Raw genomic sequence first — 144,179 nt, 5'->3', positions numbered from 1 at the left:
CATTTCTTATTTGCTAATATAGTTAGTGCTATACATCTCCCTTTAAACACTGCTTTATCTGCATACCATGTTTTTTGATATGTTGGTCTTTTATTTATGTTGAGTTCAAAATAATTTCTAATTTTCTTTGTGGTTTCTTTCTTAACCCCTTTGTTTTTGTGATACATTGTTTAATTTTCATATATTTTGTTTTTAACAAGACGTTTTGTAAATCAGTTTCTAATTTAATTTAATCCAGTGACCTCCTTAAGAGGGAAACTGCACAACCATGTAGCACATTGTCTGAAACATGCCTTATTTATTATGATGACAGTTTGACATAATGGAAATAACACGGGCTTGGGGTTAAACAGACCTGAGTTCAAATACTGGTTGCAACACTTGGTATAGCTACCTAATGATGTCATCATGAAAATTAAAAGAGGTGGTTCTTTTAATATGACTGATTCATCGGCACATAGATGGTTCCAATTAATATTAGTTCTCCTCAACCAAATACAAAGTAGCATGTAGTAAAAGGATTCAGTTGTATGAGCACTTCTCATTTAAATGCTGAAAAAAAAATAAATTCTATAGGCTAATAGAAATCATCCTTTGGAAAATGGTTGGTATTATACATTAATATTTTTGCCATAATGCAAAAACAATTATGAAAAATGAAAATTATTAATCAACAAAAATAGTGTGAAAGGAAAATAACAGTTGAATCTTTTTCTTTTCCTAAGATATAATGTAATATGAATGAGAATAAGATATCTGTCTGAACATAATTTATAGCTTTTTATAAGAAAATTCATTTTAACCACATTTATGATGACAAAATATTCAAATATGTTCCTTTTTCATTCTGGTATTCTGAATGATGGTTTGTTTGTGCCTCACCTTATTTGAAGAAAAATATCTAAAGGCACAGTTAAGAAAATAATTGATTAATTTACTTTGAGGATGTTGCCTTGAGTTTAACATGATGGAAAGGTAGATATATATTTCAGGAACTATTTTTTGATAATGAGTGTTAGGGGCCTGAAATAAAGACAGAACTAGATGTAGAGAATAAGGAACCTACAGCTTCAAATAGAATCTTGCAGCTCATAGAATCAGAAAGTGAAAAGAAACTGTAAAGTAAAGTGCAGCAATGCAGGAGAATCAGAAAAGTTTAGGGTCATAGAAACTGCAAGGTGAAGAGAATTTTCCAAAGTAGGTAGATAAGATTGTGAATGAGGGGTTACGAAAGCCTAATAGTGAAACAAAGGCCATAGTTATAGATAATCACTTACCTCCTAGAAAAGTTCATCACGGCTTAGGCAAGTAACAATGGAGGCTGTTGAACTTAATCCACTAAAACACATTCTGTTAATGAGCTGTCCTTGGAAACTTCAATTTTTTGCCCTAAAATAAAAGAAAATTTAAGTAACTTTGTTTGACATATTTAGGTACAATTTCATCCATTTTTCATGTAATCAGTCTTGTGGAAATGTGCTGTAGCAAGCACAGCGTTGTTGATGAAATTTCCTTAATCTAGGTCCTGGTTATTGAATCTATTTCACAATCATTCTGTGTTAAGCATGACTCCTTGAAAAAGTATCACAGTTTAGATACTGGCACCACTTAAGAAAGTATAACTTGTTGCTACACGGCCTCACTGAGTTCATAATTTCAGAATCAACAGAGTGATTGCAAAACCCAACAATGATCAGAGTCATGAAGAAGCCTGCTTCAGGAATGTCTACATACCAAACAAATCCAGAAGTACAACTTGATTCTACCACCTGGGCAGCACACTGCTTCAGAGATGTGCTGAAAGACATCAAAATAGCAAATAGAATCGTGCATACCATCTGAGCTTTTGAAAGCAAGAGCTAGACATATTTACACCAGGTTAATGCTAGAATTTTGGTGACAAAATAAGTCAATACAAATATTCTTCTGTTCATTTCTCATTCTTCACCAGATAAAATTTAACAAATATGTACTGCATATCTGGCATGTGATAAGTATTCAGATATAAGTGTAGTAGCTTAGATTTGAGTATAGCTTCTTAAACTGTAAACTTTACCTGTTTATAATTCTTTATAACTTCAGTTTTGTACGGTGTATTGTTCTATCTTTTCCTTTTCTTCATTCTTTCTGGTCTAAACCACCATCATCTCCCACACAGCTTGTAGGTTAAGACTTTGTAGTTTCAGGGACAGAAATCCAAATTGCTACTCAGCTGTGTTTTCTGTTGGGTTAGCTTTCTCTCTCTGCTATAGCAAAGAAGCCCAGGAAGCTCAGATTTACATGATCCTTAGCATCAGCTTTCCCTAATGAGGTAAGGGCTATTTTTCCTCAACATCCATATCAGCCCCTCGCAAACAACTGATTTGCTCTTTTTGGGTACATTATTAACTTCAAGCCCAATAGTGTTGAGAAGTGTGGCTAGCCTGGGGCTCTAGCTCCCAGCTAGAAGGGGTGAGGATAGCTCCATGCACATCATTTAAATGAGGAATAGGGGTGTGATGGTTCCCTGAAGAGATGGAGGATGAAATTTAAAAATATATATATACTCACTTGAACTAAATCACTATAGTATTCTTCACACTCATCTCTCCACATCCAGTTTTCCTTCTCTCTGATCACTTCCCAAGCAAAGATCATTTTTAAAAGTCACCATGACAATTATCTCAAAATAAAGAAAGAAAAATTTTTAAAACCCCAAATGACAGCAAAAGGCAATTTGATCATATTCCTCCCATATTTTTGCAATGGGGGATTCCTATTGCCCTTAAAAATCATGTGGAAAATCCTTGTGTGTTTATATGGCTTTTATAGGGTAGCCTTTATCTCTCCAGCATTTCTGCGGGTGACAATTCATATCCATGCTTCCCACTTGGGCATGCAAGTCTTTTTTCTGTGCTGTCATCATCTACCATGAATCTTAGTGTTTTCTTTTACAAATGTTCTAAATCTCTCATTCTTCCATTCTCATGCTACTCCTCACTTCCCTCTCCCCGCCCCACTCCTTACCCTGGTCTACAGGTACAAATTTTCAGGTCTTAGAATAACAATTACTTTCTTAAGGAAGTCTTTCTTATTGTATTAGATTCTTCAGATATGTGCACGCAGGACATCATGCATTTTTTTCTTCATAACATTCGATAACACTTGTTGTTGTTTTCTAAATGTCTGTCTCTATTTCCTTTGCCAGATTATTAATCCCATAAAATTAGGAACCACATCTACCTTTTCTCACTACAATATCACCCCTGTCCAGTGTGGTGCTTTGGCACAGATCAGGAGACAAAAATATTTGTTGCATAAATAAATATAAATCCATTGTTATTTCTGGTTGTCTGTATGATAGTGAGTCCACTCTCTCTCAGAGATGCTTTTACTTCTTTCCATGTAGAATCTAGTGCTGTTAGGTATGAAGGTCATGAATTCCAACTATTTCAATGACTTGACTTTGGTTTGCTTTTCAAAAATACAATTCTATTTTTATAAGGTACTCACTGTGTACCCAGCTCTGTCTATACTCAGCCAGTGAATTTGGTATGTTAAATAGATGAACATATTCCATTCTTGAGATACCCTTGGGAAATTGGTATTATTCTTCCAAATAATTAACTTCAGTTTTTGACTGAGGACTATTAATTCTGACCTTAAATAACTTGATTCTGGTCTCACAGCTATTAGATAGTAACAGAGATCCAAATTGGCTTTAGACAGAATCTGTCTTACTTCAAAACTTAACATGTTTCAACAGCACAGTCTCTGCGTTCCTGGTTCCTTTCCCTTGTTCAAAGATTATTTAATCTTAATCAAAAATTAGACTTGAGAGCAGTATTTGTGATTTATATAATTCAATTTACTTCATTTCAAAAATGTGTTTAATAAAATAATTTACGTTTTGCCCATCACATGGGTGAATATACAGAAGAAAACATAGTCCTTGCCATTTGAGAGTCTATGATTATCTTAGACCATTTGAGCTGCCATGACAAAAATGTCATAAACTGGGTCACTTGTAAACAGTAGAAATTTATTTCTCATAGTACTAGACGCTGAAAAGTCTGAGATCAAGATGCCAGCTGATTTGATGTCTGGTGAGGGCCTGTTTTCTGGTTCATAGATGGAGACTTCTCACTGTGTCCTCGTGTGGTGGAAGGGACAGGCAGCTCTCTGGACCTTTTTAATAAGGGCACTAATCCCATTCACAATGGCTTTGACCTCATGATATAATCACCTCCCAAGGACTATACTTGCAATCCTAGCACTTTAGGAGGTCAAGATGAGAGGATTACTTGAGGTCAGGAATTTGAGACCAGCCTGAGCAAGAGTGAGATCTCATCTCTACAAAAAATAGAAAAATTACCCTATGCACCTGTAGTCCCAGCTACTTGCGAGACTGAGGCAGGAGGATCACTTGTACCCAGGAGTGGGAGGTTGCAGTAAGCTACCATGATGCCACTGCACTCTATCCCAGGCAACAGAGACCCTGTGTCCAAAACAAAAGACAGGGGAAGGGAGACAGCATGATTATAGAGGGCAAAGAAGCAAAGCTCTAAGACTTCCAACAGCAGTTATTTAGGAGAAGTGGGCAAAAATGCCTTCAGGATGGTTCACTATTTTCATTCACAATAAGGTACTTAGAGACCTAGAGTACGTTTGTTATAATACTAAGAATAGAGCACTGAATACTCCCACAAGATTAGTAAGTATAGATAGGTAAGTCAAAAGGTGAAAACATTTAGGAAAATAAATCTGGTTAATAGTGGCTTAAATTTGGGAGAGAGGAGTGTCAGAAACTAAACTAGGAGGCTGCTTACAGTTATCTAGGCATGAAGTCTTTGTTCCTGGACAAGGTCAGTGGTGCTATGTCTTATGGATATGTAGAACTTGCGACTGATTAGAGATAGAAATAAAGAATAAAATGGGATGAAAATGGTGTTTGAAAAATTGTTTGAATTAAACTCTATAGAATTAGGTGCGCTATGAACAGAAATGTAGAAACTGGATGATGAAACATGGGTAAGCACAAAGAAATTCAAATGTTTTCCAGAACCATCAAGCAGTAGGAAGAAGTAAACAGGCTGGAGGAAGGAGGGAAAAGGATGAAAGGGAGCAAAGAGAGATCAGTTAATATTCAGATCCAGCTATTGGGCGATCGAAGGTACCAGATCAGCTTATTTGTCAAGAGAAATTAAAAATTCAGAAATATTCTCATTTTATATGTTGATAAATAATTCATTTTTAAATAAAAGGTTAACACTGTGTGGTCCAAATATGATATTTCCATATGCTTCATGTAAGCTTTGTGGTCACACAAAGTGAATGATATCTGGCATAGGGAATGAGGGCCTTTCTTTGGGACTCTGTGGCACTACCATGGGTTCAGTGATTTTGAGACATCACTCTTAATGGGACTCAGTGAATTCTTATTTCACGACTCAAGAAAACAAGAACAAAGGAAAACAAAACCATTTACATGCTTTTTTCTTGTCCTTTGAAGTTCTAAAATATATTGCAGTTTTGAGTGGTTTTCTAAGCCTTTGTATACAACCTCAAATGGACTGTATTATATAACCTAAGGTACAGAGATATCATCTATTTTTTTTTTTGTATTTTGGGCACAAACTCAGTAACAGCTTTAATACATATGTTTTGTGTTGATCTGCTGTATACATTTAGTGTGCTCTCTTTAATTGTCTGAAAATGCAAATCCATGGTGTATAAGGGATACTATTTTGTAGAAATATTTAATTAGAAACAAATTATATCATGTCCTCTGGAACAAAATGTATCTATTAAGTAATCATTTCTTTCATAGAAAGGATTTAAAAGACTACCTGGTTTTTGTGTTAAAATAAATCTCTTCTTGTTTTTCTGTTTTAATGGTAAATCTGAAAGACATACATATGAGGGACAAAATATGATGGCTTTAAGATCATTGCTTTGAATATCCTGTGTTTCTCTCCATGTTAAGGCCATATTTAGAAATACTGGTATCGCTGTCTGTTCTTATTAAATACTCTTGAATACTTTATACTACCTTTTAAGTGTAGCTTCAACTCTGGGAATACATGGTCATTAAGAGTTGGGGGAAGTTGCTCTCTATTTTGATATCCTCCTCCAAATTTGGAATGGGTCAAAGAGGAAGATAAGCAGCAGTAATAATTATGCCAGTAGCAGTGCTTTGTAATCTTTTCCCTCAAGAGATGCCAGACTGCAGAGAGGATGCATATTCTCAAAAGTTGCTTTGAAATTTCATCACAAAACTTGTGAAATTTGTAATCTACTCTATAAGTACTTCATTATTAACAAACCGTTGTCTCAAATTTTTTACCATCAAAACAATAAATTTTCGTACCCATCTTAGGGGGATACAGAGCAAGGTTTTTCAGGATTTGTAGTAATTAGAACAGGGAGTCAAACTTCTTGGGTTCAAGTTTGTCTTCACTGTTTACCCTCTTGGGCAAGCCACTTATATAATTAGAAATAAAATAATATGTGCTATGTAGGTTTACTCTGTCTTATATGATTGGGAAGACAGTAGCCCTTACCATGTAGTGAGTATTGCTCAGTGTAATGTCAAATGCAAAACTTAGCAGACTGCCTAGCACAACATTAAACCCCCTATAAGGATCAGGTAATATTTTGTATGCATTTCAGGTAACAGAACCTTCATCGCATATCATATGTTGCTTCTTGGAAATTCCTATTATCTTTCTTGATATCATAATATTTTAATAATTCTGATGCATGTAAATGTATGGATTCAAATTATATCATATTTTTTACTGATTAATGAATAAACCATAGTAATCATTGGAGAGAAGTATTCAGAATGGCATATACCAAAGGATGGGGTAAAACAATATTTTTAGGTTACTATTGAAAATTTCATTATGCATATTTTCTTATTGAGAGTAGAGTCACACACACATACGGAGTAAAATGGTTTTTGAGCAACCAGTTAGTCTTTTCTATTGGCCAAAGGAAATCCCAGTCCAAATATTCTCCTCAGTTAAATTGGATTACTAATTATGCTAGTTTTTAATATGTGAATAAAAACACTCAAATTATACTATCACAAAGAACATTCTAGATCTAAATCTAAAGTTTTATTTTCATTGGAGTGATCTTGTCAAAGGCAGCTAAGAAAAAAAATAAAAGAGAAAACATTATAATGCCTTGAAGTGTTAAAGAAATTCAGTCTGGAAAAAAAAAAATCTGCTGAGTTTGTCAACTATAGGCCACTCTTCATCCTTAAAAATGTATAGAGTTACTCACCACATATAGCTCTTCCCCCTTTGTGCTGATCATTTTCCCCTTGGAGACAAATAATAATTCAACCTTGAATTTAAAATTCTTACCAATACCTTCCCCTGCCAACGCATCATAGCAGAGCAAGATCTGAAGGTTACTTGCCACATACTTACAAAAGATCTCATTAAATATAATAAAAGTTACTGTTTTCACCATTCCTATTGACTTTCTGAAAAAAGTCAAGAGGTGAATATGTGAAAGTGAATTATTTTCTGCAAATGGTACAGTTTGAACATTCAAAGTATGTACTTACTTTAATTCATTGACTATGTATTTTTTCTACTTATTTAAGTCAATTCAACAAATACTTGTTGAATAACTACTATGTTTTAGAAGTTGTCTTAAGAGATATTCTGGCCTATTAAAGATAATTTAACATACTTTGACACTGTTTCAAATTCTTGTTAAGCACCAAACATTTTTCAAGTTCAGTTTTCTCACACATCATCATGATAAATATATCAAGCAAATTCCGATAAAACTCTAAGCTAAACTCAGCCCATGTACTGTGATTTCACACGTGTCTCTTGCACATGCCTAGATTCTCCTTTTGCTGGCATCACTCATAAAGGCAGTAGGGTAGCCTATGTTTAGCTTGGCTATAAATAAAAAAGATACTCAATGTTTTCAATTTTTTTTTTGAGGCGGAGTCTCACTCTGTTGCCCGGGCTAGAGTGCCGTGATGTCAGCCTAGCTCACAGCAACCTCAAACTCCTGGGCTCAAGTGATCCTTCTGCCTCAGCCTCCTGAGTAGCTGGGACTACAGGCACGTGCCACCATGCCCTGCTAATTTTTTCTATATATATTTTAGTTGGCCAATTAATTTCTTTCTATTTTTTAGTAGAGATGGGGGGTCTTCCTCTTGCTCAGGCTGGTTTCGAACTCCTGACCTTGAGCTATCCTCCCACCTCTGCCTCCCAGGGTGCTAGGATTACAGGTGTGAGCCACAGCACTCGGCCAATGTTTTCAATCTTAAACAGATATGTATAGTTCAAGGACTCATCAAAGCACCTTCTAGTAGGCCAGGTTTTCCTTCCAAGGTAATTTTACAAGTGACTGAAAAGGGCACAGAAGCAAATTATTGCTTGCTGGTTTACCTATATTTGTCATTATCTTGCTTTCAGTATGGATGATGTCTTGTTTATAAGCCCCAGAAAAAGTTCTGGCAATTATTCCTCAAAATTTTGTAATTTTTTAAATTGATCTTTATATGGTTTTATTTTCTGTCATTATTTTGAAATGAAAATGAGCATGTCTTTCAAGATGTTCAAATGCTATAAAAGTATAACATGACATGAAGCAAGTCTCTTGCCTACCCTGACTTCTTGTCTCCCAGTTCTTTGTGCCCAAAGCAACTACTGTTACTAGATTCTTGTTTTTCGTTTCAGAGATTATTCATCTGTGCCTGTCTGACTCTCTTAATATATAAAGGGATAGGCATAAGTAGATAGGTTAAGATAGATAGATGGATAGATAGATAATAGATACATACATACATAAATTGCATGAATATATTTATTCCTCCTATTTTCTCCCCAACAGCTACCATAATATATATACTATTAACTATTTCCCCCTTGAAATTCTTTTATTCAGCAGTATATTTTGTAAGGCCTAATTTAAAAATCAATGTATATATTAGTATTATTATAAAAAGAATAATTTCATAAAATATTAGATTTGCTTAAGATTTCGCCCTCAAGGTATCAAGTTGTATATGTATCTAAACTTCACAATAAAAATAACATTTAAATATACATTCTGGTATGCCTTTGAGTTTCTGAATTTAATGCTGACTTTTACAACCATCTACTCACTGTGGTTGGATGAATGCTTCCATATTTTGCACATGGTTGGCTTCTAGTAAAATGCCATGATATTGCAAAATTTCATGGATTTTTCTAAATATCCCTTATGATTTTGTGCATTTTCATTTGTTTTAAATTATGCTTAAAATTTCCTAGTTTAAACTACTTATCCATACTTTTGGTTGAAAATATGATTTTAAATAATTTTACCTAAAATGTAAATGCTGTATAGCACTAAAATCAAAGAGAAAAAAAAATGGATTGATGTTAGCATTTGTATTATTATCAATAAATTCATGACATTTAGAGGTAAAGCTAAATGTAATTACATTTAAAAATGGTTTGAGAAAAACTGCTACATGAACTCAAACTTCTTTATGACAGTCAGTGTTTTTATTCTGAAGGAAACCTTTTTTAATTGCTTCATAATGTGCTGAGCTTGTTTTACAAACAAAACAAGACAAAACAAAACAAGCAACTATTTGGACTCCAAGGACTCCTTTGAAAGCTTATAAATCCCTCCTTTTCTCCCCTGATGACTTAACTTTAGTCATGTTCACTAACACTATTGACAGCATTCCCTCCTCAATAGCTCTCCTGCTTATTTTGACCTGACTAAAGCTCAAATGATGGTATGTTTCCAACAAATTCCAACAAGCCCAATTATTCATTTGAAGGTCACTCAAATTTTCTACTCTCTGTATTAGCAACCTCTACCTACCTTGTGCAAAAACAAGACACCGATATGGAAAAGGAAAACACTACTAATTTTGCTGTCAATAAAATAAAATCTTAAAAAATTATAATTTATTTTCCCAAATTTTCAAACTATAATGGTGAAGTGGTGATGCTATGAGGAACACTCCATATTCCAATAAAGGCATGTGCCTGTCTATATAATTTGACCAACACAATAGCATTATTTGGGATGGTTGTCTAATACAAAAACACAAAACCCAAGTGAAAGATACCATATTTCAGTCAGATTGTAGAGGGTAGCAGTCAAATGCAAGTTTATGATTAATGGGTGGGTTGGGAGAAGTAAGATTTCACTATCAAAAGGCCCTTATTTTCCATTTACAACACTGTACTTCTCCAAGGCTTATAGACGTATAAATTAAAAATGTGCAAGCCTTGGTCTTGGAAATAGTAGAGTGACAGAGAGCAGAGATGTAAGTGTTTTTAATAGTGTCTCCATAACTAAAGCACACTATACTAGTATAGCTGGTATCATTCTGAGATTATTTCCTTCTCTTTTCTACCTCTGTACCTTATGCAAACATTTTTATGCTGTATTTGTCTATGTATACTCTACCCATTTTATTGGCTTGTGATTTTTTTCAACCTACCTGTTCAATTTTGACTGTTAGTGGCTTGAGCATAGAGTGTGGATGTTCATCATTTCTTTACTGTCATCTCCTAGAGATAAAAAGTAGGGACTTTTTGTTCAAAAGGATAACCAGACAGGCCAAGTTCAAATCTCACCACTGCTATAGTAGTTGTATTGAATCTGCCAATTTAATCAATTTCTCTGAACTTCAGTTTAGTCACCTGTAGCATAAAGATATTAATAGCAACATCAACTGCATTGAGTTGAGGAAGTTGTGTGTGTGTGTGTGTGGGGGGGGGGTACAGTAGGTGAAGTGCTTGGTACAGTGTCAGGCATATTGTTTAAAATAATCTCTATTACGTTAAATGGAAAGGAATTAACATGCCAATCTAGTCTCTACGTATATTTTAGTAGGTTTATAGATACTAGCCATTGCTTAATCTAAAAATGATAATAGCTGATCCAAAGAAGATGAAATATAAATAATAAAGAGATATCGATCCAAATATTACTCTAAGTTCAAATTTAAATATATATATATATATATATATATATATATATTTACACTTAAATTTCTACATCTCTTTTATTTTAGGCTGATAGTGATTGTTTCTACCAGGTATATGTGTGTAATATATCAAATTATCTATGCATGTTTCCATAGAGTTTCAAAATGTCTTAGGTATTAATGATTTTTTAATCAAAATTTATCTCTTAAAGTGGCGTGTGTTTTTTTGTCTCAAGACTCATTTTCATTTTTTTAACTTTTAGATAATTTATCAACATATTTATTTGTGCTGTGGTAATAGAAATTTATTGATTTCATAGGGAAATGGAATTATGTGGGAAGTTTGAGAAATTTTTCTCCTCCAGAATCTAGTGTCTGAATGCAGAAGTTCTTTCATTGATATGAAATGGCCAGTGAAACAGAGAACTATATTACATAGTTCACTGGTATATATGAGACTTAAACTATGTTGTTAATGCAAATTATTTTTGAGTCTACTCACTTTGAGTCTGCATAATCTTGAAGATGTTTTGATGTCTTTTGGGAAAATACATATTTTTTCATGATTGGTTCTTTATTTTTTAAGATGGTTATTTATTTTTTAAGAAATCAAGAGGTTGAAATACCTCTGGGGGAGAGATAAAAGGAGAGAGAAAGAAGGAAGAGGAGGAAGAAGATAAAAAAATATGAGTAGGAGACATAGAAGAGAAGAAGGAGGGGGAAGAAGGAGGCAAGGAGAGAAAAGAACCATTACTTTGCGGATACAATTGAAAATATTTCTTCTTGAAATACCTAGGATACAATTAATCCAGAAAAGATCTTTGTGATGTACTCAATTAGACCTGGACATCTGCTTCCAAATGATTATATCAAAAGTAGTAATTATTCAGAGTAGTACTGTGAAGAAAAAAAAATCAAGCTCTCATTCCAGTGGCACCAATTCAGAAACCAGAGGTCATAATTATGAAAGCTACTAATAGTCGAAATGATATGAGTTCCAAGTGATTAAGTTGGTTCACAAACCTTTCAGAATTATAATTATGTGGAAAAAGGAAAGTGTGAAGAAGTCACAGGCCATAGAGAAAAGATTTCTAATGTTGCTAAATGGGTTTTCCTCACTCATTAGACATTGGTCTTTAAATAAAACATCTCACCAACAAAGGTTGGGGTACTCCATCTACAGTTGCATATAAAGGATTAATAGAATCAACAAAAAAACCTGCATTTACAGTATGATGTCAGCTGATCAAATAACAATTGCATTAAATGTACTGAGAAAAGCCAAGTCATGATAATTATCTGAACTTGGACATCATTCAGATAATATCTGGGATATGGGCCCATGTTATAAAAAATGTCAAAGGTTATAAACTAACAAAAATGTAAATATGAGTAATACTTAAATACAAATTTATGATTACTTAAAGCAGTCTTGAGTACATTGCTATAATTGATATTAATCACAGCTATGATAAATTAAGCAGGAAAGTATTATGGTAGCTTTTTTTTAATAAGATAAGATAAATGCTTAAAGAGGTTGAATTGAACAGATCTATAGCAGTGAACAAAGGATTAAAATAAGGTCTTCTGAATCTCAGTTAAGTGCTCTTTTTTGTTGTTGTTTGTTTTTTATTGATATAAAATAAGTGTACATATTTATGGGGTAGGTGTAATATTTTGATACATGCATACAATGCATAATCATCAAATCAGGGTATTTAGGATATTCATCACCTCAAACATTGATTATTTCTTTGTGTTGGGAATCTTTAAAATCTTTTCTTCTAGCTATTTTGAAATATACAACAAATTATTATTAACTATAGTCGCCCTACTGTACTCTTTTGAATTATAACACAACTGAACCTGTTATAATTATTCTCTTCATACTCTCCATTAATAGTGGTTCCATTTCCTGGTTCTACTGTGTAGAAACTGGAGTTTCTATTGAGATTTTAGTCACAGTGCTGCTGTACTACTCTGGGACTAGCACCTGCACTTGAGAGAAATTCTTAAGAAAATAGAGATTGCTTCTCCAGATTTTGACCCCCTCTACAATCTGCCTGGTTTTTTCTTTCTTTTTAGAGTATTTATGTAGTTGGGTTTTTTTAAAAAAAAACAAATTTACAGATATTTTGGTTGTAATCAGGAAAAGGGATAGGATATAGTAGGCTTACACCACTATAGCACACTAGTGCTGATATAATATAATAACATAATCATAAAGAAACTTGGAAACATCCAGAAATAACAAGAATAGATACAGGTGTCCCACACACCATGTTCCCAATTCTAATACTCCTTTCTGCATCTGTCACTAAAGAACTCTCAATCCTGAAATTTTGGGGTTTCTCATGGTCCTCTTCAACAATTCTGATCTTTGTTTTTTTGTGTGTTGTTTTTATTTTGACCATCTCTTTATCAGCCTAGAGCATAAACTCCAAGTTCTCTAGTAAACAGTCTTTGGCCTAATGCTTTGTTTGTGCTAAATTATATAATTTCATCAACTCTCCTACTTTTGACTACTGCTTGCTTACATGCTGATGATTCAAAAATCTCTCTCACCAGCCCAAACCTTTTCTAAGTGTTCTCACCCATGTATCAAAACGTTGACTAATCATATGTCCTTGTTTGTCTCCTAATTACCACAAAATCAACATATTCAAAATGAAAACTCTTTCCCAAATGTCAATTTCCATGAATATGCCACTGATAGACCGGGTAAGGACTTAAGACTTATTTGTAGAAGTATAACTCGGTTGTCACCTAAAATGAGTTTTGAAATATTAGTAAGGCCTAATCAAATGAAGAGCATTAATAAGGGTTAATCAGATAAAGATGGCATGAAATTCCATAGTGGATCCATGAAAATACATGTGAGTTGGCATTATTAAAATACAGTGATGGAAAATGGCTATAAATAGTACTGTAATCTGCTTAGTCATCACAACTAGAAATATGTGATTCATGCCATAGTCTTCTGTTTTTTGCTCTCCTTATCCCAACAACACAGTATCATGTTTTCTAAACATTTTTTCAGTTTGTCTTTTTCTCTCTATTATATTCTAATTAGCCATCCCACCAGCATCTAGTCTAGACAAAAGCAATGGCCACTTTTCTTATTACCCTGATTCCAGTCTTGTTCCTATCACATTCATCCTCTAGGCTCTTGTTAGAGTGTCCCATCTAAAATACAAATCTGACAGTGCATCTTCTCAGGCAATATTCTCAACCATTACACTTGCAAAATGACATTCAAATTCCTATGCAAGTTGTCTTTGAAAGCAAGTTCTCTTTGACTTTAATTTATTAATTTCCCTACTCACCTATTTCCACTCCTTTTGTCTCACTTTGTATTTAGTAATGCCAACTCATATGTATTTTCCTGGACCCACCATGGAGTTTCACACCATCATGTCTTCAGTTGATTAACCCTTACTATGAAATTATTTCTGTTTCTTTCAAAGCTATCACTATCTTATATGGGCGATGGGTCCTCTTCATCCACTCTTTCCTTTATTCTATTCATTTCAGAATAATACTTTGAAAGTTAAAATCTGATGGTATCAATGCTCTGTGTTCCCAATATTTCAATGATATCTCATTACTTTTAGGGTAAAGACAATCGTTCTTACTAAGGCATGTAGAGCATGGCCTGGCCTTTACATCTTCAGCCTCATCCTTGAAAGCCCAATGTTTCCTCATACCCCATGGATTTTCTATATGTTGTGTGCTTTTTTACTCTCCCATCTCAACACATATATACACATAAACAATTTGTAAACACTACTCTTTTAAAACACAAGGTCAATTATTTCCTCAAATATAGCATCTTTGACTTGGACAAATCTTCATGTAAAAGAAATGTGATTGAAATTCGTGGGTCATAACAGATTCCAAGAGGAAGTGGAAAGGACCAGAGCTAGGTGAATTTCAAAATGAAAAATAAGATTTCAAGCAGTGAGTTTAAGCTGATGCTTTAGTAAGTGCAAGGCTGACTTGAATTAGTAGTAGCCCCATGCTATTAATCAATGAGGCTTAAGGGATATTTTCAAATATATCTAATGGCATGCCATCATGGTCTATAATTAAAAATATTTTCTTTGAGGATATTAAGGAGTTTGCACCTTTAAGGATGGGCTGAGTGATTTTACATCAATTATTATTATTACTGATCATGAATACACAGTAATTACCCTTTCATAAGATTCTGACTTTTCAGATTTTTCATGTTTGGAGAAAATATTTGGGTTGTGGAGAGAAGTGTGAATGTAATCTATCTTAAAATATTTATTTCAAAAATTCAAATTCCAGATGTTTTTCACAAGGTCCAAATATGTTTAATTTGTTTAAACTCCTTCAAAGATGTTTGTAACCTAAGAATCTTGTGTATTAAAACTTTCACAGTGTCCTAAATTCATGTAACTATTGAAATGTTTTTAAGGATTATAGCTATTAAATATTAATTTCACAATTTAAACTCATTAATAACATTAAATTATTAAGAGTATAACACTAAGGTAAATTAGTATTTCAACAGGCATAAAAAGGGAAATTTTTAAGAGAAAATAAAAATTTTAAAATAGACCTTGTACAAAATTTCATTGGCATAAGAAAGTTAAAATATTTTGGATGTGCCAAAAATAGAATTAGTCTCTTGACAGCAGAGTAATATGAGAGCACTTGATAGAAAATAAAATCTCTTATCCATTCAATCAATTATTTATTCTTTAAATATTTGTCATACCAATATTATGTGAAAAACTCTATATAGGGTGCTGAGGATTAAAGAGAAATGAGGAATCCCTGCTTCCCAGAGCTAGTAAGTGAAATAGGATAGGAAGCCATTAGAAAAAAAAAATGTGGCAAGCATTATAATCAAGTTAAGTACAATACATTTTGGGAGCATAAAAGAAAGAACAGTGCCTTAAATTCATACTCTCATCAAGTTTTTTCTGTAGGCTAAATAACACAACATGCACATGTATTTATGGTCAATTTTCAACATACATGCATATCTCTAATTATTTAATAATAAAATTAATAATCTTTGAATAATAATTTCATTTTAAATTTTTGAGTAAATGCACACAAAATTAATGACTATCATAAGGATGAGTCTATAATATGTATATATAATTTATTAATTTAATAACAAATAGTCATAATAAAATAAATTTGAAATTAATCATTGTGTCTCTTGAATTTTTTTTATGAAAATGCACATGTTTTAAATGGGAATAAGTAACCTATCGGTAGCATGTAGGTTTTAGCTTTGACTGCTGAAGATTGTCTGAAGTATAATAGTACAATTAGTAGTAATAGTACAATTACTATAAGGATTCTAAATATGTCTGGGCTGAGAAGAGAATGTAGTTATTGATTATCTGCATGTATTGTGGGTACAAGAAAGAGAAATATTAACACACTGTGCATGCCATCCCTGGAGTAAGTTAACAGCCTTAGATGTTACAAGATTAGCTTAAAGAACTGGGAAACAGATGAAATGTAGCACATTAAAATTAAATGCTGGAAGAAATAAGGTATCAACAGTCATTCAAAGATGAACTTTTCCAAGAGAACATTCATTTCAGACTGTAGGTAGCTCTTATGCTGAAGGGAAAGAAGGAAATTGTTGGGGTGACAATGAAAAGGAACAGGGGAGCCCTGCTTCAGACCAACTCCATTTACCTCTCATTCATATTCAGACTGAATCATAAAGAGAAACCAACAAACAAAATGTTTGGAAATGATATTGCTTTATGTTTGGTTAGGGTTGATTTTCATCAGTCATTCTTTAGGGCAAAAATATTACACAACTCAATAGCTTTTTACCTTTACCGCAGATATCCCTGATGGCCAAGGTATTTGAGTTATACTAGACTTTTGAACACCACAAAGGGACAAAATGTGTTTTGTGCAGTTACATTAAAACAATCTTTAGAAACATAGCTGACAATCCCAGATTAAGAGCTTTGAAATGCTGAGATCCACCGTACAATAGTAGTCTTAGCTTGGTAGAATAACAATCTAGATATAATCACTGATAGACACAGCATATTCGTGTTGAATATAAAATAAAATTAACACCAGTAGGTTAAATGGTAGGACTTATTTTTAGAGTATTTTTTTCACCTCAGTGCAGCTTATTGAGCTTGACATTTCCTGTCTCTGCTCCTACATTTTCAGTCCTTTTTCTTGTGCATTTTATGCATACGAAGCTGAAGCTAACAGACATATTTCTTCCACTTGCTTTTATCCCCATAAATGTTTCTGTATATATGTGTATGAGAGAGAGAGTTCACACACACACACTATGGAGACATTGATAAAATTCAGAAAGAGTATGAGTCAAGTCAGGAAAAATAATTGTCCAAAGTAAAATAATGATATCAATTTCAAAGCTTTCATCAATTACTACATACTGCTCTGAAAGTCAGTAATAAGTTACTGAATCTGCATTCACTGATGATATCCATTTTTATGCTAGTATGGGTATCTATTGGTGATGAATCAGTGTAGCTTCTAAGAAAAAAAATATAGCCATCTATCATCTATCTATCTGTATTGCTATACTTTTAAGCTCAAATGTGGCTTATCATATTAGTAATAAAACTACTGCTTGGTTACTTTAAACATTTCTTCCATAAATAATTTATTAATTTTAGCAGCAGAAGTAAACCCAAATGGATATTCTTCTTTTTTGAGTATTTCTTGGTTTTATTCTATTGCCATGAAATAGTAGAAAAGTATATATTACAAATAATTTTCCTTATGCAGCAAGTGAGAAAAGTTACAATTTAGTTAATGGGTCTAATATCATTTAGTAAACATAATTGTCCTAATGAAAATTCAAACATATTGGGAATAGACGATGTTTCTTACTTCTTTTCTTTTTTTTTTATCCGCCCACTTCTTACATACCACACCTTCTTATGTCTCTACCAAAATTATAGCAAAATATACTAAACACATTTTGTTTTTATGACTGTCCAGTGGATTTCACAAGTTGAGTGACAAGTCATTTTAAGGTATGAAAGTTGATTATTTCATTTTTTTCTTTTATCAAACAACCATTCAGCTTGTATCCTTTCATCAGTTAATTTCTGCAAAATCTTCTTTAAAAAACATCATACCAGAGTGTGTTGTCTTTCCATATATAGAAAGTGTGTGTTGCATTCCACAAAGAATAATACTGTCATCTGTTTGGCTAGAGATATTTGCATATTTTATACTTTAATTATCTTATGACAAATGTACATGTCTCCAGTAGACAGCTGGTTACCCTGTGGATCATGAAGTCACATTCACACAATTTTTTCTTTATCTAATCAAGCCAAATTCACCATTATCTTCATTAAGGGATTCAAAGATATGTAATTGTAGGATGTAAAATAAACCAATAATACAATTTATTTTATATTACCTGGTCATGACAAAAATAAACTCTCTTTAAATTAAAAAGTCATAAAGTTGTGAACATACACACACAAAAAAAGTCCTATTCTCTAAATCTTGTAGTAATTTATTTTATGGAAAATTATACCATACACTTTTTGATGCTTAAAGATAAACTTTAGCTATATTAACCCATACTACTCAAAGAATGAAAGTTCATATCTTATTACATTTTAATTCAATTCACTATAAAATTTTCTTTCAAAATTTTATCAAGCAAAACTGAACTATAATATTTATATGCATCCTTATAAAAGTTAGTACACTGTGTTTTCAATAAAATACCACTGGGATTTTGATGAGGAAATTCATGTCTGCCATTATTTTTTATTTTAATTTTTCCAGCTTTATTGAAGTATAATTGACAAATAAAGATTATAAATATTAAGGTATACAATGTGATGATTTGATGTCATATGTGTATAGGGAAATGACTTCCACAATCTAGTTAATATATCCATCACCTCATATAGTTATTAATATAATTTTGTGTGTGTGTGGTGAGAACACAAGATTTGCTCTTTCACCAAATTTCAAGTATATAATACAGTATTATTAACTATAGTCACTGTGCTGTACATTAGATCTCCACAACTTATTCATATTATACTTGAAAAGTTTATATCATTTGACTAACACCCTCCCATTTCACCTTCTCCCCCCCACCAGATCCTGGTGACCATCATTCTACTTTCAGCTTCTATGAGTTCAACTTTTTTAGATTCCACATATTAATATAAAAGATATTATAGGTACTATACTAAATACTATAGATAGTATTTATCTTTCAGTGTCTGGTTTATTTCACTTAACATAATGTCCTCCAGGTTCATCTATGTTGTTGCAAATGGCAGGATTTCCTTCCTTTTTTTATGACTGAATAATAAATATTCAATTGTGTGTGTGTTTGTTAGGCATTTTCTTTATTCATCTGTCAACAGACATTTAGGTTATTTCCTTACCCTAGCAATCAGGAATAATGCTGCAGTGAACATGGGTGTGCAGATATCTCTTCTGAAATCTATACCCTTGGAAGGAAAAATAAAAGCCAACTCTTGTTATTTGCTAAAGCAAGGATGAAGTGGGCCTCCCTGGTAGCAAAGAATGTGATGGGAAAGCCCACAGCAATAAGGCAGTGGAAAGAGAAGGGATTTGTGAAATGACAACAGAAAGTGAATAGAAAAGACTCTACCATAAAAAATTTTCACTGGTTTTGTCCACTGACTGGGTTTTGAAGAAGGAGATGTACAGGACTTAAAATGTCACTAAGTTCTTGTGCTTGAGTAACCATAAAAACACTTAGATTTTTGTTAGAAATAATGAGAAAAAAATAATTTTGTGGAGGGTTAGATTTCAGTGTAGACATAAACTGTGGTTGTTTCACTTAAATGAGATTTCCTACTGGGAAAAATATTCCACAAATCTGGGCCCAAAAGACTGGGGAGTCTCACAGACCTCCAGCCAATCACATCACAAAACCTTCATAACATCATTACCCATCTGCTATCGCTTAAATGTGTTCATGAAAGTTGCTCAAAAACTCGTTCCTTGTTCCTCTTACAATCTCCCCAGTTGTTTAGAGCCTCCAATTCCTTCAGCTTGTGTTAGCTGGAGTTTGGAGTTTGCATTGAAAGCCTGGAGTTTAATTAAAAAGGAGAAAATTGTAAATAAGCTTTATATTGCTCATTATATTTTGGTCCTTTTTCTAAACACTTTACATATATTAACTCCTTAATTTTCAAAACAACTGTGTAAGTTACATTCTATTATTTGAACCACTTTATAGCTAAGAAAACAGGCATAAAGAGGTTACAGGCTCAAGGTAACAACTCAGTAAGTATTAAAGCTGGAATTTACCCTGCTTCAGACAGTCCACTATTTTTTTTAAGACAGTCTCCCTCCATAGCACCTGTCATGTCTGGGCTAGAGTGCCGTGGCATCAGCCTACCTCACAGCAACCTCAAGTCCTGGGCTCAAGCGATCCTCCTGCTTCAGCCTCCCGACTACAGGTGCGCACCACCATGCCCAAATAATTGTTTCTATTTTAGTGGAGACAGGGCCTCACTCTTGCTCAGGCTGGTCTGACCTCAAGTGATCCTCCCACCTCGGCCTCCCAGAATGCTAGGATTACAGTGAGCCACCCCGCCCAGCCCAGAGACTCCCCTTTACCATGACCTAGAGTGTCTCTCTAATGACTGCACTCTCCTCGCTTCTTCAATGGAGAGGGAATTTGGTGATAGCATCAGGAAACATATCATTTCCCCAGCATCTTTTATTCTGGGAGGACACAAGACATGGTCAATTATCATGGCTCTAAAATGTAGAGCATTAATTGCATGCCTGTTTCCCTTCTCAGCTGTGCCTATTCAGTCAATGAAATAGCCAATGAGTGCCTACCAGTGTTGCTGGTCTGTTTGCTTTGTTAAACTGGAGAATTGGGTTTAAGAATCTCAAAATAATAGAAATAGAACTCACGCTGTCTTAACACAAAGTTTACTTTGTACGCACATTGTGCTGTAAAAAATATGAAGGATTGTCTTGATTCTCCAAGGCTCAAAGCTGTAGGGAAAATACATAGACAAATTTGAAACAGCTGGTTGTCATGGAATTGAACCTGAGTCTGGAATGTCTGATTCTAAATCTTGAATTTAATTAGCAGAGCCACAGTATGATCATAATAATGAGTCAAAACAAAAAGCTAACAAAGAATGACATCCTGTTCACACACACACTCTAACTCTGGCCTTCTTATTTACTTTGTGGAGTAGAATGCAAGAGATTGGGAAGAGAAATTCCCCCAATCAGGAAGTCCCAATTACAAAAGAATAAAAACTATGCCACCACATTTATAAATATAAATTTCAGAGTAACAACATATACTGTGTAATTTGATTTCCCAAAATCGTCTTTCAGGTAAATAGAATGTATTTTTTTTTTTTTTATCATCTTTGTTTTAGAAAGGAAGAGAGTGAAACGCAACAAATTAAAGTGACTTACCCAAGTTGACAAAGCTATTAATTTGGATATTATCTAGAGCTCCTGAATTCAATTTCTGTGACAGCCATAGAATGTTTAGTTAAGATAGGCAGTAACAAAGTAACCCCCAAATCTCAGGAGCCAGCACCAATAAGGCTCCTTTCTTCCCCATGCTTACATAGCCTATGTGAATTGGGAGGGTGTCGTATGTATTCCACACAGGGACGCTGGCTGATGGAGCTTCTCCATCTTGTGGCTATCTGGTCTTGAACTTGATGTCTCCTCAGTTGCTGAGGCAGGGGAAGAGAGCAGTGAAGAGTCTAAACCCAGCAATTAAATGCTTCATTATTTCTGCTCACGAGCCATTATCCAGAAATATTCGTGTGATGGAGAGTCTCATCCTTCTGTGAGCTCAGAAGATGAGGAGAATTTGGATGTGAGAAAGTACCAGAAGTCTTCTGCCACGATGACCTCGCATGACTAATAATCAAAGGTATGCAAATAAGCATTAACAACCATTAGGAAATGATTCCCTATAGCCGGACTATCTGTGATTAATTTATATTTCTGTGACAGAAATGCCAGAATCAAGAAATAAAAAATCCTTTAAAATGCGTGATCAAAATCATGTATGCTAGCCACATTTAAAGTACAAACTGCCTGAAAGGCAGCCAGCTAAAACCTTCCTCGCACTCTGAAAACAGCAGCTTGTATTGCTCTGAGATTACTGACAATTCTTATGTAGGGACTGAGCGTTTAGCTGCATCCAACTTAATGTCAGAACAGACAGAAGGAATAAATATAGCAGCAGGTTTGCTTATTAATTCATTAATTATTAACAATTCCCAAGATCTATCGTGATCACTTCAGACAGGTAGAGCTGTGGTTATTTGTTTATTTATTTTTGTAATTAGAAGTATTGGGCAAGGATAAGGAAGAACTATCATTCAGTATTGCCCTGAACTCAGGAAACTTGAGAGTACCTAGGTAAGTGACCTAAACAATTTTCTGTCTTAGAAATCAAAGCGACGGGATGATGTAATGGGAAAAGGGTAATCTGTAGAGTCAGATGTCTTTCCTCTGATGCTTGTTTATGTCATTCACTGAGCTTTAGGCTGGCTGACTATTAAAAAAAAAGACTATCAATACCTGTCTAACGGGGTAATTGTGAGCAGCCAATAGGGTAATTTTTATGAAAGCACTCTCTAGATTATAAAGCACCAAAAAAAAAAAAAAAAAAAAAAAAACCAACCCATCATTGTTATTACCAGTGTTCTGGGTTGATATAAAGGAAATGAAAGACCAAATTCTTGACACAAAAGAACCACAATCTCACCATTAAAAATGTGGCTAGAGGAAATTGTGCCTCGAGTTTCTTCTTTTCTTAGTTTTTATTGCTGTTATTTTAAGTGTGGATACTTCCTTCCTCTACTGAAGTACAAGAAATCTAGAGCTAATCTAATGGTTAGGAAAAATGATCACTTTTAGAAATCTTTTTTTCTAAATTCACTTTACATGATCAGTGACAAAGCCATGTATGCAGGAAAAAAGAAAGAAAAAAGCAATAGGTTTTCAAGCATGCTGAAAAGATGGGACATTTAATTATTTTGTCCTAAAATATTTGCCTATAAGAATATTTCATATGGTCAATACAATGAGACTAATCCATTTTAGGAAAGATGTAGTTTTTATGTTTACCTCCAGCAAGTAAAATGAACTCCTTTGAACAAAATGCTATATATCTGTGAGATCCTGTAATTTTAACTGGCAAGGTAAATTTGATCAAATGAGTGAATAACTTCATCCAATAAATGAAGATGCTATTAATTTCTTAACTTAAATCTCTACCGCATAAAACATGTGGCTTGTGTTGCAAATCAATAAGCCCCTGCTGCCTGCCATGGTACAGTATTTTAGTTCAAGCTAGTGGGTTGAAGAGCAGATGTTGAAAAAGTGTATTTTGGTGTTATAACCACAACTTTACATAAACTAATTCCTTCTGAAATTCAACCCTCACCTTTAAATTTTATTTAGAGCCAGGATTTTAACATGTGCCATTTTAAAGTGCTCAAACAATCAGAGGATTAGAGACTTCCTGGAAAGAAACTAGCTCTTTCTACAGGTAGTCACATCTTCAGCACACTTACAAATGTATCCACGTGGATGGCTTAACATGGGCAAAAACTCAAATTTGCTGTATCTCTAACCTCTCAACTGTTTTCATCTATTCATTCATTCATTCATTCAACTTATATTTGTTGAGACCTGTCTTTGCTAGGCATTATCCCAGACTCTAGGAATATAGCAGAGTAAAGTACAGAAAGTGAGCATGGGTTTAGGAGACTCTTCAGACACAGAAGTGCGCTCTGAAGTGTTTGTTTTATTTTATTTTATTTTATTTTTATTTATTTTTTTTCAGCATATTATGGAGGTACAAATGTTAAGGTTACATATGTTGCCCATGCTCCCCACTCCCCGAGTCAGAACTTCAAGCATGTCCATCCCCCAGTTGGTGCACATTGCACTCATTATTTATGTATATACCCATTCCCTCTCCCCCCACCTGCCCGACACCCAATAAATGTTATTTCTATACGTCCACTTAGTTGTTGATCAATTAATACCAATTTGCTGGTGAGTACATGTGATGCTTATTTATCCATTCTTGGGATACTTCACTTAATAGAATGGGTTCCAGCTCTATCCAGGAAAATATAAGAGGTGCTATATCACCGTTGTTTCTTACAGCTGAATAGTACTCCATGATATATATATATATACCACATTTTATTAATCCACTCATGTGTTGATAATAGGCAGAGAACTGTAGCAGCCATACAAAATTGGAAGTGCAAATATGGAAGCACAAATTTCATTTGTTTCTGGAAGGTGAGTGTTCCAGGCAGACATACAAATGCCCAAGGTAGGAGTGCCCTTGGTGGGTTGAAAGAGAAGCAAATGTGGCCACCCTGGAGTGAGGAAGTGAAAGAAAGGACCTTGAGGATAGATCCTGGAAGGCCTGATAGGTCAGAATGAAAAACGTGTATTCACCTTTAGATGTGATGGCAGCCATTGGAGGTTTGGGAAGGGGAAAGGGGAATGACTAAATACCCTGGCTACAATCTGAAGAATAAAGACAGTTAACGTGCAACCAGAAATACTAGGCCTGAGACAACTGCAGCAAGCCAGAAACCCACCCTCATGTTCTAAAGACATTCCATGATTATTATTTGGATAAATTAATCTACTAAATTAACTAAAGACTGAAAGCTCAAGAAACCCAGTTTTGATATAACTGAACTTTGTGACTGTGTTTGTTACATATTGTCAGAGGAAGCTGACAAGTTCCAAAATCTTTTAGGTCTCAGTTCTGTCCATCAGTAAAACATGATCCCTGTCTTCCCTTCTGCATGTAACAGCAGCAGGATCAAAGGAGACAATATGTAATAAAAGCACTGCGTAAACCACAAAATTCAAAGCATGGTATTTTACAAATGCTGGGCTTTATCATATGTAACTATTGTTCCTGGTTGGGTTTTCAGTGCAAAACTGCTTTCTCTAGATTGGTCAAAGAGGATTCCAGCAACATTCCAAACTACACAAAATCATGCTACCTAGTATACCAAGTACAGTAGATGGAATCTGAAGATGACCATTTAAGATTTTTTTTTTTTTTAGAAAGGGAGTTTTTCCTTGAAATTCAGGAGACATATTATTGACTAATTTAAAATACTTAACAGCTGTTGGGGTAACTTTTCAAAAATGTCTCTGTGAGATGTGACAATTGTAATGTAAATGAGCCGTAGTGGTTTAGTTGAATATGTCAAAGATTACACCTGCATTGCAGGACATGAACATACCCATGCATAATGTATATTATGCACAGGCACACTCACCTCATGTTGGGACAAACTGAGAAGCAAATGAAATGGTTCTCCTTATTTTGTAGAATTTAATGTTACTCTTTTGAGTGAATAGAGAACCAACAAGATGTCCCCAACAATCTCATCTTTCCATTTTACCTATTGTCCAGTATCTTTTGTTTTCCTCATTATATTGAAAATATTCAGGCCTGCAGTTGAAATGACTAGTTAAGGAGTTCTGGCCTGTTTTTGAAGAGTTCTACTCTATTAGGATTCCTTGCTATGTATTTGACCAATTGTTTGCTCATAATTATACTCAGTTCTTCTTCAAATTCCTCACACAGATCCTCTTGCTAAGGTTTTCTGGGAGATGACTCTACAGCCAGTCTTTTTTTTCAGGAGCAGACAGTGATGAGGAAGGGAAGAAGGAGAAAGCTCTTTTAAAAATGTTGCCTTTTACTCCCATCAAGACATTTTTGGCTAGTATCACATTATTTATCATCATAACTAGAATTTATAGGTACTTAGATTTTACAAAATGCCTCATATATTATCTGCTTTAAAACACACACACACACACACACACACACACACACACACACACACACACACACTGAAGGACCTAACATCATTTTGAGATGCAGAAACTGAGGCACATGTACAAAAATAAGTCGTAGAACCAGGAAATTAACCTATGTCTTTCAACTTTAATTATGATTTTTTCCTATTGACTTAATAGTTGCCTAGAAAAAGTACATTAGTATAATCTTGCAAATGCATACTCACAAGTAATTTAATATTTTATATATAGGTCTATCTGCCCTCATAGAGATTAGGCACATGGGGAAAAGGGAGTTTTAGAAAGTGTCTGTGCCTTGGTTGGAATTCCTGCCCTTTCACTTACTAGCTTTTTAGCAAGTGTCAATTTATTCAACAAATATTTATTGATCACATATCAAATGACAGATGCAGTGCTAGAAATGTGCTGAAGACACCTAAGGTTCTCATTCTCCGGATAAGGAAAGCAGGAAAGGAAAGCAAATATCTAAGTTTACAAAGGGAAGTCAGAAGAAGAAAGAAATACATCTAAATTCCAATTTAATTCTCTGTCCATTATGAAAAACAATATTCCTATTGTTAAAAAATATACTGATTTTAGTTGTTTAAAGGACATTACTTTTGTAAAATATTATTTCTATAGAAAGAAGACTTTATCATTTCTTCAAAGATATATTTCAGATAGATAAAATTGGTTATGAGATATTTGAATCCAGCTGTTGCATGTTTAAAAATCCATAACATCAACTCCTAAAGAATCATAGAGAAAGAAAAAACAACCACAAATAAAGAAATTTAGAGAAAGAGGCATGATATGAAAAATTATTTTTAACAGAAAATATTAGTGATGACTAATAACTTGTGCATACATACTAAGAACATTGCAGATATGACATATGTACAAAGAAATTATTGCTAAAAAGAGTAAACACTATAAAAACTATGTAAAATACATCTGAAGATCTTTATAACTTCTATTTCTTTTTCCAACAAATGGAAACTATATTATAAAATTATGTCATTGAAATATTTCACATTATTATCATCAAAGAACAGAAAAGTCTAATGTGGTTAATTAAATAGTAAAATCAAGATGTGATGGATGTCAAAAGAGTACATAAAATAAATTAGATTTATCTTTAACAAAACTTAAAATAACTTAACGAAGAGAATTAAAGAATCCTTAAGAGAAATGATGACATTTATTAGAATACATTTCAATTGACCACTTCATTGTTTTAAAGTAATGCTAATGGCATGGTTAGTTTCTTATATATAAGCCTGAGTGTCAAGGATTTTTAAAACCTTAATATATAAGTATATGTAAGTAGTTGATAGAAAATGACTTTTTTTCTTGTTTTTGCAGCATGTTCTCCATATGTATGGCTTAGCATTTTTTTTAAATTAAAGAAGTAGCACTGAGCTAAAATGCATACACCAAGATTTAATAATAATGTACTATTTTACAGCTATGTATATTACCAATGCATGAGTCATATACATTATTTCTATTCAAGGAAACACCCATGATTCAAGTAGTCAACAGAAAGGATATTTTGGGGTGAGGAGATAACATTTTTCAAATTTTCATACTTCTAGTCCCATAACATCTCAGAATTTGTGCACAATCTACAAATAAATAAATGGATAGGGGTAGATTATCTATTATAAATACATAGGTAGGTAGATGGATAGATGGATTGAGCAGCCCTTGCATTAAATGTAAAATATTATGTATAAAAATGACTATTTCTAGATAATCAGAGGGGGGCTTAAACTATTGAGCAAAATATCACACTTTAAACATAAATACCTTGGTTAGTCCAAGTGCAGTGGTGTTTACAACTAATTGATCACAACCAGTTACAGATTCCTTTGTTCCTTCTCCACTCCCACTGCTTCATGTGACTGGCCTTGAAAAATAAATAAATAAATAAATAAACAAATAAATAAATATCTTTAAGTTAGTGGAATGTCAGTTTCAGTATTTATCAATTATATTATCATTAAATTATGTCCTAAATAGCTTAGAAACTCAGCCCTCAAATTCTCTGACTTATTACAGTATGTTCTAGGTATTTAGCTTTTTAGTTTGAGAACTCTGTCATCTTTTGAGAACAATGTCTTCTCTTGTATATTTCCCTAGAAGGCAGAATAAAATGCTTTTCCTCCAGTGTCTGTAATTATTTCAGTACAATGGATTCTACAGACCCACGATTTGGGTCCAGCTACTGAAATTTTCATCCCAAATGTCTCTGCATTTCCTAATGCAAGGTTAAAGCAAAAAACAATTCATTCAAAAGGACAGTTTGCCTAAGATAGGAAACTTATTGACTTGCTTAGAAAATGTTTTATATTCCTTTTTTGCTTTTTGTCTTATATGGAATTTTCAGTGTGACTGATACAACCTTGCAGGATCCTACCCAAGCTAAAGAAACATTTTTATTATAATAATACCTAACATTGATTTATTGCATGTGCGCTGTGCCAACTCTTTCCAGATGCATGATTTTTAGCATCTCATTTAGTCCACGCAATAATTCTGTGAGGTTGAGTAACAATGAGCTCCACTTAACACATGGAACACTGGGAAAGTGAGACCTACAGGGAGGTAAGTTCAGGATCACCTGTATACATACCATGCATAGAGCCAAGATATGAACCTAGGTAGCCTGGCGCCAGGATCTTCTTGCCTAAAAGCCTCACTTCAACTATTCTGTAATGTAGATTAAAGCCACTTTTTAAAGCAGAGTTGAGTTAGGCATTATCAGCTTTTTGTTTTCTCACATCTAGGCTTTCATATTGGTTTTTATGTAATTCTCAGGCCCTTCAAAAATGAACAGAACTCACGCATCACATTTGGGAAAACTGAACAGCAGACCTTGACTGCCACACATTTCATCTCAGTTCTCTTACTTCTTTTTTTATTTTTCAAAATTTCTTTTCTTTTTTTTTTGGTTTTATTTTTTTATTTCAGCATAGTATGGGGGTACAAATGTTAAGGTTACGTATATTGCCCATGCCCTCCACTCATCTCAGTTCTCTTATAAAACTCACTGTGTGACACTACTCTTTCCTGTCCTGCCACCCCATCCCCCACCATAACAACTTATTCTCAGTGTCCTCTGCATCATTATCTTTTCCATGTGTCCTCTAGATGTTGGTAATCTATGGGATTTTAGGCTCAGGACCCTGCTCCATCAATTTCCAAGTGATATGACCAATCAGCATCAAAGACCAACTGTGTGCATTAGTGACTTCAAATTCCTCTGGTCTTGACCTTATTTATCTTGTGAGCTCTGGATTAGTATGTTTCATTGTTTTCTTAAGAGCTGTACTAAGATCTTACATGTTGCAATCTGACAATTACATAGATCCATGGAAAGTGTCCTGACTCTTTGATGTGGTGTACAAAACTATTTTATAACATTCTTGATCAACCTGTTTCTCATCTTTTTCACCCCTTCCCTCCTCACATTATAACACAGCCACACCAAACTGTTTCTCTCTTCGCTGGGCATGACACCCTTACTCATTTTGTTTTAACTGGTATCCAATCTCTTGGAGCTCTCTTTTCCCATTTACTTAAAACGGAATATTTCTACATTTTCATCCATCATATAAATTGCAGCCCCTCCACAGAAGAATGGCCATAGATAGGGAAATTAATCCCTCTTTTATGTCTGATAACACTTTGTTCTCTATTTTCTGTTAAAGTTGGGTTGTTGAATTTTATTTTCCTTAATTTATTGGTTTTCCAACCAAAATTTCAAGTCAAATAATATATAGTATTAGTTGTACAGGCTGTGTAAAAATCTTCCCATATAAAATTGTTTGGCATGTAGTAAACATGCACCAAATATTACTAAGTTAATAAATGGTGGAATAGTGGAGAATAATTATAAGATTTGTACGGAATTGGCATATATTCAATGTTTACCACAGAAAGGAACCACATACAATATGAGATATCTAGTTTGGATGCTGTAAAACCTGAAGAAAGAACACTGGCAAAAAGTAATAATTCATTCATAGAATAGCAAAACAAACCCCACATTGTTATAAAATTCTTATTACTGTACAGAAAAAGACTCACAGTAATTAATTTCACAATCCAGATTGATAACAAAACAGTGACATTTCAAGGTCAAAAATGCTAATTGAGTCTGGAGCAATTGTAAGATGCTTTATTAGAAAGAAGTTGGAATGACTAATATTGCAGATAAAGTAGCTGACGTTTGATTAATAGGATCAGAATATCAGATTAGGGCAAAGTGAAAAAAAAGGGCTTTTCTTTTCTCTTTAAGATTACTGTTAGAGTCATCTTTGATGCTAATATATTTGCCCAAACTAATTTCTACATATTATTCTGCTTAGGGATTTTGTTTAATTTCTCTTCAAATTTCAGTGTTTTTCAAACTTCAGCATGTATATGAATCACCTGGAGATCTTAATGATAATACAGACACTGATTTTAGTGATCTGGGGTGGCACCAGACCTGCATATTTTGCAAACTCCCAGGTCATTCCAATGTTGTGTTGTATGCACCACACTTTTTTTTTAAATTTTTTTATTTTATTTTTTTATTTCAGGATATTATGAGGGTACAAACATTTTGGTTACATTTTATGTTTTTGCCTCACCCAAGCGAGGGTTAGAGGCATGCCCTTCCCGTCCACAGTGCTCACCATGTTCTTTAGCTGTGTGCGCCACACTTTGAACAAACAGAGTTTACAAGGCAGTGGATTCACATCATGCTGTACATTGGAATAACCAGGGACCAGGGAATCTTTAAAAAAAAAACAACAAAGAAAAAAAAAAAAAAAAAAACTACTGATGCCTGGCTGTCACTGCCAGACATTCTGATTTAATGAGTTTGGAATTCCACCTGGACATTCAGATTTTTACAAATCCCAGATGTTTCTAAGGGACAGCAAATTTGGGGAACCACCAGCTTAGGGGATATTTACAATTATTACATACTTACTTTTCTCAAATTTGTAAGTTAATATTTTATTTTTGGTTACTTTCATTAGTTATATTTAGTTATTATAAATGTGTAAATATAAAATATAGTTATTTTAGGTTTTAATTAATTTTTTTAGCACAGACGGGGTCTCACTCTTGCTCAGGCTGGCCTCTAACTCCAGACCTCAAGTGATCTTCCCGGCTGAGCCTCTCGGAGTGCTAGGATTACAGGTGTGAGCCAATCCACCAATCCACCTGTCCAAAATACAGTTATTTTAAATTATATTTTTAGTTTATCTGTGAATTAGCATCTGGATAACATTATAATATTTGAGTTAATGCATGATATTTTACCAACAATCTATAAAATTAATGAAAATAAATACTATATTGTGACTATTTCTAGTAAATATATAGGGGGAATATAGGTCAACATAAACAAAGACAGTGGCTTACTAAGAATACTATAAGTCTGCACATACACATGCACACATATGTAGTTACACACACACATATATATATATATATATAGCACTTGGATCAGATAATGTCTTAAGCACTTTATATATAAACCTGGACCAACTTTATGACATAGATGTTGTTATTATTCTCCTTTTACTGAGATTGAAACCGAGACACAGAGAAGTCATTTACTTTGGCTAGGTAACACAACCAGCATGAGACAGAACTGAGATTTTAACCCAAGAGTCTCTTGGGGTCAGTACAATACATTACTGTATTATGCTGCCTTTCAATAATTCACCTTGATGCTCTGTTGGGTAGATTTGTTACTTCTTCCTTTTAACAGTGTGCCTTTGATATTAGTACTTAAAGCTTACATGACTGTATACCTGCTCTGGATATAAACAGTTTAGCTCTGGGAAAAAGTGTTTTCCTGAAATCATGATGAGAGATACAGTGAATCTATAGAATCTACAAGAATGGGATTATTAGAGATTGTTGTTAGAGATTATTTCTTTTTACATGGAAATTAATTTCATTAATGTTTCCAACGGTGAGGTAAACCAAGGTTTATAGTACTTTTATTTAAAGTGGCAAAGCCCTCTAGTACCAAAGCATTAATTAAAAATGGTAGCAAAGGACAACATTAATTTCAAATGTAACAATACTAAAAAATGGCCTTCTACTGTTTACTGAGAAATATGCCAGGTGTGAGTGGGTGTGTGTGTATTCATTTAGTTTTGTGCAAAATTCATCAATCTTTTAAAAAAGTAAATAATGACCAAAAGAATTCTAGAGGTGTTAAACCAGAAAAATCACTCTTAATATTGTCTTCAAACTATCAAATGAAAGGAATCATTAAGGATGATAGAAGGATATATTGCCATAATATCCTTAATTTTTGTAGCACTTGTCTTCAGAAGAATTTAGTTCTTCCTGTATTATTCATTTAAGGCTCTGGATTATCAATTGTTACTTGGAAATTTTAGGAGTGGGAATTCTTTGCTCTTGCATCAAGTGAGCGTCAATTACAGCTTTACCTAGCCCTCACCTACCACCCTCTTCCCCATGTGCTTTTCTATGTTACTTCAAACTCGAGCGTAACAATTGTTCCAGAAGCAGGTGGTAAGAGTAGCCATCGTTAGGGTTACTGAGGAAACCTAAATCTGGGGTGGGACGGGAAGGCAATCACCTCCTTCTACAAAATTGTAGTGTATGGCTGTGCCTTAATTTATGTCAGGAAAATATAGTATCTCTGGGATACTTCCAATTTTGTCTTTACAAGGCTGAGATTCTGACCATCAGAGTCCACAGGTGGGTTTCAGATAGTATGTGCATATGTTTATACTAACATTTTCATGGGTATAGGGCCCATGGCATTTTATTAAATGCTTCAATCCATGTGGAACTCACCACATTTTAAAACCACCATGTTAGAGGAATAACTGCATTGCAATACAATTTTACAGTCCGAGAACCTGAATTATAAGAAAGTAAAGTAGACATTTCTAGTAGATATGTTCTCACTTTCCCCCCTGCTTTATGCTTTATAAGATGTGAATCTAGATATTGCCATGACGTGTGGAAAGTTAATATCTTTCATTCTAAACATTTGCATGGCTACTTATATCCTTAGGGCAATTGTCTAGTTGATTACTCTAGTGTGAACACAGCCGGAGGACCTTATAAAAAAGGAAAATTTCCTGCCATGGAGACCCTTTAAATCTTTTGTTCCCTGTCATTTTTTATGTTTGTAATTCTTCTCAAGTTCCATTTGATTTTCTTTCAACCAAATACATGATGCTAAGAGTCTGAAATCTGTTTGCTCACAATTGAAATACTGTATTTCAAAAGAGGTCATCAATGCTTTTAATATTTGGACCAGTATGGATACTCAACAGACTTTAATGTCACACGGCAGGGATTTTCTCTGAGACAGCACAGACGTGGCCACTCTTTTTCAGAATCTTACCAACGAGTCCAAGTGGTCATAACTGTGGTTTGTGAGGTGGGCAAATTGCTATCATGAGTAATATACACTGTGCTTTCTGTTCTCTTCTTTCTATCAAGAATGAATACAAGAAAGGCCACTTGAGGACATATCAAAACACAGCCAATCAGGTCATCCATAAATTAACAATAAATTAGAAATTAATGTAAACCTTTTAATATAGCTTTTAAAAAAACTGTGCCAGCCAGAAATCCTATCTTGATATCCTGATATCCATGCCTCAGCCATATAGACATTTTAAAAAATTATTCTAATAAGAAAAATTAGTATAATTATATTCTGAGGGGGAACTTATACTCCTTTAATCCTTATCTTTAATTAAAACTATATAAAATTTAGACACCTACTTTCAGAAAATGTTCAGAATACATTATTTAAACAATACGACCATACTTGGCTTTTGGAACTTCTGATTGAAAATCGTTTAGAATGCCTGATAAGTTTAAATGACTTTAGTGCTGTATTTCACTAAACTTTAGATTTTTTTAATTCTGAGCAATGTCTTTGATAAAAATAAGAAAATAGTGATTATAATCCAATTAACTGTCCAAGTCTTTCATAGACACACCAAAGAACATTACAAATTATGATGTCTCCCTCACATCCATCTCAGTTTCCAGGCTATAGCCCCAAAATGTGCTTAGCAACCTGCTTACATTCTGCTAGCAAACACATTGGTCACATACATTTAATGCTACATGTTAAAAAAATTACTATGATATGATTGACATAAAAAAGCTGTACACATCTAATGTATACAATTTGATGAGTTTGTATACATCCTTGAAGTATACATCCATGAAGACTTGATCATAGTCAAAGCGATAAACATATTATCTCCAAAAGCTTCCTCTTGCTCTCTTTATTAGCTTTGTGAGTGTGTGTGTGTGCGATAAGAACATAAGATCTAACCTCTTATCAAAATTTTAAGTATGCCATACAGTACTGTTAACTATAGCTACTATGCTGCAAAGTAGATCTTTAGAATTTATTCATATTCCATAACTGAAACTTTGTACCTTTTGACCAATGCTTTCCCATTTCTGCCTCCTCCAACCTCCTGGCAACCTCCATTCTACTCCCTGTTTCTATGAGTTTGACTATTTTTAGATTCTTTGTATAAGTGGGATAATGAAGTATTTGTCTTTCTGTGTCTGGCTTATTTCACTGAGCATAACGACCTCCAGGTTCATCCATGTTATTGCAAATGGCAGTATTTTCTTCTTTTTAAAGGCTGAATAATATTCCATTTTGTGTATATAACATTTTCTTTTTTTTCTTTTTTATTTTAGCATGTTATGGGGGTATAAGTGTTAAGGTTACTTATATTGCCCATGCCCCTCTACCCCCTCGAGTAAGAGCTTCAAGCATGTCCATCCCTCAAATGTTGCACATCTTACTCCTTGTGGTTGTATACATTTCATCCATTGATTAAAATTTAAGTTGCTTCTGTGCTTTAGCTATTATAAATAACGTTGCAACAAACAGGGAGTGCAGAAACCTCTTTAAGATGATGATTTCAATTCTGTTGGCTATATGGGCATACCTCAGGAATATTGTGGGTTTGCTTCTAGACCACTGCAATAAAGTGAATACTGCAATAAAGCAAGTCACAAAATTTTTTTGTTTCTCAATGCATGCAAATGTTTATACTATACCATAGTATACTAAGTGAGCAATAGCAGTATGCCTAAAAAGAATATAAATACCTTTATTAAAATATTTTATTAATAAAAATGTTATCATCTGAGTCTTCAGTGAGTCAATCCTTTTTTCTGGCAGAGGGTCTTGCCTTGATGTTGACGGCTGCTGACTGATCAGAGTGGTGATTGCTGAAGGTTGAGGTGGCTGTGGTAATTTTTTTTGAATAAGATGAAAATAAAGTTTGGCACATGATAAACTCTTCCTCTAACAAAAGATTTCTCTGTGTTATGCAATACCGATGAGTACCATTTTACCCAGAGTAGAACTTCTTTCAAAATTGGAACCATCAGGCCGGGCGCGGTGGCTCACGCCTGTAATCTTAGCTCTCTGGGAGGCCGAGGCGGGCGGATTGCTCGAGGTCAGGAGTTCGAAACCAGCCTGAGCAAGAGCGAGACCCCGTCTCTACTATAAATAGAAAGAAACTAATTGGCCAACTAATATATATAGAAAAAATTAGCCGGGCATGGTGGCACATGCCTGTAGTCCCAGCTACTTGGGAGGCTGAGACAGAAGGATGGCTTGAGCCCAGGAGTTTGAGGTTGCTGTGAGCTAGGCTGACGCCACGGCACTCACTCTAGCCTGGGCAACAAAGCGAGACTCTGTCTCAAAAAAAAAAAAAAAATTGGAACCATCCTCTCAAATCTTGCCACTGTTTTATCAACTAAGCTGATGTGATATTCTACATCCTTTCTTGTCATTTTAAAACATTCATAGTATCTTCACCAAGAGTAGATTCCATCTCAAGAGACTACTTTCTTTGCTTAACCATGAGAATCAATGCCTCATCTGTTCAAGTTTGATCATGAAATTGCAGCAATTCAGATCCATCTTTTGGCTCCACTTCTAATTTGCTTGCCATTTCTAGTTTTCTTGCTATTTCTACCACAGCTGCAGTTACTTCCTCCATTGAAGTCTTGAACCCCTCAAAGTCATTCACGTGAGTCGGAAGCAACTTTTTCCAAACTCCTGTTAATGTGGATATTTTGACATCCTTCTATGAATCACAAATGTCCTCAGTGGCAGCCAGAATTGAAAATCCTTTCCAGAAGGTTTTTAATTTACTTTGTCCAGATCCATCAGGGGGAATCACTATCTATGGCAGCTGCAGCCTTTTGAAATGCATTTCTTAAATAATGAGACTTGAAAATCTAAATCACTCTTTGATCTATAGACTGCAGAAAGGATGTTGTGTGTTAGCAGACATTAAAGCAACATCAATCTCCTTGCACATCTCCATCAGACTTCTTGAGTGACTAGGTGCATTGTCAATGAGCAGTAATATTTTGAAAGTCATCTTTATTTTTCTGAGCAGTAAGCCTAAACAGTGTGCTTAAAATTTTCAGTAAACCATGCTGCAAACTGATGGGCTGTCATTCGAGCTTTGTTCTTCCATTTACAGAGCATAAGCAGAGTAGATTTAGCATTCATTCTTAAAGGCATTTCTGTATAACCAGAAGCTGTATTTCTGGGTCATATGATATTTCTATTTTTAGTTTTTTGAGGAGTCCCCATACTGTTTTCCATAGTGGTCACACCAATTTACATCCCTACCAACTTTGAACAAAGATTCTCTTTTCTTCATAATCCTTACCGAGCATTATCTTTTGTTTTATTGATAGCTATCCTAAGAGATGGGAGGTCAAATCTAATTGTGGTTTTGATTTGCATTTCCTTGATGATTAGAGGTGTTGAGCACATTTTCATATCCCTATTGATCATTTGTATGTCTTCTTGAAAAACTGTCAGATCCTTTTTCCATTTTTAAATTTGTGTTCTGTTTGTGTTGTTTGTGTTCTGTTTGTTTATTTGCTATAGAATTGTAGGAGTTCCTTATATATTTTGGATATTAACTCTTTATCTGATATATAATATCTTAGTAATTCTGGGCTGCTATAACAAAGTCCCATAGTCTGCATGGATTATAAGCAACAGAAATTTATTTCTGACAGTTCTGGAGGCTGGAAATATGAGATTAGGATGTCAGCATAGTCAGTTATGGCAAAGGTCCTCTTTTGAATTGTATCTTTATATGGTGGAAAAAGGGCAAGAGAGCTCTCTGTCTCTTTTAATAGTGAACTAATGCCATCACCTAATTATCTCTCAAAGGCTCCATCTCCTAATACGATCATATTGGAAATTAGCATTTTATATAAACAGTGGGCACACACATTTGCATATGGTTACCAAATATTTCTTATGTTCCATAGAATGGCTTTCCATTTTGTTGATTTTTTTCCTTTGCTGTGCAAAAGAGGTTAGTTTGATGTAACCCCAATTGCCTATTTTTGCTTTTGTTGTCTGTTTTCAGTGTCAGATCCAAGAAATCATTACCAAGGCCAATGTTAAGGTTTTTTCCTATATTTTCTTCTAGGAGTTTTATGGTCATGTCTTAGGCTTAAATCTAATCCATTTTGTGTTGATTTTTATGTGTGGCATAACATACAGGTCCAATTTTATTCTTTTGCTTGTGGATATCTAATTTTCCTAACACTATTTATTAAAGAGACTATCCTTTTTATTTGTGTAGTATTGGCACCCTTGTCAAAGATCACTTGACTGTAAATGTATGGGTTTATGTCTGGGCTCTCTGTTCTGTTCTATTGGTTTATATACAATATTGCATCACTTAGCTTCAGTGATACATTCTGAGATTTTACCTTTGGGCAAATAGCATACAGTGTAGTAGCAGAATCCTAAATAATATAGCCTACTACACACCTAGGCTATATGGCATAGCTTATTGCTCCTAGGCTACAAATCTGTATAACATATTACTGTACTGAATACTATAGATAATTGTAACACAGTGATAAATGTGTATCTAAATATAGAATAGTACAGTAAAAATACCATATTTTAATTTTATGGGACCACTGTCATATACGCACTGCCATTTTGCTATGTATGACTGTATCTGTTTTTACAAAAGCCCCATACATACTGTTTTGATTATTGTGGCTTTGTGATATATTTTGAAATCATGAATTGTGATGCCTCCAGCTTTTTCCTTCTGGCTCAAATTTGCTTTGGCTATTTGGGACCCATACTAGTGGATTCTAGCTGATCGAAACTGGGGGCGGGGAACTAAGCCCAAATTACAGAAGAAAGACAATAACTAAAGTTAGAGCAAAAATAAATACTATAGAGAACAGAAAAACATTAGAAAAAATTGACAAAAGTGAGTTGGTTTTTGAAAAGATAAATACAACAAACCCTTAGCTTGACTAAGAAAAAAAGAGGGAAGACGCAAATAAATAAAATCAGAAATAAACAGAAAACTTTACAACTGATGCAAAATGTTAAAAAAAATCATAAGAGACTATTATGAATAAGTAGGCACCAACAATTTGGAGAACCTAGAGGAAATGGATAAATTCCTAGAAACATACAACCTACAAAACTGAAGCAAAAGAAATAGAAAGCCTGAATGCAATAGGGAAAAACTGAACACTTTCCTCTATGATCATGAACAAATCAAGAATGCCCACTCTTGCTGCTTCTATTCAACAGAGTACTGGAAGTCCTAGCAGGGCAATTAAGAGAGAAAAAGACATAAAAGGCATCCAAATTGGAAAGGAAGAGGTAAAATTACCTTGTTTGCAGATGACATAATCTTATATGTAGAAAACCCTAAAGACTCTATACGTGCATGCAAAAAAACTATTAGAACCAAAAAATGAATTCAGTAAAGTTGCAGGATACAAAATCAACATGCAAAAATCGCATTTCCATACAATAGCAATAAACTATTTGATAAGAAAACTAAGAAAACAATCCCATATACAATAAGCATTAAAAATAATAAAGTATCTAAGAACAAACTTGACCAAGAAGGTGAAAAACTTATACACTGAAAACTATAACATGCTGATGAATGAAATTAAAGAAGACATACATAAATGGAAAAATATTCCATGTGCATGGATTGGAAGAATTAATATTGTTCAGATGTACATACTACCAAAAGCAATCTGTAGATTCAATACAATCTTTGTCAAGATGCCAATTAATTTATTTTTACGGAAATAGAAAAAACAGTCTTGACAATATATGTTTAATCCAATTAAATGTACAGTTTTAATTTAGTTAAATGTGTTATAATGGGTTTCCTTTTAAAACATTTTTCTGAATTTACCTCTACTAAATTTCAAAGCCTGATTCCTAATTTTTACATGAAATACCAAATATCTAACACAGCTAAGGAATTCCGAGCCATTTTTAATAACCAAACTTGTGTTTAAATAACATCGTACATGTTAGCACAGTTAGCACATAAAACAGCCAAGGAAATCTAAATAAACCCCAATTTACATCATTGCTAGCTATCAAAAAAAAAAAAAATCAGACAATGGCTTTTTTGTTGTCTTTCAGGGAAGACATTCAGCCAGTGCTGTTAAATGTTTTATATAAATGTATAGTGTTTTATTTCAGAAACACTTGTCTGAATCGTCAAGGCCTAAGAGCTATTCATTACGGAGGGGTGTGGGGGTGGTGGCTAGACATTTTCAATGTGCATAATATTAATTCATTCTGGCATTATAGAAAAAAGTTTTAAAAGAAGTTAATTTTCAAGGTCATAGAAAAATTAGATTGACTTGTTTTTGTTTTATTTTAATTTAAACTCTTGCTTCTTTTAGGAAATGCGTAAAGTTTTGGAAGAACATATGAACAAAGTTGATTCATCTTATCTCCATAAACATAAGAGCAATTCCTGGATGAGAGGGAAAAATGACTAAATATGTGACTATTATTATATCATAGAATTAACTGGTTCTTTGTAAATTTTAAGCTGTGTGATGTTGGACAAGTTATCCAAACTTTGGGTACCACTCTTACTTGGCAAATAAGGGACAATAGCAGCACCTTCATTATGGTGATGTGAGGATGACATAAGTTTATATATATCAAGCTCTTGGAGCTGTATGTACTCAGTATGTATAATATTAGTAATATTATTGTTATATCACTATAGTTACATTATTATGTTTATTAACATTATTGTAACATAACTGGAATTATTGTGACTCATTTTATAGATGCTGTAATCGAAACCAGGAGAAATTAAGTATAAAAATCCTAGTTAAGCTATCGCCTTCTAATTACTGTTAGATAATGTAATTAGATACTCTGATGCTGTTCTTACTCCTGCAACCCACACCAAATTCTCCTCATAATTTGATATTAATATAAATACTGTGATTTAAATTGTATAAAGCACACACAATAATCTCACTTAATCATTTAAACAATTTGTACGGAGTTATTACAAATCCTGAGATGAGGAATCAAAAGCTCTAAACTGTCAAGTGACTATCCCAGCTTCAAACAGCTAGTGAATAGTCAAACTGGAATCAAAACCAGAGCTCATCTATAAAGCCAGTATTACTCTGATACCAAAGCAAGACAATATATCACAAGAAAGGAAAACTATACACCAATATCATCTAGGAATGTAGATGCAAAAATCTTCGAAAATATTAATAGCAAACTGAAGCCATAAGTATATTAAAAGATTTATACACCAAGGACAAATGGGATTTATCCCAGGAATCAAGATTGGTTAAACTTATGAAAATCAACCAATATAATACACCATAGTAAAAGACACCCTTTTCAATAAATGGTGCTGGAAAAATTGTATTGCCTTATGTAGAAGAATGAAACTGAACCCTCTATCTCTCATCATATGCAAAAATCAACTCAAGATGGATTAAAGACTTAAATGTGAGACATGAAACTATAGAAATATTAGAAGAAAACCTAAAGAAAAATCTTCTGGACATTGTCAAAGCAAAAAATTCATGACTGAAACTTCAAAAGCTCTGGCAATGAAAACAAAAATAGAAAAATGGGACTTAATTGTAACTAAAAAGCTTCTATGTAGCAAACAGTGAGCAGATAACCTGCAGAACAGGAGAAAATATTCACAAACTATGCATCAGACAGTGGACTAATATCTAGAATTTACAAGGAACTCAAACAACCCAACAACAATAAAAAAGCCCCCAAATAATCCAATTAAAAAGTGGGCAAAGGACATGAATAGACATTTTGCAAAAAAATGCAAAAATATGGCCAAGACGCATATAAAAAATTGCTTGACATGACTAGTCATCAGAGGTTGCAAATTAAACCCACAATGGGATATCATTTTACACCTGTCAGAATGGCTATTATTAAAAAAACAAATTTAACAAATGTTGGTGAGGATGTGGGGGAAAGGGAATGTTTATACATTCCTGATGGGAATGTATAATAAATTAGGTCAATCTCTATGGAAAAAAGTATGGAGATTTGTCAAAGAATTTAAAATAGGGCTATCATTTTATCCAGCAATTCCACTACTGGGGAGATATATATACACACACAAAGGAAAAGAAATCATTATATCTAAAAGATGCCATATGTTTATCCAAGCACTATTAAAAATAGCAAGGATATGGAGTCAACCTATGTGTCTATGACTGGATAAAGAAAATGTGGTGTACATATATACACTATGGAATACTATTAATTCATAAAAAATAATGAAATCATATCTTATGCAGCAATATGGATGTTAAGTGAAACAACAGACACAGAAAGACAAATACCACATATTCTCACTTATTAGTGGGAGCTAATAATGTATACACAAGGACATAGAGTGTAGAATGATAGGCAACAGAGACTAAGAAGGGTGGGAGGGTAGATGATGAGAAATTACTTAATGAGTACAGTGGACATTATTCAGGTTTTGGATACCTTAAAAGCCCTGACTTCACCATTATGCAATCTATGCACATAACAAAATTACACTTGTACCTCATAAATTTATACAAATAATAATAACTAAAAAAAACCACAATGGTGTTGGTTGTGGGTTTGTCATATATGGCTTTTATTGTGTTGAAATATGTTCCTTCTATGCCTAGTTTGTTGTATCATGAAGAGATGTTGAATTTTATCAAATGCTTTTTGTGTGTCTATTGAGATGCTCATGTGGATTTTATCCTTTATTCTTTTGATGTGATGTATCACATTTATTGATTTGTGTTTGTTCAGCCATCCTTGTATCCCTAGAATAAATTCCACTGATCATTGTATATTATATTTTTCATATGTTGTTGGATTCAGTTTGCTGGTACTGGGTTGAGGACTTCTGTGTTTATTTTCATCAGGGATATTGACCTATAGTTTTATTTTTTTTTGTTGTGTCCTTGTCTGGTTTTAGTATCAAGGTAATGCTGGCTTCATAGAGTAGGACAGAAATAATTTCCTCTTCCTCAATATTTTATAATGGTTTGAGAAGAACTAGTATTAGTTCTTCTTTGTAAGTTTGGTAGAATTCAGCAGTAAAGCCATCTAGTCCTGGGCTTTTCTTATTGTGAAACGTAAAAACAGATACACCCCCCCCACACACACATATACACAACGAAATACCACTTACCATCCATTATGATAAAAAAATGTTGAAAATAAGCTGTATTGATAAAATGTGGAAAAATCGAAACCCATATATGTTCCTAGTTATAGTATAAAAGACTGTAGCCTCTGTGGAATATAGTTTGGCAGTTCCTCACAGTTAAAAATTAAATTATTATATGACACAGAAATTTCACTCCTAGGTATATACTTGGGAGAATTAAAAACATAAATGTATACAAAAACTTATACATCTGTTCATATCAATTTTATTTATAACAGGCAAAAAGTAGAAACAACCCAAATGTTTCTCAACTGCTGAATAGATAAACAAAATGTGATATATCCATATGATGAAATATTATTCAGCCATAAAAAGAATAATGCACTTACACACCTCAAGACATGGATGAACCTTGAAAATATGCTAAGTGAAAGACACCAGACACCAAAACTTACATGATTCCATTTACAGGAAATCTTCAGAATAGTCCAATCCATAGAAGCAGAAAGTACAGAATATTGGAGGAGAGGGAAATGAGGGGTCATGGAGTTTATGAATATACTATAACTCATTAAATTATAGCCTTCAAAGTGATTTAAATGGTGACTTTTATATTATGTGAATTTTATCTCAATTAGAAAATAAAAAATAAAACAAACATCAACAACAAAAAGATTCCCACACAATATTGTTTCCACAATGCCACTCAATGCAATTCAGTGATTGCATTTGTACTTGAGTAGAAGCGTGTCATGTTGCTTTTAACATTGAAGTTCAATACACAAATCTCTTTCACCATAACTGTATGGAATATATACCATGTATAATTGTCAAAATAGAGTTAAGATGAATTTCTCCAACACAATAAAATGGATCATTTTTTTTTCATATGGAAAATCAGAACATGTACCTTAATGGTTATATGCCAAACGCAATGTGTACCTATGAGTAAATTTCTTCTAACTCAGCTGGATATTATTATTTTTAAGGTAGAGAAGCCCAGAGAAATGAGCTCAAGGAAAAATAACATGTATTAAAAGATCATAGGAATATTTCAATGAACTCAAACCCATGGTTTTTGCAGAATCTCATATGGCCCAGGAGCTGATGTTTGAAAATGCAGGTATTGTGCCCACAGTTTCTCCTCTGAGAACCCACCGTTCAGAGCACCTGAGGGTGATGGATAGTTCTCAGAGAACTGTGCCTTGAATGGGCGAGCTCCCCCAAAGCTACAGTCTGTACTGCAGAATGTCACTGAAACTCACTCTTTCTACTCTCTATTATTATTTTTCCATTATAACCATTTGTCATCTTGAAAAGAAAGAAGAACATTTAAATTATAAAAAAAGATGTGAATTAATGAAGTAGCACATCACACAAAAATATTTCTAAGTCCTTTCTAGGCTAGAGATTTGGTCATAGGCATCAATATCGTGACATGCCCAGGAGTTTACTTGGTGTTACATAAACCAAGGTAACACATATTTTTTTTAAAAAAAGGAATTTTTCTTCCTTAATTGAGTTCAGGCCTGATCAAGAAGTAGTGATTGGTCAATACGTAAACTCAAAGTGCTGTACTAAGTTTGGGGACACAAAGGTGAATTGGACAATATTTACTCCCTTAAGTATACAGCATGGAGAAAAATAAACATTTACACCCGAGACACCATAGGAAGAGACTGATTTGCTTTGGGGGAGACATCATCTTGAAGGGTATAACAATTTCCTTCACAATTCTACTCCTCGATACTATTTAAAATATAATAGGAATTTAAAAAATATAACAAAATTATATAATTTTATAAATGGTTTCTTAAGAATCAAAATTTTATATTATTATTAATAGTAGAAACAGGGGAAAATACTGAAAACTTTTTGATTCTTTACTGTGAACACAGAAGAGTAATGGCAAAAAACATATTTCTGGAATTGGATCTTGACAGCTCTGCCCAAAGATCCTGTCACTTCCTAACCATATGACCTTTGGCAAGTTACTTATCCTCTCTGTATCTCAGTTTCCTCACCTTTAAAATTGGAATAATAATTAATGAAACCTACCTCCTAGAGTTGTGAAAGTCAATTGAGCTAGTGTTTGGTATAGAGCTTGGACCCTGTAATCACTTGATGAGTGCTGTCTTGACTTGTTTTCCAAAGAAGTTACTTCCATCTGTCACCAACTGCCTCTCCCGCTTCCCATAATCTGGTTACCGGACTTTATTCTTCCATTATCAGCTTAGACAATACTTGCTCCAAAAAGCTTTACTGATGCCGCTGTGCTGCAATACATGTCTCTTCTACTTGCATTTTCAGAACTTTTTAGGTATATACCTAAGAGCATTTGCTTTACTGAATTAAATTACTTGCCCACCCCTCTACACTTTTCATGAAGCAAAAAGTGAACAAGACAGAACAGTGGATGTCTATGCTCAACAGAGGATAGGAATGTAGAGCTTCATATGTATTTGTCGAATAAAAGAACCATCAGGGAGAAATATCAGAACTAATAATCTGGGACAAGAGGCAAGAAGGAACAAACAGAACCTTGTCTGAGATGAGACATAATAAAAACATAATTAAAATAGGGTGTGGGAGGGGGATAGAAAGAAAGATAGGGGGAAAAAGAGACAGAAATGTTTTGTAGTAATTTGTGACAAGTGGCTTTGATTATCTTTGGCCTAGTGTTTTAGGCCATGAGGTTATTTCATTCTCAGAAGCCCACTGCGCATCCTGAGAGTAACACATGTTATCAGGAGTCCCCTCTCCCTTTTATTGGATTTCTAGACCCCTGGTGATTCAGGACTTTTCCAGAAGGATTTTAGCTCAAGGCCATTTTGTTAAAAAATGTTGTGTTTGGAGCCTGGAGATGTCAGATAACTTCCTGCAAAGCTAATGCATTTATTTTGGGAATACATAAGCTCAGTACAGTCATTACCAAGAGTGCTCAGACTTGATTTTATTTTCATTCTAACAGAAAAGAAGGAAGGAAAGCAAATTCTTTTCAAATATCAGGAAGTCAACAGTGGGGCATTTTTCTGTTTCTTTCTTCAAAATACACCGAGAAACACAGAAATTAACTTTAAACTTACTATTACCTTATGGTCAGCCTTCCTCAAAGAAGTAATAAAAACAAGATGCCTACGTTCTTGAAGGTGTCTATTCAAACCCTTAAGTTTTCCAATAGTCACTCAGCTCAAAAGTGACTTTCCCTGTGGGGAAGCCATCTATTCTGGTTTTCTCCAGGCTGAATGAGGCATGCCTTCATGCTTTCATGCCACTTTGCACATCTCTCTACCCTAGAAACTCACAAACTTATTTAATAATCATAACATTTCCAATTTGCCAATGGACAAGGAGATCATTGAGGCTAGCCTAGCCTTATTGATCTTGATATCTCCAGCTTCTAGCTGAACTCCTGGGCACATAGTAAATACCCAGAAATATTTATTAAAATGCATCCAAAAAGTTATTATAGGCCTGCAAAAAGGGTGGTCTCTCACCAGGAATAAGAAAATAAAATCTGGGACAGCTCATACAAGTCTGACTGATCTAGCTATAACCACTAAGAAAGAAAGAAATTTGGTTTTTGAAAGTTATTTTTATTTTTCCCTCTATTTTTAATATATTCAGTTTAGTGGGAGAGCTAAAATGAAAGTTGCAGAAAAAATTTAGCTAGGTAGTTAAATAGAATTATTCAAAATATTGTGAGCTACCTTTCTTTTTTTAAAAAAAAACTATTAACAGAGTAATTGATATGTATAGCGAATAATATTCACACTAGGAGAGCATATATATTTAAACATTGTTTAGCAAATATTTTTTTATTGCTTTCTATCTACCAGGTACTATTCTAAAACCATCAATTCTTTTATTTCTTATAACATCTTTAAGAGGACATCACAGGACAAATTTAGAGCTCTCTTTAGTGCCCTGTGATATATGGGTTGACACGTTTTTCCTGCATCCAGTAAAAAGATTTTGAATTGAAGACAATAATAATTCCCCAAAACTATAAATTCTTTTCTAATGTCTTAAAATATGTCGAAAGAGCTAAGGAAGTAGATCACAGCAAAAATGAATATTATGATATTTATCATTTCTAATGTGTATCCAAAAAATAAACAAATAATAACTAGAAGATTTGAGCAAAATTTTTGTATGGCATTGGAGTACCACATATTTAAAATAAAGTACCTGATAATTCATAGATAGAAGAAAATTAAATAGTTATAGGATCAAGATAAATCCAGACTTGTCACAACAAAGCAGATATCAGAATAAAATTTTGAAAGTATTCTCATTTTTCCTTATTTAGAATTTCAACAAAGAGTAGTAATTAATTGCAATTAATTGCAAGTAGAAGCAAAAAAAAAAAAAAAGAAGATTGAGGTATAGACAAGTTGAAGTGCCACAAAATGAAAGCCAATGGCACTGACTGCTTAGCAAATATCAGACTGGGTCCATATTTATGGATTGCCAACTACAAGGAATTTGCAGACATTAATGAATATAGATCTGAGCTAAAGTTGCAAATAACCTTTTCTCATTTTGAAAAAAAGTAGTCCTTGGAAGAGGAAAATGCAGGTATTAATAAGTCAGAGGAAGACATTATATCACAGCATAAAGTTAGCAGATTTGTATCAATGAACTTGAATGGAGCCATAGAAAGTTTACTTGTTAAATTTACTGGTGACAACAGGTCTGGAGAAATGGCTAATGCTTTGGATAACAGCATTAACATTTAAGAAGATCTGTATAAGCTTCAAATTAACAAAATTAAATTAATAAATGCATGTATTATTTTGGTATCCTACTTATATATGATCTCTTCACAGAGGCCTTGTTCACCACTCGTTTCTAATATGGCCTTTGGGATTCTGTACTCACCATCATTTCACCCTGTTTGCTTTTCAGCATAACATTTATTCATTCCTAATATTTTTATATATTTATTTTTTGATTTGTTTCCTATGTAACTTCCTAGAAAGTAAAATGCACGAAAAACAAAAACCTGTTTAACTTGTATCACTAAGAGTAGGATAAGAGCACTCAGTAAGTATTTGGTAAAAAGACAAAATAAAATGTCCATTTGTGCCCTTCTCTTAAAAAGAAATTTAACTACTACTGATTGGGAAAATATGCCAGTAGTATTTCTTAATGAAACATGACCTCTGTAGAATAACAGAAGTACTGGATTGCAATCAGAAGAAAGAACTAGATGGTTTTGCTACTCATTAATCACTTAATCTTTGGTAAATCATTTAATTTCTTCCAGAATAGTCTCCTTATCTGTAAAATGGGGTTAATAATAGCCAAACCTTCAAGAGTTTTAAAATAATGTATATGAAAGAATTTTATAAACCATAAAGTATTATTAAGAAATAATTAGATACAAATATTGGTTGCATCCAAAGAACAATGTACCTTTTGTACTAACAAGACCCAAAGCAGATTACTGTATTTCCTCTCAGTTGTATATTTTGCAAGATATTGACAATTGTCTAAAGGAAAACCAAGTGAATATTGATGTGGAGTATAGTGTCATTTGAAAAACAATGGAAGAAATTGGGGAAAAATTGAACATAGGGAGCATGAAAAGGGGGATTGGGGCTATGATGCTTATTTTGGACATGTGAAGGATTGACATGTAGAAGACTTATTCTGTGTAGCACCAAGAGGCAGCTAGGGATTTGTGATAATAGTCTCAGGAAGGCAACTCATGGGTTTGAAGCCTTGGTTTAATCAGGTAAGGAATGGGTTTTCTCACCTTTAGAGAGGTCCTGTCATGGTGATGGTAGTGAATTGCAGTGGTTATATCCAAGCTGGATGTGGACATGGCAGCAATGTTATCAGGAGGCTTCTATTATTAATTTGAAGTTCAAGCTAGATGATTCCCAGTCCCTTCCCAAATCCAAGATTGTAAATAATCAGATGCAATATTTCTGCCATGGTTATTAAGAATGAAAGGATCATGAACTCATATGCTGACAAATCCCAGAATACTTAGTCTCAGAGACCAAAACAATTCATGAGAGAATGGCAGGTGACATCAGCCGGAATCAATGAGAAGAAAGACCAATGAGATGTGTTATTCACCAGAAAGAGCACTTCTGCTTGTATTATCACATCCTACAGAGAATCTGTTTAATATATTAGCGGTCTCTGTTGCTTGACAACATTAACTGTGACAGCATTCATGATTCTTCGTGTCCTTCAAGGATTTCCTGCTGTATTTCATAGGGCAGTTTCTGTTACAAATACAAATTCCAGCTAAATAGACCCATCAAAATGGGTGTATTAAAAAAAAAAAAAAAAAAAAAAGGTCTCATTCCCCAATTTTGAGAAGAGGAGTTAGGAGTTGCCTTAGAGACTCGGGAAGTGCTAAGTTGGCAAATATTAAATGTTAAAATACATTTATATCAAATGTTAGAATATTTGCCTGAAATGACTTTTGTATTGTCCTGCTTGGGGAACACAGTGGCTCCTCCTTACATTTTTATATTTGCATTACAAAGACAAATGCATCACGTCCTGTATTAACCCTGTGTTGACCTTTTCTTTTTTTTTTTTTTTTTTTTTGGCCATGCCCACAGACTTACATGTCTGGGTATGGTTTATAGAAACTGCACGTTGAAAATAGAGGGGGAAAAATAAGTAGAAAAAGAGATTGAACCCACAAAAAACAGGTTAAATTAATTTTCATTACTTTTTTTTTTTTTTCCTTCAGTTTCAGCTCTCCCTCAGCGAGGGAGGAGGCTGTGGGCTGCGGACTCAGTGCTGGAATGAGGAGTAATTGAGCTTGAGCTAAGCCTGAGGTAGCTCTCTCCTCCGGTGTCATTGCTGCAGCCTCCAGTGCCCGGTCGCTAGTTTCTCAGCCGCCAGTTCTCTCCTCCGTGCAGAATCTCCTGCAAAGACAGCTAAGCCGCCGCAGAAGTTGCCGGGCGTTCCACTCCTCCGGAGGCATTGGCTCAGTAACTTTTCACGTCATTTTCTGCCGTGGAGCCCCTTGCCGCCTCTCCGCGCAGCGTTTCCCACCCGCGAGCCACACCAGTGCTCATGGGGCAGGCGAAGAGGAGCTTGCAGCACTGAGCGGAACCGGACTGGAGCCCAGGGATGTCCGGCACCAAACTGGAGGACTCCCCCCCTTGTCGCCACAACTGGTCATCTGCTTCGGAGCTCAATGAAACTCAAGAGCCCTTTTTAAACCCCACCGACTATGACGACGAGGAATTCCTGCGGTACCTGTGGAGGGAATACCTGCACCCGAAAGAATATGAGTGGGTCCTGATCGCAGGGTACATCATCGTGTTCGTCGTGGCTCTCATTGGGAATGTCCTGGGTGAGTCTCCTCCGGGGCAGCCCTCCCAGGGGCTGTCACTTCCCCCCCTGCCCCAGGCTGCGAAGGCTCTCCAAAAACCCCTCCCTCCCCTTGGGATGCAAACAAAGAGGTCCCTGCTGTCTCGGGTGGGGTTTTCTAATACAATGAATATAAAAAAAGTTTTCTGATTTTATGAACCAGGACGGAGCCCTGGCATGGTTATTTCTTTTTTCTGCATGGAGAAGGGGGAAACCAGGTTTCTTTTTTTTCTTTTTTCTTTTTTTTTTTGAGCACCTAGGTTTACAAGCGCAAGAAAAGAGGCAGCCACCGGGATCACCAGGTGGATTTCACTGAGTGTGGGGGAATCAGTCATCCTTTTGTGCAACGCGGCTGGGTGTTTCAGGGGGTCTGGGGAGAGGCAGAGCTGGCAGAATGCAAATGCTGCGCCCCTAAAGGAGCAAGCTCTGTGAGGCTGCTGAAGTCACAAAGCGTCGGTGAGCCAGGTGGCATGCCCTTTGGCCAGGAGGTTTAGGCTCCCGTCAAGAGGTTGTACTGAAGGGGCAGGGAGTGGAGACAGAGGCAAAGCAGGGAAGTGCACTCCCTCACTGACGCTGAGTTAAACAGGAACCATGCCAGGAGCAGGAAGAAGGAGGGGCATCTGAGAAAAGTACCACAGAGATCTCAATCATCCATCCATCCATCCATTCATTCATTCATTCATTCATCCATTCAGCTAGATTTTTTTTTTTTCAAAGCGTGCGGGTTTCCAAGCTTTGGAAATATTTGTATCAACTGTTTTTTTTTTTTTTTCTTTTTCAAAAATGAGATTAAGTTTAATGCTAGGCTCTATTCCTCCCTGTCTGGATCTGTATGTAAACACAGGTTTCCCCACCCCTCCCCCTTCCCCCCAATTTCTGGGGGTTGAGGAGGGGGTGAGGTGGCTCTATGGTGACTGTGACGGTGGAGTATTATTAGAGCAAGAGGGGAACCTACATCAAGAAAAAGGAGCTTTGGAAGGCACAGGACAACTTAAAATGAATTGTGAATGGAAGAAGAGTGAACCTTGATGAATGGAGAGTGGGAAGCTGGGAGGCTGGGAGGCTTTTCACATGCAGAGGGCAGTGTGGAGGAAGTCTCTGTTGAAAGCGACAGGAGGAGCTGTGGGAGGCTAGGAAAAGATGTTGTTCTTGATTTTCAGTGAGAAAAAGGGAAGAAGGTGAGGGAGGTGAGGTGAGCCTGGGAGGGTTGGAAGTCAAAAGCAAAGAAAGAATCTGTAGCTACGGTGGAAAACCATAAAGAACTAACCCGGTTTTTACCTTGTCTCCTAAGTGTGTTGGTCTGGGCAGGGAGTAGTCAAAGTAGTCTCTCACCAATTCAGCAGACTGAATAGCTGATAGCATGTGAATGAGAGGAATTCTCCAGAGAGTTAGTAGAATATTAGTTGATGAGACAAGAAACCTCTGAGAACTTTAGTTTACTGTTTCTGTAGTATTTTTAGGCTATTTTCCTTTCGTTGGTTTTTCTTAAAAGTAAAAATAAAAGGAGTCTTCTTGGGTTGCTGAAAAAGTAGATGAAAGTGGAAATATACAAGATGAGGGCTCTTGTTATAAGGCTTAATCTGTTGATAATGATGCCTTTTTTGCTTGTTTCTTCTTGTCATCCCTCCTTAGGGTCACAGCTATTAAGACATATGGCTACTGGCATAGCAATATTTTGCTGCATTATGCCAACACTTACTGAAACATGAATAATCAAACTTAAGCATATATTGAGTACCTACTGTGTGCCATACCCTTTCACATACATTCTCTCACTTAAACATTAAAATAAGCCACATTCTAAAGAAGAAGAAACAGGGTCTGGAGAAATGAAATGACTTAATAAGGGACATGATTGAAATTCAATTCCATTTCTTCTGACCTCAGATCCAGAATTTTCCATTGTTATTCCACTCTAGAGCTAGAAAGCATATAGAGAATGAATTCTCTGATCCTGATTGTCTGCAAGCCTGTTAGATGCATTCTTGTTATCCTCTGCATCCATGCCCACTGCCAATAAATTACCATGAGGGGTTAATGGCCCTGCCATTCTATCCACCAAAAACTTGTCTTGAGAAAAATGTGATTGCTTTGAAGTAAAAAATGACACTTCTTTTTTGTAGTAATAGCTATAAACCATAACTATTTGCCTTCCCTAATTTTATTTCAGGCATAATCTTTGTGATAAAATGTGCTATTTTTTACGGTTATTTCATTTTTTTGCCTCTGCACAGACCTTGTAATACATAGTCTTTATATCCTAATTGCATAGTTTAGTAATACATGCTTGCTAACCTGGGGAGTTTTAGTTTCAAGAATGAAACACCTCTGTGGCAAGCCTACTTGTTTCATGTCAAGGAAGATAGCACTGTCCACAGTCCCAAGTGCTGAAATGGTCTATTAAATTCAGCTTAAAAAAGAAAGAGTTACTCAAAGCACTCTGCTCTCAAGAAACTGACAGCTATTTTCCTTAGAACTGAACAACACTGAAATCCTTTCTGACTGAACTGAAACCCATTCTTTATTGACATACTCCCTGAAAGTTGATGAGGTTTAGGTTTGACATTTAAACAAATGAGCAGTGTCATTACTCACAGACAACTTCCTGCTCTTTGATGTCACTGTCAAATTGGCAAAATGAATTAGATGGAGAATTGCTTTTTTGCCCCTCAGGTATAAGTAATTTCCACACAGAAAGTGGCAGAATGAGAAGTCACATTATTTATGCAACATAAAGAGGCAGCATTAGGGATGAAGGTGAAATACCACAGTGTAGACAACAGATGTAAGCACTGACCCTTCAGGTCCTTTCACCACTTTTGCTTTCATGTAACTGACCAGTTGGAAAATTTCAACCTTGTTGGTCTTACAAATATAATGCCTTCAGTTAGTAGTCATTTCTCCCACAGTGTTCTTTTATGAAGTGGTGTATCAGAATATGCTGTAAGTAGAATGACAAGGTCTTGGTCATCCCACCTCTTTCTCTTCTCCCCACAGCTCCTCTATATCTTTATGCCTCCTCTCTGCCTTCCAGAGATGGAAAACAGTTTTCTGGGGAAAAATTGTAAATGGAATTGCTTGAGTATTTATATTCTCATTAAAAGCCATATGCATGTCTAATTGTGGAATTTTAAGTCCTAGGAAGGAATATGGGGTAAGGTTCTTTTTGGAAGAAGTGTTTCTCCAGTATCTTTAAAATGAAGCCACAGATAACCTATTCCTGAATATATCTTGTACTGTAGCCAAGTAGATGTATCCACTTATTCAACCAATAAATACTGAGCAACATTTTTTAAAATTAATTTTTGTGTGGGGAGGAACTCTTGGGGAAACACAAAGGAATACAATTGATTTAAATTTTACCCCTGATTCTATGAGTAGAAATTGAGGGAGAAATGAGTCAGTTCAAACATTAAATACTTATGGAAAATGGTCAATTTTCTGCCTGTCTTACTTCTGCATTCAAATATATCATAAGTTTCACTGGTATGCTTCTATTATCCCTGTTGGTATCTCCATATGGAAAATGGGAAGAGCATCCAATATATGTAGACCTCAGTCTGGCTATGCTTCTTTCTTCTTGTATGCCCATTAGTTTCTTAACTCTCCAAGTCTGATTTTTCTAATTGTAAATTAAAGTTGATAATGCCTGCCTTATAGAAATCGTATCAGGACATAATGTGCAGATATTCACTATCGAGATATATAGAGGAACAAACACATGTTTTCTTCTTTTCTTGACACATAGTAGTCACTACATAATGCCAACTTTTATCCCTTCATTTCCACTACCAAAATCTCTCTATCAGGTGGGTTGTAGGCATCTCTGCCTCCCTGGCCAGTCTGTGTCCCTGTAGCTCTTTATGGCCTCTGCCCTAGACTTTTTCTCAATTGTGTATTTTTCTAATAAGTGTGAATAAAATGGAGTTGGAACATGTTACTCTTTTTTTCCACACTAATTCCACCCATCCATCTTCTTTATACAGACTACTTAACTTTGCATTCCTGCCTCTCCATGAAAGTTATTCCTAACTGTGGGAATAATTTTCTCTCTCTCTTTTTTCAGCTTAAATTTGAGTATAGTGTGTCCCATTTATTAAAGTTTTTGAGTTGTTAATTGTTGTTAGTTGGTTGGTCTATCACTACTAATGTTTTTAATAACACACACACACACACACACATACACACACATACACACACACACTGGTTATATGCTGATTTAATTCAGTTAAAGCACATTGTCCATTAAAGAATTTATCCAATAACAGTTAATGGGTTATTAGGTGGGTGGGGTGGGTGAAATATCTGTAATAAGGTTACTCCCTACAGCATTAGTCTTACATGTAAGTGGCAGAGTTGCAAGTTCCTGCTACTCAGAAGCCTAGGGGATATTCCTTTTCTGCTTTTCCTAATGCCCAATTCACTTCCATGGATGTTTGTAAACCCGTCCTTTGCTACACAGGAAGCAAAAAGAGGTTAGAGATAATCCATTATGCATTTCTGCCAAGACTCAATAAAAATCATGAATAGTGATAATAAAAGGTAATATAAGCCATTAAGTTTTAAAACCTGTTATGTATTTTAGCTGTAGAATGCAAAAAAATGCTTATTGGGATGAGAATTAAACTGGTGCTTCTGCATTTTTTCTAAAATCAAAACCATTTAGTCTTATTTGGTAAAATACATCATATCTTTGACTTTAACAAAATCCCAATGATAACTTTTTAAATAAATGGCTGTCTCATAGATAACAGCAACATTTATCATGGACAGACAATGAGAGTATCATGTGCTACTGATAATTTAAATGTAATGAAGTCTTCCTGTATTTGAAAATATATAAAAAGAAATTGAAATAATGCTAAAAAATACTAATTCTCAAAAGAGGCCAAATCTAAAACTCAAATACAAGTGCAATGCTCCACTTTTTAAAAATTTTATTTAAATTTTTTTATTTTGATTATTATGAATAATAATAGTTGTACATATTTATGGCATACATGTGATATTTTGATACAGGCATACAATGTATAATGATCAAATCAGGGTAATGAAGTATCAAGCATTATCATTTCTTTGTCTTAGAAACATTCCAATTCCACTCTTTTTGTTATTCAAAAATATACAATAAATTATTGTTAACTATATTCAATCTATTGTGCTACTGAATACTAGATCTCATTCATTCTATCTACTGTATTTTTGTACCCATTAACCATCTCCTCTTTATTCCCCTTAAAACTTTTCTTGATTTTACTAGAGCTTACATACTAAATTGTATCATATATATTTATATAAAATTTCATTATTTTGTATTTTAGATTATATGTCAACATTTTCATGTACAGCAGCTATGTTAGCATTCCAGAGTCTTTTAATTCTCACTTAACTCCTAGAATTTCAAAAACACCCACTGCTGATGTTATTTCACTAGAAAAAAAATTCCTTCCAATCTTTTGTTGTGTAGCATTCTGACATATCCCATACCCTTAGGGATACTGATTTCATTAAGTAATGGCTCATTGGTATGGTCTAGCCAAAGACATATGATTGACGAAGCAGAGGGCATTTGTCTACCAGTTCCTCTGCTCATTGCAAAAAGAGAAAAAAAGAAGCAGAAGAACATATATTGAATACTACATGTCAGGCTCCACGTATATGTATTTAATTGATGCCTCACAACAAACTTACAGTGAGGAGATTCGTTTTACAAATAAGAAAAATAAAATTCAAAGAGCAATTTTAACTTATTGTAAAGTTTACTCATGTAGTAAGAAGCAGCCTTAGGTTTCAAATATGGATTTATCAGTTTCCACAGTCCATGCCTGTTCTGTTACTTCATCCTGCCTCTTTCGCTAGCTTCTAACCCTGAGTGGGGAAGCACAGGAGGAGGGATGAAGTGATGCTTCGATGTGCCCTCTAGACGATTTACAGAGTTGTTCTGGCATGTTGCCATGCTATTTCTCTGATAGACTACACTTCTTCAGCTCTGAGGATGAGCTCATTTAATAAGTTAATCAAGGTCAGGCTAGGGTTACTTTACAAGAGAAAATTTCAAGGTAAAGCGGTGCTGCCAAAAATGCTTTTACCTGTTCAGCATGGTGACTCACTAGAAAAATATGTTAGGTAATTGTGGCCAAGGATTATGTTGTTATTGAAAGTGCTATCTTTAGACAAAATTTAAGGCTGAGGGTCTAAACACTGAAGACCTCACATAATTTAGAAGTATTTTTTTCTTTCTGTCATGCTTTTATCTAAAAAAATAATAATTAATGTTTACTTAAATAAATACTAAATTTCTATCAACTTGACTGAATAGGTCAATCTTTACATCACGTGATAGGATTCCTAGAGCAGAATGATGTTACATATGGACAAAGAGGCATAACCTATCACATCTGACATGAAATGACCTTTAGACACTGACTATCAGACACTATGAGATGCTCTTGGATGAAATATATGACATATATAGCTAGTTTTTTGAATAGCTAACTCTGAGAATATAATTTGTTCATTTTACCTTTGTTCTCAATGAGAAGTGATCTTTTAACCAAGTAAATTAGTTGGATAAATATTTAAAATAACATTAAATTCCTTGCCAGTTTCTTCATACACAAACAAACAAGCAAAAAAAAAAAACCAAAAAACTCAACAAATCACTCAAAATAAATGACTATCTACTTTATTTTTTAAATCTATTTAGGGATTATTATGATTGGGTCATTACCAATTATTTGTTTCTTATATTTAACACATGAAAGCAATGTTTAATGTTTATGTAGTATTTTACTCTTTAGAAGATATTGTTACATATTCTGACTCATTTATTTTGCACAACAACCTCATGAGCTAGATATTTTTTAATGAAAATCTCAAGTACTTGAAGTGATTTCAAATCACTTTGGAAGAAAAACGTGGGCACACAAAAATACCAAGTGGTTGTTTGTCAGTGTGGGGAAAGCCTACCAATTTCTTAAATTTCAAGAGGCCAAGATAAGGGATATAATTACCTTTGTCCAGACTTCAGCTATGCTGTCTTTGACAGCTGATTTTGACAATATTCTGAGGACAGACTCATATTAACACAATTTACAAATGTCAAAAATAAAATCAAATAACAAGTCCAATGTTTTAATTTGCAGTCAGAGGTCACTCTTAGAAGTCCTAGAATATCCAAAGTTCTTTTAATTTTCACAGACTTTTTCTGTAGACAGATCTTCATGTAGATGTTATTGGTCTGAATATTTGTGTATGCCATAGTAGCAAGTATGAACCCTGAATTCTCATTGGCTTAGCACCACAAAAGTTTATTTCTTGCTCATTTAAAATCTAATGTGGGTTGGAGAATCTGTTTCATCCATTGACTCACAGTTTAGGAATCCTCGTTTTATGCACCAACTCAACACATGGTCTCTGTGGTAACCAGTTTCCAACATGGCGTCCTATGACCTTTCACTTCCTGGCATTCACACTGCTGTGTTGTCTTTTTCTACATCATGCCAGAATTGGTCTGTGTGACCAACAGCATACAGCAGAAGTGAATCTATGTCACTTTGAAGATAACATTGTAAAAGATAATAGTTTCTGGCTTGAGTGCCCAATTCCTCTCTTGCTCTTGGATCACTTCTTGTTGTGAGCAGCCCACTTGGTGAGAAGTTAAAATCTCCAGCCAACAGTGATAGAGGGAATATGATCTGTTAACAACTTCACATGTGCTCTTCGGAAGTAAATCCGTCAGCCCAGATTGAGTCTTGAGATGACAGCAATAGCACCTTTACCCGAACCTAGCTTGACTGTAATTCAATGACAGATACTAAGACAGGACTATCCAGCTAAGCTTCTCACAAACGTCTGACCCTTCAGAAGCTGTGACATAATTAGTTTTCGTTGTCTTAATCTGTTAAGTTTTGGGATAAGTTGTTATGCAGCCTCCAAAATTATCGTGGTAGGAGAAGAGTAAACTAGAAAAAGTATACTGGCTCTCAACTACATTTGCAACACATGTCAGTCATGCTCATAATCATTTGGCCAAAACCAATTATACTGTATCAACCTAACTGCAAAGGAGGCTGGGAGATAATATGGTCTCTGTCACAGAAATTGTACAATAGTTAAAAATATTTTTAATTTGCATACACTCAGAATAAGGGCATTTAGAGGAATTAAGTACTTACTGGCATACTACTAGGATAAACTGATAGATATATCATTAAATATTAGATTTCTGACAATAGAAATAATTGATGATATTAAGAAACTTGGCACCAATTAGTATGCAAGGATTGAGGGTACAAATGTAATTGAATCCAAGGAATCTACACTCTGAGATTGACAGACACAGAAACATATGCTTTCATTATAATGTGGCAAGCGCTATGATAGATGGGAGCACCGAATATAGTGGAAACATATGAAAAGAACATTTAGCTTCATTTGGGGGATTAGAGAGAGATTCAGGGGAACAGGGCACCTAAACTGAGTTTTAATAGATGTATTCAAGTTACCCAGGTGAAGAAAATTGGGTAAGGATGTTCTGAGCAGAGGAAACAACACGAGCAAAACCAAGGAGGCGTGAAATAGAATGAACTATGAAGAGAATGCTAAGCGATTGGGCAACTCCAGCGCAAAGTGCAGACAAGGAGAGTCTGGAGATGAGGCTGGAGCAGTAGATAAGAGTTGAGCCATAAAAGGCCTCGTGTACCCTTCTTCCGATCTAGGCTTTGACACTGTACTTTAAGAGGGAGTCATTAAAGGATTTTAAAGAGAGTGCCTTCATTGGTTTGCATTTTCCATGAGAGCATTCTGGAGATAACGTAGAGGATAAATCCGAAGGGAGAAGGACGAGTGAAGGTTTTCACTTTGGGGTTTGCATCCTGTTTAGATTCATCTAATCGAGCCTGCATTAATCAAAAAAAAAAAATTAAAAACCTGACAACTAAGAACATAATCCAAATTTTCCACATAATTACTCCAGTAGGCTCTCTACATGCTGCATAAGAAACAAAGAAAGAAAAAGAGAAACTGAGAAAATGAAGAAAAAAGAAACAAAGAAGGAAGAAAGGGAAAGGAAGAATACATATAGGAACAACTGTTGCCAAATTTGTTCTGCTGAATATTTCAATTTGAGAAGACATTTCTCTTTAAAATTTTTGTTATTATGTCTTTCCTGGAAGATATGCTTATGACGCTTGCATGTCATAGCTCAATTAATATTTTTCAATATTCTATTCAGTTTTTCTCTAAAATCATTCTTGTAATAACTTACTATTGAGGTTTCAATGGGTCACTACCCTCCTACTCATCCCTCATTTTTGGCCTTTAGACTGTGTTTTGAATCACATTGAAATCCAAAAAATGAAAAATCTGAGATCTAATATTTTCCAACTATATCCACATCTTTGCTCAGTTATCTACAATTTTCTGAATATTCTCACTTAACAATTGATTTTAAATGACATTTATTCCATTCAAAAAATCAATGAAGATGTTACATTGTCCCTGAGTTAGCCCTTAGGGAATTTCAGTGGACATTTCTGTACAGGTTGGCATGGTAACCCACTTCAAAATTTCTAAAACGGTGGATAGTTTAAAAGCTTTTATTTGCCATTCCTACTTCACAATGGAAATACAACAATGATTAAAAATTGTAATATCCTTTCTAGCTTCTCAGTGAGCTTTTATGCCTACTCAGTGACTCCAAAATGAATTTATAAGACACATGGTTAGTAACCATGTGAGGCTTTAATTTTATCACTACATTGCTAGAAATAGGGTCAGAAAGCCACAGGCTCTAATAATTTAATTCATCAATTCAGAATGAATTTGATGAGTCATCCACTTTGATTGAGAACCATATTGTTCATAAATACCATTTTGAAGGCAGTTTGTCTTTCTTAAAATGTGAATGAAGGTTGTGCTAATCTTTCTGGGACAGGCGTAGGGTGGTATGATGAAGTGCTTAAGAAACCATTTTGTTATTGTGTGAAACTGAGTCAACTTTTCCTTATTAAAAAAAAAGGGTAATCACTTAATCTTTCCAATTAAAACACTTTATACAAAAGTTCCTCAATTTTTAAAGGCTGAAAACAAATACATTAACAAATCTTACCAGCTGGTGCAGAAAAATAACTCCTTAATTATTGGGACATTTATGTGCTTTGACCACAGGAATGCCTAGAAACACTTTGTTCTTTGAAATCATCAGAGATGGTCATGGTGACTCAGAGATTCCTGAAAGTCAGTAAGATTACTCTAGTTCATAAGTCTATGTTTTTTTTGTTTTGTTTGGTTTCGGGCACAATGAACTTTACATCTGGTCACTGACAAGCAGCCAAATCATCTCAGAGGAAAAGGGGGAAATAAAAATTTAAGAAGTTAAAAACACATAAATAAAAACATGTGGACACCTCATACACATACACACAAACACATTTGATATGAATAATATGATTAATATACCCTAATTTTTTCAAGCAGTATTAAAAAGCTATCTTTCGAACATTCACAGAAGTTTTCTTAGAATGCCAAGTTCGAATCACTATTCCCTAATATACTGCAATAACATCCCATTTTGCTTTTGTCAGATGACTTATTACTATTTGACATGTCATTGCTAATTTGTTTGTTCACTTTTCTGTTGTTTCCCTTAAGTAAAATATAAGTGGCATGAAAGTGGTTCCTGTCTTTTTCTTGTTTGCAGATATATCCTCAGTGCCTATAACAGTACCAGGAATATAGCATGTTTTAACTGCCATTAGAGTGTTATAATTCCATCAGGAGGAATATATTAGATATAAATACATGCATTTTTTAAATTAGGCATTAAAGGCTTTACATTTCTTCTATATAAATATTTAGAATAAAACCTCAACAATTTGAATTACATTTGTAATCATTTTGGTCAATATCTTAAGTAACACACCCGTTAAGTATTTTATAATTATTCAAGCAAGATTGTGGGTGACCATTTGGAAAATTTCTGCCCAGCACTGTGATCTCCTTAACATTACTAAGCATAAAATCTTTTTGTTTCAGAATAATTCTTAGTTGTTTTTATAAACGTCTAAGGAAACACATGACTGTGTCCCAAATGAGTTAACAGAACTGTGACTGAATGTTACCACAACTCTGTGCTTTCCTCAATAAAAAAAAAAAAAAAAAGCCAAACATATGCCCACCTAAGCTCAGGATGTTTCAGACATGTCCATAGAGGCTCGACTTTAGAAATTTTCTGTCATTATCCTCCATTGCTTGGCACTTATGCCAATTCTGAGACTCTGGACTATGCAGACAGTTGGAAAAAATCACACTTTTAGGCAGAGCACAATACCAATGTCTATAATAGCTGGATACATACTTTATTTAATAGGGAATAAAAGAAACAATAAATACTTCCAATCCTAGCCCTCAATTTCATAAAATATCCATCAAATTATAAATTAAAAAGGCAAAACAAAGTGCAATCTTGCCCACAGAAGGGAGATCTTGCTAATTCTAGCAGATCCCGTTCAAACAATTGAACCAAGTTTATCAATATGTCTCATTATCGTGAATCAGTAAATGACAATAGAATTTACAGCATAGGCTTTTTGGGATTGTTATATTGCCCTAATTATGTAACTCTTCAACAAAAGTGCTTGTCAAACACTGTCTTAGTTAATTCTACAATAACTAGTGATGGGGCTATTATAATATTAATATTTGCTCCTTTGCCAGGTAGTGAAATTTAGTATTAGAGACCTGCTATTGTGTTATTTGTCCGAATAGCTTTACATATTATCACTTGGCCTTCCTGTTCCTGAACAGTGAATAAAAGCAGTGTTCTCTTCTCCATTTCCACTCATCCCTTGTTAGTATATCTATGTTAGTCTGCATAGAAAATTGAAAAATATGATCTGTGAAATTTAAGGGTAACAAAAAGTCTCATACACATTTTCTGGTAAACTCAACTGAAAGAGACTTGAGTTCCATGACTAATCACCATTGCCTCAGTGATCTATAATCCATTGTATCTCCCTGGTCACAGGTACTAGAGTGGAAGAGGAAGGAAGACTAAAAGAGTAAGAGTTATGCCAGCCATAGATTTTATTTCTTGATGAATAGGAGTCCATAAGACTGCTCCGAGTGCTGAGTTACCACCAGTAACAATGGAATTCTCTACAGATTTATGGTTTGAAGTCATACAAACATGTCTTTGTCATCCAAAAGAAGGTAAAAGCAATATATAGCTGCAGAAGGCTCAGTCCAACTATAGCAGTGAAAAGTGAACAGAAAAACAAAGCATCCTGAACCAGCACGCTGATTTTCTAGGGTTTATCTAATTTGGAGCCATTTCCTTTTCTTATTTCATTCAGCAAATATTTATTGAACACCCACAACATGTAATGTGTTCTATTACATTCTGTGGAGGAAATGCAGAAGTGAAAGAGACATGGTCCTCACCTACAAGGAATTTCTAATCTTGTGGGGGAGATTAATATGTGCACAATAGACTATCGTATCAGGATTATTGAAGAGGCGTATGCTAAGTTTTAGGGCAAAGAAACATAAGAGTTGAATCTGACTTGGGATATGAAGTCCTCCTTCATTAAGGAGGTAGTATTTTAGGTATTATTAACATGTGAGTATAATTTTGAAAGGTTCCAAGGAATAAAAGGAAATTCTGCCTAAGTTGGTGAAGTAGTAATAGTAAATTTATGATAGCGTGAAGATATATAAATAATTAAACATAAATCATGCCTTTGGAGAATTCCAGTAAAACACAGCCTTTCTAGAACTCATATGGATAATTTCAATTAATGGAGACTCAATCTTCTCTGATGCATTACATTGTTTCCATAGCTTTCTTTAATTTGTGAGTATCTGACCCCCAAGTAGAATGAGAAGGAGAATTCACTGCATCATGGAATCAGTGGGGGAAAATATTGTTCTATGTTTTAAAATTTATGATTTTCTATAGGATGACTGTCTTTCAGGATTAATATGAATGTCACTTCATTTTACTATGTGTCCCTTGAACCATTAAATAAAATCTACACACATATTGCAATACGTATTGAATGTAGTTAATCAATTATGTCATGGAAAGAATTGAAAGGTTGCTATAAAAACTGTTTCATTGCACAAAAGCATTGTGAAAGACTGACTGATTTAGACCTAGTGGTTCTGATTTATTAAATCATAAATGTCAAAAGTTTTTGGTCACAAAATAGATTCTAGGATTCCATGAAAATCTAAAAATATAAAAAATCATCAATAATAGTGAAGATATGAAAATATTAGAAGAATAAGGGTTTAGAAAAAGAATAAAAACTCTCCTCCAAGGACTTTTTGCTGCACTAATATTTTAGAAATGCATTTTTCCACAGAAATATCCTTAATCTTCTGTATGGAAACAAGAAGAAAACATAAGACTTTACAAGCTCCATTTAGTCTACCTAGACAGATGGTTACTTACCCCTTTCTTCAATATTTTAGTGTTTGCATATATTCTACATCCAAAGTGTAGGTGCTACCAAAATATTGTGCAAAATTTATAAGACTTGAGATATATTTGGCTAGAGTGGGTTAGGGAGGAGACATTTTCACTTTAAACTACAATAATTCAGATTTGGAATATGTAAGTCTAAAATTTTTCTGTGTATTGCTAATGTGTTTTATATATACATTTATATGTGTATATATATGCCAAACGATATACCTTTTTATTACACAACTTTACCAAAAAGGACATTCCAGAAGTCTGGGATGATGAATGCGTGTGTGTGTGTGTGTAATTTTGTGTATTTTGAGGAAACATCAGTGTCATTAGTAGCAGATAATTTCGATCTCATTGATATTCAGTTTCAGCTATTCAAACTTAAAGCTCTCATTTTCATTTCAACTAAAAGAGTTAGGATCTATCTTGGCTTTTACTAAAAAAGCCATTATCTTCAACACTGGGAATACATGTTAATACTTTCCTGCACCTGCATATCAAGTTATTATTTTATGTTTACTTAGAAGATTGATAAGTAAGATAAGCATTGATTGATAAAACTTATTAAACTCATTCTTCACTAAATCTAATTGCCTTCCTCTTTTGCAGCAGCCTCTAAAAATCATATGTTAATCTATATGACCTGACTATAACACAGGAACTGGATATATGTTATAGTTTTGTGCCCTTTTTTCTGTTTGATATTATAATTAAACATTTAAAGTTTGATCTTCAGCTCTAAGCATAAGCGACCAGGATTGGTGTTCAGTCTTCAGAAATGAAGAAAACCTACTGAAGTCTTTTGACTGTAAGGTCACAAGGACTGATTCCTTTGGAACCACTCTCTTTTTACATTTATTTATTTATTTATTTATTTATTTATTTATTTATTTATTTATTTTTGAGACATGGTCCCATTTTGTTGTTGCTTAGATTAGAGAGCAATGGTGTCATCATAGCTCACTGCAATCTCAAACTCTTGGGCTCAAGCGATCCTCCTGCCTCAGCCTCCTGAGTAGCTGGAACTACAGGCGTGCACCACCACTCCTGGCTAATTTTTCTATTTTTTTGTAGAGATGGGGTCTGGCTCTTCCTCAGGCTGGTCTCCAACACCTGTCCTCAAGCAATCCTCCTGCCCCAAAGTACTAGGATTACAGGTGTGAGCCACCATTACCACCCTGAGAGAAAATGTCAGCACCTTTCAGCTCATACCCTGATGTTCTGCTGAGATCTAATCTAGGAGGTGTGCTACTATTACATGTGCACAAACTAAATCTGAATAGTGAGAGAACATTCATTCATTCATTAAACAAATATTTAGCATCTATTAATTGTCAGGTACTGTCTTTGACACTAGAAGGAGCAAAAATAAAAAAGATATCCATTGACCTTAATGAGTTTACAGTCTCACGGGAAGGACAGAAATGCAATAAATTACTGTTAAAAGCAATGTGATATCTACTGTTAAAGAGATATAAACAGAATACTGAGATCGAGGACCACATAAAATTAGTTTATGGGATAAGAAGGAAATATTAACACAGGAGGTTGCAGCATCAAGGAAGTGAATGGCAGGGAGGGAAAAGAAAAAGCAAAAAGTGTTTTGCTGCGGTCCGCAATCCATGGTGGTTTGTGGACCACCATTACTGGTCCGCAGGGTCCCGTGGGGCATGTTAGGAACAATGATGCAGAGCTCCTCCAGATGCCCTCACCCCATACCCCCCATCCATGGAAAAATTGTCTTCCAGGAAACTTGGGTTGGAGGGAACGCACAGCAGGAGGTGAGTGGCTGGCAGTGGGCAAGTGAAACTTCATCTGTAGGTACAGCTGCTCCCCTGAGCTCTGCCTCTCATGGCCCTCACCCCCGTGGGAAAACTGTCTTCCAAGAAATCTGTCACTGATCCCAAGAAGGTTGAAGACGGCTGCTCTAGAGTCAGGGCACAAAGTAGCTAAACTTTTGCTACCTCCAGGTTTTAGTATCCTGAAATATAAGGATACTAATATCTCCCCCTCCCCACCTTACTCCAAAGGACAAACTTTGAGAGTTATTCATCTTTCTGGCAAACCAGAATTTATGGAGGAATTCCCAAGGCATCCAACCCCCCACCTCCTGCATATCTCTGAGACTGGGGTCAAAGTATCTTCTCCAAACTACTCATCAAATACACTACTTTGGTTTTCTGTTATTCTTTTCTTTTTAGTTGATTTTTAAAATAGGTCACGAATGACCTATTTCGGTTAGCTTTACGAATTTTATCAACTTAGGAATACAGTATTACAGTGTGAATTCCATTAATGGAAACGTTAATACCATTTGCTTCTCTGACCTTTGCATGTTCTTTCCTCCTCTGCTCCTCCCTGATGACTGGCTCTCAGCTTGCTACCACGTCAGCAATGGGACAAAAATGGGAGACAAATCTCAAATAGGTTGTCTGTCCCTGTAACACCGGGGAAAGTGTTTTTTTTTTTTTTTCCTAACAGATTTAAAAATAGTGCCCTAGAAAAGTTTTGTTTCATTTGTCTGAATTCCCTTGCTTTGCCATTGTCATAGATAGTGGAGTTAGAAAATAACACCAAACATTGTCTCTCTTACATTTGTATTATGAACTTAACGTTATTGAGAAAGAAAAGTAGAATCTTAAAAATCTTAGAATGGGAGTTTCTAAGTAGCTTAAAGTCTTGAGTTTTATTTTCAATACCTTTAGGATGTATATGATATTATTAGAAACATTGGTTATTTGCAAGTTCATCAATTTAAAATTCTAATAGAAGAAAATATTCCGCGTTGCTAAGTAACTAAGTATGTGATATCCCTTTAAAAGATAATAATACTTTATTTTGAATGACAATAGTAAAAGAAGAAGAGTTCATTTTTAAATATGTATTTTTATATGATAACCCATTTGGTTTTAAAAATAGCAGGTATGTTATCTAGAGACCTTGATTATTTAATGGACTTTTTTAAATGATTCAATATATAATTAAATATAGATATTCACTTTCAAATTTTGAATAAGAAAATACATCTGAAATGCTAACTAATATTTAATTATAGGTGTTATTTCTACTTCACTATCAATACTGTGGGATTCAAAATATTAATATTGGAGTTTAATTTTCTAATAAACATGATAAAGTCATAAAAAATTTGGGATTTAATTTGGGAAGTTCAGTTCTGTGTTCTGTTCAGCTTCATAATATTTAGTTTATACAAGTTTGGTATTTAATTAAATGCTTTGTGACTCAGTAGTATGGATATATGATTTTGGGGACACTAAAACAATGAGACATTAATGACAATTCTTTATCATCGATTCCGTTGCTTTTGTAATAAAAGAGATTTTGGCCTCTTGGATTTCCATAAAACAAAAAATATGGCTTTTAATGAAAATATAATCATATGAAAAGATAAAATTAGATTAAACAACAAATATGAAGGGATTCATCTAAATATTAATAAACCTAATAACACAGAAAACCCATTGACTCCTCTAGATATTGTGTCTTCCAGTAAAATTATCAACAAAACTACTGTGAAAATGCTAATTAATCATTAACTTTCTGAATTAAAGGGCAGAAAAAGAAAAGAATGAATGGAGAGAAAACACAGTGATAATATAGAAAAGAAAGTGAAAAATCAATAGGATATTGACATTTTTTAAAGACAGAAACTTCACAATATGAAACAACTAAGGGAGGGAAGCATCCAAAGATAGTAAAATGAAAGAAGAAAAAGCACATGAAAATGACTTGAGGATTGACTTAAATTTTTAAAATGTATTTAGGAAAAGGTATCATGAAAAAAGTGATGCATCAAATTGTTCTAGGTAGCCACTGAAGATAAAATTAGAAATGGCTTCAATTAAAATCAGAGAGAGAGAGAGAATAACTGAAACAAGCATAGCAACAGTCCAGAAGATGAAAAGGAGCATAACCCTGGATAGCTCAACAATGTCAAGAATTTAAGCTTTCACTAAAGCATAGGGATCTGTAGCTGATCCTTATTGCTTTTGTCTTCCCAACAAACACATTGCCCTTTCTTCACATTCCCTCTTGTAACAGCACTACCTCTTCCTTTAGGAAACTGTTTTGTTGCCCTTCCATGTGGACAAGGTGGAAGGGGATGGTTGATCACAGTACCCCAGCTGCTGGGAGCAGAGGCAGAAATTCTTAATCACCTCCCATCCCCCAAATCACAGGGCATGGCAAAAGGATGATAATTCGATACAAAAGGAAATAATCAGAGTTTTTCTCTTGGGTTTTATGTATCATCACTATGGGAGATAAATGAGCTTTTCCCTCCCCTAAGGTGTTGCTACTTGGGATGATGAGACCCAGAGATGACCAAGATCATTCCCTTTGCCACACTAAAAAAACAGGTGTCATCTATAAAAGGAGCATATAGTAGGACCAGCTTCCAGAGATACAAAGACTTGGGAGGAACCAGAATGCTATTGTTTGAAACTCTAGATGTGGTCAGACCAAGGCTTTCACCACACCTTCCCGGATACATGAGCTTTATTTTGTTTACCTTCATTAGATTTCAATGACTGTACTTCAAAGTGCTAATTAAAACAGGAACCAACCTGTATCATTCAAGTAGTGAGAAGGAAGAAGGAGAAAAAAGATAAGGTTAAAAGGAAAAATAAATAAATAAATAAAGGAAAATAAGCAGTTCTGACTACCTTTCTTCCCTGAGAGAGCTTACATTCCTGAGATTATTCTTCTCTAAATTTATGTAGAGATGAGGATGATACATACATTTGTAGAATAGGTGGCCTTCCCATGAAGCTGTAACTGAATGAGTAAAGAAATATGTTGCTCCCTTAACTTCAAATTTAGCTTTAAGCCTAAGAAAATTGACTGTAACACTAACACTAAACCTGATCCTACCTATACCCCTAACTGCACTCTACCAGTAGATCCTACCTCTAAATCTAACCCCTAACCTAACCACTTCCAAACTAACTCTAATTCTGATTTTAATCCTATGTGAAACTAACTCTGACTCTAAAATCAACCATGACACTAAACCCAGCCCTACCTCTAAACCTAAGCCTAAAACTAACCCCAAACCTAATTCTAGCCCTATCTCTCACCTTAACATTAACCCCAAACCTACCTTTAACACTAGCCCTAACTTTAACCATTTAACTGAATCCTAAACTCAAACCTAACTCTAATTCTAATTCTAACACAAATTCCGACCTACCCTTACCCTAAATTTTATTTCAAATAATGCCATTTTGATTTCTCATTCTAACCCTGGCTCTAAATATAGACTCTGATATAATTCAAAGTCAAAAAGTCTCCACAGATTTGTCTTGAATCCCAGCCCTTACACTAACCCCAATTCTAACTATGATTCTAACCCAAATATTATCACCAACCTTATGTTTAACACTATCACCCTAAGCTCAAACTAACCTCAAACCGAACTCTAATTCTAAATATGACCCCATTCCCAGTCTCTAACCCTAACCCTAAAACTAAACATAAACTTTACCCTTACCCTAGCCTAACACTAACTAAAATCTTAACTGTAATTCTAATTATAAACCAAACTCTATGACTAACCCTAAACCTACCTCTAACCCTAACAAAAAAACAATCCTATCTATAACTCCACCCTAAACCCCAAACTAAATCTAACCTTAAGCATAACTCAAAACTTACCTCAAAACCTACCTTAACAAAACTCTTAATACTACCTATAACCTTAATCCCAATCCTATCAGTAACCCTAACGCTAAAAGTAACCCTAACCTGTCTCTACTCCAGCACTAACACCACCCAAAATCCTATACTTAATGTTAACCCTAAGTCTCAAATTCCAAACCTTTCTAACGGTATCTCCAACCCTAAGCCTAACATTAGCCACAGACATATTTTTCACCATATATCTAACTCAAATCCCAGTCTTGAATCTTACCCTAACCCTAATATTAACCCCTATACTATTTCTAAATCTAACCTTAAAGCTAACCTTAAACCTACTTCTAATCCTCACCCTAATCAAAATCCTAACTCTAAACCCAACCCTAACCTCCAAACTACCAATAATCCTATCCCTAAATCCAAACCTACACCATGACTTGGGCATATTAGTATCCATTCATGTTCTGAGTGCCATTGCTTTGCTTCACTCTCTTCCAACTTTCCTTACTGACTTTGGGTAATGAATCAGGAAATAGTGCTGGTAATCAGGGTCTTAGAATTGGTGTATTGCATTATCCAGGGTTTGTCTTGCTGCAAGTGACAAAACAGCACACTAGTTTAACAAACAAATAAATGTCAGGGGATAGGACAAGGAGGAGAATTATTGATTCAAGGAACTGAGAAATCCAGGATTTCACAGATACCTTGATTCAATGGTCCTTATACTGCAATCAGGATCTGGTCTGTCTCTCACTCCAGATTCTTCTATCCTGTTGGCTTCATTTTCAGGTTTCCTGTGGCAAGATAACTGCCAACAACCTCAGGCATTTAACATACTAGAATCAACTCCAATGGAAAAGAGTCTTTCTGATTTTTCTGGTTGCTTAAGTCTAAATTCTAAGATTAGTTTAGATTCAACCTGTTTGGCTTTGCTCAGGTCAGGTTGCTATACTTTAGTAACAGTGGCTCAATTGAAATGATGGTCTGAATTGGCCAGCTCTGAATCCCATGCCCACTTCTGGAGATAGGAGCAGAGGGGCTCAAGGCCACTGGTGTACTTCTATGAAGAGTGGGAGGCTTCCAGGGGGAGGGGAAGTTAGGTCAAATTAAGAAAAATTAGGTTAGGTTACTATTAAAAGGGAATGAGGGCCAGGAGTGATGGCTCACGCCTGTAATCCTAGCACTCTGGGATGCCGAGGCGGGTGGATTGCTCAAAATCAGGAGTTCCAGACCAGCCTGAGCAAGAGTGAGACCCTGTCTCTACTATAAATAGAAAGAAATTAATTGGCTAACTATATATATATATATATATATATATATATATATATATATAATTAGCCAGGTATGGTGGCGCATGCCTGTAGTCCTAGCTACTCGGGAGGCTGAGGCAGAAGGATTGCTTGAGCCCAGGAATTTGAGGTTGCTGTGAGCTAAGCTGACGCCACAGCACTCTAGTCCGGGCAACAGAAGTGAGACTCTGTCTCAAAAAAAAATAAAATAAAAATAAAAAAAAGAGAATTAGAAATGGATGCTATAAAGGCTAAAAAGCACAAATGACCTCTACAAATCCTGAGGAAGAATTTTTCTTGGCTGTCATCTAGCCCAAACTTTCTAGTTTTATGAATAAGAATTTTGTAGCTTTGACTATTATTTTTAATGTAGCAGGTCAAATAATTGGGGTTCATTCATATTTTGTCCTTGAAAATTTGAAGACTACTTAACTACAGATGTTTACAAAGGGAAGGATTGAATACTTACAGGAATGTGAACAGTGGCCTTCTGTCTCAGGCGATGTAGGTGCTTGCTGGAAAACAACTGACTCATGACTTTGTTTTCTTTCTAATTCATTAATATGAATTCTTTCAATCTGTAAAATTATCTCCTTTCTTCACCTAATCTATCCACCCAGAGTATACATATTCAAATTCATATATTGGGCTGATTTTTCTAGTGATGAATTCTCTATATCAGAAAAAAAGCAATGGGAAGGTGAATACAAAATGCAATTATGCCTTTAGGAATAACAGTGTTCTACATTTCTTATGTGCACTTCAAAATAATTACATTTGTTTTATTTTGGAGAAAAATTAACAAGAGTTGTAATTTGGAGGTAATTTAAAGCTAGGGAAAAAACCCTTCACTATAATTGATGATTTGAGAAAAATGTTATATTAAAATTCCAGTTTTCACTGTTGTTTGCATGAATGAAATGAAAGATTCATAAGGGAAGGATTTAATCAGTCAAAAATCTAAATTCATCACAAGATCATTCACTGAGTACTATCGATGTGCTCAGTAGCTGAATGAATACATTAAAGAAATCCACATCTTGTGCTATGAATGTGAATGAGCAAAGCACAGTGATTAAGGGTTGGTCTTTGGTGCTGGGCAGACCTGGCTCTGACACTTACTGACCAAGTGAACATTATCATCAATCAGATTGTGCCACCTGAAATGTCCATCCCATTGCAGCAATCGAGATGAACTACATATATTAAGATCCTTCTTAAAAAAATTATAGCTAAATTTAGATGTTCTTTTATTTTATATTTATTCTTTAAATGTCTTTTTTTCCCCCTAATACTATATTTTTGTACTTGTTTCCTTTCTTGTAGGCTTTCAAAAAATACTTTTTAGTGATTTGGAAGATGGGATTCACAAGTATAATTCTACTAATGGTTGCCTCTAAGTCTATCATTTGCTTCAAAAAGCAAATCTACTTTCTTTTTCTGCCTGCTTATAATTTTTCATCATTGCATATACCTCTTAGTAATTTCCTTGGTCATCTTCTTTAAATTAAAAACTATAGAGTAATTTCTGTTTTTGTTTCCCATTCATGACATTTATTATAATTTTGACTCTTCCTATCTGTAATTATAGGACCAATATATTTCATACAATATTATTATATATTCCATAAATCTTATTTTGTGTAATAGCTCTGTCATGACCTAATCATCTCCAAAGGGCTCACTTCCAAATACCATCACATTGGGGATTAGGATTCAACATATGAAATTTGCTGTGGAGTAAATATTCAGACTATAGCAATGCCTAACTTCAGGAGCTGGCCTGTAGAACTACTTTTTCTACATATGGCCCTGTCAAAAGCATAGCAGAGATAAAATCCTATGAGGACAACAATGCTCCCATCCCACTTGAGTCTCAGAAGCTTAAATTTTATCTATTTAATATTTGATCCCATATCAAAGTTATTTTAAATATATTTCCATTACTTTAAAAACTGTGGCAAAGGACATGAAGAAACTTTTCAAAAGAAGACAGAACAATGACTAGCAAACATAATAAAAAATGCTCAACATCTCTAATCATTAGAGAAATGAAAATCAAAACCACAATCATATATCACCTAACCCCAGTGAGATTGGCCTTTATCAAAAAATCCCAAAGCAACAAATGCTGGCAAGGATATGGAGATATAGGAACACTCTTACACTGTTTGTGGGACTGCAAATTAGTGCAACCTCTGTGGAAAAGAATTTGGAGATACCTCAAAGAGCTAAAAATAGAAATCCAGCAATAGCATTAGTAGGCATCTACCCAAAGTAACAAAAGTCATTCTATAATAAAGACATCTGCACTCTAATGTTTATGGCAGCACAATTCACTATTGCAAAGATGTGGAAACAACCCTAGTACCCATCAATCCATGAGTGGATTAATAAAATATGGTATATGTATATAATGGAATACTACTCAATTATAGAAAACGACAATGATCTAACACCTCTTATATTTTCCTGGAGAGAGCTTGAGCCCATCCTCCAAAGTGAGGTATCACAACAATGGAAGAAATAGGCACCACATGTACTGGCCATCAAATTGACACTGATTTGTCAACACTAAGGTGCTCACACAGTAATAATATTCTTTGGGAACTGGGGGGTTGGGGGTGGGTAAACTCACAACTAATGGACATGCTGAGCATTGTAGTGGAGGGAAGGGCACGCTTCAAATCGTGGTTTGGGTGTGACAACGTCATAACATGTAACCAAAATGTTTGTACTCCCATAATATCCTGAAATAAAAAATAAATAAATAAAAATAAAAACTGTGAAAAACACTGGTTTAGAAAGAATATTCACCATTCATTATTCAGAGTTCTTCCAGTTTTATTATTATGTCAAAATCAGAACTGGGAACAACTACATAGTTAGGAACTGTCTCTTTAGATTTGCTTCTATAAAGAGAAAAATCTGTGTGCCCTAAACTTTATCAAAACCCAATAAAGGGAATCTTTATGTATGAATGTATAAAATTTTTCTGAAGCATAGAAATTTATCCCTAGTTCTATATATAAAAATTCATTTGACAAATAATATGCATAGCTCCAAGCCCCCGCAAAAGTTTATTTTGTCCTGATTATTTAGTATCTTTCTTATTAAATAATGATATTCAATATTGCAGCCATGGTTTTGGGGGGGGGGTTGTTTGGTTTTTTGTTGCTATTTTGTTTTTCCTTGTGGGCCTACTATGTGCCCAATTGTGTTATAGGCAAAGGATAGAGAAATATTAATAAACAAGACAGAAACAAATCCTGTTCTTCTGGAGATCATTTTTAGGGGGAACTAAGAGATAATGAACACAAAGCAATAAGTAAAACATGCAAATTAGAATATTAGACAGTATTAAGTACTATAGAAAAAATAAAATGGGAGAGGTATCAGGCAACACCTGGGAGGGTATGGGTTTACTTTATAAGTGAATAGTCATAGAAGTTCTCACTGATAAGGTGGCATTTGAGCAAAGACTTCAGAAGCAAGAGAGAATTCCACCGTTATTCTAGGAAAGAACATTTTTAACAAAGGTAATGGCCAATGTAAAAGTCCTGATGTAGAAGCAGAAGAAACAGTAAGAGATTAGTGGCATGAAAAATAGAGCAGCTGGGCGCCAAAAAGAATATCTGGCAGAGATGTGTAGCCATTGTAAGGACATAAGAATTTTTGTTTGTTTGTTTTGTCCAAGTGAGATAGTGAGATCCATTAGCAGGGTTTGAACGAAGTAACACGGTTTGATTTACATTTCATAGGACCACTCTATTGCTGGGTTAAAAATGGAATCTAAGGGCATATATCAAAATCTATATTGACGCTACCCTTAATCTGCTCAATGTTTAACACAAAAGCCTAACTTCCAATTGTCAACTCCTGTGAGTTGCATAAGAGTTTTTCTATGCCCTTTCATAGGGCTGCAAGAGCCTTATCTGCCCACATATCCAGCAGGCTGGAAGAAACACAGCACTTATCTGGAGCATGCTCAACCTGTGACTCATGGTAGCTGGCAAATAGATACCCTAGCTCTCACACTCTTTGGGAGCTATAGCTCTAAGATTGTTCTGAGACTGTTCTACACTAACCCAGAGGTCTCCCTTTAGATTAAGCTCAAGTGACTTGCAGAGGTATCTCGCTTAATGACATAGTTTTTATTTATTTTTTTCACCCCTTGACCTTACTTTTCTATTTTCCACCAAGTGTTTGGAACACCTTCCAAATAAACTTACATTTATTTGAATATTTTTCTTAGAATCTTATTGTATGGGAATCTGAGCTAAGATTGGGGCAAAGAGTAGAAAAAGGGAAGTACATCATGGGGTATTGCATTGTAAGATATAGGAAAAAGCCTGGTAACTTGGACCAAGGTGATAGCATAGGAGATCGTGAGAATTGTCATAGTTAGGATATAATTTGAAGGCAGAACCAACAAGATGAGTTGTTCAATGGATTTTGAGAAGTGATAAAGAGAGAGAAAGTCAAGGATGTCACCAAAGTTGTTGTCCTAAGCAAGTGGAAGTTTGGATTTGGGAAAATCCATGTCTAAGAATATCAAAATTTTATTTTCACATATTTCAGTTTGAAATGTCTATTGGATAGCCAAATGAAGAAACCAAGTACACACTTAAATATATGAGAGAGGAGTTTGGTAGAATAGTCCATGTTGAAGATACATTCATATATTAATATTTGGGAAATGTCAGCATGTACTTTGTATCTTAAGCCATGAGCTCAGATGAGATCTCTAAGTAGATAAATGCAGACAAATAAAAGAAAACACCCAAGAACTGAGACATAAGAGTATTCCAATAAATATTGGAAAGACAATGAGGATGTGAGAGGAGATTAAGAAGCATAGCCAGTGAAGAAGTAATCTAAGAGATTGAGATGTTTAGAGGAGGAGAAAAGTAATCAGCTCAAATGCTACTGATAAGTCAAGTGAGATGTGGAATGAGTATTGACCATGGAATTTAGCATTGTGGGGATTATTAGTGACCTGAAGGAGAGTGAATTTGGTGCAGTAATGAAGAGGGGAAGACAATTAATAGAGTGGATTCAAGGGAGAATAGAAAGAGACGAATTAGAGACATTGATATATACAATTCTTTCCACAATTTTGCAATTAAAAAAACGAAGAAATGACAAATGTTTGGAGGGCAGAATACACTCGAGTGATTTCTTGGGGGTTTTTTGGAGGGTGGGCGTTGGTTGATTAGTATGTTTGTTTTTCAGATGGGATTGGAGAAATATCATCATTTGTATTTTTACCCATATTTTCATGCTTGCCCTGGCTGTCTAGTATAACACATCCCTATTCATTGTTTCCCTAGCCTGGATTTTCTAATACTCCTATTATTTTTGTGCTTGCATTTTCTTAAATTTTTTATTATCATTTTAAATTTGTTAAATAATGTTCACTAACTATTTCTTTCATTAAAATCATTCCCTTGTTTTTTGGAAGCTCAGGGTTAAATAATATTTAATAAGACTTTGAGAAGCATTTAATAAGACCAATAAACAACCACGTGTTGGTTGAAGAAAATTTCAGAAATTTTGGTAATAGAACCACATTATGGCTCAACCAAGTTTTTGATAAGTGTGGGTAGAATTATACAAATTTCCAATTAATATCTTTATTTGAATTCATAATATCTGAAACATCTTACAAGTTGGATATTAGAGAGATTGAAGAACCATTAGCAATAATTATAAAAATGAAATATTGCAAGACAATTATAAATAAGAAATGATTTCATGATTGAGATAACACCTGGAAATTTTCATTATCTCCTTTAAATGAAAAAATTGTTTCATCTATTTACATTTATTTTATGAATTAGCTAAGATAAAGGATGGAGAAGACATATAGATTTTCAGCCACAAACTGGAGTTAATGGAACCTATGTGAAACTATTAAAAGTTTAATCAATATTTGGTTTATTTTAAAGGAAAAATGAATGCAAGAAGTACAGTAAAAATTGCATCTACCCATGAGGATTTGCACAGCCACAAATTCTTTTAAAAAATATTAACTGACCCAGAATTAAGGTTCCCATTCTTGGCTTATCCTAACTAGATCAAAAATAATGGAGGCAAAATAAAAATATGTGACACTTATTGAAAACACAAAAGGTTTCATATGCATCACTATAGATCAGAAAGATTTTATAATATAATTAATTTTAGCAATTTTTTAACATTATCTGTTCCTCTTGAAAAGGTCACATCAAAAAAGGCAAAAATAATTGAATGATTATTATACAATAATTTTTATATTGTCATTTACTAATGGTGAATTTCCAAGTTTACAGTTTATCATGAAGCGAAAAAAAATATAATTATTTGTAAGACAGAAGACCTCATTATATTTTTGTTTTTACAATTAATTGATATGTGGCCATATAAAATATGGCTAATCTTGGCCTCAGTTTGCTTTTCTATAATATGAGAGGATTGAGAATAACTTCTAAATTATCTTTATAAGTATAAGAACCCTTGCATTCAGGTATAGAAATTCATAGATTATTGAGATTAAGTTCTCTTATTATGCTTTATAACAGAATTAAAAATAAATTCTGAATTTTGTTCAATTTATATTGATCAGTAAATTATTATATTTCACCCATAAAATTTATTTTATGTATGTGTTCCTAGCTTGTAAAATAAAAACACTCAATTATGAAAGGATTTATTAGCATTCTAAATGAACAATGTAATGTGTAGATGAGAATGTTTTCTTAGTCTTAAACTCAGTAAAATGTAGAAATTGATAGTTTAAGGATTTGCACTTTAATAAATTTAATGATTGTCATCTCTGTTTCCAATGTTCTCTTTATCAAGTTCTGAGAAATATGGATGTGATTTGTTTTAAATCTCACCATTGGAAGCAAATCTAAAAATTCAACTAGGCTAAGAGCATACAGGATACAAGGACCCCAGTGATACTTTTGCAGGGTTTTATTAGGACAAAAGGATATTAATAGGGAAATTGTAGCATACAATAGGGAAAAACTAAGAAATGTTTCCAAATGATGAAACAAGCTTAAGTAATGACATTGTTTTTTAAACACTTCAAATGTTTAAACAATTCACTGTACCAGGGCTATTGTACTAAAGATTTTCTGCCTTGGGTGGAAGGTCAAACCAGGTTACCTACAAAGTTTCTTCTAACAGTAAAATAGTACGAATAACTTTTTCTAACCTCTAAGGGTATATAATATCAAAAAAAGGCATGTAATAAACTCTCGTTGAATGTCAATATATCTGCATCCAATGTTTAAAACTCCGCTACAACTACAAATATTGAAAGAAGCAGTGTGTAATCTCTATGATTCTAGAATAAATTTAACTTTTAAAAGCATGCCAACTTTTAAAAAATCTAACTTTTTTAGAACCAGTTGAAATTTAATGGCATCATCCTTTGATATGTCTTGAGATTGAGCTTTAAACAATCACGGATTGCTACTGTGAGAGGGTATTCAATCTTTTTAATAAGAGTTATTTCTTTGTTTAACAAAAAAAAAAGGAGACTTCTGAATTTTATCTATAAAGCTCCATTTAAGAATGTATTACTCATATCTTTCCTCATTGGTGACTAGATCTAATTCTGTAAGAGTATGTATTTTGACGGAAACAGGAAGGTTTATCCAGGGTGTTATCCATGCCATCTATTGATTTCTTCTCTGATCCATATGGATGAAGTTGCACTTCATGCTTTAAGCTGTCAGTCTTCCATTTTCTGTGGTGATGTTCATTGAAGACCTCCAGATTACAACTGTAATAGAATGCAGTCACGATAAATATTTATAGGTATCTTTAGATTGAGTCATTGACGAGTTACATTTCAATCAGTGTCAAACTTAGATGAACTTATAAATAAAAGAACCACGCCTTAAAATGACAAAATAAAATTGCATAAAAGCATTATTTACTAGAGTTCACATGGAGCTAGGCAGGGGACTTGAAATCTAGGACTGTTTTGAATTACATTTGTTTTAAATCATGTCTTTTGGGCCTTAAATCAAGGCTCAGATGTGAGTATTCCTGCTGTAGCATCTTTCAGAAAGGAGCTGTGAAGTGATAAAAATATTTACAAATTGAAACATTATTTTTATTTTACTTATGATTCTTTCATTACAAAAATATTTGCTAAGGTAACTATTGCATATCATTCTGTGCTATGTTAACATAATAAGGTAAACCAGACAGTGTTGTCTAAATCCATTAAAAGGGAGCCCCCTAAGGGAGTTATAAACAATTATATTCTACTATACATTATTGGCATGCTTCAGGAGACATGATTTCATCACTAGGCTACCTGAATTCATGTACTAATGAGTCATACAATAAAGAGGCTTAATCATGCTATTTAAGTGTCATGGAAAAGGTTTATTGATTGGGAAAAATTACTTAGAAAAAGGTTATTTGAATGTTACCGTTTTCCCACAAAATGTCCTTTGGTTTCTTTTTCAGGATGACACCATTCAAAACTATGTAACTCAGTGTAGTCTCTCTTATGTTAATAATAAATAAATATATATATATATACACATATTTAAAGGATTATTAGAAATGTGTTATTTCTTAGGGAAGTATATTTCTTTATATTGTGTGGATACATACTTTAAATCACTGATTAAAGTTATTTAATAGTACAATTATTAGAATTGATCTTTAGTTTGTTAGTGTTGCAATAGACGTTTTGGATTCTTTCCTTGCTCAGAATGACACATTTATTTTTGGATGATTCCATTTATATATTTTATTTTTCATTATTATGGGTACATAAGAGTTGTATATCATTATAGGGCACATGTGATGTTTTCATAGAGGCATACAATGTGAATTAATCAATGAGGGTAATTTGGATATCCACAACCTCAGGAATTTATCATTTCTTTGTGTTAGGCACATTCCAATTCCACTCTTTCAGTTATTTTAAAGTATACCCTAACTTATTGTATTATAGTTACTTTGCTATGTTATCAAATATTGTTCATTCTATCTAACTATATTTTTGTGGCCATTAACCATCCCCACTTTATTCCCCCTTCCCTGCTACCATTTCTACCCTCTAATAACCATCATTCTACTCTCTGTCTTCATGAGATCGATTGTTTTTAATATTTAGCTCCCACATATGAGTGAGAACATATGAGATTTGTCTTTCTGTGCTTGGCTTATTTCACTCACCATAGTTTTCTCCAATTCCTTCCATGCTGTTACAAATAGTAGGATTTCATCTTTTTTGTGTGTGTGGATATATAATGTTTCATTGCGTATGTGTACCACAACTTCTTTATCCATTCATCCTTCAATGGGCACTTACGTTGATTCCAAATCTTGGCTATAGTAAATAGTGTTGCCACAAACGTGTGAGTGCAGATATATTTTCTATATACTGAATTCTCCTCCTTTGGATATATACCAAGCAGTGGGATTGTTGAGCCATATGGTAGTTCTGTTTACAGTTTTTTGATGAACCTCCATACTGTTCTCCATAGTGGTTGCAGTAGTTTACATCCCCACCAACAGTGTAGAGGGATTCCCCTTTCTCCACATCTTGGCCAGCATTCGTTATTGCCTATCTTTTTGATAAAAGCCATTTTAACTGGGGTGAGATGATATTTCTTAGATTTGATTTGCATTTCTCTGGTGACTAATGGTGTTGAGTATTTTTTCATATACCTGCTGGCCATTAGTGTGTCTTCTTTAGAGAAGACATACTCTATTGAGATCCTTTGCCCATTTTTTAAATGGGATTATTTGATTTCTTCCTAATGAGTTGTTGGAGCTCCTTATGTATTCTAGTTATTAGTCCCTTGTCAGATGGGTAGTTTGAAAATATTTCTTTCATTCTGGGAACTGTCTCTTCCATTTGTTAATTGTTTCCTTTGCTGTAAAGAAGCTTTTTAGGTTGATGTGATCCCATTTGTCCAATTTTGCTTTGGTTGCTTGTGCTTTGGACATATTACTCAAGAAATCATTGCCCAGAACCAGACCAATGTCCTGAACCATTTCCCCATTGTTTCCTTTTAGTAGTTTCATAGTTTTTGTATATTGATTTTGTATCCTCCAACTTCACTGAACTGTTTATCAGTCTAATAGGTTTTGTGTAGAGTCTTTAGATGTCTCTAGATATAAGACCATATCATTTGCGAACAAGGATAATTTGACTTATTCCTTTCCAATTTGGATGCCCTTTATTTCATTCTCTTTAATTGCTCTAGCAAGAACTTCCAGTATTATGTTGACTAACAGTGGTAAAAGTGGGCATCCTGGTCTTGTTCCAGATATTAGAGGAAAGAGTTTCAGTTTTTTTGCCCTTCAGTATGATATTAACTGTGGCTAATAAATGGCTTTGATCATGTTGAGGTAAGTTCCTTCTATACCCAGTTTTTTGACAATTTTTATCACAAAGGATGTTGGTTTTTATTGAATCTTTTTTTTTTGGCATCAATTGAAATTATCATATGTTTTTATGCTTCATTTTTCTGATATTATGTATCACATAGATTGATTTGTATATGTTGAACTATCCTTGCATTCTTGGGATGACTCCCACTTGATCATGATGAATAATATTTTTAATATGTTAAAACCAAATTGAATTCAGTTTGCTAGTATTTTGTTAAGGATCTCTGCATCTATGTTCATCTGAGATATTGGCTTATCTTTTTTTTTTTTTTTTGGCTTCACTAAGCCATCAGGTCATGGACTTTTCTTTGATGGGAAAATTTTTATTACTGCTTTTATCTCATTACTTGTTATTGGTTTAGAATGACACATTTTTGTGGGGACTTTCTCTTCAAACACATAGATGGAGACTAGATGGCCAGCAGACATGGACTCTGTGATACTGTAATTCTGAACCTCACTGAACATACAAGGAGTGAACATTTGCCCTGGGCCACTCAGATATCTTTTCTTAAAATTTATACTATGTAGTGAAGAACTGAAGGTCATCTCTGTCATCACTTATATTAGAATATGATGGGTATTTATATTCCACTGTTGCAGTAGAAATGTGAGAAACCCAGCCCACAGGGAGAGCAAACATGGAAAATAAAATAAGTAAATGAGGAGGACAGGAAAAAGACTGAGACACACAGATATGGCTGTGAGGGTTTTTCATTTCCCGATGAAAGTCCCTTCCTGTGGCCTGATATAGATCAATGTCTGGGATCCATAAGGCATGTTGGCATTCTTACAACATATTTATATTTATTTTCATAAGCTAGGGTTGCTTTCTTTTATTTGCAACAAAAAAAACCTTGATGGGTACAATCTGATTTTGCTAACTTATCCTAAATTTAAAAGCCCTTCTGAACATTGGTTGGCATTATTTTCACTTCCTAAGATTACAGTTATGTGCCACATAACATTTTTGTCAATGAAGGACTGCATATAAAATGGTGGTTCCATAAGATTATAATATAATACACTATACAATATTTTACTGTAATTTTCTATGTTTAGATACACAAATGCTTACTATGTGTTACAGTTGCCTCAGTGTTCAGCATTGGAACATGCTGTACAAATTTGTAGCCTAGGAGCAATAGGCTATATCATATAGCCTAGGTGTGTTGTAGGCTACATCATCTAGTTTTGGGTAGACACACTCTGTGAGTTTTGCACAATGATTAAATCACCTAATGACCCATTTCTTAGAATATAGTTCTGTTATTAAGCAACACATGACTGTGTTATCAGGTCTGTTTTATTCTATAGCATTTGATTATGAAATGTATTAAAATAAATAAAAGTTTTAAAGGTGCAGTACATTTTAAGCCATGATTATCTTGGACTTTCAGTCTAATCAGTACTTTGCAAATGATCAAATGGTATAATTCAGATATTTTTCTTCTTCCTATTTATTTATTTATTTATTTTTGAGACAGAGTCTCACTCTGTTGCCCGCCTAGAGTGCCATGGCATCAGCCTAGCTCACAGCAACCTCAGACTCCTGGACTCAAGAAATCCTCCTGCCTCAGCCTCCCAAGTAGTTGGGACTACAGGCACATACCACAAAACTCAGCTCATTTTTTCTAGTTTTGTAGAGATGGGGTCTCACTCTTGCTCAGGCTGGTCTCAAACTCCTGAGCTCAAGGGATCCTCCTGCCTCAGCCTCCCAGAGTGCTAGGATTATAGTCATGAGCCACCATGCCTGGCCGATTTTTCTTTTGAGACAACCTGTAATTAATACCCACCCTGATTCTGGAAAGGCATTTTGCCCAAATATGGATGAGAGAATATGGCCTTTTCCTTCTATTCCTACAATCCCCAATTTACTCAGTCTTTTATTTATTTTAGGGGTTATGTGCTGCCTATTCCTAACTGCTGTGGAGTGGGGACAAATTCCAAATGCCTTGGTATTATTAAAAGCCCTTTATAATCTGGCCTTATCTTTTATGACTTTTCATTTCTGACTCTGCTCTGAAGCCGTGTTGGATTTCTCTTGGATTCTTAAACACACCATGCTTCATTGACCTTTGAGCCTTTGCACACACAGTATTGATGTGCAGCTGCCTAGTCAACTCATAATTCTCCTTCAGGCCTCAGTTTCAACATCTATTCCTTTGGGAAGCTTTCTATTATTTCCAGGGTACTGGAATATGTTCTCCCATAGCACACGGGACTATGTGTCACAATGCCTACCTTACTTTGTTGTTATTCTTTGTTCAGTGATATCCTGCCAGGTAGCCCATGAATACTGTGTGACTAGAAAACATGGCTATTTTTCCTCCTGTTTAGCATGGGGCCTCTCTAAAAGTAAGTGCACAAAAGCAATGACAAAAAAATGTTACATTACTAGAAACACACACAAACACATACATATATGTACAGACATACAGGGAAATACCCATCTTTATTGATATCGCAAGAATACACTAAATGAGCATTCACAAATTTCTATGCCAGGACTGAAGACACAAGATTAATATGACATGTCCTTTGAACTCTATCATGGTTGCAGCTCTTCCCTAAGTATGAAGCTTGCTGCTACTGTGAATAGAGGAATTCTGACTCCTGAAGGCCACATACATTTGGAAATTGCACCAAGGCAAATATAGTTAAGTAACTATACATGCCATTCTTCCTTTATTCTTTATTGTACAAATCCGACTTTGTTCAAGTGGAAACATGGCCATCTTCAGAGATGAATCATGATTTTTCTAATGTAGCCATATCAATCCTTTTCTCTTTCCCCAATAATTAGTGTGAAAGTGGACATGTCAACAACTTCCAGCCAATGAGTTTTAAATGGAATTCAGCTATGGAGCTTCTTAGAAAGATTTTGGTCTCTGATGTGAAGCAAAAGTAGCACCACGAGAAGATGCTTTCAGGTCTTTTTCCCCTTTTCCTGGTTTGTATACAGTTATGAGTTACACTTATTATAAAATAATGACTCATCACATATAAGGTGCTTTAATAAGACTGTCAGCAGATTTCTCAGCAGAAACCATGCAGGCCAGAAAGGGGTAGAATTATATATTCAAAATGCTGAAAGAAAAAGATGTTAGAAAGAAGCCACAGCCTGTCTATCTTAGTCCATTTTCTGTGACTATAACTGAATACCTAAATCCATATAATTTATTAAGAGAAAAAAAGAAAAAGAAAGAAATGTACTTCTTACAGGCTGGGGAGTCCAAGGTTGAGGGTTTGCATCTAGTGTGGCCTCCTTACTACATCATAACATGGCAGAGAGCATCATATGGTGAAAGAATAATAGCAAGAGCTGTGGCTTCTTTCTCATTTTCTTTTATGTATTATCTATGGATATTTTCCTGGTGGTTGCCATGGGGCTTGCATTAAACATCTCATTAGTTATAACAATATATTTTAAGCTGATAACAATTTACCTTTAATCTTATAAATAATTTCTATACTTTTACTTCTCCCCTCCACATACTGTGTGTTATTGACATCACAAATTACATTTTGTACTATTGTGTATCATTAATGTTTTTATAGTTAGTTATTTTTATATTTTTGTTTTTTAACTTCTATAACAGATTAAAGAGTTATTTATCCATTATGATTAGACATTATGATGCTACCATATTCTGCATTTTAATGTATAGTTTTACCAGCAAGATTTATACTTTCTATGTGTTTTGTGTTGCCATCCAGTGTCCTTTTTATTTCAACGTCAATGGCTGCATTTACTTCAGCTTTTGTTTTTCTAGGAAAGCCTTTATTCTCCTTTGTTTTGAAGGATATTTTGCTTGATATACTATTCTTGATTGAAGGGCATTTTTTTCTTTCAGCATTATGAATATATAATTCTACCCCTTTCTGGCCTGCATGGTTTCTGCTGAGAAATCTGCTGACAGTCTTATTAAAGCACCTTATATGTGATGAGTCATTATTTTATAATAACAACAAACTATTTAAAAAGGAAATTAAGAAAACAATCCTGTTTACAACACCATAAAAATAATAAAATGGTTAGTAATAAACTTAACCAAGGAGGCAAAAGGCTTATACACTGAAAACTACAAAACATTGCTGAAAGAAATCTTAAAAAGATACAAATAAATGGAAAGATATCCTGTGTTTATGGATTGGAAGACTTAATATTGTTAAAATGCCCATATTACCCAAAGTGATTTATAAATTATATACAATCTTTATGAAAATCCTGATGTCAGTTTTTGCAGAAATAGAAAAAAAATTCAAAATTGATATGGAACTATAAGTACCTAGATACCAACACAATGTTGAGAAAGAGAAACAAAGTAGGAGGGCTCATATTTCCTGACTTCAACATACATTCCAAAGCTATAGTAATCAACTCATTATGTCACTGGCATAAAGTCAGACATATAGAACAATGAACCAGAATAGAAACCCCAAAAATATAATACACCCACACATATATGGTCAAATAGTTTTCCATAAAGTGTGAAAACTACACCATGGAGAAAAAACAGTCTCTTCAATAATGGTTTTGGGAAAACTGGATAGCCATGTGCAAAAGAATGAAATTAAGTCCTTATCCTATACCATATGCAAAAATCATCTGAAAATGGATTTGGGAACATATGATCTGAAACTGTAAATCTTCTAGAAGGAAACATAGGAGAAAATCTCCATACCATTGGTTTTGGCAACGATTTATTGGATATGACACCAAAAGCATGGGTAATAAAAGCAAAAAATAATGAATGGGACTACATCAAATTAAGAATCTTCTGTACAGGAACAACAACAGAGTGAAAAAGCAACCTATGAAATGGGAGAAAATATTTTCAAACTACGTATTTTTTTTTCCATCTCATAGTTTATTCTATGATTCTTTAAAGCATGGCTGCTGCAATCTTAAATTCTATATATAATTCATTTCTTAAGCATTAGACTATATCTTCAAGTGGATCTTTCTTGCCACAGCCCCATGGGATGTGTACTCAGAGTCCTTTCATGTAGGAGAAAACCTTCCTTCTGCCCTCACAGGAATGATAATCAGGAACAAACCACATATTTAATAGAGTTAATATTAAAAATATATAATAAAATCTACAACTCAGCAAAAACCTCAAATAACACAATTTAAAAATGGGCAATGGACTTGATTGATATCTCTCCAAAGAAGTCTACAAATGGCCAGCAGGTATATTAAAAGGTGCTCAACATCACTTAAAATTTCCATCAAGTAAAATTGATGGATATTTTATTTATTTTCAACTCTTAGCTATTGTGAATAATACTGAATGAACATTGGAGTGCAAATATCTCTGCAAGATCATATTTTCAAATCTTTCATAAAAATATCCAGAAGTGAGATTGGTAGATCATATGGTAGTTTTAAATTTTGAAGAACCAACAAACTTTTTTTTCCATAGCAGCTGCACAAGAGTTCCAATTTCTCCATGTGCTGGCCAAAACTTTTTTTTCTTCCTTTTTATATAATGGCCATTCTACAAGGTGTACGGTGATATATCACATAGTTTTAATTTTCATTTCCTGATGTAGATGACAAATAATTCATCTGGTTACTTGAGTGAATACACCCTTATTAACCTTTCACAAATTGATTTGATTATTCTTTATGCCTTCTCTTTAAATTACCACTTCTCTGTAACTATAAATTAAAAATACAACATTGCTTGTTAAACATACTGAAGGAATTTTTAATATCATAAAATGGAATACATTTCCTTTGGTGTGTTTGATCCTAATTAACTTTTAGAAACAAACTGTACTTCTTGCAAAATCATTTTCAGTTGATGGGGAAAAGGAAGGAGTCTTTTATGACTACGTGTTTGTCATTACCTTTGCTACTTATGTTAACTCTTGTTTCTAAATTTAACTTGCATTACCTATTAATATTTTTATTACTTGGTAATTTTTATTTTATTTTTTCAACCTCTGTATGGTGGGGCATCCCCTCCAAATTTAAGTTAAACTGTAGGTTCAATTAAGAATCTGGCTATGATGAAGAAAGCTCTAGCAAAAGTCTTTGGCAACTTACCTAATTGACCATTTTAAAATAATTTTATTTACTAGCAATATAGAGGAGATTAGGTATATGTAGTTCCATTAATAGCAGCAAACTATAAGCCAAATTCAACCTGCTAAGCAAAAGAAACAGTTGACCAAATGTATATCTCAATGGGGGTGCATTTTCTGCAACTAACATTTTGGACACAGTTGCTGACTTTTTTTCACTGTAGGATTTTATCCTCTATTTAGATAATGAGGTATCTTAGAGTTACTTTGTGAATATTCTTTAGTTTTAGTTTAGATAAAAGTTAAAGTATCTTATTTTCTTAAATAAATTTTGTTTTCTAAATATTAAAAATTAAAAATAAGACTACCATCAATTCCACTTTTAGGTATGTAGGCAAAAGAAATCAGATCACTATGTCAAAGAGATGTCTGAATTTCCATGTTTATTGCAGCATTATTGAAAATAGCCAAAATATGGAATCAACCTTGGTGTCCATCAATGGATAGATAGATGAAGAAAATACACAATGGAATACTGTACACTAGGAAATCCTGACATTTGCAACAACAGAGATGAACCTGGAAGACATTATGTTAAGTGAGATAAGTCAGGCACAAAAGATAAATACTGCACGGTCTTGCTTATATGTGAAATCTAAAAAAAAAAAGAACAAAAAACTAGAGTCATGATAGTAGAGAGTAGAATGATAGTTATCAGGCGCTAGGAGTGAGAGTGAAGAGGAGTTGGGTAAATGTTGGTCAAAGGATACAAACTTTCACCTAGACAGAGGGCATAAGTTCAAGAGATCTGCTATTCAACAGGGTCACTGCAGTTATTGTGTTTTATTCTTCAATATTTCTAAGAGAATAGATTTTAATTGTTCTCATCACAAAAAATAAATACGTGAGTTAATTCATATGTTATTTAACTTGATTTAGCCACTTCACCATGTATACATATTTCAAAACATCACATTGTACATGATAAATATGTACAATTTTGCCAATTAATAAATATAAAAATTAATGTAAATACACGAAAGAGAAATGGTAACTAAGAGGTAAAAAATTATTTATACTATATATTATTGGTCTATATTCACATAAGTGTTTTCTCTCCACAACTGCATTATACAAATAGCCACAGAGAAACATGACTCTACAAATAGTATATATGGTCTTTCATAACTCTAGGAATAATTTTAGATCCAGTACTTCTTTTTATTATTTTTATTTATTCATTTAATTATTTTAATATAAACATGTTCTGCTCATTCTTGCCCCACCCTCCTAAGAGTTGAATTATTGACTCTGTTCCAGAGTAATTGTTTAGTGTTCTGGTATCCAATAGTGGGACACAGGTGTATGAATTGCTGTGAGCATGGTCTGTGTAGGAGAGTAAATAACTCCACAAATACTTCTTGAAAGATTCTGGCCGGGTGCGGTGGCTCACGTCTGTAATCCTAGAACTCTGGGAGGCTGAGGCAGGAGGATCGCTCAAGGTCAGGAGTTTGAAACCAGTCTGAACAAGAGCGAGATCCCATCTCTACTAAAAATAGAAAGAAATTAATTGGCCAACTAAAAATATATAGAAAAAATTAGCTGGACATGGTGGCGCATGCCTGTAGTCCCAGCTACTCAGGAGGCTGAGGCAGTAGGATTGCTTGAGCCCAGGAGTTTGAGGTTGCTGTGAGCTAGGCTGATGCCATGGCACTCTAGCCCAGGCAACAGAGTGAGACTCTGTCTCAAAAAAAAAAAAAAAAAAAAAAAATTCTAATATAACATGTTCCAGACCTGTATAAGGTATAGAAAATACAAATGTGAACACAACAACACAGTTACTCTACTCCCATTCATCCATTCATTGAACAATGTTCAAGCACCTATAATGCTAATGCAGGATATTATACATAGACTAATACTTTTTATGTATACATAGACTATCCATACACTAATATTTTTAAGATATGTGAACAGTGATGTTGTAGTTAATAAACTATAAATGCATTTTAAAAATATACTATAATCAAACTGAAATTGTAATTAAGTATTTTCTTAATCAACAGAAATTAAAAGTGTAATTTCAGTTGTACTAGTGCTACTAAGTGCCTTTGACATTCTTTGCCTTGTATAAGGGCCTTCATAGTGGAAATGTTTGGTAAGCCCACTTTATGAGCTTATCACTGATAAAAATTTCCAAAATTGTTTCATTTGGTCCCTACCACAGGGCTATTAATACAAGAAAGACAGTCCAAGCTGTTTTATGCATCTTCCCTAGCTGGGCATCCCTGTGCATGGCGGGGGGGGGGGGCAAAGAAGATGGTTTTAAGTTCAGTGACATTGGGTTGCAGAATCTTTGGGAGACTTACAAGAGTAGCATTTATCAAATGTCACCAACAGATGTACCTGTAGAGGATGTACTAATCTTTATGCTTTCACCATTCTTCTTGGTTTCTTCTTTCCTATTCTCCCCCCACCACTTTTCTTTTCTTTTGTGGCTTTATGAGCTTCATTAAGCCCACACTATTAATACAACATAAGGTTAATTACAGTGGTCTGAAGGACTTCTATTTATTCAGGATGAAATCGGAAAGGAAAGAAAAATCACTTTATGGCATGCGTAGGCATGAGGGCACTCAAATTCATTGTAATTTTGTTCTATCTCTGAACCACATGCAGTTACAGAGTAACACAAAATCCCAGATGATTCTTTACAGTATTAAAAATCTTGTGAAAACAAAACATGGAGATTTACTGAAGCTTATTTTTTTATTATTAAAAGTAAATTTTCTTATTTTAAATTTAATGGATCTATTTTATAAAAGTGACATAATTTATATTTTAAAATAGAGATGAAGAAAAACAAGGGAAAATCTAATACTGTTTATAATTGACATTTACTGAGTATTTCTGTTGTGTGCCATGCATGGTTCTGTTCCTTGGATTCTTCATTTAGCCCTTAAAGTATTCTCTGATGTCAGTACTGTTTTATCCCTGTGTTACAGATAGGGCTTAGAGACGTTTAAGTAACTAACCAATGTTATACACTAGTGTTAAGTGGTTGATACTCACTTGCTGGAAGGTATTGATTGATTGTGTGACTGGGAGTTAGGCACATCAACATGTGTTCTTTCGATTAATTTTTACATTAATCCCATGGGGTTGGGATTAGCATTAGATTATGTAAGTAGGTTGGCTGAAGTCAGAGGACTATTACTCCTATTAATACACATGAGAACATTCATTAAAACTCAGTTCTCTATAATTCCAGATTTTCTTTTCCATTCTTTTTTGAATGTATATGTGTATACACACATAAAAACCCATCCTAATTTTTTTGTAACATGAAAACTATTAATGTTTGTGTGGGTGGTGAACCTGTGGCTGGCCACATGTGGCCTTCTGGATGCTTGAGTGCAGCATTTTGACTGAATCCAAATTTTACAGAACAAATCCTTTTAGTAAAGGGACTTGTTCTGTGAAGTTTGGGTTCAGTCGAGGCGCCACACTTAGAGATTTGGAGGGCCACACGTGGCCTTGAGGCCACAGGTTCCCCACTCCTTCACAGATGCACCACGTACAATTAAATATGTGGCTATGGCCTGTCTTTGTATGTTTCTCTAATTGCTTTCTATCCCTGTGAAAATTGTATCATTCTGAGTATAGGTACTATAGCATGTGCAACTCCAGTTTCCCCATGGTGCATGGTAATTGATTCAAGTATAGGTTCTAGGTTACACTTGGGGGTGGAGGGGAAGAGGACACTAAACATGAAGCTTCAATTTCTATTGTAAATTTAAAAAAATGAGAAAAAGGGAAGATAAATGGAATTAAATTAAAAATAAAGTTGAGATTTGGAAATGTTATGTAAATCTATGTAACGAAGATACTAACAACCAGGGACAGAGAGAACAGAGAAGAGAAATAAAGGTGGGGATAACAATTATGATTTAAGTAGTGTCTTGGCAGTTGGAAGGCAGATCATGTAAGCATTGGTTAGAGTCTAGAAGATGATTCAGTAGGTTAGTTTGTTTGGGCCTTAGGCATTGTGGTGCAGACAGATAGTGAGGGAGGAGTCAATTAAGGCTTGAACAAATGCAGAAGTCATGGTTGAGGTAGTAGGAATATTACCAGCACAGTGATAAATAACAGGATCTCAGCAGAAGGAGCATGTGGACTCATAACATAATATGAATAGTGATAGGGCGGGGGAGATAAGCCAGGCAGAATGCGGGTAGAGAAAAGCATTGAAATTTACATGCACAAGTTGGATGAAGAAAGTTAAAACCTGGAGAACAAAGACTTTTTACTTGGAACTTGGAAAGAAAGTAAAGAGTTTGTTTCAGAAGAAAATTGTTAAAGTATTAAATTAGAATAGGTAATATGCAGTCTGATGACCCTGAACCTGTGAATTCAGTTTGTGATGCTGCTTCATAGAATCTTTAGCTTGAAATGTGCATTGGAATTTAAGAATTTCTGCATCTTACAGTCTGTGGCTCTTGAAAAGTCAAGGCTATAATACTCATGACGTTCATTCCTTCTCATCGGAATCGCAATGATTTCTTCAGTAATGCCGTTGATAGACATTATGAATGAACAAAAAAAAATTCAAATAACATGACCAAATGTTTAATAGCTGTCAAAAAAATAGCCCGAGAGTTCATCACATTCCATTTTTCTGTGGAGGGCTCATTCAACTTTCTGTGTCATGGGAACAAATTTATTAGGTAAATATTAAGCTCACTCATATTCTTAAACCTTTTAAATTGAACACCTTTTTATTTTTTTCTATACTGACTCTTTTGCAACAACTTTATCAAATTTTCTCTATTCCATTTTTTTGACAAAATAACTGATATCTTAATGAAATTAAACCGGAGATACAGAAATGATTTACCAAAACTATCTATTCACGGATTTTCAGTACTTGTTTGGGTGAGTTCAGGAACAAAGTTTATATTCCTTTTATTCATCTATCATGTAGATCTGCTTCACTTTCTTGCTCACTGTGAATGTTGATAAGGCTTATTTTCATGGTGGGACAGTAATAAGGATTTTTGCAAATCAAAAGTGTAAAGAGCTATTACCTCACACCTGTAAGGATAGCTATGAAAAACAACAACAACAACAAAACCTCCAAAGGTAACAAATGTTAGCAAGGCTGTGAAGAAATTGGAACCCCTATACACTATTGATAGGAATGTAAAATTATACAGCCTCTATGGAAAATGTTTATATTCCTCAAAAAATTAAAAATAGACTTACTATATGATCCAGCAATTCCACTTCTGGGTATATATACAAAAGAAATGAAATCAGGACTTCAAAGACATGTCTGCACTCCCATGTTCATTGCAGTGTGATTCACAAAATGACCTAAATGTCCACGCATGGATGAATGGATAAGGAAAATGTGGAATATTATTCAGGCTTTAAAAGGAAGGAAATCATTCTGCATGCAACAACATGGGTGAACATGGAGGACATAAGGCGAAGTGAAATAAGCCAGGCAGGTGTCCAAAATAGGCACAGCCAGAGAAACATAGAATCAAATGGTGCTTGTCAGGGGCTGGTAGGAGGAAGAAATGGGGAGTTGCTATCGAATGAAGCATATAGCCTCAATTATGCAAAAATGAGTAAGTTCTAGAGATCTGTTATACAACATTGTTCCTACAGTTAATGGTACTGTATTGGGCACTTAAAAATTTATCAAGAGGGTAGATGTCATGTTAAGTGTTCTTACCATAAGAAAAGTAAAATGAAATGAAATGAAATGAAATACAGTAAGTAGGCTTTGCATGCCCGGCTTCACAGGCAAGAGCTAGGTGGGAACAAAATTGAAGGTCTGCAGAGTCACATGAGGAAAGTGGATATGGTAAGATGTCAAAATGACAGTAACTGGAGCTCTGTAACTTATAAGGTACCAGCCAACAATAATACTTTTGCCCCTTAATTATAGTTTACTGGTGAGATGATTGAGAAAGGAAAGCTCATGTCTACTAACCAGGATATGAATGAACCAAAAACTGCAAATAACTTAATAATAACATTTTAAACCCACAAAAAAACTCCATTCTGTCAAATTATTTGGCACAGATCTAGATATAATCAACTACTGAGATTTGACCAATAACTACAAACTTAATAAATGGTTTGTTTTATGGGTGTTTTACATTAATATAGCTAATAATAATAGCAACAAGAAAGAGTTTAAGATCACAGGGTCCTTAGAGCTTCATTACCTAAAGTATAGTCCATGGACCAGCAGCAGTCATCATCTAACCTGGAAACTTCAAGAACTTTTTCAATACTTTAAATTGTGTGATAAGAATTAAAGAAAGCATCAATAGATAAATTGTATTATTTCTCCAGAATTGAACTATTCTGAGATGAGATGAGTTGAAGGGATAAATCAAAACATTTTTTGCTGTCATCTAGTGTAGTTCCTGACACATTAGCTGCTATATAAATCTCCACTTAATTTGGATACATGAATACTGAGAAACAAATTAAGAGTATTTAAACCACTACGTACAGCTTTGTATTTTGCACAAAACGAATGATCATATGTTAAAACATATGTAAAGTTATTTTTGAAAACTCGAAATATTGTCTTCAATAAATATGTGTTGAAAGAATGAATTAATGAAGAAGAATTCGGGCAAAAGCTCATGTGGCCCCATCATCTGAATGTCATTATCCAAAGAAACAGTTCAAAGATTTTATTTCTAGTTCATTTCTAGCCAACAAGACCAAGGCCTATTCACTTCACCTCTGCATGGAATCCTTTACTGGGACTGAGAGGCAATAACAAGGGTGAGATCATTTCATTGTTTCCACAATTAGCCTAGGTGATTGCTACTTCCCATAGCTCCTATGCCCCTAAGCTCTTGCCACTTCTAGATTAGTGTCATTTAGAGATATGATTTGGGCAAGCACTAGGAAATAGACGTCGTAGTTTTTCTAAAACACAGGGTCCCATCAATATCCTAATTCTACTAGTCATCTACACACAGTTCAGTAACTGAGCAAAGACAAATGAAATATGTCAATAGCACTCACTTATAGTTACAATAGACTTAGATAGGCATAGACTTAGATATTCTATTAAAAGTACTTTTTGACCTTTGACTGACAAAAACTTCAACATACATTATCATTATTTTTAAATTATAATGAAATAAGATGTGTGGATAGAGTCATGCTCTTTTTTTAAGAGAAGTAAAAAACAAAATATCCATATAAAATCATACATTACATGATTCCCTCTGTTTTAATAGAGAACAGAATTAAAAAGAATAACCCATTTTATTTAAAAGAACAACTAAAAAGTGTCCAGGTTATTGATTTCTAATTTTAACTATGGAATTTATTTGTAAAAATAAATATCTACTTTGTGTGTCTTTTCAAATTTGAAGAGAAATATATCATTTTAATACAGCAGATTCAATTATAAAGAATTACTTGACCCCCAAAAAATGAATGAGTAAAAGAAGAAAAAGAAATTAAATCACCTGGTAAAGGAAAAAGATTGCCAAGCCTTGCAAAATTGTGAGATGGTGAAATGATGAACTAAAAATTAGTCAATGCGGGCTATTTTGATGAGCTTTCTGCTTAATAAATGCTGTGTCAACCTAGCTGAGTGTCTATCTTTAATCAAACATTTTGTTGATGTTGCACTAAATTTAACTACACCTCAGTACATTTCCTAATGGACATTACTTAAGCACATCAAATTTAATGTGCTCAAAATGAGACTCATAATCTCTGTACCTCCATCCCGCTTTTCCTACTGTGATCAATTTCTCCACTTTTGTTAATTGTCCAGCATCTTCCACAGAACAGATGTGTCCTAACCCATTTTCCTGAATGCATTTTTGTATACAAAATGATTTCCTTTTTTTTCTCCAAAGATCTATTCTGACAGAAACATTTGGCCTCAACATATAATTAAAAACTTAACAATACTAATAGTTGCTTCAAAGAGCATCCTCTCTTTGTCAATGTGCAATTATTTCCATTAATTTGCATGTAATTCACTTTCATACCCATTCACTGGGGTATGAATATTATTTAGTCAAATGGACAATTAATTAATACAATCTTTACATATTAACTTATTAAAATGCACCACACAATTTCTAATTCCTTGGGAGTTCTCACTAAATCCATGGGATGTAAATTTTGAAACAGCTGCAGCTGTTTATGCCATTGCTCTTGTCTAATGGAGCCAGGTGGAGATTCTTTTTTTTTCCAATCTTTTCCTGCATAGAGTTGAAATAAAAAAATCTAACTTTCTCTGACATGTTGTCTAAAAGAAAGTCATCTTACTTTATTCAGTGTAAGCCCTAAAACTAGGAAATGTTTGTTGAACTCTGATTGTAGGTCAAGTTTTAACTGTGGAATAAAGAATAACTTCTTCAGCAAAATTTTTAAGATACCCAGTGACAGAAATCTTGGTTGGTGGAGGAGAGAAATCACTTGTGAGCAATTTTATTGAGTTTTACTCTATTGAAAAATATATAAATTTTAGTGGACAGCTATCATGAATTATGTTCCAAGCTTTACAAAAAGTATTTTAATGTTCATTAAAACATTCCCATGAAATAGATACAAGTATCTTAATCTTCCACATTTCAAAACTGAAGCATAGAGAGGCTAAATAACTTGCCCAAATTAACAGGATATTAAAAATTGAGTGTAAGTTTTTTAACTCCAAAGTGCATGAATATTCCCTCTGTTATATCTACTTTTGTTCAGGAATAATTTTAATATAAGTGGATTGATGTTTTAAAAACTATGTTCTTTTTCCCAGAAAGTAATATTTTTAGATGATTCCAGACTCTTAAAAGTGATTTGGAAAAATAAATGTTTTATGATACAAGAAAAGTTAGATACATTTTATAAAGTCAAGTGAAAGACAAAGATAGATTTTTTTGAAAACTAATAAAGCTGGTTTTAAAAGAGGTCACATTTATGTGCACATAAGTACATTCATCAGGTGTTGGGCAGGTGGGAGGGGGAAGGAGGGGATGGGTATATACATACCTAATGGGTGCAGTGCACATCTTCTGGGGGATGGACACACTTGAAGCCTTGACTCGGGTGGGGCAAAGGCAATATATGTAACCCAAACATTTGTACCCCTGTAATATTCTGAAATAATTTTTTTTAAATAAAAGGGGCCATGGTACATTATTATCAAACTTCATTTGAATGTCAAAAATTTTGGACAAACCTAAAATTAGTAATATTTGGGGGAAGGAACATATCATGTTTGCTTCTGTTTATTAACAATTATTGAAACTGTATTCAAAGATAGCAAGTCAAACATGATTTAGTATTATTTAGTAAAGTTAAACATGTAAGTAGAAATCCACAATGTTCGTTAAATATAAATTAGTATAAAACAGAAATCAGTGTGGTTTGTAGCAGAGATTGAACTTTTCATAACTATAATGTACTTACAACATAACAGAAAGATTTTTCTTTTGTCTCTAGATTAGGTGCAGACACATTTAATGTGATCCATCCTATTATCTAAAGGTCATTCTGTTGTTTTCAGCCTTCATCTAAGACACTCTTAGACACTAACTATTTCAGGGATTTATATGAACAAAATGATATAAGATGCCAAAGTATTAATAGAAGTAGGTGTTATGCTTTACCTATATTAAATCATTTTCTTCTCTCCAAGATCAAATATTCATGATAAATTCCTTGATGTCAAAAGACAAAATCTGAGTCATGTAAATTTCACACCAAGTCAGTCACTCAGCAACTGTATATTGGACACCTACTATATTCAGGATAGAGTCCCTGACTTTCCAAAATAAAAAGTAAAAGATTGGTTTTGGGCAGACAAATGACACATACAATTAATTTAAGGAAAGATAGACTACATTAGACAGTAAAAATATTAGTGATTACCAAATACTATAGAAAGAGTGGGGAGAAATCACTAGATTAATTTGAGAGATACTTTGTTTTAAATTAAGTCCAGACTTAAGAAATCACCATATTAATTCTGAAAAAACATCACATCCTAAAGTAGCCATCTAATTGCCCCATAAAGTTTTTTTTTTAATTTTTTTTTATTTTGGCATATTATGGGGGTACAGATTTTAAGGTTTCAATAAATGCCCATTTCCCCCCCTCCCCCCAAAAGTCTGAGTCTCCATCATGACCATCCCCCAGATGGTGCACATCTCACTCATTATGTATGTATATACCCGCCCCCCTCCCCCCTCCCACCTGCCCAATACCCTATTACTATAGTACCTATGTGTCCACTTAGGTGCTACTCAGTTAATACCAGTTTGCTGGAGAATATATCTGGTGCTTGTTTTTCCATTCTTGGGATACTTCACTTAGTAGTATGGGTTCCAGCTCTAACCAGGAAAATATAAGATGTGCTATATCACCATTGTTTCTTAGAGCTGAATAGTACTCCATGGTATACATATACCACATTTTATTAATCCATTCTTGGATTGATGGGCACTTGGGCTGTTTCCACAGCTTTGCAATTATGAATTGTGCTGCTATAAACATTCGAGTGCAGGTGTCTTTTTTGTAGAGTGTCACTGGATCATTTGGGTAGATGCCCAGCAATGGGATTGCTGGGTCAAATGGTAGATTCACTTGTATCGCTTTAAGGTATCTCCATATTGCTTTCCACAGAGGTTGAACTAGTTTGCAGTCCCACCAGCAGTGTAGGAGTGTTCCTCTCTCTCCGCAACCACGCCAGCATTTATTGTTTGGAGATTTTTTGATAAAGGCCATTCTCACTGGGGTTAAGTGATATCTCATTGTGGTTTTGATTTGCATTTCCCTGATGATTAGAGATGTTGAGCATTTCTTTATATGTTTGTTGGCCATTCTTCTGTCTTCTTTAGAAAAATTTCTGTTCAAGTCCTTTGCCCACTTTTTAATGGGGTTATTTGATTTTTTCTTCCTAATTTTCATGAGTTCTAAGTATATTCTAGTTATCAGTCCCTTATCGGATGCATAGGATGCAAAAATTTTCTCCCATTCTGTAGGTTGTCTGTTTACTTTCATGACTATTTCTTTGGCTGTGCAGAAGCTTTGTAGTTTGATCATGTCCCATTTATTTATTTTTGTTGCTGCTGTGATTGCCTTTGGGGACTTCTTCATAAACTCTTTGCCCAGGCCGATGTCTAGGAGAGTGTTTCCAACTTTTTCCTCTAGAGATCTAATAGTTTCATATCTTAGGTTTAAGTCTGTTATCCAGCGTGAGTTGGTTTTTGTGAGAGGTGAAAGGTGTGGGTCCTGTTTTAGCCTTCTACAGGTGGCTATCCAGTTTTCCCAGCACCATTTATTGAAGAGAGATTCTTTTCCCCAGCGTATGTTTTTGTCTGCTTTGTCAAAGATGAGATGGCTATATGAGGATGGTTTTATATCAGGATTCTCACATCTGTTCCACTGGTCAATATTCCTGTTTTTGTGCCAATACCATATTGTTTTAATTACTACAGCTTTGTAGTATAGTTTGATATCTGGCATATTAATGCCTCCCATTTTGTTTTTGTTGCCTAGAATTGCTCTTGATATTCGGGGTCTTCTTTGGTTCCATATGAAGCGTAAAATTATTTTTTCTATATCTGTGAAGAATGCTGATGGGATTTTAATAGGTATTGCATTGAATCTGTAGATCAGTTTGGGTAGTATAGACATTTTGATGATATTGAGTCTGCCGATCCACGAGCATGGTATGGATTTCCATCTGTTTACATCCTCTGCTATTTCCTTCCTCAGTGTTTCATAGTTCTCCCTGTAGAGGTCTTTTACCTCTTTGGTTAAATATATTCCGAGGTACTTTAATTTCTTTGTTGCTATTGTGAAGGGAATTGAGTCTTTGATTTGGTTCTCAATGAGATTGTTGTTGGCGTATATGAATGCCTCTGATTTCTGTGTATTGATTTTGTATCCTGAGACTTTACTAAATTCATTGATCAGTTCCAGGAGTTTCTTGGTTGAATCCTTGGGGTTTTCTAGATACAATATCATATCATCAGCAAACAGTGAAAGTTTGATCTCTTCTGCCCCTATTTGGATACCTTTGATTCCATTTTCCTGTCTGATTGCTGTAGCCAAGACTTCCAGCACTATGTTGAACAGAAGTGGAGATAGTGGGCAGCCTTGTCTGGTTCCAGTTCTAAGTGGGAATGATTTCAATCTTTCCCCATTCAGTATGATGTTGGCTATGGGTCTGTCATATATGGCTTGTATCATTTTTAGGTATGTCCCTTCTATGCCTATTTTCTTAAGTGTTCATATCATGAAAGGGTGTTGAATTTTGTCAAAAGCTTTTTCTGCATCTATTGAAAGAATCATGTGGTCTTTGTTTTTACTTCTGTTTATGTGGTGAATTGCGTTTATAGATTTACGTATGTTGAACCATCCCTGCATCCTTGGGATGAAGCCCACTTGGTCGTGGTGGATCATTTTTTTGATAAGTGTCTGGATTCGATTAGCTAAGATTTTGTTGAAAATTTTTGCATCTATATTCATTAGAGATATTGGTCTGTAGTTTTCTTTTTTTGTTGCATCCTTTCCTGGTTTTGGTATCAGAGTAATATTCGCTTCATAAAAGGTGTCGAAATTGCCCCATAAAGTTTTAAATAAGACTTTTGTAAAATAACAAAGTCCTAGCGAGTAATGTTCTACTCCATTTAAAAAGAGCCAACAAACATATAAAAATGTATTAAATTTCCCACACCAGAATATCTAATTTGAAAAAAAAAATCCTGATAATAACAACTGTTGGCAAAAATGTAGAGCAACTGGGACACTCACACCTGCTAGTGAGAATAAAAATCGGTACTGAAACACACACTTTGGAAAATTCATTGGCAATTAGGTAGTAATGGTGGTCATATGTATATTCTATCCATACATATATGTGTCAAAATAGCTGCTCAAGAATGTTGGTAGCAGCCTTGTTTAAAATAGCCCTCAAGTGAATAAACCATAATGTCGGTCAATAGTAGAGTAGATCAATGATAATGTTATCACACACTGGAATACTGCATGATAATACAAATGATGGAACTACAACTATACATACAACAAGGGTGATCTTAAAAACATAACCATACACAAAAGAAGTCAGACACACAATAACAACATGCATTTTGAGTCCTTTTAGATACAGTTAAAAACAGGTAAAATTAGTCTATCGTGTTACAAATCAGTATTTGGGTTTCCTTTTTTTTTTTTTTTTTTTTTTTTTTTTTGAGACAGAGTCTCACTTTGTTGCCCAGGCTAGAGTGAGTGCCGTGGCGTCAGCCTAGCTCACAGCAACCTCAAACTCCTGGGCTCGAGTGATCCTTCTGCCTCAGCCTCCCGGGTAGCTGGGACTACAGGCATGCGCCACCATGCCCGGCTAATTTTTTATATATATATCAGTTGGCCAATTAATTTCTTTCTATTTATAGTAGAGACGGGGTCTCGCTCTTGCTCAGGCTGGTTTCGAACTCCTGACCTTGAGCAATCCGCCCGCCTCGGCCTCCCAAGAGCTAGGATTACAGGCGTGAGCCACAGCGCCCGGCCTGGGTTTCCTTTTGATTGCAGGAAGGATGTTGGTGGGGAGGAAATATGAAGGGAGCTTCTGGGGAATGTGCTGGTCATATTCTATTAATATTTATTAGTCCGAATAGTACTTACAAGGGTATGTACACTCCATGGTAATTTGTCCAGTGATATATTTATAGCTGGTATATTTTTGTACGTGCGTGATACCTTAATGTAAAGAACAGAATCTTAAAGCAACAATAAAAACAGCAGTAGTGACAACAAAGCCCATTAACTATGAGAAATAATTATACAAATTGACTTTTTTCAAATAAATGCATTGTGAATAACTAACTGCTCCCCCACCGTGGCATGTATTTTCATACACTTTTGATGTACCCTAATTTTACAGTTGTTTAATTTATCAAAGATTTCCTTAATGTTTAATATTTTTTTTAAATTTACAATCTTTTATTAAGTCTTTTTTTTAATTTTAGCATATTATGGGGGTACAAGTGTTAAGGTTACATATATTGCCCATGCCCACCCTCCCCCCTCGAGTCAGAGCTTCAGGCATGTCCATCCCCCAAACTTTGCACATCTTACTTGTTGTGTTTATATATACCCATCCCCCCTCCCCCCTCCCACCTGCCTGACACGCAATAAATGTTACTCCTATATGTCCACTTAGGTGTTGATTTGTTAATACCAATTTGCTGATGAGTACATGTGGTGCTTGTTTTTCCATTCTCGAGATACTTCACTTAGTAGAATGGGTTCCAGCTGTATCCAGGAATATACAAGAGGTGCTATATCATCATTGTTTCTTAAAGCTAAGTAGTACTCCATGGTATACATACGTGTAACATTTTTGAAGGAGTCCTATCTACTCCAAGGTCATATCAATGGGAAATTTATTGATTTATTTATTTACCTCATGAAAGGAAGGGAAATTTATTTCTTAACTTTCATTCTTAGATCAATAATTAATCTGGAATTGATATTTGTGTATAAGGTGATGTAAAAATCAAATTTCATTTTTTATGTAAATATCAATTTATTCAGCACTGTTTCTAGAAATTGCACTCTTTGCATAATGCAATACATGGCATTTTGTCATATACCAGGAGTTCATATATGTGTAGGTATGGATCTCAAATTTTTATTCCATTCCTTTAACCTATTTTTCTATCCTTGTGCCAGTACTAAATTGTTTTGTTTACTGATGCTTTATAATATTTGATAGTTGATAGTGCAAATATCTTAAATTTGTTCTTCAATATCATATAGACTAACTTTGGCTCTTTGTATTTTTATATAAATTTTTAAACCAGTTTGTCAAGCTTTACAAAAATAAATCTGGCATTTTTATTGGGAATGAATTGAATTTATGTATCAGTTTTAGAAAAAAATTGATAGCCTTATAATATTTATTTTTATATTCCACAAATATGGTTTATTCCTTTGTTTAGGTTATTTTTTAATATTTATGATATTTTATAGTATAGAGATTGCATGTATCTGTCATTAATTTTGTCCTAGATATTGAATATTTTTAATGCTATTGTCAATATGATCTCTTAAAATTATATTTTCTAGTTGTTTAATAGAAACAAAATTGATTTATATATTTTATATGTTGTATATTGATTTTATATGGTTTATATGTTATGCATTGCTTCATACTCAGTGAATCTTAATATGATAAATTCATTTATTAAGATTAATAGTTTACCTGGAGATTCTTCTACATTTACCAAAGTATGCTGTGTGGATAATGATAGGTTTTATTTAATCCTTTACAACCTTCATGATTTCATTTCTTTTTATTGCTTTATTGTACTTGCTCTAGCACAACGCTGACTAGAAATGACAATAGGAGGCATTGCTTACTTATTATTGATATTTTGGGAAAGACTCTTTATGAGAATTATTAAAATATTTGTAAGTATTCTCTTTTGAGAATTTTGCTGTTAATTCCATTATGATGATTTGAAGATGATGCATGTTTTCTTCCTGCATTAAGATTTTTCCCATTGTTACTGATTTTTGGTAGTTATATGATAATATATCTGGGTTTGATTTTCTCCTATATTTATATTACTTGAGATTTGTAGTACTTCTTAAATCTGTGGATAGATACCTTAAATTCGTTTTGGAAAATTCTTGGGTCATATCTCTTCCTGGTTAGTCATCTTCTTAAACATTGCGTCTGCCTCATTCTGCTTCTCTACATACATATTGAGAATCCAATTACATGTATATTAGAATTTTCACTGTGTCATTTATATTCTTTCCTGCATTTTCAATTTTTTTTCTTTCTGTTTTTAGCTTATAGATGTTTTCTATTAGTTTGGACATTACTACTAGATCATTCTATCTAATCTTCTGCTAAATCCATTTGTTGTGTTTCCAGTTAACATATTTTTAATTTCCACAATGGCCTTGAATTTTTTCAATTATTTTCTGATATTCTCCATGATAACATCTAATATCTTGAATTTATTAATCCAAACATTTAAACATTTCTGAGAGATTTGTTGTTTTTCAATTTTCTTTTAATTTTCTATAGATTTTTAGCCTTCTAGTGCCTTCTTGTATGCCTATAGAATTTTTGTTGAATGAATGACATTTCATGTGAAAAAATTGTAGAAATTATTTGATGCTCTAAATAATGTTATCTTTTTTCATAGAGAATTGGCTGTTGCTTTTGCCAGCACTTACTGTTTGTATAGGAAACCTCTATCCAGTCACTCAGTGTAGGCATTTGAAGCTGGGTTTCATTCTTTAGGAGAGCTTCAGGTTTATTCTTGTTTGAGTCACACTTGGAGTTGCAGCTGAGAGACAAGGTTGTTTACCTGCTTAATAAGCCTTGAACTCTAATTGCTGTCATCTTTTCAAATAGTTTACTAAAGTTCCTGCTCAACTTCTCATATTCTCAGCTCCATGTGTTCTTTCTTTTCATTCTGTTTTTAGCTAATGCTTGCAAGTTGCCAAAATCCTTGGGAAGAAAGAGGTGCTAAATGCCAGAAGATCTCTCCTTTCACATTTTCTCCAAGACATTGGCCCTTCAAGAGCTTGTTGTCTTGGTAGCTTCCCAATATCTTAAAAAGATGTATAACCCTTCTGGTTGTTTTAGGTGTGGTGTTTGTTCTGCAAACTTATCTGCCATTACCAGAAATATAAGCTATTTTGTAATAGTAAAAAAATGTACTCTTCTATACCATGGCATTTAGTATTTCAGAGGACAATTGGCACTTGTTGGATATATCCCAACCAGAAATGTGTAGTTGACATTGCAGAGTTTTCTGAAGATGGCTTAAGTGTATCCTTTTTTACTCTAATTCTATCACTGGTGGATCATACGCACTCAACTGGCTTTAATCACTCTCTCTATTCTGATGAATCCCAAAGATTTACTTGTAAATAAAATATATCTCCTAAAATACAGACTCATAAATCCTAATGACAACTGGATATTGATACTAGGATAATTCACAAGTGCTTCAAACTCACAGATACAAAATTGAATTCCCCATCCTCTATCCCAAATAAAGCCATCTCATTCGCCTGTATGTCCTAGCTCAGCGAGCATCATGATGTTCTCCCCAGCTGTCAAGTAACACACCTGGCTATTATCCTTAGTTCTTCTCACTCCCTTATTCTCATATCTAATTTCTCACCAAGGCTTCATATTGCAAGCTTATTATCATTATTTGAATTCATTCATTTTCCCATATTTTTTGTCACCACCTAACTTCCTTAGAACTTACTTAAAATTTTATTGCTCCCCTGCTTCCAGTTTAAAAACATACACACAATTGACATGTATTTCCCCCTACATTATCTTTGAAAAACGAAAACAGGGTGTTTTTATTCACTTGCTTAAAATCCCTCAGTAATTCCTCATAGTCTGCAAGACAATGTCCAAGTGGTTTCACACACACACACACAAACACACACACACATCTATATAAAATACACACACATATATACATACATATACATATACACATGTCATGATTCACGTTGGGTTTACAAAAAAGATGGAACATCTAAAAGATAAAAACAAATTATTTATTTAGAAATTCTAGTATGGAAAGTAAGAGCGAGCCAAAAACTAGAGTTACAACTTTGGGTTATCATTTTGAGTTGGTCTCCCAGAGGAGAGAATTGAAGTTGTGAGAATTAATAACAAGTAAGGAAAGAGCATGAAAGAAAAAAGACAAGAGGATTAAGGATATATTAATATATGTGGAGAAAGACAGAAAGCATTTCTACAACAGAGATCTCCAAAATAAGTTCATTGCAGTCAGTAAAAACAGGAGTCAAATATCATGGGGAGGACAATTGCTTGAGTGTGCTGATAAGTGCACAGGGGTCAAACATGAGGACTGGGTATATGACCTTGCAGAGCTCTGAGGACAGGATAAAAATGCAAATGCAATGGTGAGAGACTGTGCGGGGGACAGGAACTTATAATGACTTACCTACAAAGAGTAAAAGGTATGCATAACCAAGGAGTGGATATTTCCTCTAAAACAAATTTCATTGAATTGGAAATATAACTACTATATATAGCTGTTAATAGAACTGCAGATACTAAGACCATGGAGTCTTCCCTCCTCCTAACCTTCTCCTCAAGCCGACCTTAAAGGCCTGTGAATACCAATTAATAACAGCCCCATTTTGTTCCCTGGCAGCTCCCATGCAGAAAGCTTGGTGCCAATTTGTGGGTTGAGCCTCTCCGTGGGAGGAACCATGCCACTCAGTGACAGCTGATAAGTCAAGCCTATTTTCTTATTTTCTTCATCATATTTTTCCTCTCTGAAGAATTTGATGGAGATGATAATCTACAGGAATCAGTTTTATAATATTCCTCAATGCATTTGCTCTCTGCACATTTGTGTGTATAAAGATACTGTCATCCCTTAACCCCTCCCCAAATTATTAATTGTGGTTTCCTAAATATCCCCCACTCTGACTCACTGTTATCAGCACTACGGTGACACCATTGGTCTCCATGAGAATTTTATCAACTTTTAACACAATAAGCAGGTGCCAGTGAGAAAATATTTGCCTAATTACAAATTTTTATATTATCTTGAGGAACTAAAAATTGCACATTTTAAACATGCTCTGTGGTTTGTGCATGTATAGTAACTGTTTTTTAGAAGTTTCTTTCTATTCATATTAGATAACCTTTTGGGTGACACATTTCGTAACACAGATGCACTTCTAAGTAGCATCCCATCTGTCAGCCCTGTAGAAAAAGAAGTGGCACGTTCGCATGCCTTTCTCCTGAGACAGATTTATAGACAACTTTGCCAAGGTGTGTAGGTGGAGAAAGGGAGATTGAGACAGACATATTGGCCCAAGAATAGAAAGGGGTAAAACTAACAATAGAAAGAAGGAGGTCCAATGCCGCAGTAGTGGGGTGAAGTGAAGATGAGGAACAGGAAAATGCCTCCTGGTTGTTGCATGGAGGGTTCGTTTTACCTTTTAAGGACAATACTGATGTTCAACTTCCCAGCTCCTTAAATCTACATCTCATAATGATTCAGGATGACTCCATTCCATGACCTGTCTTAAGATAGATTCTTTTCAGGAGTTAAATATAGGCTATCTTTTATGAATATTCAGTTACTTTTCTTTTTCTGTTATTCATTTAGAAAAACATTTTATTTCACTTTGACTCATTCATTCCTTTGTATTTATTGTAAAAGTGTTGGCCATTGTCTTCTTTCTTAGGCAACATTTTTGCTCTAGAAAATTCAACTTGTAACAAATATGCTCACTTCTACATTATAAATAATATTACAATTAATTTAATGTTTAAAGCTCATCCTGAAGAGGCAAGGTAAGCAGTTTCAAAGGTTTTCAGTGACACTTTGTGGCAAAGGGTGGAACTACAGTGCTTTTTGGATAAGTTGTTTCCGGAAATGTTTATCATTTTATATGTGTGTAGTATAACAAAAACAATCAAGAAATCATTGTCTTATATATCTATGTAAATAGATATGTAAATTAAATGAACAACAACCAAGAAATTTCAAACTATTTTATTAAGATATTATCTAAACTACATTATCACAACTTGCTACAAATAATATTTTCATTCCACAAAGAATTAAAATTATATATAAAGATTACATGGTTGCAATCTTTAACACAGCATTAATATATTGGAACTATGGCATTTTTGAAAAATGTTGTTTTGTTTCACTATTTTAGCTGTTCATGGGTTTAAAAATATATTCATAAAATGAGTCATTAAGATTATTCCTAGGCTCTCCTATTCTGTTTTTAACATTTTTGAAGAACATTATTATTGCTTCAAAAATCTTATTTTTCATTTTATAGTCTCTCTTATGATAGGAAAGTAATTTTTACAATTGTGACAAAATATACATAACATAAAATTTACCATCCTAACCACTTTTATGTGTACAGTTCAATGATACTAAGTGTATTCCCATTATTGTGCAACTATCATCACCATCCATCTCTAGAACTTTTTTTTTTAAACTGAATCTCTTTACCCATTAAACAGTAACACCCCCTTGACTCCTCCCTTAACCCCTGGCAAAAACCATTCTATTTTCTGTCTCTCTGATTTTGATTGCTCTGGACACCTCATATAAATGGAATCATATAATCATTGTCACTTTGTATCTAGCTTATTTCAGTTAGCATAATGTCTATATCTTGTATTAATGCTACCAAAATTAAATAAATTTTTGAATTCTTGAAATTCTTGAAAAATTGATATATTTAGCACAAATATTGTCAAGGTGCTGAGTAATAAATTAATTATATAGCGGACATAGTCACATCTCAATATTATAAATTTTATAGCCAATTGTTAGTTGGCATTTCAAGGCCCAAATGTATGTTTAATAAGACATGCAATCTAACCTATGCAGTTTACATGTTCTCAATCAAGTTTTAGCACCAGTAAACTAACAGTATATCACCTAAGTTTAAATACTTCCAAATTCAAGTCTTGGTTGGAGAAAGTGCTTTGTCCATATGTAATCTGACAGATATTGAAACAAAAACCAGTTGTTTATAAATACAGGTTATAATGACAAAGTCCTTTTAAAAAACAGTATTTTATTTTTCCATTTGAAAATCAGTTTAATCTTTGGTCCATACAATAACAGGCAAATCGGCCTATAGCTCTGACTTGGGTGGGGCAAACACAATATATGCAACCTAAACATTCATACTCCTGTAATAGTCTGAAATAAAAAATAAAAAAGAAAATAACTGCATTTCTAAGGCAGCTGTCGGTGGAATCAGCAAGACATAAGTATAAAATAACATTAATTATAATAAATAATAGCAACAGGCAAATTGCTCAGGTCATTTGTAAAGACTCATCTATATATTAAAAATATATTTGAAAAAGATATCTCGCTGCATTGAGCTGCAGATGTTCTGATGCAGCTTCAGCCACTTTCCATCTGTCTTGCAGAGAAAGTGCAGGGGCTATATATCATCAGATTCTTACAGAGAAAGAGATGGTAAGCCAAATTATGGGGTGAAAGATGAAGGAGGAAAAGGATTTTTATCTTCTTGGCACCTCTGCATTCCAGAAATATCTATTTCAGTGAAGCCTGTGTTAGAGGTAGAATCTGTATTCTTGCCTTCTGCTGTCTTCTGTCACCCTTATGTGCTCATTTATTCCTCACTCATTTCTGGTTAATGGAGGCAGTTTTCTAAATATAGACTAACTACAAAGGGACTGTAATATTTGTGTGTCATGGTCATTTCCAGAACTGATTTCAAATGGGAGTTACCAGAGGTCATCCGAGAGTAGCGTACTGTGAATTGAGAGCCACAGCCTACTCATGTCCAAGAGAATATTGACAAGCAGCTATGTTCTCAGGGAGGCCCCAGATTTTATTCAAAAGGAGTAAAGAAAGTAAATGCCTCATTCAGCCAGTGGAGTTTTTCTCCCCTTTTAACCAATTCACTCATGGGAGAAGGTACCATACCAATACCAGTGACAGGCTATAAGTTTATGAGCAAATCAATTCCATAAATAGTTATTGCAAAGTATATTCTTGGCAGCATTTTTATTAGGAGAAAAACTGTAGAAACTAAGCAAAGGAAAGGATAGAGAAAGGCCAGCTTGTAACAATAAAGAGCCTTTGTGCAAATGAGGAGATAAGAAAAAATGCAAACTATCTATAATAATTCACAATAATTTTATAAGGTGGTTCGTGGTCATGAAATGTGCACATGATACGGTTTCGAAGAAGAAAGATACGGTTTTAAAGAAGAAAGAAGCCACATTGAATTAGGCTAATTAGGAGGTATTTTTTGAAGCAGAAACTTTTTTGTTTGGTTGGTTTTGGATAGTTTGGGGGCAGGATTAAGTTAGTTAAAGAGGGAGTGAAATGGAGTATGGGCATTTCCAGATGGAGAAATGGCATAGCAATGGCCTGAGCATAAGATATGTTTAATACACAGCGAGATAGCACATTTATCCTGGTGCTCCAAGTATTTTATAGGGAGCATTGCAAGATAGAGGGAGAAAGTTCAACTAGAACCCAATGGTAGAATGGCCATTTGAGGATTTTGTACTTAGTCCAGGAGAAAAGAGAGCTCTAGTTGTTGAAATGAAATAATTAATAAAACTAGAACGAATGGCATTAACAGATAAAATATGTAGAAGTAAAGACAAGAACAGTCCGGAGGAAACTATTAGGAGGTCACTACTCTGGCTAATGTTTACTGACAATGTGACATTGGGTATTTGCAATATGAATAGAAAGAATGTGAAAGAGGGAGGAGATATTTTGGGGATTTCAAGCATAGGCCATTGGGGAGAAAATGCAAAGATATTACACTTCTGGGAAATATAAAGTCCAGGATGAGTTTATAGGAAAAGATAATATTAAATTGTATAAATTTGGTGTGTTATCAGGAAAAGATGACATTGACTTTATGCTTTTAGGACTTTGGATGGGTGAGAAAATGAGCAAATGGACACTTGTTTATCACAGATTTTAAGAGATATGCATCAAGAGGTGTGTGTGCACTTCTGGACAGCTCACTTATATACAAGTACTCTGTATTCTGGAAGGTGGTCATGGTAAAGAGACCAGGGTGACAAGAGGCAAAAGCCTGCTCCAAAAGAGTTTGGTGATGTTTATCTCAAAGAATCAAAGCCTTAGGAAAAAGACATAACCAGTATTTAAATATTCGAATGGACATAATGTGAACACCATACTAAGATATTTTAAAATGGCACAGTAATATTATCTAACATAAAGTCCAAATTCAACTTGCTCACATTGTCCCAATAGTGCTCTTTATAGATTTCTTTTTTTCTTTTCTTTTTTTCTCTCTAGGATTCAAAGGTAAAGGTTTAATCTAACATCTACACAAGGGGACCAATTTCTAGTAATTGGATATACTTATGACCCCCCAAAGTGTGACTTGGCTGTTAAGAAAGCTTACAAGATCTCAAACTGTCTTTAATAGAGAGATAGTAACCAAGGCAGTCATTCTGCTCTTTGCTCCTCTGGGTAGATTGCACCTGGAGACGTGTGTAGAGTTACAGATAGCTCATTTAGAGCCATTACTGATAATCTGAAGTGTGTTCAGAATAAAGAAACAAGGATGATGAGGGATGCAAAATTCTACAGTTGCATGTGAGGATTCTGAAGATCTTTAGCCTGGAGGATCAAAAGCTAAGGGGATGGGCATAGCTACGGTCTTTAAATATTGGAATGAGTACAGTTACGATTGAACTGTGTCCCAAAAAAGATATATTGAAGTCTTAACCCCCATTACCTCAAAATCTGACCTTATTTGGAAATGGGTTATTGCAGATGTCATTTGTTAAGATGAAGTCATACTGCAGTAGGGTAGGCCTCTACTCTAACACAAATGGTGTCTTTATAAGATGATGGCCACGTGAAGGCAGAAACATAGTGGAATGCCTGTGATGACGAAGACAGAGGTTAGAATTATGTAACTGTAAACCAAAGAACACCGAAGATTACTGGCAAACCACAAGAAGCTAGGAAGAGACCAAAAAAAGGATTTCCTTGCTGGTTTCAGAGGGAGTGTAACTCTGATGACACCTTGATTCCAGACTTCTAGACCCCAGAACAATGAAAAGATAAATTCCTATTGCTTTAAGACACTCAGTGTGTCACTTTGTTACAGAGGCCTGAAGAACTAATATAGATACAATGCAGGAAAATAGATACAGTTAATTTCTTAAATTCCAGGCAAGAATTAAAAGCTACAAGCAGAAATGAAATGGAAGCAACTTCAACCACCTTACAGGAATAAGAACTTGCTAGTAGTTAAAAACACAACAAAATGAATTTGAGGGCTCCAGCAGGTCATGTATTTCCTACTATTAATATTATAAATGTTCAAAGAGGAAGGATCAGGGATGTTGCAGAGGTGATATCCATGCATCAGATGGCAGGTTACATTGCGACATATCCAACTCAAAAATTCTATAATCCAGTGTTAAAGCTCTGCCAAATAGAGGTTGGTGGCTTCCCCTTCATTTTCTGCTTCAATCAAAAGTATATAAGGATGGCATAGCATGGTGGTAGACTTGAATTCAAGCTCCAGTACTTGTTATTTTTTCTTAGGTATGTTCTTTAACCTCTCCTTAGTTTCTACTCTGTTAAACAGGGATATTAATAGTACTCAATTCATAGTGTTATTATGATTGAACTAATCAATAATTTAAGTGCTCAGAACAAGGCATGGCACATAGTAAGCACTAAAGAAGTGTTTTTTGAACATATACTTGCTTTACTATTGGTTAGCTACAATGCATTAACACTCTTCCCACCATTGCCATTCCCAACATTCAAAATAAGGAGAGTTGAAAGTCAGACTAACGCTAATTGCATTTTTTAAAAGTTCTATGAGGTTTTTTTCCCTCTAGATCCAAGATCACATCATTTGGGCATTTGTTGGCCAAGTACTAGAAATATAATATTTTTGCTGATTTTCTCACAACAAACTGTGATGATGTATCCATCAACTGCTAGGAGGTGTGTGTGTGTGTGTGTGTGTGTGTGTGTGTGTGTGTGTGTGTGTGTTTCAAGAGATTATGGGAAATAAATCATTCAACAACATCATTCTCATATAATAAAGACCATCGTTTACTCTAATTAAGGCTCACCTGAGTTTTGGGGATATTAATGTGCTGGAGTTAGAAGAGGTGAAGTTTTCAAAATTAAATCCTCAGAAATCTAGGTCTTTTGTTAAATTGATATCTGTTGATAGCTTACAACCAATTTCAGCTTCAGAAATAGTAAAATCATTTTCCAAGTGATTTTAACATGAAACTGTTAACAAATGGTACATAGTTGTCAAAAAGAAATCCTCATCGTGTGACTTAAATTAAATAAAATGTACTTTCATTTGTTCCCTATATAAGGTTACTGATCACTGCATTCTTTGAGTGCACAGGTGACAGCTCTATCAGTTTAATGATATCCCAAACAAATGCTGTTACTTTCAATAAAGCAAACCCGCCAACAGATGTGGGTGGCAGTACGTACTTCTATACAATTCCAGAGCCATCGATTATGTAACCTTTGTATACATCAGGCAAGGAGAGGGCAGAGAATGGAGGAGCTGGGTGTTCTTTCAGTAAAGAGTGAGTGAGTGAGTGAGTGAGATATCACAGCTTTTAAACTGGGGAAATACTGCAAGGCAATCATGAAGAATGGCTGTGAAAGTACTGAAAGGAATGCTTGATTTGAGATGATGTTTAGAAGCCATTGGGGTAATAGAAAGAAAGGGGGATTGAATATCTAGAATTTATAGGTACTTTATTCTATCTCCCTCATTTTCACTGAAGAAAGCAACTCGTGTGGTGGAAAGACCAGCTTTCCTCTTGGAGCTAACTCCCAGTTGTAAATGTTGTTTTTTTACTTTGTGAGCCATGTGTCCTTAGACAATTTCCATGAATTTCCTGTGTCTCAGTTACCTCATGTATAAAACATAATGACGTCTTCCCTTAAGATTGTTGTCAAGATTAAACAACGTAAGTCTATGAACCCATCTAGCTCAGTATTTAGCAATAGTAGGAGCTGGATAATTATCGGCTCATGTTTGTTAAAAGTTCCAAATGCAGAGTCTGGGAGCAGATTTGGGTCAAGGTCATGGATGAGGCAAACACTACAGTTCATTGAAAATTGCCAGCTCCTAATTCGTCTCAGTTCAGCAACTATTTCCAGAGGTTCCACTACATACTGTGTTTGGAGGGAATAGAAAGACGAATCAAGGATCATTCTTTAATTTCTGGGACTTGCAATTCAAGATCAAGTAAAAAATAAACATAACTTGTTGATCCAATGGGAAATGTCTTGCAAGGTAAATGAGCTGATTTTAAGCATGGATTCAAAAATTCACACAGTCACACAGGTTGCCTGATTCAATGAAAATACAGCACAACCATATATTATCTTTCCTTTTCTATATATATGTATGGACTTCATAGGAGTATTAATTAGCTTGACAGTGCTTCCTCAATAGTACCTTTTTTCTTTGTTTAGTTACTATTTCTTTTTTTCCCCCCAAATTAGTTTGTGTGGCCGTGTGGAAGAACCACCACATGAGGACAGTGACCAACTACTTCATAGTCAATCTTTCTCTAGCTGATGTGCTTGTGACCATCACCTGCCTTCCAGCCACCTTGGTCGTGGATATCACTGAGACCTGGTTTTTTGGACAGTCCCTCTGCAAAGTGATTCCTTATTTACAGGTAATTATTTTACACACCAATTTGGTTCAAACACAGAAGTTACTATAAAAATGTTTTCCATCATAAGCATGGCCCTATAGTAAATTAACTAGTGAATTAAAAAATAAATGTAATTACCTATGGAGTTGGCAAGCTTAAAGAAAATAATGCTTGAGACTTTCTATGGAAACAAGTTAAGTTCTCCATGAAAATAAAGTGACAAAATCAACAAGTCCTTATTAGATGCTGGACAAACATTTTACTTCTTTGATTTTCTAATTTCCCCAATATTAAAGAAGAAACTCAAACCAATTAATGAGTGAGCCTCTCTTAGTCTGAATAATCAAGGGTATCTGTTTTTAGAAGTAGTTTCATTGCATACTGAGGAATTAAGAGCTACTTGATCAAAGCAGTACAGAGAACAGGTTTTAGTGTAGGTTCCAAATAAACTCCCAGGTTTGGAATCTCTGTTCTGTCATTTACTGATTTATACCCTAAATACATAAACTCCTTGTGATTCACTTGTTTAAAGAGGATAGTAATTTTAATGAGGTCTCTCTCATATGGTTGTTGTGACAGTTTTCTTAGGTAATTTATATAAATCACTTGGCATAGTAATTACCCTCTGGAAGACGATGATCTTATAAAAACATAGAATGCCCTCAATAAATAGCAGCAGCATCAGTATCATCATTATTAAATGTCTGGTTGCTCAATAGTGAAAGCAGTTCTTTCATATTTAACTGTCATACAAGTAAGTAAGAACCAATATATGAGGGTTGTCCAGGAACTATCCAGCCATTGTTAATATGTTAATATTAACATATTATATAATATATAACATATTAATAAAGTTAATATAACTTTCATATTACATGGTTGGATACTTTCTGGACCACTCTCGTACTTTCAAGGAATAATTTTCTGATTGTTCTTACAGTTCTAAAATATTAAGGAAAAAAGATTCCCAAGATAATAGCCACAGCTGCACTACCCAAAGAGATGAACTTTTCTTGGGAATTGGACAGTGAATAAAATGGCAGCCACTCTCTCCTTGTCTTTCCATAGCCTTCCTTCAACCCCAGTCCTTCTTTCATCTGGTCTCCGAGATGGTGATCATATTTGGAGGAACAGAAAATAGGTTTCTGACAATAAAAAGATATAGGAGGCCACAAATAGCCCATTGCTAGAAATTATAGAACTATTGATAAGGCTTTGGGAACTGCAAAGTTAAAAAGGGATCTTTAGTTCACTCTTCAATTACTTTTATAAAGAGAGATGATCATTTTTTTAAGGTCAGACCTTATGAAGTAGTAAGTAGGAAATACTCTAGAAGTCATAAGCTCGACGTACACATTATGTTTAATTTTAAGATGGGGTTAGGGGTCAGCCTGCTGAAAACCATGAATGGATTACAAAAACTAACTGTAGCAAAAGTTTTTGAAAGAAATGGCACATGGAACAATGGAGGAAAATATCCTCATAGTACAAAAATCAGTAAGAAATGGATGGCTCTCGTGGTGTTTGCATAGAGGCACTGGGAAAGAAATAAATAACAGAGAATTCAATGTTTCACCATCTTTGTGGTAATTCCAGCAAGCTTTCTATTTCTTTTGGCTTTAATAATTACTCAGGAGAATATTTTGAGGATTCTCTTAAGTTTCAGGATGGTTCTAGTTGTCAAGAATCTTTAACTGGCTAAGAACATTCCATGCTGTCTTTATGAACCAGATGATTCCAAGTGGTGAGTGGGGTGATGGGAGAGTAGTGCAGCACCTTGTGGCAGGTGCAGTCAGGTTCCAATGCACAGTGATGGCTTTCTGCACAGCAGGTATTCTAGAGTCTCCTATGAGTACTCAGGGACAGACTGGAAGCAGCATGTAGCCAGTGAGTGATGCAGGGCCTGTGTCTTAAAGTCACTGACAACACTCTTTCACACAGACAACATATTAACAAGTCTATAGTTCAAGGAACATTCTCCTCTCCAGACAGATTCTATCTGCTTCTCCGCAAACAATGTCAAGTCTAATCAATTCCTCGGTTGATCTTAGTCTCCATCAGGCAAGGAGCAAACAACTGAATAACCACAAGATGGAAAAGCCTAGATCTATTCATTACTTCATTCAACATTGCTTCTTGATAGAAAGGTGTCAATGCACAGAGATTGATGCACTGGTAAAACTAGTAACTCCAAATTCTCAATATTTATTGCCTCTTTTTCATAAAATTTTCCCAAATGCCAATAGGCAATAATAAGCCTGTCATTTAAATTTGAGTAGTTTTGCCCCCTAGTTATGATATTCTGAAACTAACAACTTTTATTCTTGATATGGTATTTATGCTTTCCGAATATTTTAAACATATTATGTAATGCCCAACCATATTTTAAGGTTATTTGGTTGCATTTAAGATACTTTGGGCATTTACTTATTTGCTATGATGTATATAGTCTTTTTCATCTAAATACAATGCAACCTTTTGATTTGTGGATGATAGACTGTAACACTTTGGCAAATGCTCAAAAATCTTTAAAATCTCACAAATGTAATAAAACTTAGCTGAATAATTAAAATGAACCTGTTGTATCTTTAATAATTCTATAAGACCAGTAACATTTAATAGGCTATTTGCTGAATAATTATCCATATGTTCCACTTCTCTTTTAACAATGACAGGAGCAGTGGCTCCTTTTAAGAGTGATTTAAAAACAAAACAAAACAAAACAAAAATGGCAGAAGAATCCCTGCAAAGGAAATGCCAAGAAAAGAACAAAAGCCAAGTGAGATATGGGTGGTAAGGGGTGGGTGCTGGGTGATAAGATAAGCTCTCTCACTCTTTCGGTCATACCTTACCACCTTTTAATCTGTTAGTACCTATCATTCAAATCTGTGATTTGGCAAAATGTCTACTTCTATTTGTCATGAAAATTTAAAATATTTTTGGCATATCTATGTGATAGTATAAAATAGGCTTCTTCTCTACCAAAGGAAATTCCCAAATATTAACTTGTGCTTAGGATGACCATAGTATAGGCAAAAGGCCAAGTACCTGAAGGCAGAAGAAAGTTCTCATCATCTCATTCCATTTTATTTACAACATTCATAATTCACACTAGATTAATTTCTCAAATGACTTACTATCTGATTGATATGAGCTAATATCAGAATCTAAATGAAAAATGCACACAGAAGTGCACTCTTAGAAGTGAAAAGCAGTAACAAAACTCTCATTTATAATCACTTTGGATAAGATGCAATCTTATGTCCCCCAAAAGAAAAATCTCATAAATAGCATGTTAATTATATACTGTGTCTTATGCACAAGCAAAAGTAGTTGAAACAGAGAATATTAAATCACTAATTGTCAAGGGCACATTCAATGAAACAGTTCATTCCACTGTTAGATTAATCACACCAGTGTATTTTCTCACTTTGCCATGTAACAGAGAGGGTACTGAATACTAAGTCACAGTTGGCACTGAATGTCACTCTTTCAAGTGAACTTACATGAATTAATTGCCATTATCTAATAGTACTGGGAAATACCAGGAATGACATGCACGTTTGAATCACGTTTTCTCTGATCCCATTCATCCAGGTTGATTAGAATTCATAAATAATAAATCATAAGCCTTGATGAACACTTTATACTCTAATTTCTAGAGAGGATAAATATAGCCCTGGCCCAACACAGCTATGAAAATTCTACTGTGCAAATCTAGACTGCCATAGTTCTTTTCCCAGGTTAGAAATGGGATTGAGGGTCCCTAGGTATTTATGTTATTTGCAGAGAAGGAATGGGGGTGAGATTGGTTTAAGAAAGAGAGTTGGAGGCACTTTAAGGTTGCGCCAAGGAAATTTTCAAGAGTCACCAACCAACCTACACCCACTCTGATAGAGTTCAGCCCTTTACAGGATTACACTTAGAATGAAATTAGTCCACAAGAATTTAGCAAAGTTTAGGCTTTTACTTGTAATTTCTTTGAATATTCTTCCCTGAAAAGTGGTCTATGTCAATTAAAATCTAGAACTCTAAACTCAAGAATGGAAGAGAAAACTAACAGTATAATCATCATCTATGCACAGTGACTCACGCCTGTAATCCCAACAATTTAGGATGCCAAGGCGGGTGCCAATCCCAACAATTTAGCATGCCTCAAGATCACTTGAGGCCAGGAGCTTGAGACAAGCCTGGGCAACATAGCAAAGAGCTCTTCTCTACAAAGAATTTAAAAAATCAGCTAGTATGTACCTGTCGTCCCAGCTACTCAGGAAGCTGAGGTGGGAGGATTTCTTGAGTCTTTTGAGCACAGGAGCTTGAGGCTTCAGTCAGCTGTGATTGTGCCACTGCACTCCAGCCTAGCATCAGAGTGAGACCCCATCTCCTATAAAGAAGTATAACCATCATTGTTATTGTTATAACCATAATAAGTAATAACAAACACATAGCATTTATATGCCAGCCCTGGGCTAGACATTTTACATCTCAACTAACTCTCCCTACAATTCCATGGTTGGGTACTGTTAATCATCCCAATTTACAGATGAGAAAACCGAGGAATAGAGAGGTTAAGTAACCTCCCCAAGATCACTCAGTAGGTGAGATGGGATTCATGCCCAGGAATCCTGGCTGTAGAATTGATTCCAAGTATACTCTGCTACCTCTCCCAGAGAGAATCAAAAGATTCAGAGTTGGTAAGAATCCTGTCCTGTTGATTTCCTTAATTTAGCAGAAACACACATACTCACACACCCCTTAGGCCCAAAGTTGTAAACTGTGAGCCAACATTGTGTAGCTAGCTGGTGGAAGTATAAGAATAGATAGATCACCCTGACACTTAGCACAGAGACCTTTCTCCTGTGCTACACTGGTTCTTAGATCCCTTTTACTCATTTGTACCTACAGTCAATGCATCAACAAGGAAGGTTCTGATGTAAAAGACAGAGATACATGCCCTTACCACATGTTATAAAATCAACACAACCAGGACAGAAAAATAGAGGAAGATGCCTGGACTACATCCATAATCTTAGATTAAGACTTACCATTATTAACCAAAATATTTATTATTATCAAATATATAAAATGATAAAACATCATTTGTGGTGTTGTTAATTATACAGAAATTTGAGCTGGGTAAATCTATCTGGTTTTTGAAGGCAAGTTGACTATTCCAGTGAACAAACCATAGCAAGGAGATCCACATACAAGATTCTTTTTTAAAATGACTCATACCTTTCCTTGGGTGCAACCTGTTGGAAATGCACTAATGTACAAATAGCTCTTATTTCTTGAAAATATGAAGTGAGATACCCTAAATTCAATCACATTTACTTAAAGGAAATTTTGATAAAAATCTTATACAATAATTTAAAAGAAATATATGCCATATTATTCTCTATAAATGAGAGTTTTCCAGTTCAGACTAAACATATGTTTTTTTTTTCCTTCTATTTGAGGATATGATTTCCTTTTTTTCCTTCCATTTGAGGATATGATTTCTCCTATCAATGGAAAAGTTGTAAGACAGAATACTGATAACAATTGTTCAAAGAATGCTATATTATAAATTTAAACATTTGCATAAACAAGAGTGCAAAGTTTTCATTGCATCTCTTTCATGTTTAACAGGAAATATTCATTTTTTAAAATATATTTTTAGCAGTTTTTTTAACAAAATTTTTTGAAATAAAAAATATTTGCATGGGTCTTTTTTTGCAACTTTGAATTTATCTGTTGTGACTACCTTTCTCATATGGTAAATATATTGAATGATTCTTTTGAATCCATGTGCCTCTCTATTAATATGTTCTCTTTTTTCTCATAGACTGTCTCAGTGTCTGTGTCTGTCCTCACATTGAGCTGTATTGCCTTGGATCGATGGTACGCAATCTGTCACCCTTTGATGTTTAAGAGCACAGCCAAGCGGGCACGGAACAGCATTGTCATCATCTGGATTGTCTCTTGCATCATAATGATTCCTCAAGCCATTGTCATGGAGTGCAGCAGCATGCTACCCGGTTTAGCCAATAAAACTACTCTCTTTACAGTGTGTGATGAGCGCTGGGGTGGTAAGTACATTACAACCTATGAGCTGGCATTTATATTATATTTATATGAGCTGCAAACTGAAAATCGGATTAGCATTGCCATTGTGAATCTGGGTTTATATGTTTCATTAGTATCTATTAATATGCTTTTGCAAAAGCATGAAAACCAAGTTGAAACCCAAAACAATTTCACAGAATAACTCTACCTATGTGAGTCCTTTGGAAATGCCATATGCACTATTTTCTAGTTTTTATCTCTTTCAGATAGAAAATGAAAGGAGGAGCTTGTTCTACAATTCAGAGCTGGCTATGTTAGTATTTCTCAAATTCTCTAAAACCAAGCCCACCACGTAATTCAAATCCAAGGATATACTCTGGAATGATTAGCATTTTATAAGATGGTTCAACATGACATTCAGAAACAACTGGATTTTTTTCATTTTAAAGCCATGTTCTGGGAACATGACTAAATATCAGTATGTAGACCTATGCAGTTCTCTGAGTCAAATTATCCACATTTTCTTTCTCTATTCACAACGTATTTAATTGGTGAGTTTTATCACTGAGACAATTATTCTCTGATTTTAGAATTATACTGATTGTGAATCATTTCCGGTTTCCCGTCTGTCATGCATGATAGCGAAATTTAAATAAGCAGAGGTTTGGAGGCCTTATGTTCCTTTTGTTAAAAACTCTCCAAGTCAGCCTTTGAGGTTTTTGTTGGAACACTTTCAACAATGGCTGGTGCTGGTACAAATCTGGGTACAGCAAAGAATGACAGGAAATAAAATAATCCTGCATTTACATAGAATACCTCAGTTCTAAAATATCACATGAAATCTGAGGAAAACGGTCTAACCTCTTCTGGATAAGTATATTACAATGGCTTGTATTTAGGGAATTTAAACATTAGGGAAGCATTTGTTTATTAGAAAGATATATACTTATGCTTATCAGATAGATATATCAAAAAAGCAGAGATTTTATAAATCTTTATAAAGCAGAGATTTATAAAGCAGAGATTTATAAATCTTTATAAATAAAGATTTTTTTTATAAATCTTTATAAATTTTTATAAAACAATCCCAGAGATTGTTTATAAATATGGAATTCTCAAATACTGGAATCTATCCTTGACTGTATGGTAATTTTTCATTAGAACACTGAAAGGAAAAAAACAGCCAGTCATTGAAAAATTAGGCATATGCTTTCACTACAGCAAGATACAATTTAAGACTATGGGATTATTTCATGAGACCTATAATAGCTAAAATTTCACAATTTGCTTGTCTCTCCTTTATTGCGAGTTACTCTTCCCAACCCTGCAGTTCCTTTGCTGTATTATTCTCTGGATCATCCTCCGTTTTTCCCAATTTTTCCCCATTAATAGTACAGACAAAAACAAAATAAATGGAACATTCCAAAATGGTAGGAATATTCCGTAAGTGTCTTACATTCCATTTATTTAATGTTCAAACAACATCTTGAGTACTTAGGATATACTAGGCATTATGCCAATCTGAAGAGAAGTAGACTCTGGCTGAGGGAGCACATTCTTTATAATAAGGCTGAAAGGCCAATAAACAAAGGCTCATAGTCTGAGTATTTTAATATACTTGTATACAAAGTGCTAGGAACACAAATAAGAAAACAAACTCAGTTCTGGTCATTTGAAAGAGAGTTTACAGAGGAGCTGCTAACATTTCAGCAAAGCATTAAAAATAAGTAAGAATTCTTCATACAGAGAAGAGGGGAAAAAAGTAGCCCAGAAAGCAAGAAAATTCACATCTTAAAGGAGAAAGGAAGCGAGTCAGAACCTATAGTTTCTGGAATATAGGGAGAGACAGTCTAAAGAATTGAGTTGGGAAAGAAGATGGGTTGAGGACTAATTGTGACATGTCTCTTATACAGTTTCTTTACAATGAGTTATATTTAGAAAACAGCCTAAAAATCTTCTTGGCCAGACTCCTTTACTCAATTCATGATTAATTTCTCACTATAGAGATTAAATTATTTTTTCAATATTGTGAAATAAATAAATACATTTAAATCTAAAGTTTCCAACTCAAAAGTTGGTTCTTTAAGTTTTTAGAGATAGTAATTAGAAAAATTACAAAAACTACCCATCTATTATTCAACATGTGTCAGTAGTATTTTCTCTAAAATATTTTAGCAATTTGTTTTCTTTATATGTTTATGGGCTTCTTTTGTCAACTTTTCTCTTTTTTGTTTCCCTGAATAATCAAATAGCATTAACCCCTGTTAACAATCAGAATCAGTTATTATGGTTAAGTAAATAGGCACATGGTTTTCAAATTACAAGTATAACTACATGAAACTCATGGTTACCTCTAGTATTTTACTATCTAACTCTAGCATGGACATTTTGTTTTTTTTTTAAAAAAAAAACAACAATTTTTGTTGAAAACCTAAAACTCTAAACCTAGCCATCAGAAGTCATTTAAGAAAACTATTTGAAAGTGATTTTGTAATATCCCATAATCACTTAAAATGCTTATAGAGGCTAAAATTAAATGATATTGAATTGAGTTGATCAAACTTAATAAGGCTATAAAATTATAATAATATTTCATAAATTGAATGAAATTGCTAATCACTAATATTTTAAGAAGATAAGGTAATTCAAAATAGTTTCTTATTTTGCTTATTTGGCATTTAGTTTATTATAAAAATTTTTAAATAGCATGAGCCCTGAACGTGTAGGCTGTTTATAAGTTTATGTTCAACTTAAAATATTAAAACTCAGCATATGTGTGAGAGTCACAGCCTAAAAACACCATAGGAAAGTATATTTTACAGTGTCAGCTCTCTAAAATTCAAACATCTTTAAAGGCTGATTACTATTTAATACAATTTAAAAAATTGTGTAAAATATCTTCTATTTGAGAGTAATTCATAATCTGTTTGTCTTTATCCTAATTTAAATCAATAATGTAGTCATAAAAGTAGATAGTGATATAATAATTGTCTTACAACCAATATTACAATGGAGAGAATGTCACAAAAGCAATATGGTAAGTTAATTAATATCTGTCCAATAACTTTTGGGAAAGTTCTGTAAATTCTGTTTCACACATGTACAAAATAATTGAGAACTCTGTCTTACTAAAATTTTTACCAAAAATAGGTAATCATTTATGAATAATTTATTTCTGAAATTAATCAGATATGAAGCCCATGGCTTCTTCAAATAGAGAACCATTAACCATAAATTCTGGCAGACACACTCAACACTCAAGAAGGTATAAAGCATGTTAATAATTGTTTTAATGATCATTAAAATATACATTTGTATGTGTTTACTGTTTGCTTCAGTCACATCATTTCAAACTTCCAAAATTGTTCCAGAATTATATACTGTACTTTCTCAGTTGCTTGGTTTAAAAATGCATAGTTCCACAGGATAGATTCTATTGAAAGAAAAATAACTCTCTTTTTACATACTCAATCAAAGACATAATTGCATCACCAGTCATGCATCCAATGTTTAATGAGCATGTACGGCTGCTGAAACATTGGAGATTGATAATATTTCTCTTCCTGAATCTTATGAAGAAATTGTCTTTGGTGCTCTGAAAAAAATATAATGGAGCCCTTCTTTATAGTCAAAGTAATCATGGCATCTAGCCTATTATGAGGTTTTGAAAGTATATAAATATGTGTATATGTGTGTTAATTGGAACATTTATTAAAATAATTATTAGAGAGAAGATAATTAACCATATTAAAGATTCAGGTAAATTTAATATACCTATAAACTTTAAAAAGATAGTCTAAATTAAATATTGAGAAATCGCATTTAATTTACTTGTCCATTCAATCCCTGATAAGTGTTGCATGAAGGAGAAATGCTTATAATTTTTAGGTTAACATGATGGCTGAATAATGGTCTTTAACTTGTCTGAGGGAAGTTAACTTTTGCCTGTCTAATATATGACATTACTCTTAACCTCTGGTTTCAAAGATTAAAAATCTTACATTTTTCCTTATTTGTTAGTTTGATATATATGTAGGAATTTATTTAGATTGTGTATATTCATCAATTGAGTAGAAACACAGATTTTTAATGGCTGTCAGTATTTAAAATGCTGTTTTCTGATTAAGTACTGCTTAAGCAAAACAAATTTCATGTAGCTACATTCTAGGTTATATACAAATGTCTTAAAATACATTGAAGACATTGCTCATCAAATGCAGAGAGACTTCAAAGATATTTTCACCACACACAGTTTAAAATTTCAATAGCTTATCTGAGTTTTCAATTAGCTTAGACTCTAAGCATGAAATGAAGAATTTAAAACTATCATATTTCCCCAATTATCTATTATAATCTCCTTATTCAAACAATCTATCCTAACCTGAAAGTCTAATTTTGCTCAATCAACTTTTCTCGGTGTCAGTGTTCATTATCATAATATGCATTTACCAGTCAATTATGTATTTTTCCAACTATTTATAAATATACCAACTACATAATGAGCTTTAGCTCCCATTTGTTCAAAACTCCAAACTATGATAGTGTCCATAGCTGCAATCAAAGAAAAAAAGTTAACCTTCCTTCCTCCACTCACTTAATTTAGTCTGATGCAGACATCAGGGCTTCACCTGTATGTAAGCTTCAAAGGTCTATTTTTTATGTGGAAAGCTCATGTGACACTTTCTTCAAAACAAATAAAAGTTCAAAGCCACTCAGGTGTCTGGAAAGCGGTGAGGTCACCTTCAGATTCCTTTGAAATTGGCCCACCAAATGCTGCTCAGGCTGTAGCACTTCAAAGGGAAAGGCTGTTTGTTATTCCTCCAGTCAGGATACTTGAATTCTATCCCTTTTTATATAACTGACCTGTTTTACCCGATAAACTTGAAAGGAGGTTAGAGACTGATGAGATAGGTGAGTGCCACCTGGACCAGAGAGCAGCTAAAAATGACACCTCAAATTGGTCTCTTAGACCTCCTAGCACCACAGGCACTCTGCTGTACCTTCTGATGATTACAACAGAGAAAAATATCTAACCCAAGAAAGAAGACAGAGTTTTAGAAGGAAGAATGCAAAGACTATTATTATACTCAACTGACTCTGGAAGATGAGGCTATGGAAAGGAGACTGTGGAGGATATAAAACACACAAAAAATACATTCAGTATTCAAATACATTCAGCTTAAAAACATTCAGTTTAAAATACATTCAGTAAGAACTAAATGCATGATTGCTGAATGAATGTTATACATTATTATGGCCATCATCATATTTATTATTGACTAATCCTGACTATAAATTACCCTTATCACAAATTTGATCACATAACCAAGTCTTCATGCTACTATGTGCTCTTTCTGGAGTGAAAGAATAAAATGCATGGAGATGATAACACTATCTCTCAATAATAACATGGAACCAACCCCCTCGCCAATATCAAAGTCAAAATAGTTTAGTCAAAATAAAGTAAAAGGAAAAAAAACACTCAAACTTCATTGTGTTTGTTCATTTAGAATTATATTGAATTATTAGATTTAATATCCTGGAATCTCTGTAGGATATACTGTTTCCTGTTTTACATTGCAGCAAAAGTAGATGGGCCAAACTGTGATATCTTCTAATAGTAGTGCGAAGAAAACATCTTCAGAAGCATTTAAAACGTTAGTTAAAAGCCATTAAAAAGTTAATAATAGATATATAGAAAAGCTAAAATATGAATATTAAGCCACGAAGCCATTGATTAATTGATTAATTGACTTAGTAATAAATGACTATTCTGTGATATGTATCATCTGTGTACATAGAATTAATGATAAATAAAAAAATCACTACAGTCCTAAAGGTGCTTATGCCTAATAAGTGAGGTGAATATAAAAAAAGTAAATACCCATATTGGATTGAAAATAAACTTTAAAAAGCCTTAAAATTCTTATTTTTATTGAAAGCACATGCCTACATACATACATACGTACATATTGACATACCATGCTTAAAGAAGAATTTTATATATGTTCCAGAAAATCAACAACAACAAAAATCTTTATTATATTTAGTTTTCCAAACTAAATTTTCCACATATATTTTAGACGTACAACTGGGACTAGCCTCCCACTTTTAAGGGAATTTATATACTAATAAGGAGGAATTAATTGAGTTTATATTCTCTTCCCATTTCAACCAAAGCATTAGTCATTAGGTTTTGATTGAGTCATGTCCCTTTTTGTAAATGCAAGTATAAGACAAGCCAAATTAATTTTATTAATTAGCCAGACATAATGAAGCCAAATAAAAGACCTTTGAAAAAAAATGTATGCTTGACTTTGGATAGACTATGGTATCAAAAATTAAGAAATGACTAAATTGCTATTTCTTCCTAAGTACATTAGGTGAGATTAAGACTTTGCATTTGGTAGATATGTACACACATACAGCATAAAAGTGAGTATAAATTATTTTCCTTGTTGTGTATATAACATGCTAATGAAAGCATATAGAAAGTAAATGTATTCTTTGAAGAAAAACATTGACAGTTGTATCTTTTAAAAAATCCATCAATTGCAATGTAAAATTTTATTATTTTGATTTTCTTCTCAGGTGAAATTTACCCCAAGATGTATCATATCTGTTTCTTTTTGGTGACATACATGGCACCACTGTGTCTTATGGTGTTGGCTTATCTGCAAATATTTCGTAAACTGTGGTGCCGACAGGTATGTATTTTCAAATAATTTACTTATGTTTTCTTTAGGATTACTTAAAAACAAAATTTAAAGATGTACGGAACCAATATAACATGTTCAGCAAAGTATTGTGTGTTCTGAAATAATAAGGCTCTAGCCATGGTTACATGCCTAGGTTACATACCCAGGCATTTTTTTAGAGTGATATTTAGAGAAAGTATTTTATGAGCTGCCTTAAGGATTTTAAAGTTTAAACCTAAATTTAACTTCTGTGAATAATTGACTTGATTTTTGTCTAGAAGTAACATTAGTTTTACTTTTTATGAGAAACAGCAAATAAAAATTTCTTTATGGTTTTCTCAGACTGTGAGTCTAGAAGGTTATATTTTTGATGAGATTTATGGATTTAACATTTTAACATATGGGTTAAATCTCCAACTTCAAAGATCTCAGTTTTTAGAAGAGTAGAAGAATCAGGCAGAATGTAGAATTTTAAAAAGTGCTTATAACACTGATTTGAGGTTACTGCAGTTTGGTAGATAATTCTATTGTGTCAGTGAAGGTCTGTATTCACTCAGTTATTCATTCATCAAATGTTTATCACATATATTTTGCATACGTATCTCACCAAAGGTAAAAGCTCCAATTTTGCCATTGAGGAATCTCATAGTCTAGAGGAGGGGAATAGTCAGATACAGAGTGAAAATTGCCTTAATAAATATAAGGACAATAAATCACAGTGAGGAGTAGTGAAGAGGTATCTAATTCAGGGCAGGTAACATTTAAGTTGAACCTTGAGATTTGAAGGAAATCCCACTAGCAAACACTTCTAGTGGTTTGCAAAAGTATAGACAAACGATATGGCTCAGCCTCCTATACTTTGTAAACTCTACCTTAAAATGCCACAATTATTAGAGATGTATTTCTCTCCTTCTCTAAACTTATTGCCAATACTTTTAGTTTATCAGGCTTATGGAAAGCTGTGTCATAGCTACCTGTTGAATCGGTGCATGTGATTGTTTATCTTTAATAAAATACACTTTTTTAATAACACTTTTAAATATCATTATAGTGTCTCTTTTGTCTGTCTCCACTACTCTTCTAAGGTAAAGACAGCACACTGCAGCCTTCATCTTTGTACTCCTCCAATGAGCACATGCACAGAACATAACAGATGCTCAGAGAACACTGTATAAGAAAGAAGTGAGTAGAAGAATGTAAGATAGTGCTGGAAATGTTTAGATAAATAAAAACATAGGGAATCCATTTCCTAGGTAATCATATAAAAGTTCTTAGAAAATACTAGAATTTTAAAAATTTCACGAAGGGGAAAAAGCATTTAATGAGCATGTAGGGATAAAAGCATTTTAGATTTAGATTGAGATTTTGACAGGGAATGTTCAGTGTTAATATCATGCCATATTTTTATATTTTTATTGGTTGGTGTGCATCATATATAATAAATGCTTGTATTTATTCCCCATTGTTTACAAATTGGCACACCATTACAACTCCTTAAGGGTTGTACATGTGTCTGTCTTGTCACCATTATATCACCAAACTTTATATGGTACTTTGCAAGACAAAAGGTTCAAAAAATATTTCTTGAATAAATGGATGACTCCCAAAACCCAAACAATTTACCTCTTCATTATATTTTAGCTTCTGGTTCTCAAATTTTCAAACTCTAAAATAAATTATAAAAAAATAAATTGTATTACAGGCTTAGATAATCCACATTCTTTTCATGAATTGCCCTGGTTAGTATAAGCCTCATGATTCAGAAGATTTGCAGTAAAATGCCTGGGCTGTGAAACTAAAATCATTTACAAAACAGATTGGAATGGAAAATGCCAAGTTCAGCTGAGCTCACTGTAGCAGCCACAATAAAGTAAATTAACCCCAAATGGGTGATTATATAGAATTCTGCTTGAGCAACTCTCAATTTCCAACTGTTAGTGTCTATAAACAGAATCTTAAGGCATTATGTGTGCCATAGGCTACATCAAGTGAGCCATCAAATGAAAGGCCTGTCCTATTTGCTTAAAATTACAGAGATGCATGAAATCTGGTATATGCTTTTGAATTAGTAAGTGTAAGATTATTAGAGAGTAAATTGTGTGTCCTTGTCTGACTTTCTCAAGAAGTTCAAGCCTCATTAAAAGAACTAGCTAACAATTTGCTGTAAAGAATTAAATTCCCTCTTTTCTTGATAATGTACCTCAGAGAACTTGTTCAGTCAGAAAATTCTGCAGACTTCTCTAAAACTCCTCAAGAACATCTTAATCTTAGTTTACTTAGCTCTGTGTGCCTCTGTCAGCATTCTTTTCACTTCTGAGCCTCCAGAAAATTCAACACTTAAATCTTAATCATCATGTGTACTTATATTAATCTATTTCACAAATATTTATTAAGCACTTACTATGTGTCAGGTACTGTGTAAAGACTAGCTATAAACTATAATAGGTATTAGAGTCTGAAACTACATTTTAACTTTCCAAGTACTAGGAATGACCTTCCCCTTCCCAGCTTTTATCACAATTTCTTCTGCTGCCCTTTATTTTCCAACACTATTCTAACAGAACTTAAGATAAATAGTATTAGGTGATGAAAAAACAGTCTAGTATGAGGAAATGAACAACAAATTGTAATTGCGGAGGCAGAATCAGGAAGGCAGTAACTCAAGTCCACACAAAGAAATAAAGAGCACCAGTAAAGGTAACTATATATAAAAGTATAAAATATTTTTGTGATTCTTTTATTTTCTTATATTAATTAAAAGATAACTACATACAATAATAATTGTAAAATTATAAACATTCAATTTATAATGTATAAAGACATAATTCAAAGGAAGGAGTAGAGCATGAAGATATATTGAAGCAAAGTATTTTACACTATTGAAGTTAAGTTGACATGAATCCAGGTAAATTGTTTCAATTAAGATGCTAATTGTATTCCCCAATGTAACTACTAAGAAAATATTTTAAAATATATATATGGTGAAACAAACAAGAGAATTAAAATGGTACACTAGAAAATATCTATTTAACACAAAGCAGTAATAAAGAAATAGAGGAACCCAATAGATACAATATATATAGACACAAATAACAAAATGGCAGATGTAAATTGTACTTTCTCAATAATTACATCAAATGTAAATCAATAAAATACTCCAATTAAAAGGCATAGATTAGCAGAATAGAAAAAACCAACCAAAAAAATTTTAAAAGACCATGATCCAAATTTACGCTACCTGTAAGACATAATTCATATTCACATATGTAAATAGTTAAATGTAAAGTGATGAAAAAGATATACCATACAAACAGTAAGCAAAAGACTGCTGAAGTGGGTATACTACAATTAGACAAAAGAAACTTTAACAAAAAGTAATACTATAGACAAAGATGGACATTTTATAACATTGAAAGAACCATCCTTCAGGAAGATATACAAATTATAAACATATATGCACATAATAACTGAAACCCAAAATACACAGAGGAAACACTATTAGAACTGGAAGAGTAAATAGACAATTCAAAAATTATAGTTGAAAATTTTAATATTTTACTTTCAGTAATAGGAAAATGAGACAGAAGATCAATAAAGACATAGAAGAGTTAAACAAAATGATCAACCACTGGACTTAACAGAAATCAATAGAACATGCCACCAAAAATAAAAGAATACACATTTGTACCAAGTGCACATAATATATTCTCCAGGCTGAATCATATGATAGGCCATAAAGAAAGTCTCAGTGCTTTTTAAATAATTAAAATAATAAAAATACATTTTCCTACCACATGGAATTATATTAGAAATTAACTATAGAAAGAAATTTGAGAAATTCACAATTATATGGGAATTAAGCATTGCTCTTTTAAATAACAAATAGGTAAAAGAAGAAATCACAAAGAAATTTAGAAGATAGTTTTAAATCAATGAAAATGAAAACACAACATACCAAAAACATATATGAAATGTAACAAAAGAAATGCTGGGAGAGAAATTAATAGCTGTAAGCATCTATGCTCAAAAAGAAGAAAGATTTCAAATCAATACCTAAAGTTCCACCTTAAGAAACTAGAAAAAGAAGAAATGACTTCAAAACAAAGCAAATAGTAGGAAGGCAATAATAAAGATCACAATGGAAATAAACGAGGCACAGAAAACAATAGGAAAAATTAATAAAACTGGAAGTTTTAGGACTTTGAAAAGATCAGAGAAAATGAAAAATCTTTTCCTAAATTAGTCAAGAAAGAAAAGACTCACAATACTAAAATCAGAAGTGAAAGAGGAGACATCATTATTGACACTACAGAAATACAGATAAGAGAATATACAAACAATTTTATGCCAACAAATTAGATAACCTAGATGAAATGAACAATTTCACAGAAAGACACAAACTACTGAAACTAACTCAAGAACAGTTAGAATATCTGAAAAGACCTGTAAGAAGTAAGGAGATTAAATTAGTAATCAAGAAACTTTCCAAAGAAAAAAGCCCAGGAGGCTTTACCATTGAATTCAACCAAACATTTATAGAAGTATTAATACCAATCCTTCACAAACTTTTCCAAAAAATAGAAGAGAAGGAAATACTCCCCATCTCATACCTTGAGGCCAGAATTTCTCTGATACTAAAACCACAGACATTACAAAAAAATAAAAGTATAAATTATTATAGTTATGAATATAGATGTGAAAGTATTCAACAAGATCTTATCAAACCGAATCCAACCATATATAAAAAGGGTTATACATGATGACCAAGTGTGATTTAACCCAGAATGCAAAGTGAGTTTAATATATGAAAATAAGTTAATGTAATGCATCATATTAATAGAATAAAAGGCAAAAATCACACAATCATTTAGATACATGTAGTAAAAGCATTTGACAAAATACAATATTCTTTCATGTTAAAACCACTCAACAAACTAGCAATAAAAGGGACTTTCTAAATTTGATAGAGGGCATCTATAAAAACTTCACAACTGACATCATACTTAATGGTGAAAGACAATGCTTCCCTACTAAGATCAGGAACAAGACAAAAAATTTCTGCAATAACCATTTCCATTCAAATATTGAATAGAACTGCTTCTCTACAAGGCAATTAGTCAAGAAATAATATTAATGATAATAAAAATAAAAGGCATCAAGTTTGCAAATTAAGAAGTAAAGTATCTTTTCTCATAGATTACATAATCTTGTATATAGAAAATCCTAAAGCATCCACATGCAAAAAGAAAAAAAAAATACATTAGAACCAATAAATGAGTTCAGCAAGTTTTCAGGAAAAAAGATAAATATTCAAAAATTAATTTCATCTCCATGCACTAGCAAAGAAAAATTCAAAATGAAACTAACAAAAATTTATTTTAAATAGCAACAAAATATAAAAGAAAAAGCAACAAAAGAAAGAAAGTACTTAGTAATAAATTTAATAAAATAAATGTAGGTAATAGGAGACTTTAACCTAGTAAAGTATATTTAGGGAAAGTCCAGATACTATAGAAAAATTGATTCCATTCAGTAGTCATAATCCCCAAAAAAGAGAATTATAGATTCACTGTATTTCTGAGGATTCTAACATAACCATCAAAAATCCAGGGAAAAAATTACCCTATCCAGGGAGAAAGTTATCCTATCCAGGAAGAAAATTATCCTATCCACAAAACAAGGTGTGTCTTAAATGATGCAGTTCTAGTCCCTATATAGGCAATAAAAATAATCAAAAGAAAATAGTTCTAGATTATTAAAAATTAATAGCATATTGACAAAATCAATAGATAAATATATAATGTTCCTGTAATATTTTCAATCCTTATATATGAATATCAGTAGCAACTATAGCTATCAGCAACTTCAATGAGTAAGTTATAGTTACAGAAGGTTCTCAGGACATTTTAAATAACCAATAGGTAAAAAAAGAAATCACAGACAGAGTTAGAAAATAGTGTTAAATCAATGAAAATGAAAACACAACATACTGAATACATATATAAAATGCAGCAAAAGAAGTGCCCAGAGCAAAAATGAGAATCTGTTCAGAACTACTTCCACTCAACCATCAAGTAGTTCATTCCTCTACAATCTTGTTCTTCATCACTATATTCAGTCTTAGAAACTTACCAGCCACAATCCTTGATTCACATATATTACAAGTTGAGAATCCCTAATCTGAAAGCTTTAAATTTGAAATGCTCCCAAATCCAAAACTGTTTCTGTGCCAACATGATGCCACAAGTGGAAAATTTTACAGCTGACTTTTTACAACATGTAGCAGTCAAAACATAGACAAAGCTTTGGTCCATGGCCAAAATTATTAAAACCTATTATATAAAATTACCTTCAGGCTATGTATATAATGTGTCCCATCCCCAAGATATCTCATTATGTATATGAAAATGTTTCAAAATTAAAAAAAAATCCAAAATTTGAAATACTTCTGGTACCGAGCATTTCAGATAAGGGATACTAAATCTGTACACAACTTGTACACTTACAACTATAAGATATCATTAAAAAATTAAAGGACGAAATAAACAGAAAGATATTCTGTATTCATGTATTTGAAGAATTACTCTTATTAAAATAGAAATAATTTCAAAATTGATTTATAGATTTAATATAATCCCTATCAAAATCCCAGATTTCTTTTTGCACATATTGGCAAACTGATTCAAAATGTAATACAGAAATGCAAGGGACAGAGAATAGCCAAAATAATCTTGTAAAAGAAAAACAAGTTAGAAAACTTACTTTCTACTGTCAAATCTTAAAATAAAGCTATAGTAATCAAGACAGTGTGGTACTTGCATGCAGATAGTCATATAGATCAATGAAATAGAATTAATTGTAAGAAATAAGTCTTAATATGTATGCTCAATTGATTTTGGACAAGGGTTCTAACATAATTCAACAGGGGAAATCATAGTTATGACAACAAATGGTGGTGGGACAACTCTATAGCCACATGCAAAATAATGGAGTTGGATTCCACCTCTCCCCATATATAAAACTTAACTCAAAGGCTACATATTATCTGATTCTATTTGCATGCAACATCGAGAATAGGCAAAATTATGAAGGCAAAAAGATTTGTGCTTGGCACAGGCTGTCAGGATGAAACAATGGGGAGTGACTGCTAATGGATTTGGAGCTTCATTTTGGGGTGAAGAATATGTTCTGGAATTAGATAGTGATGCTTGCACAACTCTGTGAATATTCTAAAAACCACTTATTTGCACCCCTTAAAAGGATAAATTTTATAATATATAAATATTATATCAGTAAATTTGTTTTTTAAAAAAGATGAATGTTTTAAAATAAAAAAGTTAAAAGATAGAAGAAATTTCTTTTAAAAAATTATTTTACTGAAACAGGGAAAGAAAAAAGGTTAAACACACAATTTAACATGTTGATGTAATAAGAGTGTGTAACAGGCACTATCCTAGGGCTGTTTATGACTAAAGATTTTAAGGTCTATAGAAGTGCAGAACATGAGAGAGTCTATTCACTGAAACCCATATATGAGATCTGAGAATGGACAGGGGAAACTAATTTCTATAAAGAAGAGCTGATAGAGTGTGTGATGGAATAATGTTACAAGACAACAGATCTAGAGCTGGACAATGGACAGGAAGCATAGGTTGTGAGTGTTGGGTGAGAAGATAAGGTATTGTGGTTTTAGTCCATAAGAGCTAGCTGTAGACTCTGAAAGTGGAGCTATTTATTGTGAGAATGAAGTTAAGAGAAGGGAAAATGAAAATTACAATCCTCATCATAAGAATTTAGCATGCAAATCTTAATTATAACAGAGCAATGCCAAGGTGAAAAAAAATGTGTCAAGAAATTGTAGAGTTGAATGGGAAAAAGTCACTGGATGTTGGAACACAATCATCCTCAAATGTGTTGGGGTGAGGGACAAGAAAAAGTCCCCTATTCCCTGTTGTTTCAAATAGCAAAACATAACTAGGTTATTGTCTCATATAAGACAGTCCAAGTCTACCAAGTCTGTTGCACTTTATTATAATAAAATTGGTGATGAGTCAAGGAATAAGGTTAGGGTAAACCAGACTTTCCCTTTTAGAGCAGATATTTGTTAAATGCTGATAAAAAGTATCATCCAAATTCTCAGATCTTTCTAGCTACCAAACTTCCAATTTAACTCTTTGCTCCTCCCACTTCCAGATAAAATTTTGATTTATTTCCACTTGTCTCCTTTTTCTGACCCTCCCACTTCCAATGATTTCTCAGCCTACTTCATCTGCCTTCAGGTTTCATCACCATAACGGAACAGCTTTCACTAAAGTCACCAGTGATTTTTCTTTTCTTCTTCTTCTTCCTTTTTTTTTTTTTTTTTGGTTTTAATAGACAGGATTTTTCTTTGTTGGACAGGCTCCAGTGCAGTGGTGCAAGCATAACTCATTGCAACCTCAAATTCCTACACTCAAGCAATCCTCTTGCTTCAAACTCCCTAGTAGCTGGGACTATAGTCATGCACCACCATGCCCTGCTAATTTTTTAATTTTTGTAGAGATGGAGGTCTCACTATGTTGCCCAGGCTGGTCTCGAACTCCTGGCCTCAAGCAATCCTTCCATCTCAGTCTCCTTGAGTTATGGGATTACAGTTGTGAGCTACTATGCCTCGCCTAGAGTCACCAGTGATTTCTAAAGAATATTTTCCTAAAGTTTTCTTGATCGATCTTTTGGCAACATTAAGTAATGTTCATGGTTTCATTGTTCATATGCTTCCTTCCCATGGCTGTCTTATACATATTTCTGCTTCTCTCTTCTTTAAAAAGTTGTGCTCCTATTAAATGATGCTTTGCTAGGTCTCTTCACAACTCCATACCCGTTTGTAGGTAGTCTCTTTCTCAAACACTTTCTTAATAGATAAATTGCAAATGCATACATCAGACCAGCACTCAGAGATGCGCACAATCACAATACACATAAACACACTTTACCTTTAAGTCTTGAAATCAGACAATAAAAGTCCTGCAACTTTGCTCTTTTTAAGAATTGTTTTAGCTAGTCCAGGTCCTTTGAATTTTCATAAAAAATTTAAAATAAATGCTTCAATTTCTTCAAAAAAGACTGCTATGATTTTAAATGGGATTGATTTCATTGAATCTATAGATCAATTTTGGGAGAATTTTCATATTAAATCTTCTAATCCACGAGCATGGCGAATCTCTTCATTTATTTAGGTCTTCTATAATATCTCTCAGCAATGTTTCATAGCTTTCTGCATATGTATTTTGTTCACATTTTATTAAATGCTTGCCTAAAAATACACTATTTTGTTATTGAAGCTTTAATTTTCTATTTGTTTATTGCCAGTATATAGAAATGTAATTGATTTTTGTTTATTAATTTAGTGTCCTGCATTTTGCTAAGGTCATTTATAGTTCACTTAGGTTTTTGTAGATTCTTTAGGGTATTTTTTTGTAAGCAATAACTAATTTCTTCTCAATAAAATAAATCTGTATGCATTTTATTAATTTTTCTTGTCATCTCCTACTGGCTATAAACTCCAGTACAATGTTGAGTAGAAGCAGTGAGAGAATTCATTACTTTGTTCCTAATCTTTTATCATTTAGTAGGATGGTCTCTGAATGCTTCTTATAGATGCCCTTTATCAGGTTGAGAAAGTTTTTCCTTCTATTACTACTACATAGCTAAGAATTTTTGTCATAAATGGGTGTTGAATTTTTACACTGTTTTTTTCTTTACCTGTTGAAATGATCATTTTTCTTTTATATTGTTAATATCATAAATTATATCAATTGTTTTTTGAATGTTAAGCCAACACTGCATTGCTAGAATAAATCTAATTGAGCAAACTGTATTATCTTATTTGTATATCACTGACTTTAATAACATATTTTTAAGGAGCTTTTTATCTTTGTTCATAAAAAAAGGGGAGAGTTGTTGGCTTTCTTTTGTTGTCATATCTTTGATTATCAAGGTAACTGTGACCTCACAAAATTGGTTAGAAAATATTATCTTTTCTATAAATTTCATGAAGAGTCTGAACATGATTGGTATTATTTATTCTTTTATGTTTGATAGAATTTATTAATAAACTTATATATTATAGATAGGCCTGGAGATATTTTATACCAAAATTTGTAAGTACAGTGTCAGTTTTGGTAATCTTTGATTTCTAATGTATTTGTGCATTTCATGTAACTTGGTAAATTTGTTGATTGTTTATAATATTCTCTTCTTCCCTTTTTAATGTCTGTAGCATGTTTGCTCTTTCCTTATAACCTCATCCTGGTCAAAAAATACTTAAGATAGGGTGGGTTTTAAGGTCCATCATGTACATGATATCTCCAGTTCATAACTGTGGTAATACCTCTTTCAGGATGTACTTTTGTATAGACAAGGATGTTTAAAGCTTATTTATAATAGTGGAATAAAACTAGTATGTGTATAGGGGTGTGTGTGTGTGTGTGTGTGCACTTTCCACAGTCAGAGATCATTGACCCTCACTGATATGGCAGAAGAAAGACCTTCCCACAATGACAGCCTCCCAGGCTGGATCTTTCAAAGTCCTCTTGTATGATTATTAATGCTTTTATGTAACTAGGCAAGTATTCAAGGATTTACTATTATTGTGTTTAAGTTTATAAATGGAAACATTGCACCTTAATGTATAAAGATGAACTTTGTAGTCAGATAAACTTGAGTGCAAATTCTGTCTTGAGATTTATTATAAAGATATGGACTTGGATATTTTATTTAGTTCTTCTCAGTGTCTGCTTGATCAAAATCTGCAAAATGGGATGTACAATCTGCTTTTAGGGATGTATTAGGGATTACTCAAGATTATATTAATGCATATTCCTATTAAGTTTATGTTGAGCTCCTCTAGACACTCCGTTTCTCTGGACAGCTTATCATCAGTGGAGAAATTCATGTCTCCTTAAAGTAAGTACAGAATTAAGCATCTTTTGTCCTTATTTAGGTCATCATCTAAAAAGGGCATTGCGCTATATATTTTTTCCCTGATTGCAAGGACCATAACTCTGTTCCCCATGGCAGTTTCTCTTTATGGGAACTGTTTCTGATGATTGCTGAAATCATCAGATGCAGAATATTGGTTCTCTCCTTGAGGGGAACACTCAATGGTGGAATCACTAAAGTTTAAATGATGTTTGAGAGATCATTTAGAAAACAGCTCAAAATCACCTAGCAGACACTCACAGGGTTTTCATGCTAGACATCTTTTGGAACTTTCCAGCATCCATTGCTGGCTCTTATCAGTTATTTTTTTTAATTGCTATTTAAAAAGAGAGTCAAACAGGAGAGAAGATTTCCAGCTCCTATTCCCTCAACGGATAGATTAAAAGACTGAGTTGAACTACCGCTATGTGAAAAGGGTAGTCTACTCTACAGGACATAAAGAGTTAGGAGAGAAATAATTTATCAGACGTTTTCTTCTTAAGGGAGGTTTTGCATTAACATCATTTGCCTCTTTTTCAAGAGAGAAGATGGTCAAAGGGAGCATCATGTTAATTCATTTGTGTGGACATCAAAATAAAATTCAGTTCTCAAGTTAACAGACTTTTATCTTTTGATGTAAAAAGCAACAGAATCCATCCAACATCCACTCAGAGAGCATAGGGACACATTGGTCTCTCCTGGCTTGCAGCACAGAGATAAAAGCAACAGCTGGGCAATCTTAATAGAACTAAGATGGCCTTATATTGTGCTTGTTGGCATATTTTCCTCATAAAAAAAAAAAATCGCGCATGCTGAATTTTATTGTTTTGCTCACTAAACCTTATCAATCTTCATGAGCTTCTAATTAAGAAAATATTATACTTGGAGAGACTCCCTGCTATTATAAAATACATTTGAAAAGAAATGGAAAAGTACAAGTTGTGTAACTGTTGTTACAAATTCCAGCTATTTGAAATGTTAATGGAGACCACAAGGAATTCTCACTGTTTTTCTGTGCATTTTAAAGAGCCGCACCACAAAATTGGTTTCAAACAATTTCATAACTATAGACAATGAACAACAGAGAACATTTGACTTGTTTTCTTATTTCTTTCATTCAAAGGTTTGCTTTGTCCAAACTTTAGAAGCAGAAAACCTAATAGAAAGGTAGTTACGTCCTATTCTCTGCCCGGCAGCAGATGGCAGTATTGATGCATGAAAAATCCATTCATGTTACTTTATCTGCAGATTTTCCTTGTTTTTAAACTTAGGTAAAGAATTCCTACTAAGATGATATAGTTGCCATCCCTTTACCATTTTCCTTCCACAGGTTTTTTTCCCCCTTTTTACAAGGAAATATCTTTTCCATGTAGAGCTCTCTTTAGACTTGACAAAATTGTGATGTTTCAACTTTTTTTTCCACCCAAACTCTTATTTTGCATTCCACTGAGTGAATGCCAAGAACATACTCAGCTCAATAAAGGTTCTGGAGAAACAGGCGCTCAAATCTCCCAGACCTCGAGCATCTGGGACACTTTCCTGACTGTCTTCTAATTAAATCTCCAAAGTAGAAATTTGCTAAGTCAGATAGCAATAAGGATTCTCTTCTCTTTTCAGATCCCTGGAACATCATCCGTAGTTCAGAGAAAATGGAAGCCCCTGCAGCCCGTTTCGCAGCCTCGAGGGCCAGGTCAACAGACCAAGTCTAGGATAAGCGCTGTGGCCGCTGAAATAAAGCAGATCCGAGCCAGAAGGAAAACAGCCCGGATGTTGATGGTTGTGCTTTTGGTGTTTGCAATTTGCTATCTACCAATTAGCATCCTCAATGTGCTAAAGAGGTAAAGTATATCTATTATTTGAAAATGAAGTGGCTTCTCATGTCTTGGTTCTTAATTAAAAACTTTTTTTTTATTTTTAGCCCGGAGGAAAAAAAAAATCTAAACTTTCTGCCTAGATAGATACCTTGTCAGGCCAGAAGACTCAGTTGTGTTGTAATCAGCAGGTAAGGTGGGCAGCCTTTCAGAGAGCCCAGACATATGCTTGTGTCCGTGCAGATTCTCTGTTGAATGACAGACATAAAGCAGATGTTTCTGCAACCTCTTCAAGCTAATTGCTAAAGCCCTTAGATGCAGAAAAAGTTCTAACACAAAACAACTAATTTACGGCTTGCAGTTTTTTGGAGGATGAGAACAAATGGGTTTTCCAAAACTTTGTTTTCAAAGACATAGGCAATCTTGACAGAATTCTAGCAAAAGGATAAAAAGAGATAAGAATGTTTTCTTTGCATTCTAATTATACTTAAAAGTACATTTGTGAGCACTAAAAAATGATAAAAAAAATAGTAATCAAGCAGATACTGTGTTGAATGTTTAAATGTAAAGAAAATCCATTTCCTGAAGTCACTGAATCCAGCTCAGGGCAACTATCAATAAAAATCAGCACAAAATTTTTCACTGAGAGAAAGCATGTTATTTGTTACGCTGCAGACACAACTATTAAGTTCTAGCAATTGACCAATGACATGAACAGCAGATGCAGAGGCAATGGTATACACTTAACTTCATGGCCAGCGAACTTTATTAGAACTATTGCACATAGACTGGTCCCAAGGCAATACTAATTCTGTTTATAATAGGCTTCAAACTTAAACTAGGATTGCTCCTCTTACTTTTTCCTTAATGCAGAGTCAATATCGTATTACTCATATTTGGCAAGTCTAGAGAGCGGCAGCTTTGGCTGCAGTCAGACTAAAGGTGGTATACCCAGCTGCAAAGCTTTCTCTTTCTCTTCAGCTTTTGTTTTTGACTGCTCAATAGCTTTTCAATGGAGAAGAAATGGAAAATGAACTTTTGTTCAGTAGCATTATTTATGGCAGACAAAGCATTAAAGATATAAGAACTTTGGTGGCCTAGGTCCTTGAGACATATGATGGCTCAAAAATAAATAAAAATTATTTTGCATTCCATATCTTTTCATGCTTCCCTTCTTATTTTTCTTGCTCACAAAAACTGTATTCAAATTTATTCTGCTTTTGCTAGATGGTGTTTCCTGCTCTTAAGAACCTCATAAACATGTTATGTTCCTGGATAGGTTTTCTTCTCTTTCTCTTTCTCTCTCTGTTTCTTTGTACTCTTTTAGTCAATCAAACTTCAGAGAAAATTGGATTTACCACTCTCTGGGTTGCTCATCTGGATTTTCTGTTTCTCAGCATTTGCTCCTTTTAAAAAATTATTTCCAAATACCTACTTGTCAATAATATTTTCTCCTATTCTTCTGACTTAAATATTTTCCTTTCCAAAGAAAACAGTTTGCAAGGTAGAAAGTCCATGTTACATTTAAATTATTTTCAATTTTTTGAACAGTCTGCTCTTTTCCACAAAATTAAAACTTTTAAAAACAAATTTGGAAATTGTTTTTCTCATTACCTCACATAGTTTCATCAAATATTTATCTTTTTGTTTGCCCTTGGGTATTAATCTTTTTTCTTTCTCTCAGAAAAATGAAAATTCCCGGTTTCTTTTCCTTGAAACTTAACTTTTTGCCTGATTAGTCAAAACCAACTTCTTTGAACCAGTTCTGGCTTCTCTAAGATTTCAAAGAGATTTTGAGGTACAGGATCATAATATATTATGAATCCCATTTGTCTATACTATTTCACTATATTTTTATAAAACTCTAGTACTCTGTAGAGCATCATTGTATTCCAGAAATGCATGTCTATCATATGCTTTCTTATTCAAAAAAATACAGATATGGCACAAGTTATACAATCATTGATGAAGCCCAACAGGAAATATTAGTACATTATCATCTTTGACCTTACTGAATAGCTGCAAGTTATCTGCTGTAGGTTAGTGAATAGAATTTCTAAGTATGGAGCAAATCTTAAAATGGTCTTTAAGGATATAATAATAAAATAATTTTCAGAGTTTAAAATAATACATGAGAAATTAAAATTCATGAATTTTAAGACATTACCAGAATCCTGCCTATTTAAAACTAGTTCTTCTTTGAGTATTAAAGAGGTCCCAGGGGTCAAATTTCAAAAAGGCCAGGAAGATTGGAGTTGAAGACATATAGTACTTTGATTAATGTATACATGAAAGTAGGAAGAGATATTTACAGGCTGAATTTAGGAATGCTTTTTACATTATATGAATAATGGAATATCAACACAACATTGCTGAATTGTATTTAGAAACAAAATGAAATAAGGGAAATAGGTATTCAACTTCTGCATTCCTATTCACAAGAAATATTGTACTTCCTGTTTGCAGAAGGGAGATTTCCTTCTCTTGCCTGATTTGGCTTTTGATTTATTAATTGTGCTGTGGAGGTTCTGTTCGGGTACTGAAGTTGTGTTAGACCAATTGTGGTGTCAGAAACCTGTAAGTGGTCAATGCCTGCAGCAGAGGACAACAGGGGTCAGACAGCCTCTATCAAGAGCCTTGTTCACCTTTGAATTTAATTATTTAAAAGGTACTTTCCAGAATCACACTGGATTTTCTGTTATTCTTTTGCTACAGAGTATTTGGGATGTTTACCCACACTGAAGACAGAGAGACTGTGTATGCCTGGTTTACATTTTCACACTGGCTTGTATATGCCAACAGTGCTGCGAACCCAATTATTTATAATTTTCTCAGTGGTGAGTTTCAACTGTTTCTTCTATAAACCCCTGTCCTACCCAAGGGCAAGGGATCAATGACCAGAAGGTTTCAAACACCCTTGAACTATAAGAAGTGTTTAGTTCCTACTCAAGATCTTTTCCCCTGACCTGACTGGTCTTGAGTTTCTTCCCTTATGAGAGAAAATGCTTAACTCATCAGAAAAAAATTATCTAAGTGGTTTTTTCCCCATAAAACTTATAAGAAATGTTGAAATAGGAGAAAAGTAAAAATTATGAGAAATCAATAACACAGAATCTTATGTGACATACTTCAAACTTATGATTTACAAAAATATAAAATACTTTTATCTGTTTTGCCTTGCCGTATTATTCCTTTGCCAAAATGTATAGCCTAATCGAGATTGAAGTGGAAACTATTCACTTTTAGATATTTTGCTGTGTTGACATTCCTCTTGGGAATGTCATCTCTTGGATTTATCTCAAGATTTCTCACTGACCACCCAAAATATTATTACTCCTAAATCACACATAACCTAAATGACACGCATACACATGTCTATCTCTGTTTACGGAGTCATATAACTATAAAAATCAATTAAATAACTATCATTTTATTTACATTTTGCCTGACTTTCAGAATTATGTTTTAATTAGCTACATCTTTACATTGTCTTCTTCCCCAACTCCTTAACTATTCCTTTCTTTTCTCTATCTTCAACTATATGGTAATTTTATACGGAAGAATACTGATTTATTTTATTGCACACTTAATAAATTATGTAAATCTTCCAACTTTATCTTTGGCCTTCTGGTTGCATAGGTTCAAAAGACAACTAGATTTTTTAAAAAATAACTTTGTCTTAAAATAATGATTACACAACAACAAAACCAAAGCTCTAAGTCTTGCACTAAGCAGGTAAAACTTACAAGCAGGTTGTGATAAGAATTATTTTAAGCAAAAGCCACAGAAACAAGTGAAAATCTTGGTATGGAGGTTAAGAGTGACTTGGGAGACAACTGATAGTCTCTGAGAACTTGTTATATACCATCTATTGTGCTAGGCCTTTGAATATCCATCTCATTTAACTACTTAATAACTAGTTTATTCATTGATTGAGGCTCAGAGGGAGAAATGATGATTCCCAACTCTGTCATTCACTCTAATAAAGGTGATTGATTGTTTTATTTTCATAGTTGTCTACTTTTCCATCAATAATTTAAAGATGAGGAACACATTCTCAAGTTTTCTTTTCCCCTTTCAGTTTTTTGTTCTGCCTTGTGTAGATTATAAAATGGAAACTTTTCTAGATATTTTAATACATTTTTTTAGACATCTTGTGGAATTAAATGTGTAAGTAGTAGTTTTTCAGGTAATATCTATATAATTTTGGTTATGTATGATATCGATTTCATTGTTTTTGAAATAAGTATCTTTGGGCATCCTTCTATTGACGACCACTTCTGTTATAGTTGTATGGTTAAAATATACCTACATTCACAAACACATGACTATAAAGGAATGAAACAAACTCCAAGCATCACCCATGAAGAGTGCTCCTGTTATTTGATGGAAATACATCATTGTTTCAAGAGTCTACCAAGCTTCCAATAAACTTAATTTCCTTTTACTATTTTCCCCATCTTTGCAAAATATTACACCTCATCATTAGTTTGGCTCAGGGGAGCAACTCAGTTGTTACCCTATTCGTGATTTGTTGAAACGGGTATGTATAATTCCTTTTCCTTTCATTCTCCCTGGTTTGCCAGGAAAATTTCGAGAGGAATTTAAAGCTGCATTTTCTTGCTGTTGCCTTGGAGTTCACCATCGCCAAGAGGATCGACTTACCAGGGGACGAACCAGCACAGAGAGCCGGAAGTCCCTTACCACCCAGATCAGCAATTTTGATAACATATCAAAACTTTCAGAGCAGGTCGTGCTCACCAGCATAAGCACACTCCCAGCAGCCAATGGAGCAGGACCACTTCAAAACTGGTAGAATATTTATTCATATGACAAGGATGCCTGAGTAAAACTATTCTTTTTAAAAATCACTGGAAACAGAAATTTTATTACCCTAATGATCTGAAGCTAAAACTGCTTGTGGATCCCCTTTTTTTTTAATCTATTGCTCTTTGGAAATAAAAAAAAAAAGTCAGTTTAAAATAATCTCTCAACTTTTGATTTAAATGTGTTAGAAGTTTAACCTTCAACTGAACTTATTTGAGACTATTTCACTTTTAGTTTCTTGTATTATAATTTGTGTCGATTAAATGTTTGAACATTTCTAATTCTTCTTATAATCCTTTGTTATTTTAATCTCTCACATTCAAATTCCTAAAAATCACCAAAAGTTATCCATTGATTTTCTTTTGGCTACTAAATGAAGTAGCAATTACTAACTTGATTGACAACAGACATATGTTAGTTGATTTTATAGTTTTTAAAAAAAAATCACAAGAGACTATGGTTACAATGTGACATCTGAGAAAATATTTACATAAAAAATAGCATATTATATTAGGTAATTCAAAAACCATCATTCAAAACTACATAAAATATATTCTATCAAACTTTTATTTTCCCATTAATTTTATCACTCATTTACATAATTTTCTCAGGTTTAGTAAATTGACCATTGCTAACATTTCTTGTCTCCTATGGCCAGTAAGATTTTGAATTAAAAAGATTTTGAGTAACTACTAATGTATAATAATTTCCATCTCTAAGGAAAGACTTAAACATTTAAGAATAAGATAAAATCACTATTACTATTCTCCTGACCAATAAATATGATGTAGTCAGCCTTGCTGGATTAAATTAGAAATGCACCACTGTGCTAGGTGCTAGGGAATGAGGTAGGGGTGGATGCAAACATGCCTTCAAAGGAGCTGTAGTCTAGTGAGGGGGACATGTTCACAGAGGGCAAGGCAGTGCACAACTTGGGGGGACAATTCCCGGGCATGG

At 34.0% G+C, this 144,179-nt stretch overlaps 1 protein-coding gene across 1 annotated transcript; it reads left to right on the top strand.

Moving 5' to 3' along the window:
- Positions 1-49,278: 49,278 nt before the first annotated feature.
- Positions 49,279-143,469, top strand: HCRTR2 (hypocretin receptor 2). Its single transcript, XM_076002744.1, has 7 exons — positions 49,279-49,699; positions 112,722-112,900; positions 118,707-118,950; positions 125,519-125,634; positions 138,202-138,422; positions 141,111-141,232; positions 142,982-143,469. The coding sequence occupies exons 1-7, from the start codon at positions 49,474-49,476 to the stop codon at positions 143,209-143,211; spliced, it is 1,338 nt and encodes a 445-aa protein (XP_075858859.1). The 5' UTR covers positions 49,279-49,473; the 3' UTR covers positions 143,212-143,469.
- Positions 143,470-144,179: the final 710 nt, after the last annotated feature.

The sequence above is a fragment of the Microcebus murinus genome, chromosome 5 (assembly GCF_040939455.1).
Source record: "Microcebus murinus isolate Inina chromosome 5, M.murinus_Inina_mat1.0, whole genome shotgun sequence".
Classification (NCBI taxonomy): domain Eukaryota; kingdom Metazoa; phylum Chordata; class Mammalia; order Primates; family Cheirogaleidae; genus Microcebus; species Microcebus murinus.
Note: the sequence above shows the minus strand (reverse complement) of the source record. Positions and strands in the feature narration are given on the sequence as shown.

Excerpts from the sequence above, each read along its gene's own strand:
- HCRTR2 (XM_076002744.1), top strand. The coding sequence starts at position 49,474 with ATGTCCGGCACCAAACTGGAGGACTCCCCCCCTTGTCGCCACAACTGG. Across the intron at positions 125,635-138,201 it reads GTAAACTGTGGTGCCGACAG|ATCCCTGGAACATCATCCGT; the intron begins GTATGTATTTTC and ends TTCTCTTTTCAG. Across the intron at positions 138,423-141,110 it reads ATCCTCAATGTGCTAAAGAG|AGTATTTGGGATGTTTACCC; the intron begins GTAAAGTATATC and ends CTTTTGCTACAG.